The sequence below is a fragment of the Haliotis rubra genome, unplaced genomic scaffold, assembly GCF_003918875.1.
Source record: "Haliotis rubra isolate DU_JTF1 unplaced genomic scaffold, ASM391887v1 Scf747, whole genome shotgun sequence".
Taxonomy (NCBI): Eukaryota; Metazoa; Mollusca; class Gastropoda; order Lepetellida; family Haliotidae; genus Haliotis; species Haliotis rubra.
The window spans coordinates 30,694-152,589 of record NW_025767465.1 but is presented as its reverse complement, the minus strand read 5'-3'; the positions used below and the strand labels follow the sequence as shown (position 1 = coordinate 152,589).

At 40.7% G+C, this 121,896-nt stretch overlaps 6 protein-coding genes and 2 pseudogenes across 6 annotated transcripts in view; 5 read left to right on the top strand and 3 right to left on the bottom strand.

Annotated features, from left to right (window-relative positions):
- The first annotated feature begins 299 nt into the window (after positions 1-299).
- On the top strand, positions 300-11,728 carry LOC124259999 (probable beta-D-xylosidase 2). Its single transcript, XM_046694226.1, has 12 exons — positions 300-580; positions 819-978; positions 3,551-3,721; positions 4,311-4,402; positions 5,644-5,870; positions 7,972-8,222; positions 8,372-8,594; positions 8,986-9,075; positions 9,202-9,413; positions 10,556-10,756; positions 11,040-11,214; positions 11,613-11,728. Exons 1-12 carry the CDS (start codon positions 300-302, stop codon positions 11,726-11,728), a joined length of 2,199 nt encoding a protein of 732 aa, XP_046550182.1.
- Positions 11,729-15,565: 3,837 nt separating this feature from the next.
- LOC124259997 lies at positions 15,566-25,974 on the top strand (annotated as a pseudogene).
- Positions 25,975-26,249: 275 nt separating this feature from the next.
- LOC124259996 (probable beta-D-xylosidase 2) lies at positions 26,250-39,074 on the top strand. Its single transcript, XM_046694225.1, has 13 exons — positions 26,250-26,294; positions 27,861-28,198; positions 29,300-29,459; positions 30,520-30,690; positions 31,014-31,105; positions 31,747-31,970; positions 32,617-32,867; positions 33,143-33,365; positions 33,733-33,828; positions 34,652-34,863; positions 37,614-37,814; positions 37,920-38,094; positions 38,906-39,074. Exons 1-13 carry the CDS (start codon positions 26,250-26,252, stop codon positions 39,019-39,021), a joined length of 2,304 nt encoding a protein of 767 aa, XP_046550181.1. The 3' UTR covers positions 39,022-39,074.
- A 648-nt stretch (positions 39,075-39,722) lies between these two features.
- On the top strand, positions 39,723-50,009 carry LOC124260007 (annotated as a pseudogene).
- Positions 50,010-56,544: 6,535 nt separating this feature from the next.
- On the top strand, positions 56,545-67,713 carry LOC124259995 (probable beta-D-xylosidase 2). Its single transcript, XM_046694224.1, has 12 exons — positions 56,545-56,837; positions 57,359-57,518; positions 59,091-59,261; positions 59,838-59,929; positions 60,189-60,415; positions 61,026-61,279; positions 61,414-61,636; positions 62,207-62,302; positions 62,484-62,689; positions 63,295-63,495; positions 63,916-64,090; positions 67,145-67,713. Exons 1-12 carry the CDS (start codon positions 56,545-56,547, stop codon positions 67,258-67,260), a joined length of 2,214 nt encoding a protein of 737 aa, XP_046550180.1. The 3' UTR covers positions 67,261-67,713.
- A 5,132-nt stretch (positions 67,714-72,845) lies between these two features.
- On the bottom strand, positions 72,846-73,590 carry LOC124260018. The gene has a single exon (XM_046694246.1). The coding sequence runs from the start codon at positions 73,373-73,375 to the stop codon at positions 72,872-72,874; it is 504 nt and encodes a 167-aa protein (XP_046550202.1). The 5' UTR covers positions 73,376-73,590; the 3' UTR covers positions 72,846-72,871.
- A 34,036-nt stretch (positions 73,591-107,626) lies between these two features.
- Positions 107,627-111,194, bottom strand: LOC124260020. Its single transcript, XM_046694248.1, has 4 exons — positions 111,003-111,194; positions 109,608-109,703; positions 108,895-108,954; positions 107,627-107,734 (listed from the first exon to the last, which is right to left on the bottom strand). Exons 1-4 carry the CDS (start codon positions 111,160-111,162, stop codon positions 107,715-107,717), a joined length of 336 nt encoding a protein of 111 aa, XP_046550204.1. The 5' UTR covers positions 111,163-111,194; the 3' UTR covers positions 107,627-107,714.
- A 9,929-nt stretch (positions 111,195-121,123) lies between these two features.
- LOC124260016 overlaps positions 121,124-121,896 on the bottom strand; it is a 5,094-nt gene continuing 4,321 nt past the window's right edge. Inside the window, exons 5-6 of the mRNA XM_046694245.1 lie at positions 121,617-121,643; positions 121,124-121,134 (exon numbers count right to left, since the gene is read on the bottom strand). Coding sequence (XP_046550201.1) covers positions 121,624-121,643 — 20 coding nt within the window. The 3' untranslated portion in view covers positions 121,124-121,134; positions 121,617-121,623. The remainder of the gene's footprint in view (positions 121,135-121,616; positions 121,644-121,896) is intronic.

Genomic DNA, 121,896 nt, shown 5'->3' with positions numbered 1-121,896 from the left:
TAGTACTGTTAGATTCTGAACACTTCTTGGTAATGGGCAAATGGAGCGAAAAGAACTCACTGGTGATAGATATAGAAGTCAGCTAAGATCAAAGATCTTGGTTATTTGGTTAGAAACAACCTTGGCTAACAACTCAGAAAATCAGACCGGTTGGCCTTCCTGTCTTATCTAGGAATCTGCATAGTCATCATTCTTGGTATGGCAAATATACAGCAACAGATAAAATAAGTCACGTTGTCCCTGTAACAAATCCCTACTTAGTCCCCAGGCAGTCCTTCTCTCAGTGCCGTCCACATACAATGCTTCTCTTTCTTCTCGCCCTCGTCCCCATCGTGGTAGGGGACTACCCCTTTAGAAATATCTCTCTACCCTGGGAGGACAGAGTCAACGATCTGGTAGGTCGTCTCACCTTGGACGAGATCAAGCTACAGATGTCATGTGGCGGTCCCGGCCCCGTCCCTGCTATACCCCGGCTGGGTATCAACCCCTACTCCTGGACCACTGAGTGTCTCAGGGGGGACGTGGGAGCGGGGGACGCTACCTCCTTTCCCCAGGCCATAGGACTTGGTGCCTCATTTAGGTAAGACGTTAATTCTTTGATTTGGATGTTCTTGTCTTTTCAAATTCAAACATATACTACATGAATATCTTGACTATATACCAAGTTGAACCTATTACATGAAAGCAAAACACCTTGTCACGCTACAAAGAAGCTCATTGTGTATTTGCTGCGTGTTACTATATATACTGATGTAAAGTAGTTAAACGTACAGGTGAAGTGTCTGCAACTTGTGAATCTGTTTTCGTCCTACCTGTAGCCCTGATCTGATATTTCGGGTGGCACAGGCCACTGGTGAGGAGGTGAGGGCCAAATACAACAACTACACAAGGTACGGCATATATGGCGACCACAAGGGTATCAGCTGTTTCAGTCCGGTCATCAACATCGTGAGAGACCCCAGGTGGGGAAGGAATCAGGTCGGTATAATCTTAAGATCATTTACGTGAAATTATAGAATAACCTTGTCCCATAGCCCGTAAGGACAGCAATAGAAAACACCGTCAGCGAATGCTTGGAATTAAACAATGCTTTCTTAGTCTTTGCCACTGTTACCGTCAGCTTAGTGTATACAAACTGTAAACTAAAATACCATTTTGTTAAGAGTTTTGTTTAGTGCAGCAAACAATTTTTATTTGGAATGGGCGAAAACGTGGCTAGTACATTTACACAACAAAAGCGAAAAAAGCCCATCAAACAGAAACAGGCCAATAACTACAGAGGTAGTGTCCACTCAGATGTTATGGTAAAATCTATGTTTACATATATAAGATTTACATATTGAAAGATTTATTATTTGAAAATGGAACATACAACTTTATGGAAGACAACTTCTTATTTATTGCATAGAGCGACGTTTCGATGTTGATTCATACACTGTTATCAATCTAGAAGTGAATGCAACCAAATATTGAGAGGTATATATATAATTAACACATATGTTTTGCAGACTAACAGCAGACTAACATTAACAACAACATGTAATTGAACATTTGGGAGAGGTTAGTAGGGGACTAAGAACAACAAATGAAACTGGTGACGAAGCCAGTAAACAAGGGGAATTAAGTTGCAATAACAAGCTGATTTGGTGCTTTGACGGAGTCTATAGTTTGATTAATTCTTCACAGGCCGATGGTATGTAGTATCCTTGGTCTCTGTTGATCAAAGGTTTGTGGCACCGGATTTCGATGGCTTCCAAAAGTTTTCTTTTTGTGAAGTCCTGATTCTTGGTTGATAGAATTTCGAATTTGTCAAACTTGATTTGATGGGTTTTTGACTCACTTCTAGACTGCCGATCAAACAATTAGTATTTGTTTGAGACTAATGATAGGTTTTAGTGTTTATTTGCAACTTTTAGGAAAGCGTTTCACTCGGGACATGGAAATCGTCCTCAAGAGAAAGAAAAGGGTTTGGGAAACAAGCTCAGTTGGCTTTTATGAAATCGCCATCTATTTAAGACTGGCGTGAACCTTTGCCACTCGTTAGTCAAAGCATTTCATTTTTCAACTGTGCTCCACAACAGCAGAAAGCAGTGTAAGGAGCAGCTTCATTCTTTGATTGAACCTTGTGACCATAGATATAGTTACGTATCAGTTTCCAAAAGAGGAGAGTTTTAATTAGGGATAATGTGTTATTTTTTGACGCAGGAAATCTTTGTTTTTTGGTATGGTGACATACTTGATGTATAGAAATGAAGCCGTGAAATAGCATGCTTGACTTGGATTACTCTATGTATTATAACAAACTTGTGTTTTTGTACTCTTCTGTTGTGTTCTTCTAAAGGGATTAGCTATTCTATATCATAAAACTAATATATATTTAGTTCTTGTTTCACAAGTGAGAGAATGTGTCACATGCTTTCTTGATTAAATACTTGACAGCAGATTAAACCAATACTAAGTGCTATTACACAGTATGCATTAAATGCTGGTTGAAAGTGTTATCAATGCTTCGTACCTGATATCAAAGCATTGTTATCTTGTATGTCAATATTTACATCAATGTACGAGTGTAAAGTTGGGTTCAGGTGTGGATAGATTACTGTTAACGTTTGGTTGAAGCCTTGTTGGGATCACATAAGATACTGGTTATGTGAAGTTTGTCAGGTATGGTGTTGCTCTTTGTAAAAAATTGCGAGACAAGATCATACATTCAGAAATGGTCATCTATAATTAACGTACCACTGCAATAAAATAATGTACATGTACATTTAGTGCAGTTGTATTCTGATCAACTGTCTCGCCTGTATTTTGTATGCGAGTGTTGAAACGGTACCTCGTGATTGTCAACTATTTTGTCTTCTGTTAACGTTCAAGTGTTGTAAATATCTCTACCATCCTGCCCTATATACAACAGAGAGTAACTACACTGCTCCTTCACTTCGGCCACGAATAGAAGTTCGATCGTCTGTTTCCACTGCTTCCAATTTTCGGCCACGTTTAGAGGTCATCGGCGCTATATCAGTAAGACCTGCCATTGTGTTAGCGGATTCGTGCGCCCGCTTCTGACACCATGTTTTGTCTCGATGCTGTTGAATTTCAATGGTAACGCTGGGCTGTATCTTTCATTCTGCTTATCTGGCGCGCCATGAGGTTGCATACCGATGCATACAAAAATCGGACGGGCATTCTCACATTACACATTTACGACTTATACCGAAATGAAGTAATATCAATACATATGTATATTACAGACAGAAAAAGTATATTGTTTTGAAGATCAGTTTGAAATATTCCCATTCTCTGCCACACTTTACGTATTGTGTGTATGGGACATATTGTTTGGACATTGCCCGTGTTCTTGTGCTATTTCTCATCGTTGATGCTGGACATCATCTGCCTGGATCCGTGGCTAACTGAGGCGTTTTCAGATTTCGCCAACCACTACACTCATCATCAGATCATGCTGTCTGTGTGTCAGCTGATCGTAGAGGTCGCTTATACAGATTTATGCTGTTTTTTTTTAATAGGCAATCATGTTCTTTTCCTACAGGAAACATATGGAGAGGATCCATTCTTGTCAGGAGTCTTTGCTGCCAATTTCGTGAATGGACTTCAGGGAAACGATCCCCGCTACGTCAGAGCCAATGCTGGCTGCAAACACTTCAATGTCCACGGCGGTCCCGAAAATATACCTGTCTCCCGCTTCTCGTTTGATGCAAAGGTAACATGACTTTTTAACTTTTAAAACAACTTTTAATGACAATTTGCTCTATTTGAGACGTATCCCTTAGATAACGTATATATCCCTGGTATGTTGTTACAGTGAGTGAGTTTAGTTTTACCCCGCTTTTAGCAATATTCCAGCAATATCACGGCGGGGGACACCAGAAATGGGCTTCACCCATTTTACCCATGTAATGAATCAAACCCGAGCGAACGTTTTAACAACTATTTACTCCATGGCCCCAAACGAATCATTCTTGCAAATATTGAAGGAGTTGTTATCCGATGACGTTGTATGTCTTCACGTTCTTCCAGCTTATAAATGCTTATGAAAAACTTAATTCGCTTAGCTCGAAATTCAAACCTTGTGAGTTTGCATATGCGTCTCTCTTGTATATACACTGGCATTAACGCTTTGGAAGACAGGTTGGTTGTTATCTTGATATATATCATGCAATCAGAATGAATGTAAACATGAATTTATTTCTCGTTAAAGACGAACGTTTATACGCATTGCTATGTGATATTAAGGAATGAAAGACTTGTTGTGATTTAATGCTTTTGGAATATTGAATTGTTCGTTTCAGGTGTCTGAACGAGACTGGCGGACTACATTTCTGCCAGCGTTCCGCTCCTGTGTCAAGGCCGGGACCTACAATGTCATGTGCAGCTATAATAGGTGGGTATAAAGGAACTGATACTAAGTCTAATATGATTTAAACAATATTTATTCATTATTAAATGAACGGATTGGTAAACAGGCTATAAGCCTATAGAAATACCTCTCCGAATACAATGCGATGGGAAACATTTTATATACATTCATCATTACAGACAAGAGAACACACCATTTGAGGAGTAAAAGACTTAATGAAAAAGACAGTAGTATAATTAATCAATTAGGTAAAAAATCGTTTTGTTAAGGTAAAATAGTCATGTACAGATTTTACAATATTTTCATTGATTTCGTCAGAATATGAGTAACTTCCACATAGTACAGATTGAATATTAAAACCATTTATGTAATAGAAACACTGCGATCGAATTGTATTAAACTTTGGACAGATAAATAGAAAATGAATGGCATCTTCATAATGATGGCCACAAGTGCAAGTAGACGTATTTTGAAGAAAACGGTCAAATTTATGTGCGTTTAAGTCACTACAGCCAAGTCTTAACTTACAATGAATTATTTGATTAAATCTATTACCAGTGTTTCTGAAGACATGATGTACGTTGGATGAGACATTTCGATCAAAGTGTTTCCTGAACATGGCAACGGAATCTATGTTTCTTGTATCATTATCTAACTTGTTCCACTCCATCACAGAGGATGGTAAAACGATTTTTATATGTTTCTGTACGACATAATGGTACTTTGAAGCATATTACTAGATCTAGATCCATATGTGGATACAGAGGATATGTTTATTGGAATTAGATCTGATAAATACTTTGGAGTTTTATTATGGAACATTTTATGAAATACATACATTTGGTGGTTTTTACGACGTTCCCTTAATGATGAAAAACCAGTTTCATGGTAGATTTTGGAATGACAAACTCCTCTAACTGATCCACATATGGTTCTTAAAGCATCTAAGTGAAGTTTTTCTAACAATAACTCTTGAGTTTGTGTACAGTTAATCCAAATATAATCACAATAGTCAAAAAGTGGTAAAACAAATGAACTATACAGGGTTTGGAGGGTTTTCCTCTGAAGGCGGTATTTCAGACTTCTTAAACAATTGATCATAGGACTGACTTTAGAAATAATATCATCTATATGTATATTCCAGTTGCCATCACTTTGTAAAGTCTAATATAGTGACAACTCGTCAATAACAATTGCATTAATGTGTTTGACATCTGGTGACATGTTATGTATCCAATTTACCACGTGAATTCTTTGTTTGAAAGCATCAACGGCGTTCCAGCATGTGCCAACAAGAAGCTTTTGACGGATATTCTCAGGACCGAATGGGGTTTCAAGGGCTATGTAATCAGTGACTCAGCTGCCATTGAGAACATCATCACGGAACACCACTACCTCAACAACAGCGTAGATACTGTCGCAGCATGTGTGAAGGCAGGATGCAACCTCGAATTGTCCAATCAAAATGTTGAACCGGTGTTCCTTTCATTGGGTACGAGCATGCTATGAATTTGCAGTCTAACACTGAGAAGTTCTTTCCTTGTTGATATGTTTTACCTCATCTTTGTCAAATATTTCAGATTTTGAAAATTGAACTTATTTCCTTGATGCACACGTCCACCATCGATGTTATTCTTTACTGTATTATATAAATCAGCACTAATGACTGTTTATCAGTCAAAGTATACTTGGGCTTAGTATTATTCGTTTCACTGCTATACTGAGTCTAACAAACCCTAATAGAAGGTCGTGTCAGCTAACCTTTTGGACTGACCAATCAGAACACAGCTTACAAAACCGCGAAAGTTAACACTCGCACATACCATTTGAACCTTTACCTCAAAACCTCGACGATTCCGAGTGCTATTTTCCGCACGATCGCTTCCGAGTTATACACATGGAGGAGTAAACAGTCGCTGAACATAGCATTTTTGTCAATATTCAAGGTTGTCATCTTGCGGAAATATAAGCTAATGGTAACCATGTCATTATTAACCCCTAAGCGTATATACCGCAGGTCAAATATCTGTGTTTTATGCGAATTTTCGTTTGTCGATCAGGGAAGAGAAAATCCAAAATCCGTTTTGTAAGTCCCGCCGAACCCAAACAAGTAGTCATTGTTTGATTGGTTAAATCTGTTCGGCCGTCTCGCGTTTGATTCGACGGTCATAGGTCGCGACCTTCTACTAGGCTTTGTTAGACTCAGTATAGCAGTGTAACGGATAATACTGAGCCTAAGTTCACTTAGACTCACCTGTTTATCCCATTATGAGATCTACAAAATGCACCTGTATAACAAATACTGTTTGGTGATTTTAGTGATGGATGCATAAAATGTTCTTCATTCTTGTTCCTTTCACGTCGAATCATCTGTTTCATCGGATAATCATCCCGGTTATTCCGACTGTGAATAAACCTTCGAGCTATTCAGAAAACACAAGGTCTTGGAAGCGGAACGTTTACATACAACATGTAGAAACACAGTGGGAGAATTCGTTTTACATGACCCGAGTACCTGATAATCCACTTGCTGGTAGAAGAGCCAGGTAATCAACAAACGTGTGCGGTGAAATTTCAATTTCACACGTACTACTCGCTCACCTGACTGTTCTACCAGCAAGTGGTCCTCCCTCGTAAAAAGTAGTGAAAAGAGACAACAAAATAATAATCGTTTGTTAAATAACTTTTTTATTTGGGTGTCCAAAATTATGACACTAATCCTCAGAGTCGATCTGTCGATTTCATGTGACTGTGCAAAGTTTGATTTTGTTGCATTTATTATATTTTGTGTCAGTGAGCAATTCATCGGTCTAAAATGAAGTCAAACGGACTATACCTTGGCCTTCTCGATCACCCGATTTGTCCCCCAATGAACATCTATGGGATACTTTTGATCGACGCTTGCGCCAGCGTAATCCGACACCTCAGACACTACAAAAACTGCACACAGCACTTCAGCAAGAGTATCAAAACATTCCTTAAGACAGCATTCGGCATCTCCTTTCTTCTATTCTGCCAAGCTGTTATCGATGATCCTGGTGATCACACCAGATACGGACATTTTACTCTGACCAGGTGGCTTAAAGAACCTCTGTTGTTTTACCAAACACTTTCTGTGTAATCATGTTTTGGAAATTTGTAAAGTGATGATTTTACTGAAATTTAGCAATGATGTAATGTTTGAATCAGTTATATGCACTCAGTAAGTAAACTCCAAAACAGCATGTATAGTTTCTTTTTTGAAGAATATATGTTCAGTAAATCTGAAAAAGCACCACTTGCCTTGACATAGCATAGATAAGTCATTTGATACCAATACAATTACTTACATTACACAAAACATATTAAGCAACTATTGAGATCAATGAAAAAATTTAAACTGTCCCAGAAGACAGTTACCAAATCGGCTCCTGTAAGATTGTTATATGACAGCAACAATATACTTCCGTTGATACAAAGAATTGTTTGTTTCACAGTGAACGAGACATTCTGTCTATCACTAAATATTTTCAGAACCTGTCAGTTCACACTATGTAAAGTGTTTACGTGGAGGAAAGTTCCTGAAACTATCGTTGCTATTGTTTGCCTTACAGTTGATGCTGTGAAACAAGGAAAACTTACAGAAGACGAGGTCCGGATCAGTGTAAAGACGTTGTTCAACGTCAGAATGAGGCTTGGGGAGTTTGACCCACCGGAAATGAATCAATATACAAAGCTGAACATGTCAATAGTTCAAGGCGAGGCTCATAGGAATCTCTCCGTTGAGGCAGCATTGAAGACATTTGTGCTGCTGAAAAACGAAAACACCCTTCCCTTAGAACCATCTAGCTACAAAAATGTGGCGGTAGGTATTTGAGCTTAAAAAAACTAATTTGTTTTCGTATTTTCAAGAATGGTATTTACACAGTAAACGCTAAAACTGAAGATATACACTTCCTATTTTCTTACCATTCCTAATCGTTTACATAGTGAACATGAATCCTTGTCCAACAGGTTGTCGGACCAATGGCCAACAACACATATCAACTTTTTGGAGACTATGCTCCGACAATGAACCCCACATACACAACCAACCCATTACAAGGCATCCAGTCTATCTGGTCTACAGTGAGGTATGGAGCCGGATGTACCGACAACAAATGCGCTCAGTATAACTCCCAGGAAGTCCAGACAGCAGCAACAGGCTCCGATCTCATTTTTGTGTGTCTTGGAACAGGTGAGTTAATGTGTTTTATGCTCTGAAACAATGTACATCCAATTTAAGGCAACCCCTCACACTATTGTCTAAGAGATCAAAGTTGTAGAATTTTCCAAAGTCACGTCTTGAAATTACTGGATCAAAGCGGCGTTATACTCAACTCGATCACTCACTCACTCAAAAACAGTTTTCTCTGTCAACTGCAAGACTACATTTTGAGTCAAAATGAAGCTCATCTGCATTTGTTTTCATTCACAACGACGAAATATAACAATCTTAAATGTATAGAACATGACCAAAAGCCTATGCAATGACTTAGTGCAAATGTGTTAGTGATCCATTTTGACAAACAAGATTATTACAAGAGTTATCTACTAGGTGAAGTTTCTATGAGGACGTTACCATTTAGGTCAGGAACTAGAATCTGAGGCCAACGACAGGGCCAACCTGGACCTTCCTGGACAACAGCTGCAGCTGCTGCAGGATGCTGTCAACGCCGGCCAGGGTAGGTGGTAGAAGGATAAGACAGTTGTTAAGATTCATGTTCAGTTTGTTCAACCCCTGATGATTTCAAAATATTCACTAGTCAAGTCTCTCTATCTATCTCTAACTGTTCTACTTCCAGCGTCTGGTGCCAAAGTCATCCTCCTTCTTTTCAATGCTGGGCCCCTCAACATTACATGGGCTGTCGAGAGTCCCAATGTTCAGGTTATCATGGAACTGTTTTTCCCAGCCCAGTCAACAGGCGAGGCACTGCGAAGAGTACTCTTAGCAGAGGGACCAAACTCAGTACCTGCCGGAAGACTTCAGATCACTTGGCCAAGATATATGAACGCGGTAGGTTCTCAGCTTGGTTTCACTCCTGCACGTTTGATCTATTCTTGAGCAATTAAGTGAGTTTCCTTCTTTTGTATCCATAACATTATTAGTATTCAGTGGAATGTGCGTCACATTTAACAACAATAACGCATCTGTAACCAGCTGTTTTATTTTGGAGCTTCTCTCCAAGGTAGCATCCGAGCAGGAACAACCAACTTCGAGATACGTCTAGTGGCTTTTTATTAACATCAAACGGTAATACTAACAACATAGCCACTTAACAAATGTACTGTGAGCAAGCCTGAGTGTCCGGGAGCGCAGCGACCTCCGACCAAACTACTTGTGTCCAGCAAACCGTTCTCCCAGACTCTAGAGTTTCCCCTTTAATTTTATCCCCCATGCCAAAACATGTCCTACATCCATCAAATGTCCAGATCGTTACCGTTTCACTGGACCGTATTTAAATGTCATAAACCCTTCCTGATTATCAATCCATGATCAACTATATGCCCCTCTTCTAGTGACAGTGACCATGCCACTCAACCCTACTAATCCTATACTACATTCAACCTACAGTACATCTGTCCATCGTTACATAGTCCGAGTTGTACCTCCCTTCTGATCGTGTAATATCCCCTCAAGTCAAATCAGTGCATTACGTCTTCCTTGATGTTTACATAGCCCCAAGACCTACTTGCAGTCCCCTTACACTGCCCCATATCATTCAGTTTCGGAGAACAAATTAACAACCATAATCCTTGACTATTTGCGCTCCCAGTTCTCCCCGCTAGTTTCACTTTTTAGTTATATAAAGAGTTAATATACAAATTATAAATGCATACAAAATACCGCATACACAAGGTCAAATGATATTAAGTATTCATTACGCAAACATATCTTTATTATTATCAAGTCAAACCGGGAGTGTAACTCCTGGTTACACATCTACTCAAATAGCTGTCGGTTATTGGTAGTTTCTTAGATCGAGATGTAACATATTCTGTGACAAGCAAATATTTGCTTACAATGTCTAACCATGTTAATGTTGGAATGTAGGTCCAATGTCACTTACCATCGTTCCAATCGCAAACTCAAATAAGGTAGTTTACAGCAACGGCGTACACCAGCCTATGTTATATCTTTCCATATTTTCTTCAAAGGTGCCAGACATGACAAACTACTCAATGGTTGAACGCACATACCGGTACGCCACGTATCCAGTTCTCTTCCCCTTCGGCTATGGTCTGTCCTACACCAGCTTCTTCTACCACATTTTGGAGTATCCCGATCAGGTGACAGCTGGGACCGACTTGACTGGTGCTGTCTCATTTATCAATCAAGGATCCTTTGATGCCGATGAGGTATGGAGTTCTAGAATAAAACATCAGCTTCATGATACAGCAGCGGTGTAAAAAAATGATTTAATGATTCATTCTTCCCTTCCGACCTCATTTAGCTCATCACATTCATCAGCTTAGAATAAATGACATGGGTCGGATTATCTAAAATGAGATAATACATTTGATGCTTACACCCGCTAATCATGCCTTTGACGCCTACAACCTGTACGGTTCATAGGCATATGACCAATGAATATTCGGACTTCGGACATTTTGACTAGGTGGAAGCGTGGCTTGATTTCAGGTCGTCCAGGTGTATATATCCTGGTCTAACGCCACTGTGACGGTTCCACATCTTCAGCTGGTGGACTTCAACAGAGTGTTTGCACCACGGGGTGTTCTAACTCAGTGGAACTTCACCATCTCGGCTGACTCTATGGCAGTGTGGACTGACGAGAAGGGATGGGTCGTTGAGCCAGGTAAGCCATCTCTTGATGGTGACAAACTGCTTTTACCACATGAACAAAACACAGGGATAATCCAAGATGGACCAGACCGTACTGGTTGTATCACATATTGGTATTACATTTACACGTAAAGTACAGATTCCAGCATTTTGGGGGTTGAGTCCCATGCGGGATTCGAACCCCTTCTCCTAGAATGAGGCACATACTGCCTGATTCCATGATAACAAATACACACTATGTGAAACCAAACTGAACTCACCCACTCACTCACCAAAGCACCCATAAATGTACACATTGACTGTATTGCTGGGTGTTTTTTTTGTGTGTGTATTATGACAGAGGGCATGATATTTTCTCAGCAATTAGACACATAACAACAACAAATTTACTCATATACTTTGTCCTTTCAGGTGTTATTTCATTTTGGGTAGGAGGTCAGCAGCCAAGTACCAAACCAGCCGTCGACTCCAACGTTATTCCCGGCCGGTTCACGGTCATAGGACAAAAAATACTTGGTCGATATTAATTATAATTATCATGTAGTAATTGATAATAAACTGCACTGGGTATTGTTATGAGGAAGTGTTTTTGATAATTAAAATGCCACATTAATTAGGTTTTAGCTATTATGGGTCATAAAGTTTAAAGTGCTGAGTGTAGATTTGAACTTGCATCTTCATCTTGAGCTTTGAGCTTTCGCCTGTGGAGGGCAAATTAGAGTTACCCTCCCTTTTGTTATGCTTCCGGCGAAGGCTCGAGAAGCTCTTTGACGGTTGTTTTCTGGCGTAGTTTTCGCTGGAATTCTCTGGAACTGTATAATGGGCATTTAAATGGGATGGTTGTTGAGATGTGGGACTACTACTGCTTTGGATTTACGCTCGTCTGTCTGCTAACATCGACGTTTCAAGAGGAATCGTCTACACTGAATTCTACAGCTGTCAGCGATGTTCAATCCGTACATCTATTTACCAGAAATGTCAAGACTTTGTTGAGTTAATATTTTAGATTTGTGACCCAGTATGTTAGATGTGTGACTCAATTGTATTGTATTAGGAATCTGTACTGACATTCATTTTAACCTTGCTTCTATTCAATATATGAATGAATATTATAGACTTGTCTGTGTTCTATTTTGCTAGTTTAAAGGGGACTCACAAGAATTTTGTCACGATAATTTTTAATCCGTAAAAGTATGTTCCACGTTCGACATATGTATTAAGTATGTGTTTAGCGACCTGAGAGCATCAGAATGGTGCATACCAAAGCATTGAATCAAAGCGAATCAGGGATTCTAATTCACGATAACAGAATCTGTTTACAGCGTGTAATTGTGCTTTCGACGATGTAAAATATTGGACCTACTTGACAGCAAGCTGTCGTCACACGCGAAACGTACTAAAAATCTACATGCATAGCATCTTTTGACTGTGTAATGAGACTGCTTTCTGCTGTCGACTATTATCGAGCAATGCATTTTTGAACATATATCATCATTATCCTTACCTTTTATACAAACGTCGTTTTTCAGAAAGGCATTTACTATGTTCCCATGTGAATCTCTCTATCTCGAGGTGACAGAAGTTGATGTTTTATGTCCGTCTACTCCATAATGGTTCAATTAACAGTGCACAAAACACTAATCAATGTCCCCACTCGATTCAGTCATGTATGCGAATGTATATTTAGTATTATTAATCACAGTGGCTGCTGGACATGTTTAGCATTCTAAACCCTGGAGCACACAAAATGAAGTTATTAATGTGCGGTCCTGTAGCTTAGCAGCAGGTATTCCACGCAGTTGATATTCCATGTAGTTGATAATGGAGGGAGGTGAAAGCCAAGTTTAACAAGGACGGTGCGATTATGAAGATAAGGTAGTGCCCTTTGTTAGTCCATGACGTGAGACTCTGATTCTTACGCTTGACGTTTTTAATAATTGTTTTATACTGACATCACGTTTCAGGTTCATTGACTAACATTAGGTAAACTAAGCTGAACACATTAGGCAGGTGAAGTCAGGGTACGTATAATCTGTATTCTGTGCTGACATATATGTGAATAACAACTTCTTTTATTTTGTGAGTGGGACGTTTGTCTAGCAGAAATGTCAGGAATGTACTTCCCAACTTCTAAAATGTAACTCGAAGAAGCAGTTCCAACTGATATTCTGAAGAATGTTGGCAGCTCGGGGACACTTTGTGAATTTCGAGACAGCTTGTTAGTTTTTGTTTTCTCAGAATTCATGTCCTTGGGTACCTTTTTGACATATACTGAAAGCCATTACAAATGCAATTTGACATTCATACTTTCTTTACTCACACTAATTTCAACATATATAACTGGCAGATATGTTTTAAGTGAACATCTGAAAATGTCCAGTCAACAACAACATCAGTGACGCAACAACGACATCACACAAAGGAGGGGTCACTTGCAGTCACTATCGTGTGTGTCCACCGTGCGCTGCAAGACATGTTCGCAGTCTTTGGGGCATTGAAAGACACACATTTCTCAGGAACAGCTGTTGGATGGTCTGCAGCCTCTAATGGTCTTTTGTCTGATCATGACACCACCCCGTCCAAAACGATCATGTTCAAGGACACAGTTTGGCGCAAGTCTTTCTCCTTTACGTCGATAAATCTGTTGACGTCCATCTGCAAAGGATAAGTTAAACCTGGATTCATCTGAAAAAATGAAATCTGGCCATGTCCTGTCGCCAAGATTGGCCCCATTTGCTGCCCATCGCTGTCTGGCAAGTCTGTGGCGATGCAATAAGGTTGGACCACGGTACGGGTGACGACACCGGATGTTGAAGGCAGCAAGGCGTCCTTGCACCTTTTGGACGCTGAAATGACGTTGACTTGTCCCAATTGTCCTCCTTGCCTAATCATCAGCTGTTTGGAACCGATTTCGCAAGTGTGAAACTCGGATATTGCGGTTTTGTCGAGCTGTTATCACAGGTGGTGCACCAGGTCGCGGACGATCAGCAACACTTCCGGTAGCCCGAAAACGTTGTCTGAATCGACTTACAGTGGATGGATGCATTTTAAAGTGCCTGGCAATCATGACATCTGAAGCACCTTGGCTGACCATACCGATAACCTGATTCCTTTCGTCTTGTGTCAAGTGTGACATTTTTTCAAAGTGATTGAGTTCCACAATTCCTTGTGCTTTTACAGGGCCTGGGTGCAGGTAATGCATTAGTCTGTCTCATGTGCACAACGTGTTTCATGAATGTGGTTGTGTTTACGAGAAATGTCAAAGGTTCAGTTTTAAGTATCAAAGTTCATGTGAGAGGAATGCTCCGGGACTCGAACTCGAAATGGGCCAGAATAACAGTTTTTTATCCCTACATCCTCTGTATCGCAGGAAAAAATCTTCAATAGAACTTTTGCCAAATACCAATTGCGTTTTTAATGTCTTTCAGTATAGTATGCTACAATTTGAAGAATACCGTGACAAAGACAGAAACACAACCATTCCCAAGGTGTAGTCACCTTTTATGTCAGATGATATCAATTTAATACATTTAACAACACTGTTGCCCTTTGCCCACAACACTACAGCTGCCACCTTACAAGCAACACATTTTGAATGGAGTGATATGAAAACACGATGCCTTTTGGGAAGTGGTCAAATGTAACATATGTTATATTTGGAAAATCAGTTGAGTTTCTTGCACTTTTTTTGAGCTACACTATCCGAGTCAGGGAGTTAATTGCCAGTAACCAAAATCTGCGATTAAACCCACTCAGCCACCGCAGCTTCGATTATTAACACAAATGTGTGTGTGCGTGGGCATGTGCGTTAATATAACAAATTAAAATAATTATGTGTAAGTGTGGGATGGATCTGAGTGATGTAGAATTGCTTAAGTCAGAATGTAAATTGACTAAGGAGCGAATATTGAAGACATTAGGTTGAAATAAGAGATTGTTGATAATTCTTCCGTTTCTTTCATTGATGTGACAGTGGTTTCTTAACGTTGTGGAGGTTGTGTGGGAGGAATATGTACTCCCATTTGCCCAAAGCGTCAGAATACGCTGTGAAGAGTCGTGTCCCTCACTTAAAGCTTTGCCATGCTTATAACAGGACTGACACAACTACAAAGTTTTCAGTGAACCCGTCTTGGCCACGTATGAATTTCTTTACATTACATTAAATATATATGTCGAGATATTGTCGACTGAGACAGGTCCATGGGGATATCAACTTCATTGAATGAAAAGCAATCTGAACAGGTACATGTTTGAAGTTCCTTGACACACTTTGTGTTTTTGAGATCATGCACAAAGTAAGCAAGTCAAGCATTTCCAAAGTAATTGTTGATTTCACATCCTCAATCCTTATGACAGTGCGAGTGATGCCGGTAAGTTATATAGCGTGATTATGGGAAGAAATTCACACCCGACGATATGCTTTTGGAGGAAATGTGTGACCATGCTGGCACGATGAGCAAGTGCATTATCACCACACATATATGTATATATGATAATACGACGTGCAGTTGAGATTGACATCCAGTGATTGAGGGAAAGACAAAGTGCCTTTGAGCAGCTGAGCTGGATATCGGCGCTATACAAATGTATGTATGTATGTATGTATGTATGTATGTATGTATGTATGTATGTATGTATGTATGTATGTATGTATGTATGTATGTATGTATGTATGTATGTATGTATGTATGTATGTATGTATGTATGTATGTATGTATGTATGTATGTATGTATGTATGTATGTATGTATGTATGTATGTATGTATGTATGTATGCGCGTGTGTGTGTGTGTATTTTCAATGCATTATGGACAACTATAACATCATACTTTTTCTTCACCATGGCTGTCAAGAGTGATTGTTCAGATAAATATAGTATGACCAGAAATAATGCGAATTTTAGGAATATGTTTAATTGGATTTCTAGTATAAACAACCTTGACCAGCTATCAAGTGCTTGGTTTCATTCAAGAGAGACAACTCCGTTTATCCTTTTTCATTAGTTTGTGAAGAGTTATCCCCCTTTGTTAACTTGCTGGCAGACGACATTTTCAGTGATCCTCAGTATGAATGATTTAGAGAAGAGGAAGTTGATTTTAGAGTATTATAACAAGGACATCAGATCAGCTAAAGTGATTTCAAGTAGAACAGGCATCACTTTGTCCACTGTTTATCGTGTTTTGAAAAAAATTGCAAATGGATATGGCATTGAGCACCAGGGAGGTGCAGGTAGGCCCAGAAAATTGACTGTCAGAAGGCGTCTTGGTATTGGGGCTCGGACGGGTACTCGGGTACTCGAATCCGGGTCGGGTACAGCTGGAATCGAGTCCTATTTCTGGGAATCGAGTACCCGGAAAGGGAGACAACTCTGTAATGACAAGGGCAGATAGTAACTTGTCTTTTTCATTATTGACGTAACACACATTTACATCATTGGTATTGTCCGATTAATGGAGGTTATTATTAACGACTGTCATTTATCTGCGCATGAGCAGTGAGTAGTCAAGTTACAGTAACAGTAGGAACGAAAAGTTTATTTTAACGAGCAATGTAAGTAATGGTGTTACTCATATTGGTTAACAAGACGTAAATTATATAGCTTCAGATCATTTTTAATGTCTTGTTGCCACCCTTGTAAGTTTTCTATAATAATCTCTGTCAAATCGTGATTGAATATTCAGAAAGTTGACAGAAGCGCTGTATTCCTTACATTTCCGGGTACTCGATTCCGATTCGGGTAAGTACATGCGGGTACTCGATTCCATTTTTTTCTACCCGTCCCAGCCCTACTTGGTATTCTTGTTTCTAAAACAAACGAAGGAGTTTAGAAAACTTAAGGGTGGATATGATTGATAGAGGAACTGTGGCTGTCTGTAAGGAGACAATTAGAACTGAGCTGCATGCAATGGGTTGGCAGAAAAGTCGAGGAATTCCATCACCGATTGAAACCTGAACAAAAGGAGCGAAGGTAGAACTGGTGCTTACAGCATAGAAATTTTAACTGGGACAATGTGATTTTCTCAGATGAAAGTTCTGTGTGGCTGTTTCCTAATACACTGAAATTCTGGACCAAACAAACTGAAAAACCTTTGTATCAGCGCCCAAAGTACAGTCCGAAGTTTAACGTGTGGGGTGGCATATCTATGTTAGGGGAAACGCCCCTCTGTGTATTTGAAGGGAATATGAACAGTGAGCGGTACACAGAGATTCTCGAGGGACATTTACTTCCATCTGCTCACGTGATCTATGGAAATATTTGGATTTCCCAGCAGGACAACGGCCCAAAACATCGTTCCAAGCATTCACAGGCCTGGTTTCGGACCCAAAATACGACATTATTAGATTGGCCAAGCTATATCCCTGGCCTAAATCTAAAAGAAAATGTTTGGGGACTTATGAAAGAAAGTGTCAATAAGAAAAATCTGACAAATATTGCTGAAATGAAAGAAGAGGTGGTCCGATATTGGGACAGCATGGACCACGACTTCTTCGATCAGTAGTATGCCCCGCCGCATTGAAGCCTGCATTGCTGCCCATGGTGACTTGACAAAATACTAACTGTTAACCTGTCTTTGAATCTGGAGTTATGTTCTGCTAATATTCACATTAATACGTGAGTAATGAGTGAAAATTTTAAAAAAGATTACAATCTTTAAATTCTCAATAATTTGTGGTTGTCCTGTACACGTGATAATTGGCATTAGGCCACCGTCGTTTATCCTTTTGCTGATGCTTCCTGATTCACGTTACGTGTAGTAAGTTGTGGGATGACACATGATGTCATCTGTGCAGACGATTTGCCTTCCACATCTCTGGATCTGAGCCCAATAGAACTGTTGGATGATCTAAACATCCACATATACCGCCGACACTTCCAAAACTGGTACACGCGTTACAGGGAGAATGGAGGACAGAATCAAGTCCATTTCTAATATCGGCGTAACATTATCAACCATGTGTCAGTTTGTCTTGCCGCTTTCAGAGATGTCATGTGGTCTTTGCTAGATTTGACGTTTACATAGTCAGATGGTTGATAATCATTAAAGCCATACTTGTACAGTCCGCAACTTCATAATAGACATCCAGTGTTCAGGTAGAATATAATTCATATATTCACAGTTACTTTTCTGTTTGAGTTTCTCATTGGCCCACAACAAAAGTAGGTCGGCACCTGAACGTTTATCTAATAATGGTATGGTAGGTATGCAGCCACAGATAACATGAGTCACGTTGTCCCTGTAACACATCCCTACTCAGTCAAACAGTCATTCCCTCAGTGTCGTCCCCACACGATGATTAGCCTTCTTTTCGTTATTGTCCCCCTCGTGGTGGGGACTACCCCTTTAGAAATATATCTCTACCCTGGGAGGACAGAGTCAACGATCTCGTGGGTCGTCTCACCCTGGACGAGATCAAGCTACAGATGTCCCGAGGGGGTGCTGGACCAAATGCTGGTCCCGCTCCTGCTATATCCCGGCTTGGAATCAAACCCTACTCCTGGGACACTGAGTGTCTCCGTGGCGACGTGGCTGCAGGTGAAGCTACTTCATTTCCCCAGGCATTAGGACTTGGAGCCTCATTTAGGTAGGACATTATTGGAAGGTTGGTGAACCTTCTGTGCAAGCTCAGGACAATAGTGCCTTTAGCAATTTATGGTATACAACTATATACAATGCGATGGATCAAAAGACTGCAATATAGTTGCTAAATATATAAGTTCCTTGAACATTATAACCGTTTCGTCCTTCCCTTTAGCCCTGATTTGATATTCCGGGTAGCCCAGGCCACTGGTGAGGAGGTGAGGGCCAAGTATAACAACTACACAAGGTACGGGATATATGGCGACCACAAGGGTATCAGCTGTTTCAGTCCAGTCATCAACATCGTGAGAGACCCCAGGTGGGGCAGGAATCAGGTGAGAGACCCCAGGTGGCCAGGAAACAGGTCGGTATTGTCTGAAGGTGATTAACATGTAATTATAGAGTAACACTGACTGCAAAGATAGAATGACCGACAACATACACTCTAAAAATAATAGAAAGTTAATATACCGTCCTTATGATGGAACCAGTCTAAACCTCTTTGTCCCTGGCCTGGAAATGATTAGAACAGCAGGCGAAATTCAAAATGAACATCGTCCCCAGACTCGGCAGAATCAGTAAAATATTGTTCGATTGAATGTCTGGTCCATCAACATGATAGTTGGTTTTATTAAATGTCACCGTCGCATGGCAAGAAAACCGCTGGGTGGAGTGAGTGGGTGGGTGTGTGGGTGGGGGTGTGGGTGGGTGTGGGTGTAATTATGAGCGGCTGGAGAGCAGAACATGTTTATGCTTTCTCTCCTGGTTTCACTAAGAGTCAAAGTAGGCTTCATACCATTTGTATTTTTCGCCCAACTGTTGTCGACAGGCTGACTTTCTGCATGATCCAACGAGCCGATAGGTGTCGTATGATCCTCAGGACCTAACAATTTGTATGGTTTATGTGAAACGAATCAGTGCGAACTGCTATGACCAGTCGTGTAAATACATAAATATAGAATCCTGGGTCGTTTTAGATCATTTTGACACAATGCTAGTGTCTATATATTTTTCTCGACTGATCCACTGATCTTCTTGCAATTGGTTGAAGACGTGTAGATCAGGCTTAAAAGTGGTGTTCAGGAACCCATGTTTGTCTAAGAGGCGACTAACGGGATCGGGTAAAGATTCGAGTCATCATATCCCAATTGCACAGATTGATGTTCATGACGTCATTCAGTGGATTGTCGGGCCCAGAGTCGATTCTTTAAAAGCCGTTGTACGGAATATTAAGTATAGCATTAAACAACAAACAACCTTCTTGCTTTCAAACTCACATATCTGACAGCTTTGTCAGACAAGATTTCTTTTCCTTCAGGAGACATACGGAGAGGATCCATTCTTGTCAGGTGTCTTTGCTGCAAACTTCGTCAAGGGTCTCCAGGGAAGCGATCCCCGCTACGTCAGAGCCAACGCTGGCTGCAAACACTTCAATGTCCATGGCGGTCCTGAAAACATACCTGTTCAACGCGCCTCATTCGATGCAAAGGTAACTTGAGATCAGATGGTGTCGTCATGTACTGTTATTACTTCTACGATCTCTTTGTGACCCTTGATGGCTTCAGTTTGACCCATAAACCCAACAAAGGAGCAGCAAGTAGTCTAATAAGACGCTAGAAATAATGAGTTGTTATACAAACGTTTTGTACATTGAAGCATGTAAATATAAACAGAGTTCATGCTGGATAAATTTGTCTATTAATACATTTAGAATCCTGAATTTCTCCTTTCAGGTGTCTGAAAGAGATTGGCGCACTACCTTTCTCCCAGCCTTCCGTACCTGTGTAAAGGCCGGGACCTACAATGTCATGTGTAGCTATAACAGGTAGGTCGGAACGGAATTACTTTGTCATAACTCATAACTCCTTGGCCATCTATCATTTTCTGCAATAATTCTGCCAGGGCTAACAATGAAACGTTAAAGAATAATGCATGTTTTTCGAGGAACTTCGCGTTTCTTGCACTATTATATGTAGACATGAGCGCCATGCATTTGCTTGATACTGTTCAAATCGACGTTAAACCATGATAGATGTGAATTTCATGATATGAACCTTTGTTTATAAGTATCAACGGAGTTCCAGCTTGTGCCAACAAGAAGCTTCTGAACGATATCCTGAGAACCGAATGGGGTTTCAAGGGTTATGTTGTCAGTGACGAAGGCGCCATTGAGAACGTCATCTATCAACACCACTACCTCAACAACAGCGTGGACACCGTCACAGCGTGTGTGAAGGCAGGATGCAACCTCGAATTGTCCTATCACAGCGATAATCCTGTGTTCTTTTCAGTGGGTACGAAAATGCATATTTTGGAGTGACATTGGAGCTTTCTCGCCATTGTCCATCTATTTACATTATTATTGTCTCAGAATTTGATATATATATATATATATATATATATATATATATATATATATATTTAACTGTAATCACTGGCTGTGTTCAGCTGTGCACATGTCCACCATTAGTGTTATCACTTTATAGTTTCATTGTGTGTTTAATTCATTGTGCAATTGTGTGGCGGTATCCAATAAACTACGATGAGGTCATGCACATGTGCACAGTGAAAAAATAAACAATAACAATACCACTTGCAACCTCATCGGCGTTATTAGATGATGGACCCTGATTATACCAATTGGGAAAAGAAGCCACATGGCCTAGGTAGCTGAGCATTTATGTACGACAGATGTTCAGTTATCAAATAACAAGTTCAGAAAATGTTCAGAACTCCTCTCATCAGAAAACCCAGACCTAATGAGTACCTGATAAGAATATTCGGAGATATGTGATGTGACTAGGATTTGTTCATGGGAATTGAAAAAGGAGGTTGTTAACCATATCATAATTATAGTCAATACTTCTGCAAATTCACTGGCGGTATATAGAGTATTACAGTCGGACGTAAGACTTCTCTTGAGTGGCCTGTAAATGACAACGGCAACAACACGCAGAGCCAGACCCTAAAACAACTGCTGTACACAAGCTTATAACAGGTAACACCAATAGCGTAATGACATAGTATTGTTTTCTTATATTGCGTTGCATATTTGATATTTGGACGTTCTCTCACGTTACAGGACATGCCCTATTGCAGGTATTCCATGTATTGTCATCCCCAGTGGTAAAAAAGGACAATGATGCCATGTATGCTCTGAGCTGAAGTCTTGTAGCTTGGCACATCACACTCATGTCGATCCTATTTTAATTCATGTGTAACTGTGGGCTATCTGAACTACCAACGTGGATGAATGGCTCTGTAAATCACGCGACGGTCAGTGTTTTATTTTTCTGCATACAGTTGATGCTGTGAAACAAGGCAAGCTGACTGAAGACGAGGTCAGAGAAAGTGTTAAGACGTTATTCAACGTCAGAATGAGGCTGGGAGAGTTTGACCCACCGGAAATGAATCAATACACAAAGCTGAACATGTCAATAGTTCAGGGCGAGGCTCACAGGAATCTCTCTGTTGAGGCAGCATTGAAGACGTTTGTATTACTGAAAAACGAAAACAACGTGCTTCCATTGAAGTCGAAAAACTACAAAAACGTGGCGGTGGGTATTTGAGATTGGAACAAATAGTTCCTTTTTGATATTTCGAAGAAGGTTACTTGTACGGTTAAGGTTGTATTAGTTTGTGTCTTTGTTCTTTACTCGCCACACTCTTGTCCAGCTATATGACGACAGTCTGTAAATAATCGAGTCTGAGTCTGACATTCCAGCGATTGGCATCGTAAAAAATGATATACACTACTGATATCGAGTTCCCAAATTACCCAACCTAACCAACCAATTCATTTTGTCCCCTCTTACGACGTTTTGTTCTCTTTTCCACACTTTTTCTTATTGCTCCTTCTCGGTGCATTTGTGTACATGATGAAAATGTTCACCAGGTTGTCGGACCAATGGCCAACAATACATATCAGATGTTTGGAGACTATGGCCCAAACATTAACCCCTCATACACTACCAACCCATTACAAGGCGTACAGTCTATCTGGTCTACAGTAAGGTATGGAGCCGGATGCACCGACAACAAATGCACTCAGTATAACTCCCAGGAAATCCAGACAGCAGCAACAGGCTCCGATCTAATATTTGTATGTCTTGGAACAGGTGAGTTAATGAGTAATCAAGCCTAAAGCCTATGTTTTTATAGCTGTCTTTAAATTAACATTTGGGCAACCCTTGCACGTAGTCTTTGATAGGCCATATTCCAACTTAATTGATATAATCACATGGCAATATCAGAGGTACCCACATGACATATTTGTATTTCGTTTCAAGGAAAATAATTGTGGAATTAAGAGGAAATATGGGAGAGAGTCACGTGTATTATGAGCAAAATATCATGTGTATGTGTGTGTGCGTGTGCGTGCGTGTGTTAGCATCTATGCCCGGCAAGGATGTTTTGTATCCTATATCTATTAGTGTATGCATTATGCTGTTCATATGGTGTGTCTCTGATCTGATGTTGCTGGTAAATAATGTTGCATGTAGGGACGAATATCAACAGCAACACATCCTCTATTACAGTAAAATCACTTTGCTTCAGTTATTCAGTAGTTCTTCGCATCAATACAAGACTACTAAGAGAGGTTTCTTTGCGCATGTCTCCAATAAGGTCAGGAATTAGAATCTGAGGCCAACGACAGGGCCAACCTGAACCTCCCTGGGCAACAGCTGCAGCTGCTGCAGGATGCTGTCAACGCCGGTCAGGGTAAGTCACAGTTAATATTCACGTTCTAATTGCTTAACCCCGTTAAGACTCTGGATAAACAACGTTCACTTATTCACTCTAACACTCTTTATCTGATTGCACCACTGTACAAGTGATCAGTATGTGTTTCCTTCCAGCATCCGGTGCCAAAGTCATCCTCCTTCTGTTCAATGGAGGACCCCTCAACATTACATGGGCTGTTGAAAGTCCTAATGTACAGGTGATGATGGAACTATTTTTCCCAGCGCAAGCAACAGGCGAGGCTCTGCGACGAGTTCTTTTGGCAGAGGGGACAGATTCAATACCCGCAGGAAGACTTCCGGTAACGTGGCCAAGATATATCAACACGGTAAGTTCTCAGCTTGATTGCGCCCTTGCGCACTTTTATCTTAACGTCGCAAATGTAGGCATAATAGGTAATGTCACATAAAGAGAATGTGTAAAATATCCGCTGCAATTTTCACTCCAAAGGTGCCTGACATGACCAACTACTCAATGGTTGAACGCACATACCGGTACGCCACGTATCCAGTTCTCTTGCCTTTCGGCTATGGTCTGTCCTACACCAGCTTTTTCTACGACATTTTGGAGTATCCCGATCAGGTGACAGCCGGTGCCGACTTGAGGTTCTGTGTCACTTATCAATCAAGGATCCTTTGATGCCGATGAGGTATGGAGTTCTGAAAGAAAACATCAGCTTCGTGATATAGCAGCGGTGTCACAAACATGATTTCATCATTAGCACTCTTCCTTCCTTCCTTCCAACTTCACAATTTGACCATTTACTTTATCGCTACAGTAAATGTATTGAATGTAAACTGGAATTTCTCGATGATCTTTTGTTGTTCTTGCTTTGAGCATCATTGATAGTGAAGTCTAACAGTAAGATCCGCCCGGAGAGCGAAAGGTCGCGGGTTAGATCCCCGACCGCGTCATACCAAAAAGACGTTAAAATATGGTACTTGTTGGTCCCTGCCTGGCGCTCGGCATTAATGGGTACAACAAAGACTGGTCGGCTCGGAGTCAGTATAATGTGTCTGAGTGGGGTATTCATGCTTCACTGCGGCATGGTATCTCAGTGGGCTAGCACTATAAAACCAGCTTAAGTCTGGGCTAGTACAAGCAGCCGCACATACACATACACACGCATGCACGTCGTCATATGAGCGAAATATTCTCAAGCACGACGTAAAACCCAATTTCACCTCACCTCACCTAACAGTAAGAAATGGCCCATGTATGCTCCAACCTCGGGCCATGACTAAAAAAGCTGATTGTGTCTATTTCAGGTCGTCCAGGTGTATATATCCTGGTCTAACGCCACCGTGACGGTTCCACATCTTCAGCTTGTGGCCTTCAACAGAGTGTTTGCACCTCGGGGTGTTCAGACTCAGTGGAACTTCAGCATCTCGGCTGAATCTATGTCAGTATGGACTGACCAGAAGGGATGGGTCGTTGAACCAGGTAGGTTGACTCGGGCTGCTAACGGGATACTTTCACTACAACCAAATAGTAAAACAGTCTGGACCAGACAACAGAGTGTCTGATTGTATGATCAAGAATCCCCTCTTTCTGATAGAACACACTGTCAGATTGGAAGTATCGTCTTATTTTCACATTCAGCAATAAATTGGCCACCTCATACTGTGTAATAGATAATTGAGGCTAAGAGTGAGTGAGTGTGTAAGTTTATTTTTACGCGGCATTTAGCAATATTCCAGCTACATGGCGCCAGTCTGTAAATAATCGAGTGTGCACCAGACAATCCAGTGATCAACAACGTGAGCATCGATCTACACAATTGGGATACGTCAACCAAGTCAGCGAGCCTGGCCACCCGATCCCGTTAGTCGCCTTTTACGACCCTCTGAAGATCAGTTCTAACCCGGATCTTCACGGGTTGAGGCTCAGAGACAACACCTATAGCAAACCAGCAGTTTTATGGCATAGTTCCAACAGTTAAAGAAGTATGACTATACGTAATACGTTAGTAACCGTGTAACCCCGGGGATATAAGTATTTGCCACAAACAGGAGCAACTGGCGAAATCAGTCAGTCCTGTGATTACACGGACCTCCTCTTGAGTGCTCTGTTCCCTCTAGAGGCATTTTAATGTAACAATGGCAGTGTGACTGGTTTCCTATACTATTCCTGCTATTGGCTAAGTGGAATCAGCTGTTTTAATTAGAACATGTACTTGTTTTAATTAGAACTTTGGTTTGGATCACCTAGAAACATCCCCGTAAGTTTCAAAATCGTAAATTTCATAAGAATTTTCTCAACAATTAATCCTTCAACATTTGCATGTAATAAAAAGTAATGCACTATCATGAAACAGATTACTTTGTCATTTTAGGTGTCATTTCGTTCTGGGTAGGAGGTCAGCAGCCAAATGCCCAGCCAGCCATCGACTCCAATGTCATTCCCGGCCAGTTTACGGTCATAGGACAAAAGATACTTGGCCGATATTGATGAGCATTAAGCATGTCCTTACAGCGTGTTTCGTGTACTGGGTGGTATTGGATTTGCATTGCTTTCTATGTGTAGCAAGTGACAAGGTTTATATTACAGAAATGGTAAAATGTACTTAATCTTGATGTAGTGATGTTACCAGGTGTTGAAATGCTTAGTTGTTGCCTGATTTACCACAGGGCATCCAGTTTTCTCTTTTGTTTTGCCAGTAATATGTAAGATGTATTCAATACCGAGGTTTGAATAAACTACACCATATACATGTTTATATCGTAATGTCTGTTTACCTAAGGAGAGCTGAAGTGGTGCAGGTCTCAGAGGTTTGTTAACCTTGTGACTTCTAAGAGTTTGGTTTGGTGCTGATAAACCAAAGATGTTCAGCCGAATGAATTTGGGATTCGAGAACCCTAATCAACCATAAGAATGTATGACATAACAAAGGTTATCGCTGACATTAGTGAAGCGACAAGGTGAATATGGAGTTAGTACATACTACATACAATTAGTACATATTCATTCAAAAGAAAAAATATTTGTTAAATTATATTAATGATCCTGAATATCAGCGATGACACCAGGTGTCTGTGATGACAAGTAACAAAGCATGCCCTACCGATACTGGCACACAGAAGACCAATTAAGGTCAGGTACGATATGTGAGGGTGTTCATCATATGAATGAGACCTGGACAGATCATTTCTTTAGACTTTTTAATCTGACGTCCATTCTACCGAAGCAAGGGACAAGACATGTTATACCATGACTGGCAATGGTAATGGTTTTTCTCAAAGCTACTGAAAGAAAATAATTCCTTTCTTGAATTATGCCAATTTGTAAATTAAATAGTTTGTAGAATATATCCTCAAGCATAGTTTATTTTAGAAAATAGGGCAGCTATGCATTTATATGTGTATTGTGAATAACATACAATAGTAATAACACGCATGAGTATGGTACACTATTCAGTCTGATTTTGTAACAATTTTGTCTGATCCTTTTGGGTATTTATATAGCGCTATAGTCCATCCCATGCTTGCTCAAAGCGCTCTTTTTCCCCTCGATAATTGGATGTCAATCTCAACGGAACATCGCATTTTTTCAATCTCAACTCCCTGGGGACCATACAACTCCAGCAGCCACTAGGCGCACCAACTTAATGTGGCTTTCCCATCCTTTCGAGGGATCCATTCACAGCTGGGTGGACTGGGACACATAGTCACAGTACTTTGTCCAGGTTTTACAGGTTGCTGTGCCCACAACTAGGTGTTTGCAAGTAATCATGTGGCCCACCATCTGGTCATTTACCAACGGACTTGTGGGTCTTTTAAGTGCACGGGGTTGTGTACTGTAGACCAGGGGTTGTGACAACTCTGAAAGAGTCTGCACACACAAGTTGTCTCCAAGAGTTTTACACCCGGTCACATGTGGGCTCGATCCCGGCACCTTAAACTCGCTGGATCACTAGCACAAGTTTGAAAAAAGCCATTGTCTACGATTCGACGCCATCTTTGCGAGGCGATCGGTAAGAAGGACAATCATGACGGTACAACATCAGTGCTGACGTCCCTAGCGGTGCAGGCAATACTTGCCGTGGTCAGAAGGATCATGACGGATGACGTGTCTACAGGCGTTTGGTGAACATTCGGCGGATGTTCGATACACTGCTGACGTTTTACATCATGAAAAAGTAAATACTGCAGTAGACTAAATATATTATAGCCGTTCACACTCAGGTTAAACAATGATCGTAGGCCAGTCAAAGGTTGTTCTTATGAGGTTATCTCCTGACTTGTCAAGGCCGGTCCCTGGCGTTAAAACTGAATGGTTTATCTCAAAAGCAGAACAGGGCACAACACAACATATATTCACACAGTTACAGATAAAAGTATCCCGGTAATACCGCTGTCAGTGCTGTGAAAGTGTCCTCACCACATAATGCTTCTGCTCCTCGTATTCACACCTCTAGTGTTGGGGACTACCCTTTCCGAAATATATCTCTACCCTGGGAAGACAGAGTCAATGACCTCGTGGGTCGTCTTACCCTGGACGAGATGAAACTACAGATGTCACGAGGGGGTGCGGGCACCCAAGCTGGCCCCGCCCCTGCTATACCCCGACTGGGTATCAAACCATATTCCTGGGACACCGAGTGTCTCCGGGGGGACGTGGGGGCCGGAGATGCTACCTCTTTCCCCCAGTCGATAGGACTTGGAGCCTCATTCAGGTAAGACCACAGGACAAATATAAATTGCACAATGTATGATGAGTTTTTCATATCGTTCTTCAGTGATGAAATCAGTACGTTAATTGAACAGCTAATTGATGTTTGGGGTGAAGGGTGAAATATACTGAAATATATATGACGTAACTATTTCGACCATTAAGAAGGAAAAAGATCACGTGAAATTCGTTTTCGACTATTTCTAACATACATGCCTGTAACAAGTGACAACATCACTGGTATGTAAGTTACAATAAATTGCCTGTTAATACTGGTACATTTTACAAAACGCCATCTAGCAGAATGTAAGGCATGATTCCCTTTATGTAAGGCAATATTCCAGCAGCTGTAGCCTTTGTTAAAGTCTCACAACTACTCGGGTACAATAAAACATGATCTTTCATTGAGTGAAATACGACTCCGGTTGAAACGCTGCCTGATCAGTATTTAGGGCCTCTGTAAAGCTTGATAAGGTTTATGGAAGACAAGAGAATGACATATTTAAATCTGACGCATCAGTGACAAAATGACCGATTTTGATTTGTACTGTGTGTTCCGTGTTTGTTCTGGTGAACAACTGACATGTTACCGACTTGTTGCGGGTGCTAAGGGTGGCGCAAGGTATGGTCACATTTTGGCGGAAACCTGATATCGTCATTACTTGTTACTAATGTACAAGTGCCTGTTTGGTAACTAGAAGGACTCTCTTACGATTATGGAACTCTTTTTCCGCTGTTATTGGACATTGTACTACATGAGCACAACCTGATGCACGACAAAGTTGTTCAGTAATACAGTTCTGCGTTGTTACAGATTGCCCCGATTTCACCACTTGCCATTATTCCTTGTTTAACAGCAGACATGCAACATCTGTAAATAATTTTCTGATTGTCTTGGACTGGTCTGGATTTACTTAGTTTCATCGGACATGTGATATGAACACAGTTTCATCCATATGTCCAAACCTTTCTTTAACGAATGTGAATGTTTTAAGGATATATACAACACTGTTACAAGTAGAATGTACTGAATATATGCTAACATCAAACAAGGGATAATGTTAAATCGCAGTAAAACGTATATCTGCTTCGTCCCTTCTTGAAGCCCTGATCTGATATTCCGGGTGGCCCAGGCCACGGGTGAAGAGGTGAGGGCAAAGTTTAACAACTACACAAGGCACGGCATATATGGCGACCGCAAAGGTGTCAGCTGTTTCAGCCCAGTCATCAACATCGCGAGAGACCCCAGGTGGGGCAGGAATCAGGTGAGAACCGATATGGAAGAGGTGAGTATCCACACCATGTTAGACCCTAGGCGAAGGACTGCATCTAACCAACCAAGCATTGGTAGAATGCACAAACTGAAGAAGAGGTTGAATTGGAATAAACCTATTTTGCACAAACTGAAAAAGAAGCTGTTCCCACTGACAAGTCAAATAACATAACCATTATATGAATAAACCTTGTTTAATCTCATGGTATACGTGACCTATCATATAAAACCCACATATAAGGCTAGTTTGTCATCCAAAACCATCATTCTGAAGACATGTCCATTCCTTTTTGTACTTGATTCCAAATCTTTGCCAGCTACCATCAAATCCCTCTCTCAAAAATTAACCGTAATCCTTAATATTGTAAGGACTTATAATCTATATTCACAGACACTATTTGATACAAACGGAATTAAAACCATGTGGATTCTCAAAACGCAAAAGTTTTTCATGACTTTCTACAAGCTCAGAAACGTCCGAGTTCAGTTCTGTCTATTTTTCAAAGTTATCCCACAAAACAAACCAAAGGAAAGACTTCATTCCTTGATCCATGGAGCATTTGTAATTAAACATTGTGAACAAAGATATATGTACCTACACATCTGTCTTCAGGTGTTGAGAACAATTTTGTAAATCTATGAAAACAAATGTCATTTGAAGTTTCTGACAGAACATGTGAAATGCTGGACTTCCTCATTGATAACATCTATGTAAAGTTTGAAGACAAACCATTTCGACACGAAGTAGGCATCCCCATGGTCCCCAACGTACTCTCCCCTCCTCATCGATCTGTTTCTTTACGCATATGAATCGGACTTTCTGCTCGGGTTGGCAAAATCAAAACAAAGTAATTTGACCAAGATGTTTAACTTATGCTCTAGGTATATTGATGGTGTAATAGTGTTCAAATATCAGATAGCCAATACCTCTGCATGTACGTTAGAAGTATATGTCCATATTTCATCTGTTCAATAATCGAGACTTAACACTTGAGTGAAAGTCCAATCACAGTGATGCATAGGTACAAATAGCCATGATTTGTTTCAACAAGGAAACATATGGAGAGGATCCATACTTGTCGGGAGTCTATGCTGCAAATTTCGTGAAGGGTCTCCAGGGAAGCGATCCCCGCTACGTCAGAGCCAACGCAGGCTGCAAACACTTTAATGTCCACGGCGGTCCCGAGAATATACCCGTGTCGCGGTTCAGTTTTGATTCAAAGGTAACTTCAGGTAACTTTAACATAACAGTTTCAAACTTTTCACAGGGGAAGTTTGCAAAGGTCTACTCATTCAATCAAGTATATGTTCTCTTTGCGTCACGTTAGAAGTACAAAATACCCATTTTATTGTCTTAAAATTGACAAATGAATAGGGTGTTATTTCCAGTCGTCACTGATTTTCAATGATGCATTCATATACTTTTCACAGTTATTGTTGCCATTACACTAAACAGAATTTTGATTTTGAGGACAGTCAATACGGGGTGTTCGTTTGGGCTGACGGTCTACATTTTCTTCCTGCTAAATGTATATGTTGTTACCAGGTGTCTGAAAGAGACTGGCGCACTACGTTTCTGCCAGCCTTCCGCTCCTGTGTCAAGGCCGGGACCTACAGCCTCATGTGTAGCTTTAATAGGTGAGTACTATCCTTAACCCACCAATCTAGGACCGGAAGTAATCTTATTAAACAACGCAGGGCGTTTGACCCAAAATTCCTTTTAAAATACATAAGTATATATTGTATGTGGATTTATGTTCTGTATTTTATCAGATGCTTCTGAGATCTCATCATGCGAACGTATGAGAATGTTATAAATCTGTTGGACAGTATCGCCCAAAGAGAGAGTAGGCTGGGAAGGGTGTCGAGGCATAACATCATCTAGGTTCTCACCATCAAACGCACCATGATTGGACCACTATGGCGTAAAATCATTTTTGAAACAGGCATTCATTCTGAGGCAATGGCACTTGTAGGAATCTGGATACATTGAAATATTAAATCTGGGTGATGTGATACTGCGTACGTTCCAAATAAGTGTAAGTGATATATCTCAAGAGTTTGGTCAACAGGACAGCCCTTGTCAAGGGAAGCGCAAGGATGTGATAGCGACATGTCTTCGTTATTGACACTGTTGTTTTAAATGCTTACGACTATGAACCTCAGTACGCACTAACTGCTTGCAAAAACTGGCCGCACAGTAAAACACCATTTCAATTAATTCCGGACCAGCTGGTATCCTCAATTAGATGACATTTGTTTGATTCCCCATTTCCAAGAATCAACGGAGTTCCATCATGTGCCAACAAGGAGCTTCTGACAGATATCCTGAGAACCGAATGGGGTTTCAAGGGCTACGTGGTCAGTGACGAGGGCGCCGTTGAGATCATAACGAATCAGCACTACTTCAACAGCACCGTCGACGCTGCCGCAAACTGTGTCACGGCGGGATTGAACCTCGAACTGACCTATTTCGATTCTGATCCAGTTTTCTTTGCAATTGGTAAGATGCATCTTTGATTGCCTCCCGAGCATAGCAGCAATATTTGTTTTCCGTTGTTGCTGTAAAAGCACGCTTTGCATTTATAACATGTCTTCTAGAACCAAGTAATCTTTTTGTACCTTTATCAACAAACGTGAGAAAAACATTATGGGATATGTTTGCTAAGGTGATTTGTAGAGTTTGACGCCATGACCGTCGTCAGTACTAACTGGCAATGTGAGATGAAGAGAGAGGGGCTGTCTTTATCTACTTAAGAGCAAAACATACAGTGCATACTGCTGGCGTCTCTATATTTATCGTATCTTACGTGACGTACGTGACTAACTTATAGGCCATGTGGTACCCCACCGAAGTAAAAATGAAGATCGTTTAATTCCTGACTGACCTCAGAGAGGGTTAGAACTATGTTTCAGCAACACAAGCTTGTGACAGGATGTGACTGATGGGATCAGGTGATCGAGCTGTTTGATATCAATCACAGGAGTGCCTGGTCCAGGATCGTCTATTTACAGAAAGGGGACATATATCTGCAATATGTTTGAGTTCGGCGTTGATCAATAAAACAAACACAACATACCATCATAAAGAAACAATGTAATCTGCATGCTGATTCTTTACCAATACAAGAACACCACATGTATTACAGACGATGCTGTGAAACAAGGCAAGCTTAATGAAGACGATGTCAGGAGCCGTGTTAAGGAGCTTTTCAATGTCAGAATGAGGCTGGGAGAGTTTGACCCACCGGAAATGAATCAATACACAAAACTAAACACGTCGATAGTTCAGGGCGAGGATCACAGGAATCTCTCTGTTGAGGCAGCTTTGAAGACGTTTGTTTTACTGAAAAACCAAAACGTCCTTCCCTTAAAGAATTCCAGCTACAAGAACGTGGCGGTAGGTACATGCGTTTGAAAAAGGTATTTTCAACTTAAATATCCAAGCTCAAAATGTCAGGCCCAGATTATATTCAGCATCCAATATCTGAAGAAACTGATTGGGCGTAACTAGCAAAATGCTTATTATATTAATATGAATATGACACATATGTTGGCAAGATCGATTGGAACATCTTGCTTTACTTATTGCAGTTTGCAGATAATATCCTGGTATATCGTGATACCGACCAGGGTGTTTAACTATGTACATTACATCAAATACTTGTTGAACAGGTTGTCGGACCAATGGCCAACAATACATATCAACTGTTCGGAGATTATGCTCCCACGATGAACCTCGAATACTCCAGCAACCCTCTCCAAGGTATAGCATCTCTCTGGCCTACAGTGAGGTATGGAGCCGGCTGCACCGACAACAACTGCACTCAGTATAACTCACAAGAGGTCCAGGCGGCAGCAACAGGTTCCGATCTCATTTTCGTCTGTTTAGGCACAGGTGAGCTCATATTTTGTTTTGTTGTTTTGTTTTTGGCCTGATCTACCCTCTCCTTTTGATAGCACGTTACTGTATTTTCTGTGTTTCATTTAAAGTTTGTCTTTGTATAAAGACAAGAACTTTGAACGTATGTCAATTTCCATTTATTTGCCTGTTGTAATAATTTCTGGCTAACCAAGATGCATGTTTTTTAAATTTTCTGTCATCCGTAATGTGAGGGTAGCAAAATATTCCTAAAAAGTGATTCAAGCTGTTTTGTTCGATTTACTGAATTTTGCTTTGATATCAAATGAACTATATGTGCTATATCTATTACATGTTAACTGGATGATATGGTGTTACCGATGCTCCACGGGGTTCTATTCAGGTCAGGAACTAGAATGTGAAGGCAACGACAAGGCCAATCTGGATCTCCCTGGACAACAGCTGCAGCTGCTGCAGGATGCTGTCAACGCCGGCCAGGGTAGGTGGAGGCTCAACAACACTGTAGCGATTGTGGATCTTTGCTGTAGCACTGTCAGTTATCATATGAAAGCTAGTGTTATTTCTCTGTATTATCTGACAGACTTTGCTGTTGGGACAATATCAACTACTGCACTGTTACAGCTGTTCATAATTGTGTTTCGGATTCTACTGTCGTCTGGACAAAGTATCATAACGTCCGTCTAACCAGCTTTTGGTGCCGGGGTCATCCTTCTTTACGTTGGAGATGACCCAGTATCACCAAAGTTATCATGGGGCTACTTTTCCCAACTCAAAGACGCTAGGCACCTTAAATCGTAAATGATTTGATGAACATCAAAACTTTTTCCAATTCCGTGGCTAAAGAATGTTAAACCCTGGGGAAATTAAACAAGATATATCGTGACTCGCTTTGTTCAAATTATAAATGTTATACTATTTAATCACTCCTTTCAGCAACTGACCACCTCCGTGGTGTAGTGGTTAGAGCGTCCGCCCGGAGAGCGGAAGGTCGCGGGTTCGATCCCCGACCGCGTCATACCAAAAGACGTTAAAATATGGTACTTGTTGGTCCCTGCCTGACGCTCGGCATTAATGGGTACAACAAGGACTGGTCGACTTGGAGTCAATATAATGTGTCTGAGTGGGGTATCATTCTTCACTGCGGCATGGTATCTCAGTGGGCTAGCACTATAAAACCAGCTTCAGTCTGGGCTAGTACAAGCAGCCGCACATACACATACACACGCATGCACGTCGTCATATGAGCGAAATATTCTCAAGCACGACGTAAAACCCATTTTTCACCTCACCTCACCTTTCAGCAACTGGTGCTAAGGTCATCCTTCTCCTATTCAACGCGGGGCCACTCAACATCACATGGGCTGTCGAGAGTCCCGATGTTCAGGTTATCATGGAACTGTTTTTCCCAGCCCAGTCAACAGGCGAGGCATTGCGAAGAGTACTCTTAGCAGAGGGACCAAACTCAGTTCCTGCCGGAAGACTTCCGGTTACTTGGCCTAAGTATATCAGTTCGGTAGGTTAATATGTATGATAGCTAAAACACATGGAATTATCATGAAACGGCCCTCCTAGGTTAATATGTATCAACCAATACCATGAATAATTAGATTCGTCTGGCAGTAGTATTGATATATGGTGTAAGGCAACAAAGAAACACTTTCCTTTTTGTTTTGAATTGTCTAAATGGCATGTGTTAACTGCAGCGCAGAACATGCTTACCCTTGTCGTCATTGATCTTCAGTGATCCATACACGTGTCACCAGTTTGGTAATAACCTCCACTAAGTAATTAGTCAAATTGTGTGCACATGTCGTTCAAGCCAGTCTGAAGACAACACGTATGATGTCATGTGCCAGACAAGGACAACAAACAGCGTGAGACCCATGAATAATCACTTCATAAAGCAAAATGAAAGTATCTGAGTCAGACCTAGACTGAAACATAAAAAATCGAAACCAAATTAATTTTCCCCAAACGATAATCATCATCGTTTTATGTTTCAATAAGTATCTGCATGTTTACAATGGAAAGATTATTCCATTCTTTACTAAAGTCATTGCCGAGTTCATGTAGAGGTGAGGGAATAACAGGGCGTCGTGAAAAGGTGATCGGTAGCTTTTTCAAAACTGTATTAAGGTTGAAGTGTGATAACTGGGCTGGCTACTGCATGCGCACAATGTCTCGGGCTCCTTACGCGCATTACCGATCCTGATACGATGACGTCCGGCTAATTACATTAGGTTACGATCTCAAGTACACATCCAGTATGTCATTCCAGTCTTGTCATCATGTCCCGCGGAAGGACAAGGTAATCAATACCCCAGGCTCTATTGATCCCATGCCAAATTATGTTTATCATATCGGTCATGTTCCGCTGGATTTCTGAAGTCTGTCGCCTCGTCTATGTCACACTTGGGCAGGTCGATCTCTGTCTCGATACATCAGTACAAAATTTTTTCTTCACTCATTACTCACGTATTAATGTGAATATTAGCAGAACAACACTCCAGATTCAAAGACAGGTGAACAGTTAGTATTTTGTCAAGTCACTATGGGCAGCAATGCAGGCTTCAATGCGGCGGGGCATACTACTGATCAAAGAAGTTAGAAAGTCGTGGTCCATGCTGTCCCAATATCGGACCACCTCTTCTTTCATTTCAGCAATATTTGTCAGATTTTTCTTATTAAAACTTTCCTGCATAAGTCCCCAAACATTTTCCATTGGATTTAGGTCAGGGCTATAGCTTGGCCAATCTAATAATGTCATATTTTGGGTCCAAAACCAGACCTGTGACTGCTTTGAACGATGTTTTGGGTCGTTGTCCTGCTGGAAAATCCAAGAATTTCCATAGATCACGTGAGCAGATGGAAGTAAATGTCCCTCGAGAATATCTGTGTACCGCTCACTGTTCATATTCCCTTCAAATACACAGAGGGGCGTTGCCCCTAACACAGATATGCCACCCACACGTTAAATTTCGGACTGTACTTTGGGCACTGATACAAAGGTTTTTCAGTTTTTTTGGTCCAGAATTTCAGTGTATTAGGAAACAGCCACACAGAACTTTCATCTGAGAAAATCACATTGTCCCAGTTAAAATGTCTATGCTGTAAGCACCAGTTCAACCTTCGCTCCTTTTGTTCAGGTTTCATGATCGGTGATAGAATTCCTCGATTTTTCTGCCAACCCATTGCATGCAGCTCAGTTCTAATTGTCTCCTTACAGACAGCCACAGTTCCTCTATCAAACATATCCAGCCTTTAGTTTTTCTAAACTCCTTCATTTGTTTTTAGAAACAAGAATACCAAGTCGCCTCCTGTCACCGACAGTCAATTTTCTGGGCCTAACTGCGCCTCCTTGGTGCTCAATGCCATATCCATTTGCAATATTTTCTCAAAACACGATAAACAGTGGACAAAGGGATGCCTGTTCTACTTGAAATCACTTTAGCTGATTCCTAAATAATAATTGGGACCCAGTCCTGGTCTGTCCATGTTTACGCGGATGGGGTAACGCTAATGTCACTACAAAACAAAACACAGTTCTTCAAGAACCTCGTGTGTATTGTGCCCATAACAGCAGGCTGTTCATTTATCTCTGAACTGAGGATCTGTCAGAATTACCCTTTATTTGCCTGAATGCAAGTAATTTCTATCTATATTTGAAAGATGTTTTGGATGACTTGACACTCAGGACACTTTCTGCAGTATACAATGGCCACTATTTGTCTTTCACACCTAGTAGAATCTGATAGTCGAGACAGATTATTCTATGGCGTTGACGTTATACATTTACCTACTGGACATACTCGTATCTCTCGCGGGGTAGAATAGGTCTTCAGCAACCCATGCTTGTCGTAAGAGGCGACTAACGGGATCGGGTGGTCAGGCTCACTGACTTGGTTGACACATGTCATCGGTTCCCAATTGCGCAGATCGATGCTCATGCTGTTGATCACTGGATTGACTGGTCCAGACTCGATTATTTACAGACCGCCTCCATATAGCTGGAATATTGCTGAGTGCGGCGTAAATCTAAACTCACTCACTCACTCGCTCGTATCTCTCGCATTTCTCTATGTGTATTTTTAATGATGCAATACTTATTCATGAACCAAAAGCAAATCTGGTGTCATTTGATTTTATGTGCTAACACATGCTTCTAGTGCGTAAGTTATTTCGCTTAAAACAATGCAGTTTTCTCGATACAGTCCTGATGTAGATGCAGTAGTAGTTGTGATCTATGCATGGTATTTTCACAAGGTGCCTCCCATTACCAACTACTCAATGGTTGAACGCACATACCGGTACGCCACGTATCCAGTTCTCTTCCCCTTCGGCTATGGTCTGTCATACACCAGCTTCTTTTACAACATTCTGGAGTATCCCGATCAGGTGACAGCCGGGGCCGACTTAGCTGGTTCTGTCTCATTCAGCAACAGGGGATCATTTGATGCCGATGAGGTATGTATGTATGAAGGAAACAGCTTCAACCTTCACCCTTGCCTATATTGCAATATTGTTCCAACATCGGACCATGAATAACTTCAGGGTTTGTCTCAATTCCAGGTCATCCAGGTGTATATATCCTGGTCTAACGCCACTGTGACAGTTCCACAGCTTCAGCTGGTGGACTTCAACAGAGTGTTTGCACCACGGGGTGTACAAACTCAGTGGAACTTCACCATCTCGGCTGAATCTATGGCAGTGTGGACTGACCAGAAGGGATGGGTTGTTGAACCAGGTAAGCTTATTTGTGAAGCAGACAACTAATATGAAGGGCGGGTTGGTGGTTTATTGCTGGATGTCGTCAAGGGGCTTTCTTGATGAGGAGTTGGTTGGTTTGCTGTTTAACGCTACACTCAGCAATATTCCAGCCACATGACGGCGGTCTGTAGAAAATCGAGTTTGGACCAGACAATGCAGTGATCAACATCATGAGCATCGATCTACATAACTGGGGTACGATGACATGTGTCCACCAGACTCAGCGTGTGTGCCCATCCTTCTAACCTGGATCTTCGCGGATTGGTGGGGAGTAAACAATAGAGTCTGCAGCTGACAATAGAGACAAACCTGCTGTTATTAAAATAATAATAATAATAGTCCGTTTATATTGCGCGTTTATCAATGCTTATTGCATGCTCAAAGCGCTGACATATTACCCCTGGTCAACGAGTACAGAACACTCCCTGTGGAGAATACAACCGGTCGCCTGTCATGCGCTCAAGGTTCAAATTCAGACTACCATCGTGTCATACCAGGTACCTAATTTTACTGCTGGGTGGACAGAGGCAAGTTTGAACAAACTCACTTGCCTAAGGTGAGACCACATGCGTCACATGTGCTTCGTTGTGGGGCAGGACTGAAGTCCTAGAAACTTTCAGGAGTCAAGCTGCCAAACACGGTCACCCATCCGGGGACTGTCCGCGACCAACGTTGCTTAACTTCAACTGATTGTGACCTGAGCTCTACGCACAGGACCACACACCGCCACGTAAAACCACCTGTCGGGGTAATGTAGTGATGGCTACCAATTATATTCTTTTTTACAGGTGTCATTTCATTTTGGGTAGGAGGTCAGCAGCCCAACGCCAAACCAGCCATCGACTCTAATGTTATTAATGGCCAGTTCTCGGTAAAAGGACAGAAGATTCTTGGTCGATATTAATATATACCCCTTCTTGTCCTCTTTTACATTTTACAGAAATAAAAATTGACAGGAGTTCAATGTGTTCACTGTATTTGAGATATCTGAACGTGATGATCAAGAAATGGCATGTCGACTGTATAGATCACCGAGTTCATGGCCCACACCGAGGCAGCCTGTAAACTATGGGGTCTGTCCGTGTGTCACTGCCATGGCCAGCGATTTCACACAGTGCCAGCCGGTATTGTCACACATAAACCGACCCTCTGTCCACAAACAGGGTCCCACGATATCTGGTCTATTGTTTTATTCATTTCTATAAAGTACCTGTTGTGTACTGAGCTCCACTCAGTGTTATATTTGTTTAAGATTTTACTTCATTTAGCATAAATACAAACGTAAACCTCAATGTGTGCACTTTACACAAATCATTGTTAGTGCACCGATCGGTTGTGCTATCCGTCTTGTGTTGGGTGACATACAAATCTATATGTACTTCACGCTCGAACTGGAGACGTAACGGGCCATCTATCACCATTGTAGGATTCGAACCCATGACACCATGAATATGATGTATTTCTGCAACCAAACCTAATCTAATCAAAGAGCAGTAATTACCACTTTTAAATATTACGAAAAACAGGAAGCGTAGACATATCCGTGAACTGATCTATAAATAGGTCACATCTATATATATCTTGGCTGCGCAGTCATAACGCCAGTCATACACACAGTGTCGTCCCTGAACAATGCTTCTTCTCCTCTACCTTGCTCCCCTCGTGGCTGGGGAGTTCCCCTTTAGAAACACATCTCTACCCTGGGGGGACAGAGTCAACGATCTCGTGGGTCGTCTCACCCTGGACGAAATCAAACTACAGATGTCACGTGGGGGGTCGGGGCCTAAAGCTGGCCCCGCCCCTGGTATTCCCCGACTGGGTATCAAACCCTACTCCTGGAACACCGAGTGTCTCCGGGGGGACGCCGGGCCGGGGGACGCTACCTCCTTCCCCAGGCCATAGGACTTGGTGCCTCATTCAGGTAAGACCATAGGAAATATACTGTCTATACCACTCATATATCTCATGTAAGTTGCAGCGTGTGTGCAGACGCCTTGAATCGATCCACAAGCTACATGTAGCATCTAAAAATATCATATTGCATTAATAATGTGTTTTTGTATACATATTTATCTGATAGTGGGGGCATTTAGGTAAAATAGTGGTTAAAGCGGCCGATCGTCACGTCAAACACAGTGAAATACAATGTGTGAACCTATTTCCGATGTTCCTCACGGTAATATAGCGGGCATGCGGCTAAAGCGGCGTAAAACCATACTTACTCACTTACGTGATATTGCAGTACAGTAAATGTCCATAAAATATTAATTCAATTATTTACAGCATACGAAGTAGCGCACTATGTTGTCCTGAATATGTATGTATATCATATGTGTAATCGACACATCTTGTATCAATACGGAAGTATGTTTAAGTGTACACACACTGCAGCCATTGTAAGACTAGGATATGGTCAAGATAAATGTTAGTCAAAGGAAATTCCAGCTCTCCCCACCTGCAGGATGTACACAGTGACACACCAGTGCTAAATGTTAAAACTGAGGACAGCGCGTTAACGCAACATTCTCTGTTTGTTATTCATTTCGCTGTGACCTCATCCGACATTTCTGTCTTCAATGCATTCCTACAGTCACAGTAGCCCCTCAGGCAACTGAAGGCGTGATATTTAGCCTGTTCATGTGTTAACGATGATGTATACTGTGTCGGCATTGTTTTTGTTATTTTGAATGTATGAAACAATGTCAAACAATTTGCACGTCGTATGTAATACTCAAAACATAATTGTTATTGTTTTAGTGTTGCGTTTCACATATAGTCTGTACCGTATAATTTAGAACATTATTTTGTGATGTTTGTCATTAAAAGTGCTAAAACGTTAAGAAACATCTATAACGGTATGTTAGTGTAAGTAATGCGTACTGCAATGATGGTATTATATATGTTACAACTATTAAGATAGAAAGGATCACATATGGAATTCCCCCAGTGCATTACTGATGGCATTGTTTGAACTTTACGATAGACATCATCACGTACATTGCGACACATCAAGTACTAATTAGAAGATCTTGAGTTTTGTCATGTCGCCTGTGAGTAAGTGAGGTACAGTATAACGTCGTATAGATATTATTTCAACCATTTAGAAGCACGTTGTGTATGAAACGCCATTAGCTGTGCACACATTAAAATGTTTCGCATCTGATGTGTCTCTGAAGAGTTTCCGTACTTGATTATTGACTTTATGAGACATGCATTTTCATGGAACATATGGATTGTTGGGATCACACTTTCTCAGTAAAGTACTGATTTTATTGCCTTGTTTGGAGTGTCATCAGAACCCACACGCTCAGACTGATGCACCACACCTATATCCTTAAAGGTATTTTGTGCATATATCTTATACAGTATTCAGCTATATCGAATTATAAACATGGAATTATTTCTCATCCCTTCCTGTAGCCCTGATCTGATATTCCGAGTAGCCCAGGCCACTGGTGAGGAGGTGAGGGCCAAGTTTACTGACTACATGAGGAAAGGACAATATGGCGACCACAAGGGTATCAGCTGTTTCAGTCCAGTCATCAACATTGTGAGAGACCCCAGGTGGGGCAGGAATCAGGTGAGAGAGCCCAGGTTGGGCAGGAATCAGGTGAGTGGCCGCAGGTGGGGAAGTAAAGGATAAGAGGCCCAAGATGGTGAAGGGATAAGATCTGAGACCTTAGGTGGGGCAGGACCCAGGTGAGTGGCCGCAGGTGGGGTAGGAATCAGGTGGGCCATCCCAGGTGGTGCGGGAATCAGGTGAGAGACCCCAGGCTGGGAAGGAGTCAGGCAAGGTATTCTGGAGGCTGAAAGGTGTCGGAAAGCAGGAACAGGGATCAGAACCTTGAACAGCGATCAATCGCGGATTATCTGGAGGCCCAAGTCGATCATGGATCGCATGTGTAATATAAGTGTACCAGAGGAATCAGATATACTAGTTGTCTAAATGGGTGTTTGAATAAGACTAGTAGACATGTGTGGGGAAAGAATCAATGAATGTACATTGTTGACCAGATCAAAATCAGTACCAATTACGTACTGAGAAATATGGATGAATCTCTTACATTTGTAGCATTTTTGGCTCCGTTTGAAGCACTTTAATCCATAATGATACGGAGATGATTTGTCTGCAGGAAACGTATGGAGAGGATCCATTTCTGTCAGGAGTCTATGCTGCAAACTTCGTGAAGGGTCTCCAGGGAAACGATCCCCGCTACATCAGAGCCAACGCTGGCTGCAAACACTTCAATGTTCATGGCGGCCCTGAAAATATACCCGTGTCGCGGTTCTCATTTGATGCAAAGGTAACGTAAAGATTAAGGTCACGCTACATAGCACAGGGAGTACGTGAAAATAGTCAAACACCGCAACAACAGTCCAACAATGTATCTGTACGTGAGTCAGGATCATGCCAATCAGCGACTAGAAGTCTGCCTCATATTTTCGTCGTTCGCTTACATTCAGATGTCATTCGTAACAAGGGGATTAAGTTTCATAAGGGCACGCATATGGTGTAAATGTATCGACGTGTTTCAGTATATGTCTAATGTGTTTCATAGGTGTCCGAGAGAGACTGGCGCACTACGTTTCTGCCAGCCTTCCGCTCTTGTGTCAAGGCCGGGACCTTCAACCTCATGTGCAGCTTCAACAAGTGGGTACTCGAACCACTACAGAAACCTTCATGTTCGTGCTGGGCACAGGTGGCCCAGAACTGAAGGGTACTCCAGCAATCTGTGATCATGGGTTCGAATCCCGTTTCATCCCGATTGTGCTTCTGGATTTGTCAGCAGCGAACCCGAGCATGAGGGTTTCACCTAACGTCAGTGACCTGTATCACTTAGGTGTTTCCTCCCTAATGAAACTGAATAGCTTCAATACTGTTCAAAGCAGCGTTAGAATTTAGCTCTCTCACAGTTTTGAAATACTACTATCTACAGCCTCTTCAGGATCTTTTATTCATTATTTCTTAATTGTCGTCTTGTTCACGTTCATGTAAGTTTCATTTTCAGATTAATTTACAGAATACGTCATGAAAAGGCTATTGCAATATTACACCACAAGCAGTGTGCGAAATAGTTTCCAAATTGTGCTATCCAGTCCGGCTAGCTATGCCTGAACGTTACTAGCCCACAAAATAATTCACTAGCCCGAAATTTGAATGGTGAAACTAAGCAAAAGTTTACTAAAAGGTAAAACACCATAAAAAATGACCTCATGAAAATTCTCTAACCAGTCGGGCCAGTGACTGTGGAGATTTACTGGCCCGACTGGATTTTTTACTAGCCACGGGCTAGCGGGCCAGTGGTTATTTCGCACACTGACCCTAAGCAAAGCAATTGTTTTACTCCTTGAGCTCTCTTTGCCTTTTACGTGCCAAGTATATGCCCCGATCCACCACTTGAATTTACCTGTAACAATTATTCAGAATCAACGGAGTTCCAGCATGTGTCAACAAGAAGCTCCTGACTGATATCCTGAGAAATGAATGGGGTTTTAAAGGTTACGTGATCAGCGACCAAGCCGCCATTGAGAACATCATCAGCGAACACCACTACATCAACAACAGCGTCGACACCGTCACAGCGTGTGTGAAGGCTGGACTGAACCTTGAACTTTCAACGAATCTGGACCAACCTGTCTACTTCTCAGTTGGTATAAGATGTTTATCTCATGATATATATGCGATGGTTTGGAAGTATGTGATTTATTCCAGCAGTGATCATCCTTATTTTTTCTCATGCACATGCAATATACTTTGAACTGAACTATCCTCGTTTATCCAAAATATACTACTTAAAACTTTGAAGGGGATGTTCTGAATCATTTAAATCCATGACAGGTTTGAATCCTATTCCTACACTAAACATCCAGGTAAATTTATCTCCATATGGACACTCAGGATGTCGCTTAAAATGTTGAGAAGTTTATTATATCTCCTTTACAATAAATATAGTGAACCATTTTGTGACCAAAGCTTCGTTTCCACTCATCCACATCTCATTGTAATTAACTCAGAATTCCTCTCGCTCCAGAGCATGTTTAGATTGGATGTCTGTTTCTGTCGTCGAGCCCAGTTTCAGAATGAATATTTATTGTTTTTGAATAGAGAGATAATATAGAGGGAAATCGAGGATGTTAGTGTATATCATCATTGTATTTCAGTCGATGCTGTTAAACAAGGCAAGCTTACTGAAGACGAGGTCAGGACCAGTGTGAAGGCGTTGTTCAACGTCAGAATGAGACTAGGGGAGTTTGACCCACTGGAAATGAACCCATACTCCAAACTTAACCTGTCAATACTTCAGAGCGAGGCTCATAGGGACCTGTCTGTAGAGGCAACGCTGAAATCATTTGTGTTGATGAAAAACCAAAATGTCCTTCCGTTAAAGGCATCGAGCTACAAGAATGTCGCGGTAAGTTTGAACTGGGTTAGAAACATGAGTGAGTAAATGAGTGAACATTTCAGTCACAGGGTTAAAAAGATAATTATACTCAGCAGCAAAAAACCCGTCTGTACGAATTCAAAATTAAATAGACACTGTAATCAAATCATTACAGAAATGGACATAATAAGCGGATCAAAAACATTTCATGTGTACAATATCCTGACACATCAATGAATAACTCAGCACAATTTCAAGACATTACGTGAACATTTGCAGTCCATTCAGACTCTTGACTTCAGTATCTAGTGTGACCACCACGAGCGGCAATAACTGCAGCACAGCGTCTATGCATGGAGTGCACCAATCGATTGATAAAAGCCATTGGCACCTGGAACCACACTCTGAGAAAGGCCTGGCGCAATAAATCGGCTGTGTTCGTCCTTGGTATGACATTATTCAGTCTCCTCTGAATTTCCTCCCAAAGATGTTCAATTGGGTTTAAATCAGGACTAAGGGCTGGCCACTGCATAATGTTGACACCGTTCTGCTGTAGGAAGTCCCATGTAGCTCTGGCAGTATGGGCCCGGGCGTTATCGTGCTGGAAAATGTTGTTCCGGTGACGTGCGAAATGTGGTATGACGTGGGGTCTGAGAGCTTGGTCGATGTAACGCACCGCTGTGATGCCGCCTCCTCTCCCCGGACCAAGGTTCTGAAAAACCACAGAACCCACTCTCTGGTTCAGGCCTATTCCACTCCATACCATGATTCTTGCACCTCCCCATGAGTCTCTTTCCATAGCACATTGGTCTGAGTAACGCTGGCCACGTCGTCGCCATATTCTTGTTCTGCCATCTGCAGTTAATACGCAGTACCGACTCTCATCTGTGAACAGAACAGTTCTCCATTGCCTGTATCGCCAGTTTTGGTGTTGTAGGGCAAACTGTAGACGTTCACGCCGATGACGAGGGGTGAGGATAGGTCCACGGTAAGGTCTACGGCAATGGAGGTTCCCGCTGTTAAGACGTCGGCGTACTGTATCAGTACTGATTGGTCTTCCGTATGTTCCCACTGTCTGGCGTGCTGTTTCGGATGCCTGCATGAAGGGATTCTGTACATGCTGTCGCACACCATGGTGGTCTTGTCTTGTGGTCACCCTTGGTCTTCCAGTACGGGGGCGATCATTTGTGGTGTTGGTTGCCCGGAAACGTTGCTGCAGCCTGTAGATGGTCCGAACGTTGACCTGGAAGTGATTGGCAACGGCTTGTGCAGTGTGGCCAGCTTCAAGTATTCCTAGCGCCTGGTTCCTCTGAGCTGTCGTGAGTCGCGACATCCTGCTGATGTTGTAATGTGAATGTTTCAACCAGGTTTGGGGGTGCATTTTATAGGGCTGGTCCTTGTGAACAGCACGTGCAGCATGAGTTGCATGAAAAACGTGGAGAACACCGTACCATCTCCAAGATCAGGTTGCGTTTTTGAGACCATTTCCCGGGTTCCATTCTGAGTTTGAGAAGGAATGTCTTTATCAAAAATATACAATCAAAACATTAAATGAGTTTACAGTTATCCGTTTCTGCGACGGAAATTTCCAAACTGACGTTTCTTTTGCTGCTTAGTATATTATTATTATTGTATGAAACATGAAGACTCGTTTTACTTTGCCATAGGTGATGAGACTAAACCAATGCCCGTGTGCATACGATTAATAACTTTTGTCATCGCCAAAATAATCTGAATTGTTTCAAGCCACCAAAATTCACATAATTATTTACTCTTTACGTTGTTCAGCTACTCGTCTTCAAGATAAATTACAAAATAACTTTTCTTTAGATTGTGGGACCGATGGCCAACAATACCATACAGCTGTTTGGAAACTATGCTCCTGACATGAACCCCAAATATACCACCAACCCTCTTCAGGGCATAACTCGCCTCTGGTCTGTAGTGAGGTTTGGGGCTGGCTGTACAGATAACAAGTGTACTCAGTATAACTCTCAGGAAGTTCAGACATCAGCGAAAGGCTCTGATCTTATTTTTGTTTGTCTGGGGACAGGTGAGCTAATGTATGCATTTTAGTGATCCGTTCTCTTGTAGTCTGGTTTGGTAATGTCAGAAACAGGTTTCTCTTAAACGTAGGAATATAACTAAAACAGCTGAAAACACCCCAACCCCCCCAAAAACATCAACAACAACCAAACAAACAAACAAAATACAAAAATTACAACATAGTAGTCATTTTAGATGCTTTGTACATGAAACAAACAATTGTGTAAAAGCTTTGCTATATTCCGTCCAATACGCTACGGTTGAACTTCGCTCTTGGCAAGGTATATTTCAGTAATGCTTCTATCTTAGCAGTTTGGCATTTAGTTTTAACTATCACCCTGAGACTAAGTTTATACAAGTATTCTATATTGTGACCGGAAATATTGTTGAGACACAATAACACGGCTTTATGTATTGACTAATTCAGGTCAGGAACTAGAATCTGAAGGTAACGACAAGGCCAATCTGGATCTCCCTGGACAACAGCTGCAGCTGCTGAAGGATGCTGTCAACGCCGGGCAGGGTAGGTGGGGGCTAGACAACCCAGTTAACATCATAAGCGACTTGTTGAGGGTCATAAACTTCTAAGTGCAATATAAACAATATGATTACGTGGACTAAATGTTAAGATCCAGAACGTTGTTTTGGTCTCCCGGTGCCTTATCGAAAACTTGTGTGCGATTACATATTCGGCATGTCTAATTTTCATTAAGGATGATGTTATGGCCGAGTGGTTTATGTGTTTGTTCTTCACTTCGAAGGCATAGGATGAATTACTCAATTTGGTGGAATATGGGAAGCCCATTTCTGTCCATCTGCCGTGATATTTTGTCAATATTGCTCAAAGTTGATCCAATACACATGCGCGCGTTCAAAGTCTGAAATGAAGTAGTCACTTCAGTGACATGTGACACGTCAAGTTCACAATTCAGATGTTATACTATGTACTCACTCCTTCCAGCAACTGCCGCCAAGGTCATCCTCCTTCTATTCAATGCTGGGCCCCTCAACATTACATGGGCTGTCGAGAGTCCCAATGTTCAGGTTATCATGGAACTGTTTTTCCCAGCCCAGTCAACAGGCGAGGCTTTGCGAAGAGTACTCTTAGCAGAGGGACCAAACTCAGTTCCTGCCGGAAGACTCCCGATCACTTGGCCAAAGTATATTAACAGCGTAAGAAATCGTTTCTGCTTAAATATTTTTAGTTTGTATGAAGATTTCATTCATTAAAACAACATTCCAAAGCCGGGCAGCAGGCGTAAACAACATAAACTTATGTCAGTCAGTACAGTCGGGCAGCACAAATGTCACTATAAGGAAGTCAATTTTGACTGTATGGTCATTTGCCTCCATCATACAAGGTCCGTTGACGCTCTCACACCTAGGCTAACTGACCAGTTAAATGTTCGTGAACCCTTGTCAGATTCCTTATTGGTACACTGATTCTGCGCGGCGTAATGTTAAAACATCAAGGAATGTCAGATCTTACTACGTAGATATGGATGTTTATACCTACCAGTTCTTGTACATCTGTATTTCTTGCAAGGTGCCCGACATTACCAACTACTCGATGGTGGGACGCACTTACCGGTACGCCAAGTATCCAGTTCTCTTCCCATTTGGCTATGGACTGTCCTACACCAGATTTGTGTATGAGGGTGTGAGGTATCCCAATCAGGTGAAAGCTGGGGAAGCCATCACTGGTTCTGTCTCACTCGGCAATCGAGGATCATTTGATGCTGACGAGGTATGTTTGCGCTCAGTGTATTAGTTTAGTATAGTTCACATGACAGCCATGTTGGAGACAGTGCTGTATTTTTCAGAAAGTAGTGTAGAATCACGCCTGAAGCAGTATAAGATACACTGAGTTTCATGGTGTATCAGGATTACAGGGAAACGTTGCCATGTCTTGCCTGACTCAACGGACAAAAGTTAACTGTGATTTCAATGTATTTCCTATCAAATAGACAAAACTGTTTTTGTCATGACTTGATGCAAAGATTACGATTTTGTCTATCAAAAGTCCACTTTACAGGTGCCAATAGTATATGTCTGTTCTGACTAGTATTTCCACTAGCATGACCAAAGTCCTTGTTACATTATATTTCAGGTCATCCAGGTGTATATATCCTGGTCTAACGCCACTGTGACAGTTCCACAGCTTCAGCTGGTGGACTTCAACAGAGTGTTTGCACCACGGGGTGTACAGACTCAGTGGAACTTCACCATATCGGCTGAATCTATGGCAGTGTGGACTGACAAGAAGGGATGGGTTGTTGAGTCAGGTAAACGCATACATTCTTTTTTCCAAAACAGAAATGATCTGTCTGACAAAGACAAACAACTGACAAAGAGAAAACTGGTGTGACCACAGGGCATAACCTTTTGGTGAGTGAGTGAGTAAAGATTTACAGTCACATCAGCAACATTTCAGCCATATCGTGAATATATACCTACAGTGTATAGAAATGGCTTCACCAAGGCGTCGATCACATATGTTAATAAAAATGGATCGATTTAAAGACAGACATTTTTTTAGTGAGGCCATTTGATATTTAGTGAGGCCATACAAATGAAAAAAAATATTTACGTGCGCTTCATGTTACAGAGTATGAGAGTTTTGAGAATAAAAACATATCAGCAAATGTTTTACGTGCGCTGCTAACAATTTCCACTTATTAACTATCCACATATGATAATGTTGCTACATGTGAAAAGGATATTTACGAAAAAAAAGAAGCAAATTTTTGTAGATGCACAAAACATTTAGTAAATAGTATTCCATGAGAGACAGTTGTCCGTTTATCTGTTAGAGTAGAATGTCAAACCCTTGCTGTACAGTGCATTATTCTATATCATACAACAGAAAACATCTTTTTCAGGTGTGATATTATTCTGGGTCGGGGGTCAGCAGCCCAATACAAAGCCGGATGTTGGATCCAATGTCCTTTCTGGAAAGTTCGAGGTTGCCGGTCAAAAAGTTCTTGGTCGTTATTAATCTGAAAGTAATGTCGAGTTATAAAATCTGTATATTTAAAAAACTATATATCACATGTTCAGTCATTTTACATGCGAAATTTGCATAGTGCCTAAGCAACGCCTCTATTATGTATTATGTGTGTTTAATATGTAAACTCAATGACTATATGATGAACATGTGCTGGTGAAGTACTTATCAACAGTGATGAGAGCAGGTGTTTGGAAAAGAAACGATGAGCCTGTCCAATCGTTGGCTACCGACACAAACAAGTGCAAAGGCATGCCAATTGTCCAAGTCCAAATAGAGAATTGCATCAATCAGAAGCTTCGTCACTGATTCATGTCATTTTGAGGAATTTGGAGATTGAAGGATAACAAAGCATTCATGTTTCACATGTCGGTTTACATAGTATTCATTTTCATCTTAATCCAACCATTGTATATTTTCTTGTCCACACCAATAAATACGAAATATGTTCTGAAACTTGCCTGTTTAAATGTGATCATTGCTTAATGAAGAAATGGGTATATCAGATTAGCCCATCTCTCAGTTCTTATGGGAACCAGCATAACGTTCACATGCGCAGACACATTGAGAAGTAAACTACTGGCAAAAGAAAGTGATCACTTTTAAAGAAATTGTATAAAAAAAACAAAAACAAAACCGCTGGTACAGATTTGAACCTAAGCACAAAACATTCGTCAAGGTCCCGATAACAACGCAGCAGTCTGAAAACGTCATACAAATCGTACATTTTTCTAAACGAGAAAAACGTAATTGCGGGACATTGGTCCAAATGCACATGCATGATTGTGGCATAAATACCGATGCTGGACAGAGCAAGCATGCAGTAACCAAAAAACCACCACGAATGCCAAGACTTATGAAAGCGCAACGAGACAGGTCACTATGAGGGCTTCACAACGTCAGCTGGCAAGAATCTTCAACTGTAGCCAACTCCACCGTCAGCATATTGATAAACCAGTAAACAGACCAGACCCAAGACCGCCCAAGATGGGGAAGACAAAGAGTCAGGAAACCGGGAGAAGACTGCTACACCCGGCAGATCCACCTCCGGAACAGATTCTTGACGAAGACGTCAACGACGTCGTGATGTGACTAGGTCACGCCATCAGCAGACGAATAGTCATTCGGCGACATGGTATGGCTGGTATACGAGCCAACCGCCCCTTCCTTGAAATGACCTTGACCCGTTTGCACCGTCAACGCAGACTGCAATGGCAACACACTGTACGTCGGTGGCAGCGACGTTACTGGGAGAGAGCACTCTCTACATATGAAAGTCGGTTCAGATTTTTCGACGTAGAGGAGAGCGACTGGCTCCAAACTGCTTTAAAAGATGTTCATCCGTTCGATGGAGGCGTCATGGTATGGGGCGGCATTTGTGAGAGCCAGAGAACAAGATCGGTTATCATCCGAGGAAATCTGAATGCCAAGCGATACAGGAATGAAGTGCTGATACCTTTGTGATGCCCTGGACAACAGCCAAGAGGAGTCATTTTACAACATGACAACGCAAGGCCTCACACTTGCCCGGCTCGTTCATCAGACATGAACCCCACTGAACCTCAATTAGGAGACGTGTGCTGGCGTGTATGAATGCCCGAGATGGTCACACTCGCTATTGATGATGTGTGCCCTCACTCCTTACTCATTTTGTGACTCTTTTTTCACTGTTTGAATGAATTTGAATGAATGATTTGTGTATTTTTAAATTTTGACCCCTTGGCTCGTTTTTAATGAATTGCGTCAAAAGCAAAAGACCAGCAATACCACGGAGTTTCCATCAGATTATAGGAAAATGATTTCTGTTTGTAAAGTAATTATTACAAATCTCACATACGTCTTTGTTTCTATTTTTTGGTCAAGTGAAGTCGGTGATAACATTTGTTTTCCCGGTAGTTTATATACCACACAGTAACCCAGATTTACATTTGGCGGTTACTCCCATTAATGAATGAAGCCAAATTCCTGGATACAATTTGTTACCACCATCTTAAATGCTTGCCTCACAGAAATCCCAAATTATTAGAGTCTGTTTTTCATTAACGGTCACGGACCTATTGACAGCGTGTACATTAAGGCCGCTGAACCATTTGTTATAAAGTCTTTGTATATTCCAGCTCCTTAACTTGCAAATACATTTTGTTTCCACTTGCTTCCTTCTTCTCCTTGTCAACTGGTGAAGCCAGGCGTAGTTCATATCGTATCGTAACTACAGCTGCATAAAAGAAATCAGTTACACTACCCACGGAAGAAGCGAATTTGACACTTACATATATCTATTTACAGATGGATCGAAGGATGGTGACGCTATTGTTACGGCCAATTCATTCGATATTTGACTCGTTTAGCGAGTGTGTGCATCAAGTGTTACTATCAATCATTGAATTGCATAATATTGTAATTGCTACTGGCCAACACGACATCGCCATATGTGCCATCACTATTAATCTCATACGTTGATTTATAATCTGTGTATTGTTAAGTGTTGATTCCCTGGGAACCAGTCAGTCATCACACACAGTTCTGGTTTTCGGTAAACTTAATATGTATGTACATTGAGATTATGTATATAACTCCCCTTATATGCAGAAAAGTAAGTTGCTAGATCATTTTTGATGTTCTCTGCAGTTCTAGTACATTCAAACACATAATCAAAATATAGTCACAATACTTCCCCTCACTGACTCTACAGGTACATTGTATAACAGGTGAAAAATTGTTGCACAACATATTACACATAACAGTATACATATATTACATGCAATTAAATCAGCTTTCGGTTAACTTTTCTCTAGTTGCCAGTTGAGATTTGTGCAGCGGTTATTCTGCGATGATATCGTATTGGTCAGTCAAGATTCCCATTGTGTATTCCTTCTAGTGAAAGAATCACTGGCATCCGTGTATCGCTTCATTGTATTGATTTTACGGGAAATATTCATGTTTCGTCCGCGTACGATATGTTTAAAATGGCATGCTCCCGTATCAAGATCGCACACAGTTAACTATCTAAAGAATGAAAAATGTTTTTTGATAAATTGAATGTCAATACACTGAGGTCATTCATGTGTATGTTTTCTGCATAACCTATAATCCTGATCAAAGGCTGATAGTAAAATCTTAAACTGTCTCAAAAGCGGCTTCGAAGGTTCCATGTACTTGACCTACAATCACACAGATAGCAAGGAATAACGTCGTGTAGGTCAACGGTTGAGAGAATGGTCAGATAAAAGAGGCAATAAATTGTAAGCTCCGGTTTTATACAGTAACACGTGTTCGTTTTCTACAGGAAACATATGGTGAAGATCCATTTCTGAGTGGCGTCTTTGCTGCAAACTTTCTAAAGGGTCTCTAACTAGCACAAGTACATACATCTATTTGGACCACTTAAATATACCATTTGGATGATTTCGGGTACATTGACGGCGATCGTGTAACGGTGTCGTTTCGCGTTTGACTAAAGTCTTCGGGTTCTATTCTCCACATGGCTACAATATTTGAATCTTATGTTGAATCTATGCTATTATCTATATTACTTAAAGCAATAGTAGAAAGAGACCCGCGCACAACTCTTCTCCCAGCCTTATGGATACGATGGTATTAGTCAAAAGCTATAGATTTGTTCTGGATTACTGACAAGACATTATTCCTTGATCATCCAAAATAGCCTAGGGTAGGAACCTTGTTCTGCTATTTTGCATTATCTTTTGGCCAGGTGTCAGTTCCACAGAGCAAACTTACCATTAAGGTGATAAGGAAATATGGGATTTCCAAAAATTTACAATTTTGGAGATGTCGACAAGGGGAGATAACTGGTGGGTCATTGTAAATGATTGTTCTTTGCAAGCCACAATACCTAATCCTCTGTTAATTGATGAGTGAGTCAAGGCAGTTAAGACAGAATCTGGAAGGAAACCAAGTTCCAAGTTTCTATGCCTCTTAAAGAAGCCTCTGAAGGAAAGTTAAATCTTTGATGGGCATTTAGAAGTGGAATGCATTCATAAAGCAAGATTTATGGATGTCAACTTCTTTATTGTGACCTGATTTCTCCGAAACGTCGTGTTATTCACAATACAGGAGTTGACATCCATAAATCTTGCTTTTCTTATTAAAAAGTAAGTTATTTAAATCTACTGAGCTGTAGGTTTGTTGGATACGTCGCGATGTGATTCGTCAACAGTGTGGTATGCACAGGCAGTGAAAGTTGTATTGTATTGAATTTGGTTGATTGCATATTGTTTTGTGTTAAGCTGTCAGTTTGTATGTATGTGTGAATGAGGAACCTCGCATATCATGACATTGAAAACAGACTGAACTTAACATTATTCCATGGTCAATATCGCAATGTTGGTGAAATGGTAGTATACGGAAGTTTGTTTCACATTTTTGATAATCCCTTCTTTTATGCAGATAAAATTATTAATAAATTAACGAATAATGCCATGCTTCTCTCAGAGTGAGGGAAGATAATTTATATAGTGATTCTTATCATATTAAAATCATGCCGTTTGTAACCATAATGACTATATTGGTTGGAACACTTGAAGAACAAAATTAAGTTCAGACACGTCTGTTTGCTGTATACATTTGGCTCCAGATCCTTCTCCAGCACTGCCCCTATCCTCTGGAACTCACTTCCATCAGAGTTGAAACTGTGTCCAACCTTTGAGAAATTCAAATCAAGACTAAAGACCCATATGTTCTCCAAGTATCATAGTGACATTTAACTCCACTCAACACTCCCTGACTTTTATCTTTATACATTCCCATTGTAGCGCCTTGAGCAGGCATATCTGTCTGGATTGCGCGCATTATAAATGTACATTAATTACTATTATTATTTGCTATTATGCTAGGAAACAAAATCTAACGTTTCCGAATCATATCAGTCATGAATGATACGTGTTATATTTGGGATTACACTTTCTCGGTAACGTACAGATTCTAGTACTTTTGTTGGGTTGAGTCCCGTCCGTGCTTCGAGTCCACGCTCTCAGAGTCAGGCACCTAATCGCCAGCACACAAAGCCATCTTGCCCAGTCAGATACTGGGGATAGGACTCAACCCAACAAAAGTACTAAACTCTGTACTTCACCGAGAAAGTGTAATCACGTGTTACAAATGACCACTTTGTAAATGACATTGTGTGTTCATTGGTGATGGTCGATGGTGTTGGATGGTAGAACAGGATTTGCTCACCCTTTTGTTGACACTTGATGTGTGCACCGTTTGATAGTGATATATAAACACATGTTTATGACAGTCGGAATCGAACAATGAACGTTCAGCAGATATTTGTAAAGACGACAGTATCGCATCCACTAAATAGGCCTATAGCATGCCTGGGAATTGTGAGATTACCCTCTTCGCGAACAACTGGTATCATCTCTGATTTTCAGGGAACCATTTAGGTTTCACCCAATATGTGTGGAGAAGCCTCAACGGGAAATAACAGGGACAGAGTATTCCCTAGCTTTGGCATTTTATGTTTACAATTTATACACATAATGAACTGGGGAAAGTGAAATCTCCAAAAGTACCCCACGTTGTACGTGTGTAAGGTTTCTCCAGAAGGTGGTCTAGCTGACGTACGACAGCGCATAGGAGACGATGCAACTATACATGTAAATATAAATGTTCGAACACTTTAATAATTACAGCTGAACATATTTCATAATACAAATTAACATCCATTAAAATTGAACAAAAAACGAGAAACAATATATAATACATTGGAACTGTAATCCCGTACATTCAGGGATGTATTGCCAACATATTCCCATTTACAGTGTTAACAATGTGTTAGGTTCATACATTTATAAACGCATAATACTTTCTGTTTTAAAACTGTCAGTTAGTTGTGACAAGTTTCCACATTTGCTAAGGCATTGCACGGTGATTTGGTTTGGTTTCTCATTCTGTGATAAGATTGATCATGGGTGACAGCTGTATGCTGCAGAAGGACGATATACACCGTTATCCAGACTTTAAATGCCATTACAAAAGTATTTGGAAACCTAGATATCATAAGGTGAAGTAAGCTGGATCAAATGTTACTTGTTAATGTAAAAGCAACACAAAAAACTGTGTCGAATGTTAAACGCTGAGCGTGAGTTACTCAAGAAGTTTCTCGCCTAAAGTCACCAATACGGACTATAACGAAGAATACGTAGAAGAACGTCTTGCTTATTGAATAGAGCCACGCTTGGTTGTAGGTTCCTACACCGTTATCAAGTTGTTGTCAATAAAGTCGTAGTCTTAGTTACTGACCAACCAACTTCAGGAATTCGGATCAAACAATCAATACAGACTAAAACATGTGTAATCCATGTTGGATAACTGGGTGAAATTTGTGATTCTCAAAGGTGTTTGTTCAGTTAAAAAATATTGTTTAATCTTAACCTGAACACGATCACTTTGCAATGAAATGACGTCTTTAACATGGTAACACCAGTTCTAGGCGGTTCAGCTTTCACTTAAATGTCTTCAGGATGGGAGTGGGTATTAAATAGATAACTGTACAAACCATTGAGGAAACGTGTCACTCATGAAGTAACCACGCTTCGAGCATGCAATGAGCGTTGAGTATTAGCTATAAATGCACTATAGCTATCCTTATTGTTTTCCTTCATATACAATTAAAGCATTCCCATGTCACTCGTGCATTATTTCTTGGAAGGTCAGATGATTATACTTTTTTCAGCTGAATAGCCGCATCTTCATAAGAAATATGTAATATTGTGGTGTCAAATACTTGATAGTCTCCATTTACTTTTGCTTTAAAGTCTATTTCTCAGTATTAACTATTTTGTCGAAAACAACCCAGTCAACAGATATAACCGTCGGTTCCTTATCTTATCTTATAACCTTCAGGGTAATCATGCCCTGGTATATATATATATACGCAGCCAAATATAAATTGAGTGACATTGTTCCTGTAACACATCCCTAATTTGTCGTCATACAGACACTTTCCCTGTGTCGTCCACACACAATGCTTCTGTTTCTTCTCGCTCTCGCCACCATCGTGGTAGGGGACTACCCCTTTAGAAATATCTCTCTATCCTGGGAGGACAGAGTCAACGATCTGGTAGGTCGTCTCACCCTGGACGAGATCCAGCTACAGATGGCCCGTGGGGGGTCAGGAGTTAACGGTGGTCCCGCCCCTGCTATATCCCGGCTTGGAATCAAACCCTACGCTTGGGACACCGAGTGTCTCCGAGGTGATGTATGGGCGGGAGAGGCTACATCCTTCCCCCAGGCGTTAGGACTTGGAGCCTCATTTAGGTGAGACCTTTATGAAGGAAATACTGCAGCAGTAAAGTGCATACAGTCAGAACGATTAGAATATTCATGTTTTATCCACACAATATTCTTGGTTTACAAGCTCAGAAGTCATCCTTACGCGAACTTGATCACTAATTGATAGTTTCATAAAGGCATGTTGTAATATAGTCTGAATGTTTAAGCAGCAATCATCTGTTTGTTCTTGAAATGGTTTCCTCGCCTATATTGCAAGTAGTATCTGTTACATAAAAATGTTTGCTATGCAAGTATAAAGAAAGGAGATCTGCAGTAATATTTTTATAATTTTGCATTAGCTTTTCAATCTTTTACCAGTGACAACATGCTCTTTCCGTATATTTTGTATAAAATACAGAGGTAGACTCGTGTGTACACACTGCAAATCTATTGCTGTACAGGATGCTGACTGACAAATGCATACCAACATATACAGCACTGGTTACTCGGGTGGTCAAGTCCGATGACTTGGCTATAAATGTTAAATGATTTCGCTTCTCCTGCAGCACAGATCTGATATTCCGGGTGGCCCAAGCCACGGGGGAAGAGGTGAGAGCCAAGAACAACGACTACACTTCACATGGGATATACGGAAGTCACAAGGGTATCAGCTGTTTCAGTCCGGTCATCAACATCGTGAGAGACCCCAGGTGGGGAAGGAATCAGGTACGCTAGAAATTAAGTGTCTCTTGTCCTTAATCTTTTGGAATTTTGCTGTCTTCCCTTATACCTTTCTATATCCATTGTATTTACCTTACTGATCTATTTCAGTATTGTGTGTAAAATTGGTTATAATGTGCAGGTCTTTTACAGAAATATCTTAGTTAATGCATAATGTTGCCATTCGTTGTACAGTGGTACAAATTCATTCGTCCAAACGTACCATGTTGATTATACAGGATGTCTGGTCACGTAGGAAATTAAACACGAAAAAATAACAGAACAGAATACGAGATATAATGACCATCTCTCATGTGTCATATCTGACCTATGTTGTGTTGGCTTCTCATACCTGTTATAGGTAATTATCCTAGCGTTATAACGATATACTATATGCGTGATCCCCTCGGGCACTGTTTCTGCTTGTCGTATAAGGCGACTGTATTCGGCAGTCAGTTTGCCAGTTTGGTTTGTACTGACTACCATTTAACTGTAACTGACCAAACACTAACGTTGTGACGTTGTCCATAGTCGTTTGGAAACTTGTCTTTCACATTTCCACATCCATGGTCTTTATATTAATGATCTATTTCACAACTGTCTGTAGCCCGTTTGCCCGTTTGGTTGGTGCTGACTGTCATTTAACTGTAAAAATTGACAGAAAACTAAAGTTGTGACGTTTAAAAATTTGGATCTTTTACCTAACCACACAAACGGGTACTACAGGGGTTCGAAAGTTGAAAGTGTTCCATAATACAAATATTTTGCTTTCTTCCCTTACACTTCAAATGATTCACTTCAAGCGAACAAAGTAATGTATAGTCATTTTAAATCAATATATATATTCCAAAACATATCCTATTTAGTGTTTCGTTTTATATCATTGATACAGAAGTCAAACCCAAGGGTGCTCCATGGTTCTGAAGTGTGGGGGTGTTGATAAATGTAATGATGGACAAAGTTATTTATATTGTTATGTATTTCATAAATTGGTTTATTGTTACAAACAAGGCCATCATACGTTTTTATGAACTACTGATTTGAAAACAAGTCTCAGTGGAATTATTTCCAGTTGAACAATAGCATCTCCTAATCATGTTGGTTACTCTGGATGCAATATAAGACTTTGTTGTTTTCTGATTTATAAGCCAAAGTATCAAATGACCTTGTCGATTATGCGAAATGATCAGAAAGCGAAAGTGTGCCCCCCATGGGAGATTTATAACCTCCTGGATTACGATTACAACATGACTCAATCGAAAAAAATAGAAAAAGAAAAGCTATACTGCAGTGATGTACCAGGCAGCTATACATATGACATACATAAATAGCTACTTTGATTAAATACCTCCATACATATTTACATTTCAAAACAGCTGTAATAAAAAGCAAGGTAAATAGACGGCACGCTCACAAACTACCATTGACCTTGTCAACCCTTCTCGAAGGCTACAAAGCCTTGTCCTACAGTCACTCACAAAGGAAGGAACTAGCGTTATTAGAGAATGTTCTCATGCAACAAAATAGACACGAGGGAGCTTCTATTCATACAGTTCCAATTGTTTGGGTTTTTTTTAGGAAACATATGGTGAAGATCCGTTTCTGAGTGGGGTCTTTGCAACAAACTTCGTTAAGGGTCTCCAGGGAAGCGATCCCCGCTACGTCAGAGCCAACGCTGGCTGCAAACACTTTGATGTCCACGGCGGCCCTGAAAATATACCTGTTTCACGCTTCTCGTTTGAAGCAAAGGTAACTTGGAGTTAAAGACTGGAGGTAACTCTTTGTCACGTAAAACACCTGTAAACAACACATAGCAGTGAAAACAACATCGTGAAATGAATCTGGCAAATTCACAAGTTAATTGTTTACGGACAAATCTATTGAGTGTAAATATAATTACGAATCAGTGCAAGATGGCCAGAAGGTAATACGCACAACAATAGAACTGCTTGTATAATGTCCCTGACTGCAATATAGGATTCCATCTGTGACCACTCGTTCATTAAATGACAGCTGCAGAACCATTTCCATACTGCCTCCATGGAAACACAACATTAGTGCTTTAGTGAATATTTCTCAGCTTATGTTTTATGAAGGATTTAACACCTTAAATATAACATGTGCTTCTATCTGGTCAATTTGCATGGACTATATGAATACTTTTGTGTACATTGAAGGAGGTGGGGTAACCTAGTGGTTAAAGTGTTTGGCCGTCACTCCGAAGACCCCGGTTCGATTTCCACTTTTGAATTATATTGTTGATGTTCCCCTCCTGAGTTTGCATATATATTGGTAAAGGCAATATTAGCAATAATTGTTTTCCAGGTGTCTGAAAGAGACTGGCGCACTACCTTTCTCCCAGCCTTCCGCTCCTGTGTCAAGGCCGGGACCTACAGCCTCATGTGCAGCTTCAATAAGTAGTGTACAAACTAAAAGCTACATGTTCTGTTTTATTAACGAAACATTACTCCATGATGACTAGTCATACCAAAATTGGGGTCCACAAAACGAACGTACCAACTCGTACCAATACGATAGAGTGAGTGACTCTTGTTAGCAAGTAAACACAAAAGAAATGTACCAGTGGCATCGTAGACACAACGTCGAATATTTTTGGTAACGGTGATACTTCTTTGTAATTCCCTCTTACGTTATTCTGTGTCACTTATGTTCAAGAATCAACGGCGTGCCAGCATGTGCAAACAAGAAGCTTTTGACGGATATTCTAAGAACTGAATGGGGTTTCAAGGGTTATGTGATCAGCGATCAAAGTGCCATTGAAAACATCATCACTGAACACCACTACCTCAACAACAGCGTCGACACCGTTGCAGCGTGTGTGAAGGCCGGGTGCAACATTGAATTGTCACAAAATCTAACCCAGCCCGTGTACATGTCTCTTGGTACGAGTATATTGTTTGGGAGTTTACTATGGGGAGATGCTTTCTTTGTTAACCTGAATACGGGATGATGGCAAAGGGCTTGACCATCTTCCTTGCCAAAGTACATAGTTAAGTAGTCAAGTATTATAAACATCATCAATCTGTAGCACACGTCTGTATGCCTGTAGGTTTGGAATGAAAATCGTACCTTAACGGCATTAAGTTAAAACATGTCCTACAAATGTATCTTTTGCTGGCGAAGATACACATCTTTAACAGAAACTACAAAAAGGTCAAACATATTTTGGCATTTATCTGATGTCCGGTTCGACTTTAGCTGTAGCTTGGATTGTGTCTATATCAGTGGATTGCATGAGCTGAGCGAATTTATGCAGAGTTGAATTTCAAAGACATATTGGCTGATATATGTTTTCTGTAGATGATGATGCTTAGCAACTGTCATAACTGCCATTATATAACATGACGTTTGTACATGCAATAATATTGAACGCAAAATTTAAACCCATTTCACCTCACTCACTGCCAAACTCTAAACTATCGTAAAATGTCTTGAAATATACGAAATAAGCTAGTACACTTCCATTACAGTATTGTCTGTTTTTCTTTACAGTTGATGCTGTTAAACAAGGCAAAATTACTGAAGACGAGGTCAGGACCAGTGTGAAGGCGTTGTTCAACGTCAGAATGAGGCTTGGAGAGTTTGACCCACCGGAAATGAATCAATACACCAAACTAAACGTTTCAATAGTTCAGAGCGAGGCTCACAGGAACCTGTCCATGGAGGCAGCATTGAAGACGTTTGTATTGCTGAAAAACGAAAACAACGTCCTTCCCATAAAACCATCGGACTACCGGGATGTGGCGGTAGGTGTTGGTAATTAAAAAAACATATAATATATCTTTACAGGGTTGGGTGTAATTCTGCGCCAGTCACATGTAATACTGACGGTAATAAATAAACAAATATAACATGAATAACGTGAAGTCTTGTGAAACAGGTTGTGGGACCAATGGCTAACAATCCTCAAGCACTGTTTGGATTTTATACCCCTGACATGGACCCTAAATACACCACCACCCCTCTACAAGGTGTACAGTCTATCTGGTCTACAGCGAGGTATGGAGCTGGCTGCTCGGACAACAGATGCACTCAGTATGACCGCCAGGAAGTCCAAACAGCGGCAAAAGGCAGTGATCTGGTATTTGTGTGTCTTGGGACAGGTGAGTTCATTATAAATTTTATTTGGACGTTATTTCCAGATGTTATATGTTGTTTATTATGCATTGAGTAAAGATATAGCGTGTTTATTTGAAATAGTAAATCAACATCTCCTCCGAATTAAAGAAAAGTCTTTGTTATAAATGGTGCGACCATGCTGACCTATGAGAATATAACAAACCAACATTCCACATTCACAATATATGTAACACATCACTGCAAAAGAATACCCAGTCCTTTGGCATAAAGAGCAAAATACCTGTGGAAATGGGCCGCTGGAAAACTGAGGGGATGTCTGCTTCTTGCCTAGATGTGTTTTCCAGTTTGCTCTCTCTATCTGTTTGCATGAATAGTTATCAGCGATCCCTTCATGTGCTTCTGAACACTATATGGTTGATGGAGATGATGTTGGGGGTCTGGTGGACCCCTGACGTACAAATGCAAGTTTTATATTTTATCAAAATACATTTGGATGTGGACTTCAGATCAAAGGGGATAAAAGAGCTTAACGGGATTCTGTAATAGTTTGTACATTCTACAGGGGTGTGATGTTGAGAATACCTTTCTGTCAGGTGCTGAGCTAGAGTCTGAAGGCAACGACAAGGCCAACCTGGACCTCCCTGGACAACAGCTGCAGCTGCTTCAGGATGCAGTCGCCTACGGCCAGGGTATGTGGAGGTACATTGAATAACCACTGTGGGATTTCTTTTGCAGTTCTTCAATGCTCATTTATCAGTCACATATTAAGATAGTCTTGTTCCGTACAAGACCTACGAAAACAATAAAAGCAACAGAAACACCAAGTATCATTTCCAATAAATATGAATTTTTCGTCTGTCCTTTCAGAAGGTGCGAAGGTCATCCTCCTTCTCTTCAATGCTGGGCCACTCAACGTCACATGGGCTGTAGAGAGTCCACAGGTTAATGCCATCATGGAACTATTTTTCTCAGCGCAAGCAACAGGCGAGGCATTGCGAAGAGTTCTTTTAGCTGAAGGACCCAACTCAGTTCCGGCTGGCAGACTTCCGGTCACGTGGCCAAGGTATATAGACACGGTAGGTATATGTATTTGACTCAAAACATTTCCTGGTTATTGTTTACCAACTTTGAGCTTCACTCGACTCTTTCTCAAAAGTTATTTGGTCAGTTTAAATCATGGTGGACATGAATATCAGTACTAATAGAGTATTTTCGTGCTTGGATGTCCAGGTTGACATTTCCTTGACTGACAGTGTCATGGTACTATCATTTCATAACAGTTAGCGGCATTATGTAAGTTGTACCATGAACAATGGTGAATGTTCTGCTATAAGTACTTATATTTATTTGTTGAAAATATGACCGTTACTATCATCGTAGAGTCTTGGAACTGTTTCATTGTCATTGTAAACGTTGAGGTAGCTTTCATAATGCAACGTTTCGGTATTTGACGAGGACAGTAAGTTGTTATCCATAAACGTATCTGTCCTGTGTCATGGAACTCTCAGGAATTGGATTTGGTTTAACTGTCAGACTGATCTGAGACGTGTACTATATGGATCTACCAGGGAATTATCTGCAATATTGACCTTCAAGGAATGATGGTCAAACATGTTTGAATACCTTCTCCAGCAGCGTCACACTTGGCTCGTATGTATTGACTGTCGACTTCTTTAACAAGGTGCCTGACATGACAAACTACTCAATGGTTGAACGCACATACCGCTACGCCACGTATCCAGTTCTCTTCCCCTTCGGCTATGGTCTGTCCTACACCAGCTTCTTCTACGACATTTTGGAGTACAACAGTGAGGTGACAGCCGGGGCCGACTTGACTGGTTCTGTGTTTCTTACCAATCGAGGATCCTTCGATGCTGATGAGGTGTGTACTATTGAAAATATGCAATGTAATTGAAAGATACTTCAAAGAATTCCTACATCATCCTTCAATATCTGCCTGAAACATGAAACTAAGTTCAATTTAAAAGAAAATAATCAATTTTTTTCTTAAACCTCTGTCGCTTGTGTATAAATAATCGAATATGCACCGGAGAATTCAGTCACTGGGCGCCAGTCTACGTAACTGGGATAACATGTCATGAATCAACCGTTTGAGCGAGCCAATCCAACCGATCCCTTTTGTCGCCTCAGAAGGCAAGCATGAGTTGATAAAGACCGATTGTAAAGACTAGCTGACGGATCTTCGACCTATTATGCACAGTGCAGGATGTCAATGACGAGTATCATAATGATATTTGGAAATCTTTGGATTGAAAAACGACCCATCGTGTCTTTATTTCAGGTTATCCAGGTGTATATATCCTGGTCTAACGCCACTGTGACAGTTCCACAGCTTCAGCTGGTCGCCTTCGGCAGAGTGTTTGCACCACAGGGTGTACAAACACAATGGGACTTCACCATTTCGGCTGAAACCATGGCAGTGTGGACTGAACAAGATGGATTTGTTGTTGAACCAGGTATGTTCATTGTGCAGGTACCAAAACACTTGGTGATGGCAGAGTGTATCGAGACTGGGCCCGGATTCCGGGTATTGATATTATGAACACACAGCTGGTGCAAATATACTTTCCCAAAAAAGAAACGCATTTTGGGATTTCTACTGTATATTTATGTTTATTTTAAAACATCTTGTAGGCTTTATGAGTCAATGAAATATAGCGAAATTGCACACTGGGAATGCAGACTTATCCGTCTTTGGCACCAACTCGAGGAAAGTCAGTTTGAGTGTCACATGGAGACGTGTGGTGGCGCTGAAGTCAATACCTCGTGTGACCACCGTGGGCATCCAGAACTGCACGGCATCGCCTCGGCATCGAACGAATAAGTCTCAGAATCTCGTGTTGCCCAATCGCAGCCCACTCTGCCTGTAGTGCCTGTGCGAGTTGCTGAAGTGTCTGGGGCTGAGGGTTACGGCTTCGCACCCGTCTGTCCAGGGCATCCCACGGATGTTCGATCGGGTTTAAGTCCGGTGATCTCTGGGGCCAGGGAAGCACATTGATGTTGTGGTTCTGGAGGAAGCCTCTAGTGTGACGTGCTGTGTGGGGCCTGGCATTGTCCTGTTGAAACAACTCCCTCTGGCGATCAATGATTGCAAGGAGTTGTGGGCGTAGGATTTCGTCTCAGTACCGTTGAGCTGTCAGGTTGCCCTGGATCATCACCAAATCACTTCTCCTACGTCAGGTGATCGCTCCCCACATCATCACACTTTCCCGGCCGAATCTGTCCACCTGGGGAACGCAAGCGTTGGCGAAATGTTCACGTCGACGTCTGTACACCCGCATTCTTCCATCGCGTCGTTCCAATAGAAATCGTGATTCATCATTGAACCAGATTCTACGCCAATTCGGTAGGTTCCAGGCCTGAACGTTGGTGCACCATTGAACTCGATGTCGACGATGTTGTTGTCGAAGCATAGGGCCATAATAAGGTCTTCTGGCACGTAAACCAGCCTCTCTCAACCTTTTCCTGACGGTCTGTGCAGAAAGCCTCCTCAATCCGGGTATTTGTCGAGCGGTACTGGTCGCCGTAGCTGTTCGATGACGCAGGTGAAGTACCCGGATGTAGCGATCCTGCGCCGCAGTGGTCGCTCGAGGTCGCCTACTACGAGGGGCATCTGCTACCGAATTCTCCTGGCGATATCTCTCCCAGAGCCGTGAAATGGTGCTTTGGTGAACATTCATGCGTCGGGCAACTGCACGTTGAGACTGGCCAGCTTCAAGCAAACCAATTGCGATATGACGGGTGGCTTCACTTAGACGTGGCATTTTGCGTTCGTCAACAATATTCCAAATACAGTGAATAATCGACATACAGCGATCAATCTTTTATACCCATCATTGGGACTATCTGATTCACAACTTTCACGTTCATTGCATGTGAATTGTGTATTCTGTGACACTATGCGCCGAAATTGAAAATCATGCTGTTAAATACGGGTATTCTACAGATGGTGCGTTTTGTTGTGATGTTTCAAAACACCATAGGACTCATAAACAGTGCAAAACCCTTTGTAAAATAATTCACGTTTTAATTCATTACTACATGAAATTGCTATTTTCATGATGCGTTTCGTTTTTGGGAGAGTATATTATCGTTTAGTCCTGTATTATCTCATGTATTTCACGAGGCGCAGTAGATTGGTCTGGGAAAGCAATTGGCGATTGTCATGACCAAAGTTGTCAGAGAAGATTACTTCATCCATTGTGAAATATCAGACTACCCTCTTTAGTATCTGGTGTTACCTTCCTCTTGAGAAGACCTTTAATATAACAACGGCAATCATAAGGTTAACCGGTTCATACACTGATTACAAGAGGAAACTTGGGTTATCTCCCATTTGACAGACACCCATTTGACAGACACCCAATTGGCAGACACTGAACTAGAAGGTTAATGAGGGTAATACCTACGGGTATAATGGAACAGTCCACTGTCCAGTGAGTAGAGCAGGGTGAGCCTGAAGCAGGCTTGTTACTGAGAAGTTTGATTGCGGGTAAATAGAACTTTGTTGTGATTAAATGATAAATGATATCTCTTCTCAAAATTGATTTTACTTTCAATTACTATCTAATATAAAAACAGGTTTGTCACTTAGAGGTTTGATTGCGTTTATTGATAGAAAAGCCCCCCTCCCAATAATAGCATATGTACAACAGAAGTTAATTGAGAAAACGTTTTGTTGGAGAGATATAGATATGAAAACATTCTGATTTGCAGTAAATGAGACACCTGCATTGCCATGTAAGATACGATTAATACCAATCAGTGTTCTGATTTTAACAATACTTTCTAAAGATTGTAACAGTTTATGTCTTTGAGTAGTATACAATGGACATTCAAGGAAGTAATGAAAAACATTCTCACATCCATGGCCACATTGACATGATGCGTCATATTTTTAAATATGTATTCTAAATAAATCGTAATTAAGTGCACTCGTCATATATCTTAATATTGTGTGCAAAACATATAACTTCTTTATTCCATATGAATAATATTTAGGTTCACATTTGTCTTTATTTGATTTATATGATACAACAGTGTCGCAATTTCTAATAGATAAGCTAATGTTTTCAATATGATGATGCCAACTCCCGTTAGACTAGAAATGTTTATGTCTTTTCATCCATCTTTCAAATAAATAGCATAGCTTCAGTTTGTTCCTGTGCTTTTATTTGGACTATTCCATTATAATGTGTAGGTAACAGGTAGTAGATAATCTGTTCACTGAACCGTAAATGTTGTTGTTTTAAGGTGTCTGCGAACTGGCTGTCTGCGTAATGGGAGGACACCGAAACTTGTAATTAGCTATGTCAGCTAGTTTATTGACAATTGAAAGAAACATTGTATTGTTTAAACATTGTTATTAGAATCGTTGATATAAATCATTAAAAATGACTATTGGTGGTCAACAGCTCTTGATGTGCTTGCAATTATTAAATTATCAAATTTGCTACAGTAATAATGGGCGTAAGTGCATACGCTAAATCAATACCTTTATCTTTTTTCAGGTGTCATTTCATTATGGGCAGGTGGTCAGCAGCCTAACATCAGACCAGCTGTAGAGTCCAATGTCCTTGCTGGCCAGTTCAAAGTCATAGGGAAAAAGGTTCTTGGTCGATATTAATAACAAAGACATGCTTTTTCAATTACTCCAGACTAGATTTCCCTGGCTAATTTCTACGTTTGGATTGATGTACAGCAAGCAGCTCAAGTGACATGTAGCATCACTATTGCACTGACAGACAAGAACACGTGAATCTGCAATCTGTAATGTACTATATTGTAAATTGTGTTAAATGGTATTATGTATTGTAAAGTATAATGTTGGAATGTTTAGCATGGTGGTTTACGTCAGGGCTGGATGTTGTCTCGGCACAACAACAGCAGCATCTTCCCTCCAATGTTTTGAAGTTTGTTTTGTGTCTGTTGAGTGTGTCTCAGATAGTAACATTTTATAGGAGGCTATAATAAAATTGACCACTATGTATATTGCAAATATGGCAACGTAAAGTCACTTAATCGTATTACGCCCTGTATTCAAATTGAAACTGTATGCAGTAAACGCAGTTATTGTGAATGGCGTTTAATCACATTTATTTACGAGTGAGTGAGTGAGTTTATTTTACGCCACACTCAGAAATATTCCAGCTATTTGGCGGTGGTCAGTAAATAATCGAGTCTGGACCAGACAACCCAGTGATCAACCGCATGAGTATTGATCTGCGCAATTAGGAACCGATGTCAACCAAGCCAACGAGCCCGACCACCCGATCCCGTTAGTCGCCTCTAACGACAAGCAGGTTTGTTTTTGTACGATTTAGAAACAGTAACTTAGTCACGTACAATAGCCCAGCGGATAAGTGCAGTTTTTTTCACTGAATTGTGCACTTTGTGTTACAAGCATGAAATTTGGCATGATTGTAGCTTATACCATTCTTATTAAATAAAGATCGAGAGGCCTCGCAGATTTTTTATATTTTTCATATTTTGGGGAAAAAGTGAAAAATGATAATTTTTTCGACTATTTTCATCATAACTTTTTCTAATATTTTTCCAATTCTCAAACATCCTATATCAAATTGTAGAAAATTCATAGCTGATCATTTTCCATACATACAAGTCTTGTCTATCTTTAATGGTTAGGTTTATGGAAGTCAATTTATATCATGACAACCCGAAAAAGGGAAAATTGACAGACATTTTTCAAAATGGCCACCATATAGACTACAACAGTAAAATAAGTATGAGATCATCCCATGATCTAACAATTTTTTATCATTTCTTTGCAAATCGAAACGAGAAGCCTCGCAGATTTTGGCCATTTTACATTTTGGGGGAGAATGGGGGTGGTGGTGGAATTTTTCAACATATTTTACCTTAAGTCAGTCTTAGATTTCCAAATCCTAATAAATAATGTATCAAGAATATTGCGAGAACAGATGAAAGTTTTTGAAGGAATATATACTCATGCCAATAATGGTTGTCACCCCCCTCCCACCCCAACCCCACACACACCTCACAGCCCCACCCCACACCCCCTCTCCAATTAAAAAAATTGAAGGAGGTGACAACCATTATTGGCATGAGTATATCAGAAGATTTACTTACATGTAACATGTATGAGGTTGGTTGCCTATGGATCACCTATAAAAACCATATTTAAATCAACGCAAACATGTTTGATTTCAACATCAATGTCAAAGTAGCTATATTCAACAATCTGTGGCAGGTTACTCATTTGTGTCTTGAGTGGAATTGTATCTAGCTTGACTGAATTAGAAAATCGTCTCCTCAACATTTGCACAGTGCAGTGCACTTTAGAGCTGCTTTTACGCATTTGGACCGGTTTGAACATTTTTTACACAGTATTTATCATTATTATTATTATTATTATTATATAGGATATTCATATAACGTACATATCCATGAACTGATACATGCTCAAGGCGCTTTGTTTTTCCCCCTTGATCATTGGATGTCAATCTCAACGGCACATTGTATTATCAATCTCAACTCCCGGGGCAACATACAACTGCTGCAGCCACTCGGCGCACCAAGTTATTGTGGCTTTCCCATCCTTGTGAGGTACCCATTCACAGCTGGGTGGACTGGGACACATAGCCACAGCACCTTGTACAGGTTTACTGCACGTTGCTGTACCCGCAACTAGGTATTTGCACGTATTCATGTGGACATCTTGTCATTTACCAACAGATTCATGGGTTCTTTTAAGTGCACCGGGTTGTGTACTGTACACTAGGGGTTGTGACAACACTTAAAGAATCTGCACAGAAGGTTGACTCCAAGGTTTTTGCAGCTGGTTACAGCTGGGCTCGATCCCGGCAAGCTCGCTTGATCACTAGCCTATTGCCTAAGACAGCTCGCCCACCATGCCCCCTGCTCGCCCACAATGCATTTCAGCAATTCCTGGTAGCTTTTTGATGCCTTCGGAAGACTTGAAAATAGAGGTACAAGCTCTCCCTGAGAAAGTTATTGCCAGCCCTTATCCAGAGGGCTTGGTAACTCCTGTGATTTCATCAGGGATTGCCCCCAAACATATGCCCCCGGATATACAGCTGTCTATATGTTGGATCAAAGCTGATTCTGTTGGGGGTATATTGTCCACTGTTCTCCCCTTCGTGGGGAACAAATGCTTTCTTGCTTCAATCACTTTCATGTGCTTGCTTGCTCTGTCAGCAGCACAACAGCTCAAGCTGATGAATCTGTGCATTAGTGATTTCAAGTGGTGGACGAGCGAGAGAAATAAAGGTGCCTGTAATTTCAGTAAACGCGTTCCATCCATTCCACGAGGTCTGCTTTCCTATTCTACCAAAGGATGACACACTGTCACTTGTGAAGCTGTGAAACATTGGTAGGGATCGAGAACGCATGTTGCAGCCATGGCCAACACAACCACATTTGTGTCAACAGTATGAATGTATAATTTCTTCCATAAAGACAAGATATATACAGACGAGTCAAGGCATGGAAACCTGAATGAGTTTTTCAGACATGAATATCACTCTTGCGTACCATCTATATCTCATCAAGGTTCTCTACGTCCATGCACAAAATCAGTTCTTCTCAATTACTCTGAAGACATTCCACCACAAACTGACTCAAAACCAGATGTTGACGTATCAATCCTTGATGGAGTCGCAGTAATAAACATGCTAAAACCCGCAGCTCAAATAACACTGGATGGATATTTTATAATGTGTTCTTGAAATACTTGCATACTCCAATCAGATAGTGCATGCTGTTTGGGACAAATATCAACACGCAACGTTAAATCCAGTTCAAGAACAAAAAGAGGAAGTGCAAAAGGACGACGAGTGGAAGTTTTATGAGGTGTGATGCCAACAAGAAAGAACTTTTTGCTATACAAATATCCTATAATATGCTAATAATAATAAATACTGTGTAAAAAATGTTCAATCCGGTGCAAGTATGTAAAAGCCGCTCTAAAGTGCACTGCACTGTGCAAATGTGGAGGAGACTAATTAATTTTCTAATTCAGTAAAGCTAGATACAATTCCACTCAAGACATAATTGAGTAACCTGCCACAGATTGTTGAATATAGCTACTTTGACACTGATGTTGAAATCAAACATGTTTGCGTTGATTTTGATACTCATACATTATACATAGAGAACCTCACCCAAGTGTCTACTGATATCAATCATATCAACACGATTTGATAAAGGTACAAATTTTATTTAATTGATATCAGTAGACACAATGGTGAGATTCTATTTATCATAAAATATCATTCTTCATAACTTTTCAATGAAAACTGTAAATCTCTCAACACTGTACTACCATTAGACTTGCAGTGCAGCGATGTCATAGCATTGTGGCGTCATCAGTTCATGACGTCATGGCATTGTCAGAGCATTGTACAAAATCAGAGCATTGTACTGTCAAAACGATATCTCCTAGGAGATATCATATGATCTCACACAAGCGATATCTCCTGTGGAGGTGAGGTGAGGTGAAATTGGGTTTAACGTCGTGCTTGAGAATGTTTCGCTCATATGACGACGTGCATGCGTGTGTATGTGTATGTGCGGCTGCTTGTACTAGCCCAGACTGAAGCTAGTTTTATAGTGCTAGCCCACTGAGATACCATGCTGCAGTGAAGCATAAATACCCCACTCAGACACATTATACTGACTCCAAGCCGACCAGTCCTTGTTGTACCCATTTATGCCGAGCGCCAGGCAGGGACCAACAAGTACCATATTTTAACGTCTTTTGGTATGACGCAGTCGGGGATCGAACCCGCTACCTTCCGCTCTCCGTGCGGACGCTCTAACCACTACACCACGGATGCGGTGTGGAACACAGTTTTGGATGATAAATGTAAATCTTCTGAAATATCCCTTCAAATAAACTTTCATCTGTTCTCGCAATATTCTTGATACATTATTTATTAGGATTTAAAATTGAGTTGAGATAACATTTTTCGGAAAATTCATTTTTTCTCCCCCTATTTTCCCCAAAAAATGAAAAATGGCCAAAATCTGCGAGGCTTCTCGTTTCGATTTGCAAAGAAATGATAAAAAATTGTTAGATCATGGGATGATCTCATACTTATTTTACTGTTGTAGTCTATATGGTGGCCATTTTGAAAAATGTCTGTCAATTTTCCCTTTTTCGGGTTGTCATGATATAAATTGACTTCCATAAACCTAACCATTAAAGATAGACAAGACTTGTATGTATGGAAAATGATCAGTTAAGAATTTTCTTTAATTTATATATGATGTTCGAGAATTGGAGAATATTAGAAAAAGTTATGATGAAAATAGTCGAAAAAATTATCATTTTTTCACTTTTCCCCCCCCCAAATATGAAAAATATAAAAAATCTGCGAGGCCTCTCGATCTTTATTTAATAAGAATGGTATAAGCTACAATCATGCCAAATTTCATGCTTGTAACACAAAGTGCACAATTTGATCACTTATCCGCTGGGCTAAAGGTCTGTGTTACGAGGGCATGTTCTCTATTCGCCCACATCCCATCTCGCCCACAGTTTTAAAACAACATATTGGTTAGGGATTACATAATGATCAACTTGTGTCATACCTATGACTGAAGAATGGACTCTCCTATTTTGAAGATGTGGGCGAATTGAGATGTGGGCAAATGAAGACAAAGTAATTTACATTTTGTTTTTATTTCTGTAACAAAGTTTCATAATGTTCAGTTCAACTTGATCAGGTGTCCAGCCGCGTCCAGAAACTGTAGCGGTGATCTTCTGCCAGTTTCCAGTTGCTGCTTCTTAAATCCAAGGTGGAATCCCTCCAAGTGATTGTTTGTTCTTGGCCCAGTGTTTCCATGTTGATTCCAAATGCGAGGTGGGAATCTTGCGTCGTAGTCAACCCATGTAGATGTGATGTAGTCGTTGAACTGGCCGATTCCGTCAACGTCGGGAGACTGGTTCAATACTTCCATCCAGGCATCTTGGATCTGATCCACTGGGAGGAGGGGGGAGTGCTGCAGCACGTCGCACGTGGGTGTTGAAGGCACGGTTGTCCTTGTAGGTTTTTCACAAGGCCTTTCTCTGAAACCTGCCGCCAAACCGCCTGGGTGAAGTGGAAGTAGCATCCACGGACTTCTGCATCGGGGAAGACTCTCTCAGTGGCTCCAATAGCAGCAGCTTCGTAGTCAGTCTGTACAACGGAGGGAGAAAGTTGAATGAATGAATGAAGTACACTGTCAAGAAATCAATTGAGCATTATGCAAATATCAGTAGATAAGTTAATACTTAAAAAGGTACCTGTGAGGTCTACATCAGCACGGGTACGTGGGACTGGTGGAAGAACCTTGGCACGCTGACGGTAGAGTCCAGACTTGATACTGTAGAAGGAAGCAACAGTAGCAGCAGCTTCTTCGTCTAGGTTCTGGGTCTCTTCATTGTAGATTTGCTGGACAGGCTTGATCTCTTCTTGAACGCGTTGTCTAAGTCTGGTGAGAAGTCGACTCTCTTCTTCATTCACTAGTGGAGGATGGTTGTGTTCTGATACTGAAGTGATGTGATCCCCAATGGTGCTGCATCTACCCTTGCACTTGTCGATGATACACTTCCAGTGAGTGGCTACCTGTCTGTCAACGTGCAGTCGATACTTGTGACCTCCGTGTAGAACCTGTTTTCCTCCTCTCTGCGACAACGTGAACTCTGCTTTCTGTAGGTTAGCCATTGCGACTGCCCATACTTTGCAAACTACCATACTTATAGGGTTGCAGTGAGTTACTAAATTGAAAGGAGAGAGAAGTTATTTCCGATTAGTAGATACATTAATTAATAATACTCTCTACTTTATTTAGACAAAATTGAAATATACTTTAAATCTTCTCTAAGTTTCCTTCTCCATCCTGTATAACTACCACAACACTGAAACAAGAGCACTTTGTCAAGTAACTCAGAGATGTATGTGATTTTAGACTAATCCCATTATGAGAGTAGGGGGTGCATTGTCTGACCCTAATTAACCTCTGATGTTTTTGTGGGCCAATTGGGATGTGGGCAATTAGGGATGTGGGCGAATAGAGACTAAGCCGTTACGAGGATGTGTTTTGTTAATTATAATGTCACATTAATTAACTTTTAGGTATTATGGGTCACAAAAGTTAGAGGCGCTGAGTGTGGAATTGAACTCGCATCTTGAACCTAGGCTATCTAATTTCACCTGTTCAGAGTAAGCTAAAGAGCTACGCTAAGAGGTACCTCCCCTTTGTTTTGCTTTCGGTGGATGCTGTATGCTATGAGAAGATCGTAGCGTGACGTTGCGTTTGCTAGATTTCTCTGTAACTGTATAATAGGTATATATTAGGATGGTTGTATTAGGGGACTACTTGGGATTTACGCTCATCTGTCTGCTAAATCGACATTTCAAGACCAACCACTCACGAGGCCTCGTCTACATTGAACATTAAACACCTGTCAACAATCTTCAATCTGTACATCTGTTTTTACTGGGAATATCAATACTTTGGTGAGTTAATATTTTAGATTTGTGACCTAATATTTTAGATGTGTTGCCCAATATAGTATTGTTTTAGAAATATGTACTGTCATTTATCCTAACCTTGCTCATTGTTTATTCAATATATAATTGAATATTATTAACTTGTCTGTGTTTTATTTTGCTGGTTTAAAGGGGACTCACAAGCCGTTTATCACAGTAATTTCTAAACCGTAACATCTGCTTCTGACCTTTGCACCTTGCACATCCAACGAACATCCTTGCATCTTGACTCTTGGGGACAAGTAAAGAGACATGGAGGGCAAAGATATGAAAAACCAACATTTATAATCATACAGCGGATTCGCAACGACTAATAAAATGTTTTGGTACACCTAGCTCACGCAACGAGTGAGTGAGTTAATATTTATCGTCACATCGGCAATATTTTAACCATATCGTGACGAGAACAACTAATTACTGTATTATAGAACAATAAAATTAGAAAGTAAAAACCTGGTAAACGACCAGTATATCGCAGATATAACAGTAAATAGTACGTTGTCATAAAACGGTATTTTAAAGAGAACAATACAAAGTGTTTGATGGGCATTATAGAAGCTGAAAGTTGGCCCAAAAAGCAGCCCCCCAAAGGAGTGATCTACAAGAGTACTTGTGAATGTGGTGACTCCTATATTGGTGAAACCTCCCGTCCCGTTGATATGCGCATTAAAGAATATAAAACCCTCAACAGCAAAATCAGACAGCAAATCAACCCTCTCCGATCACCAACAGAAATTCCCTACCCATCAAATCAAGTTTGACAAATTTGAAATTCTATCAACCAAGAATCAGGAATTCACAAAAAGAAAACTCTTGGAAGCCATCGAAAACCGATGCCACGAACCGTTGAACAACAGAGAATAAGGATACTACATACCATCGGCCTATGAATAACTGATCAAACTATAGACTCTATCAAGCAGAGAGCGGAAGGTCGCGGGTTCCATCCCCGACCGCGTCATACCATAAGGCGTTAAAATATGGTACTTGTTGGTCCCTGCCTGGCGCTCGGCATTAATAGGTACAACAAGGACTGGTCGGCTTGGAATCAGTATAATGTGTCTGAGTGGGGTATTTATGCTTCACTGCGGCATGGTATCTCAGTGGGCTAGCACTATAAAACCAGCTTCAGTCTTGGATAGTACAAGCAGCCGTACATACACGTACACACGCATGCACGTCGTCATATGAGCGAAATATTCTCAAGCACGACGTTAAACCCAATTTCACCTCACCTCACCTCACCTCACCTCACCTCACCTCACCTCACCTCACCTCACCTCACCTCTATAAAGCATCCAATCAGCTTGTTATTACAACTTAATCCCCCTTGTTTATTGGCTTCGTTCCCAGTATCATTTGTTGTTCTTAGACTCCCACTGGCCTCTCATAATTACGTACCAGTTGTTATTCAATTACATGTTGTTGTTAATGTTAATCTGCTGTTGTCAAAACATACTGTGTATATATACCCCTCTACATTTGGTTGTATTCACTTTTAGCTTGATAACGATAAGAATCTACATCGAAACGTCGCTCTATGCAATAAATAAGAAGTTGTCATCCGTAAAGTTGTATGTTTCATTTTTGAGAACAATTCAATATAAAATTCTATTGATTGCAAACAACTGAAAGTAGATCAGCATACTAGGGACCTTCACGCAACGATCTCTGTGCAGTATTTTCATAAAGCTTACATTTAATAAACAGATACAGTGAATAAACACAGATCCATTCCTCAATGACTCATCTTTGGGCTTCATGCATGTTCTCTTCTGCCAAAAATATAGCGACGAGCGAGACTACATTATATAGACACTTTAATGTGCATACAATGTGTCTCGTCCTTTTATCTTTGTGTTATAATTTACAAAACAGATTGGTTTGATATATCTGTTAGTTTGTCAACTGCATGTACATTCAGGCGTACACTGACGTGCCTTTACACGTGTTGCTTATGGTCAAATGTTTTATTTGGGATTACACCTTCTCAGTAAGATTCTAGTACTTTTGTTTGGTTGAGAACCATCCGGAATTTGAACCCACGCTCTCGGAGCAAGGAACCTAATCACAACACACAACGTCATCTTACCCACTCAGCTACTGCGGATGCAACTGGTACCAAAGTACTAGAATCTATACATTTCTGAGAAAATGCAATCCTAAGTGGTACATGTGTTACAAATAACCACTTTGTAAATGGCAATGTGTATTCATTGGTGATGGTCGATGGTGCTGTCTGGTTAGGCAGGATTCGCTCACATTTCCAATGACACTTGATGTGAGCACTGTTTGATAGAACACTTTTTTGATATGAACACATGTTTATGTCCGTCGGAATATAGCAATGAACGTTTTGCAGATATTTGTTAAAGACGACAGTACATCATCCAGTGAATCACCCAATCCGCTACAGCATGCCTGGGAATTGTGAGATTATCCTCTTCGCGAACACCTGGTGTCATCTCTGATTTGCAGGGAACCAGTCATTTAAGTTTCACCCATTATGAGTGGAGAAGCCTCAACGGCGGATAATCGGGACTGATTATTCCCTAGCTTTGGCATTAAATATTGACAATTTATACACACAATGAACTGCGAAATGTCAAATCGCCAAACGTACGCCACGTTGTTGGGTGTGTAAGGTTTCTCCACAAGGTGGTCTGACTGATGTACGACAGCCACATGGTAGACGTATGACCATGTAACTATACATGTAAATATAGATGTTTGAACACGTTAATAATTACAGCTGAACATATTTCATTATACAAAATAGCATCCTTAAAATTGAACAATACACGAGAAACAATACACATTGGGAATGTAATCCCCAACGTGCGTGTTTGTTTCCTTACATTTAGGGATGTATTTGCCAACATATTCCCACTTACACTGTTAACAATGTGTTAATAACATACACACTGTTTATAAACGCATAATACGTTCTGTTTTACAACTGCCAGTGTTAGTGACACGTACACACATTTGCGTAGGCATTTTCCGGTGGTTTGGAAAAAGAGGAATTTCAACATTCTCATTGTGTGATAAAATTGATCTTGGCTGACAGCAGTATGTTGTGGAAAAACGATATACGCCGTTTTCCAAACTTTAAATGTCATTACAAAAGTTTGTGGAAACCCAGATATCAGAAGAAGTAAGTTTGATCAAATGTTACCTGTTAATGTGAAAACAAAACAAGAAACTATGTCTGATAGTTAAACGCTGAGAGTAAGTTTCTCAAAGAGTTTCTCGCCTAAAACGCAAAGATATAAAAGTGTTTTGCAAACGAGCCTTCTTGTTTGTGTTTAAGTATTGTCTTTTATTATCACCAATACTGACTATAGCGAAGAGTACATCTGTATGTATATGAACTTCTCTTTAACTGAATAGAGCAACGTTTGGTTGTAGATTCCTACACCGTTATCAAGTTGTTATTTTCGTTACTGACCCATCAACTTCAGGAATTTTGGTCAAACAATCAATACAGACTAAAAGATGTGTATTTATGTTTGATAACTGGGTGAAATTTCTGATTCTCAAAGGTGTAAGTTCAGTTAAAAATGTCTGTTTAGTCATGATTATAAACTTGATTAAGATCCGTTTGCAATGAAATTACGTCTTCAACATAAAGTAACATCAGAAGGGGGGCATGTTCGGCTTTGTTTTTAGAATGGGAGTGGGTATAGAATAAATAACTGTACTTGTCATTGCAGAAATATGTCACTCATAAATTAACCTTGTTTTCAATCATATACTCTCCCGTTTCGCTCGTGCATATTTATTGGAGCGTCAGATGATTATACTTTTTTCAGGTGAAACATGTAATGTTTAGATATCAAATACTTAATAGTTTTCAGTTGCTTTTTCGTTTGAGTCTATTTCTCAGTTTTAAACATGTTGACTAAAAACAATCCAGAGTCACACTCAGAAAATATAACGGTCTGTTTCCCTATCTTATCTAATAACCTTCTGGGTAATCACGTCTTGGTTTGACACGTATGCTGCCAAATTTAAAATGAGCACCCCTGTAACAGATCCCTAATTCATCGTCATACAGTCACTTTGCCTGTGTCGTCCACACACAATGTTTCTCCTTCTTCTCGTCCCCCTCGTGGTGGGAGACTACCCCTTTAAATATCTCTCTACCCTGGGAGGACAGAGTCAACGATCTGGTAGGTCGTCTCACCCTGGACGAGATCCAGCTACAGATGGCCCGTGGGGGTTCAGGAATTAAAGCTGGTCCCGCTCCTGCTATATCCCGGCTTGGAATCAAACCTTACTCCTGGGACACCGAGTGTCTCCGGGGGGATGTATGGGCGGGTGAGGCTACATCATTTCCCCAGGCATTAGGACTTGGAGCCTCATTCAGGTGAGACCTTTATGAAGGAGATAATGAAGCAGAAACGTGCCTACAATCTGAACGGTTAGAAATGACTGTAGACGGACTGTGTATTTATGTTTAATCGACACAATATTCTTCATCTTTTTTATTTGGGCAAGCTGGGATGTCATCTTTACGCGAACTTTAACACTAACTGATAGGGCTCTCACGAGTCCAAAATTTGGGACTCGAGTACTCGAGGTGTCAGACCCGACTCGGACCCGAGTACCCGACAATTTGGATGCTTATCTGAAACCAACATTCAAGCATACACGTAGCTGTTCCAACTTCCAATCTACGAATAATGCAACATGTATATGTGAATCCAAACGTTCCTGAATAAAGCAATTGATATTCAATGTCAATGGAAGTATCTATTACCTTTTTATTTGCAAACAGAATGTGAAGGCAACGTAAGTGTCACTGTGACCCAGTTCTACGCGATCAATTATGTGATTAATATTCATGAGCTGGGCCGGTGATACCTTATTACGCCTGTAAATGCTGTAATATGATTGGATGTGTCCGGCAAAAGAAACCAATCAATCTACTTCTCTTTTTCTTTTGGTTTTAAGTTTGACTGCGCTTTGAAGATTATCTAATATTAATATGTCGTTGCAGTTATGACATATTAGCAACTTTTAAACATTCACCTGGACGATAAGTCACATAATCAATTAACCTTAATCACGGTTCAAATGCGGCAAAACACGTTCTAAAGCTGGAAGATACATCGATAAAGCATTCATTGATTGGTGCTGCATTAGATACCAGTATCTTGTAAAGATGGATCGACTATGGAACTTAAAGAATATGTAAAACAGGATTGATGTTTATTTGAGACGTCTTATAGTGAAAACGGTTTGGTTTCAAACTAAAGACTAACCATTTATTGAGTAACACTACGCTGTATTTCTTCTTCCGAAACTCTGCTGAACGGAGATCACGTCAATGGTATTCATTGTGATTAAAATTTTCACTATTAAGGATATAGGTCTCCAAGTGTGAATGTTATTTTGAATGCGTATGTATGTGTTGATTGTTGAATATGTAACACTGAAATACGCTGGATAAGAACGACTGAATATCTATGTAGAAAACAAGTTGTTCAAACATAGGTATAGTGGGCAGGGACAGTGATACAGCCGTGAGTGGCTACGCTTGTCCACGCGTCCGTAGTTAGGGCAACGGCAGGTACTGTTTTGGGTACTGATGTTTTGTTCTCCTTGCAAACTTCATACGACTTTATGAGGTAGTTGTGAATTGTCGCAGTACATGGGACCTGGTAATTTGGGTTCAATGGTTCACAGAAAGCCCTGAAACCCTCCCCTTTAACAAGACTTAATGGTCGCATATCCTTAACGCTCATAAGCATTGCTTTTTGCGTAATACCTTCATACCATTTCCTGTCAACAGGCTTGCGACTTTTGCTATCAAACTTACCAAACTGCCCCAGCGTTGCTCGTTGAGCTGGTTTTCTGTCTACAGTGCTTATTGTGGGTGCTTACAGGACAAATGCTTGCGTAACTAAGGGAAACGCCACAAAGACGGCATTTCGTATTTTGGCCACTAAATCAAGATAAAAATGCGTCCAGACATTGGATTTTTTTCTCACGATCATCCATCTTGATTGCATGAGATGTTTAGAGGTATCTCCCCTGCGAGTCCTCGAGACCATTCAATTGGACTCGAGTCCTGCTTTACCCTACTCGACCCCGAGTACCCGAGTACTCGTGAGAGCCCTACTAACTGATAGTGTTTCATATGGACGCTTCTTCAAGCAGCGATTATTTATGATTCTAGAATGGGTTTTCTCGCTTGTATTGCAGGTAGTATTTGTATTATAAAAACTTTATGCATGAGACTTGCACGTATTGTTTTTCTTCTTTTGTTTCATTGTTTTAGCTTTTCAACCTTTTACGAATGATAACATGCTCTTTCAGTATATTTTGTATAAAATGCAGAAGTTGACTCGTTTGTACAAACCAAAAATTTCTGTTTCTGTATAGGATATTGACTGACAAATACGTACCATATATACATATTATTGGTTACCTGGAATTAATCTTTGGAAAGATATACACTACGGTCGTTGGTTAAGAGGCATGTGATCGGGTGGTCACGCCCGATGACTTGCTATATTTCATTGCCTGTAAATGTTAAATGATTTCGCTTCTCCTGTAGCACAGATCTGATATTCCGGGTGGCCCAGGCTACAGGTGAAGAGGTGAGACCCAAGTATAATACTTATTCTGGACATGGAATATACGGCACTCACAAGGGTATCAGCTGTTTCAGTCCGGTCATCAATATCGTGAGAGACCCCAGGTGGGGAAGGAATCAGTTGAGAGACCCCAGGTGGGGAAGGAATCGGGTGAGAGACCCCAGATACGTTATGTCTCTCTTGTCCTTATTTTTTAAAATTTTGCTGACTTCCCTTCTACCTCAAACGTTTCTATATCCATGTTCTTTATCGTACTGATCTACTTCAGTATTGTCTGTAAGATTGGTGATAATGTACAGGTCGTTCACAGAACGTCTCAGTTAATGTGTAAATGTACAAAATTCATACATCCAACCCTACCATGTCGATTACATAGGATGTCTGCTTACGAAGCAAATTAAGACACGAAAACATAATTGAACAGAAAACGGGATATATTGACCATCTCGCATGTGTCATATTTTTAATTTTTGGATATTTATATAGGGCACATATCCACGCCACTAGTACATGCTCAAGGCGCTGATATTATTTCCCTCGATCATTGGATGATAATCTCAACAGCGCATCGTATTATCAATTTCAACTCTCCGGGGAGCATATAACTGCAGCCACTAGGCGCACCGAGTTATTGCGGCTTTCCCATCTGGGACGTCATATCTGGGACGTGGATGGTGACCTACGTTGTGCTTGCGTCTTATACCTGTTATAGAGTATTGATCCACTATCGTAGTTTCACTACGATCTACACTATGCGTGATCCCGTTTGCACCGTTTCTGCTTGTCGTATAAGGCGACTGAATTGCGCAGCCCGTTTGTCCGTTTGGTTTGTAGTGATTTTCATGTATAGTAATGTATAATCATTCTAAATCACTGTATATTTTATATTTATTTTGAAATCATTAACACAGACGTCAAACCTAATGGTGTTTCCTGGTTCTGAAGTGTGGGGATGTTGATATATGTAACGAAACTGCGCATGATGCTCTCTGTAAACGCTTACCACTTCAAATGATGTTGCGGGAGGATAATGCGGCCAATACCCATCTTTATGTCTATACGTACAAACGTGTTTTAAAGTATCGGTGGAACGTCGTGCGAATAACTGACAGTATTTATGTCGAAAGGCGTTATGATGTGATGTATCAAGCATCCAATAAAAATGGTAAAATCAATTCGGTTTGAAATTCGCATTTTTTGGAAGTAATATACGCACAAGACGCATGATGCTCTATTTGGGGTCACCAAACCTATTTATTGTAGCCTTTCGAAATTATCTTTCCGCAAGGAATTTTTATGACTTTTGTAAAATTTGAAGAACAAAATCAAAAGCACAAGTAGCCATATGGCTCGTTCTTGATGAAGATCATAACAATTAAAGATGCAAAAATGCAGAAAGATACACACGGCAAAGAAGAGAACTGCAACTGTGTGAATAATGGTATCACTATTGAAAAAACATTTGTTATAATTTAAAATGCTCATAATGTCATTAGGGCAAAATATATTTGCTTGAAGATTGTATGTTTACCCATCTTGTTATACATGTAGTCAGCTAATGTCCTCCTCAGATCCACAGAGTGCGTATTACGATTCCATGGGTGTAATTTGTCGTAGATGTCCTAAAGTGTAAGACAGGGCATTGATTATATTCAAAGTTTTCCCCCACTTATGTAGGTGATGAGTCGGTTCCAAAACGATTACGGCTTCATCATTTAAACAGAGCCTGGAAAAAGAAACCTTAAATGGTGTGATTGTATCCATGACCTTTTACAGACCTGTTAACGTTGTGCACATTGAGGCTGCTGAACCATCTCTTAAAGCGATAAAAAACAAATATCCTTATCATACATAAAAACTAGATTTCAGTAAGCTTTCATCCATGTTATAAATTCTCTTTGTGAGATATATTTACTGAAAGAAAGTGTTATTCCGCGTCATTTCTGCTTCTTATATTAAAATATGTTTTCTTTCTTTCTGATTTCCCCTTTTTCGTGTCTGGTGATAGACGTAGAGGCAGATTATACCTAATGGAAACTAAAGAAATATGATAAGTCATTATCAATGTTATAACTGATAAGGAAGTGAATAATTATGACAGTTACAAATGGGATGCAGATTAATCAAATAATGTTGATGCTGTTGTCACCTTCACTTTAGAATACTTCGATTCAGTTGACATTTATCAAGTATTTCAAATTACATTTGTACTTTCAAATAAAAGGTCATTTTTACAACTGTTTGATACATGAAACAGTGGAAACATAAGAAATCTAGTTTGTGTTTGCTTTGTGAGTGTCAGCATCCAGTTTTACTTGATGCCATTGAATTATATAATATTTCTGCCGCCAAAGAAAACATCGTCATTTTTTGGTTGCACAACCATGTTAGGATCGTTGGAAGTACAATGACTGACAAATTGCACTGTGATTTCAGTTCTAATCTCAAACGGGGATTTGTTATTGTTGGACCAGATGTGACGAGGCTATTTTTTCTACGATGTCGTGTTGGTCATTCACAATTCCCAACCTGTGTTCCTTTTAATGAACGGACATCTGTCATGCTTCTATTGCTCTGCTGTGTTGATTTACAACATACTTATTTTAAGGTATCACCCATTAGAATCTTTTTAATCTTACTAGTTAGCGTTTAATTATTGTATTCTTTCTGAACAAATCTGATGCCGTTGGTTACTTTGGGAGCCAGATGGCAGAGTTACATCCTCCTTGATTACGATTAAAACATGACTCAACAGAAAAATGGAAAGGGAAAAGATATACTACACTGCCCTACGAGGCCGCTATACATATGATATACATAAAAAGCTACTTTGATTAAACACCTCCATACATATACTGAACATCATTGAAAACGCATCAGTCTAAAATTGTCCATATTTTCATCAAGATGGATTTCAGCATGACACGGATCAATGAATATAACTAACATGAAGTCGAAGGGCATGTCCAGTTGAAAAAATGCTTAAGAAAAAAATTTCTGTCCACACTATGACTCTGAATTCCAAGATGCATCAACATGCAGCCACGCCATGAAAAAAGCGCGAATTTCATTCTGAAATCATACTGACTGTGACATTAAAAGCAGATGTATGAGAACCGATTCTCATTGCTTCACTAACGATTGTGAAACGAGGACAGAGATGCCGAGGTTAACACCTCACGAAAGAGAACGTGCACAAGGCATGATTCAGGTTGGCACCAGCAGCAGGGATATTGCTCGACAACTTGGACTTGGCCACTCCACCATCGTTAGGCTTCATAGACGACATCAGTAGACAGGCAGCACTCGTGACTTTCAATGACCTTGGCAAAAACGTGTTACGACGCTCCATTAAAATGGCCATATTTACCTTGTCCATATCAGTGATTGAACACTGCCGACTGCCAGGACTGCTGCACTAGTTCAAGGTTGACGTGGGGGTCATCAGCGCTGACTCGATGCGACGCCGTCTACACGCTACAGGGCTCCATGCTCGACGTCCTTACTTTGGACCAATTCTGACTGACATACACCGTAATGAGCGTATACAATGGGATAGCAGGCATTTTCAGTAAAGGTTACAACAATGGCATGGTGTGGTAGTCACTGACGAGTCACGTAATGCTGACGGCCGATGATACTGACCTCCACAATCATATTCAAGGAGTTGACTCGCGTACGAGAGGATCATCTAACAACATAGCACAATTAACGTGAAAATCAGAACTGGTCCTGCAAAGCTTCCTTCCCAGGACAATCATCATGGGGAACGGCATCCCGCCATCCATGAGCCTATTACCCTCTACATATGTCTTTCAGGCATTGCTCACGGCAGAACACATAGTTACGATGTAATTGCACAAACTCTTTTTAATTTATCTGGAAAAGCACAAAAATATGATGCGAGCGTAATCGCTTTTACGGAAAGACAACCCGCAAAAAGACTGTTTGGTACCACTCTGGTGGGCTGCGCAGAACCCACAACGCTTGAACAGCTACACCCCTTGCGGGGTTTGCTCCTCCAAGGGAAGAGAAAAGAGAGAGGCCATAGGACTTGGAGCCTCATTTAGGTAAGACATTAACCCTTTGCTTTGGGTATTCTTGTCTTTTCAAATTCAAAACATATACTACATAAATATGTTATGCTTATCTGGACTATATACCAAGTTGAATCTATTACATAAAAGCAGAACACAACACCTAGACACTCTCCAAAATACCCCTGATTGTGTATCTCCTGCGAGTCACTATTCACATTAAGGGTATCAGCTATTTCAGTCCGGTCATCAACATCGTGAGAGATCCCAGGTGGGGGAAGAAATCAGGTCGGTATAATCTTAAGGTCATTTACGTGAAATTATAGAATAACCTTGTCCCGACAGCGAATGTTTGGAATTAAACAATGCTTCCTTAGTCTTTGCCACTGTTAGACGTCAGCTTTGTATAGAAAATGTAAACTATACTCTTCAAAAGAAGTAGAGGAATACACCTGAACTTTCAATTTGGATAGGAAGTATAAGCGTTAACAAACTTTTGAACGACAGACAGCTTATGAACGCACCACCATTTCTCTTTATCACCACCCCCAAACACTACGCATGAGATACACGTGCATGGGGTGTCATTCTTGAATTTGGCGGTCTTCAAGAAGGTCGATAAATCACTGTAGACCTTTAATTTTGACAATCATCTTGCATCACACAGTTGTTAGAGTTTGTTTCTTTTGTTTGTTGTTGTTGTTGTTTGAACATGAAAATCGTACACATACAAATTCACGTCATACACAAATCACCTTTCAAGAGGGATTACTGAACAAACAACTATGGTCACAAGGGTCAGTTCATAATTTGTAGTTAGGGTAGTGTGTGTGTGTGTGTGTGTGTGTGTGTGGGGGTGGGGTGATGATGACTTTTATGGAGAAGTGTTAACCATGTACAAAGTAATGACAAAATCTGGTACAAAAAATCAATCATCCCTTCTCATACATTTTAAGCATAATTTCTCAATATTTTTATGCACAATGACAAAATCTGGTACAAAATTGATTACCCAACCTCCCCAGAATTAAATGGGTGACCCATTTAAAATCATCATCACCAAGCGTTGAATGGCTGAAGCTGTTTTTCAATAATGTTACGTTTAGGGCATTATGGGCAGTGAACAGTTTCCTTTGGAATGGGCGAATTACACAACAAAGGCACACACACACACACACACACACACACACACACACACACACACACACACACATCACACACACACACAATACATGACACACACACACACACACACACACACACACACACACACACACACACACACACAAAACGAACCCCCGAACGTATCTGTTTGTTTGTTTATTTGCAGCTTTTGGAAAGTATTGACAGAGGAGACGGAATACGCCCTCTAAGAATGGCTTGACGTTTGAATGTTTAGTTAAAACATTTCATTTTTCAACTGTGCACGACTATACAGTGGCTGGCTGTACAGATAACAAGTGTACTCAGTATAACTCTCAGGAAGTTCAGACAACAGCGAAATGCTCTGATCTTGTTTTTGTTTGTCTTGGGACGGTGAGCAAATGTAAGCCTTTTGGTTTAAGATCCCTACTCTTGTTGTCTGTTTTGGTAATGTTAGAAACGGTCTTCACGTAAAGGTAGGGATAAGACTTAAACAACAACAAGACACACGAATTAATATATATAAGACACTTTAGGCACTTTGTAAATGAAACAAACACTTTTGTAAGAGCTTTGCTACATCCCTTCCAATAAGCTGCGGTTGAACTAGGCTGTTGGTCAGGTATATTTCGGTAATGTTTCTATCTTAGCAGTATGGCATTTAGTTCTAGCTATCAATTTGAGACTATGTTAATATTCTATATTGCCGCCGGAAATTTAGTTGAGACACAAGAACACGACTTTTGTATTGACTAATTCAGGTCAGGAACTAGAATCTGAAGGCAACGACAAGGCCAATCTGGATTTCCCTGGACAACAACTGCAGCTGCTGAAGGATGCTGTCAACGCCGGTCAGGGTAGGTGAATACAGTTAATATCATAGGCGACTGGTTGAGGGTAATACAATTCCAAGTGCAATGTTCTCTAAACAAAATGACTACGTGGACTAAATGTTACGACCAATAAGGTCGTTTGGGTCTTCTGGTGTGTCATCGAAAACTTGTGTGCTATCAAATATTATGCATGTTACACTTTCAGTAAGGGATGATGTTATAGCCGAGTGGTTTATGTGTTTGTTCTTCTCATCGAAGGACCAGTTTCGATTGCTCGCGCTTAGAAGTCTGAAATGAAGTAGTCACTTCCGTGACACGTGACACGCCAGGTTCAAAGTGTAGATGTTATACTATTTATTCACTCCTTCCAGCAACTGCCGCCAAGGTCATCCTCCTTCTATTCAACGCGAGTCCCCTCAACATTACATGGGCTGTCGAGAGTCCCAATGTTCAGGTCATCGTAGAAAGGTTTTTTCCCAGCTATTAGTCTATGTCACTATGACGGCCATGTTTGAGGCGGTGTTGTATTTTAGCAGAAAGTACTTATAATCACGCCTGAAGCGGAATATGATACCACTGAGCCTCATGGTGTCATGAGAAAGGTTGTCATGTCTAACCTGACTAAAGTTTACTCTGATTTCAATGTATTTCCTATCAATTAGACAAAACTGTGTTTGTCCTGATTTGTAATGATTACGATTTTGTCTATAAACAGTCCAAGTGACTAGTACCAATCGAAGTGGTATTTCAGACACAGAAAGAATATTTCGGTCCTGTCTAGCTTTACCACTAGCATGACCAAAGTCCTTGTTACATTATATTTCAGGTCATCCAGGTGTATATATCCTGGTCTAAGGCTGCCGTGACAGCACCACAGGGTGTACAAACTCAGTGGAACTTCACCATCTCGGCTGAATCTATGGCAGTGTGGAATGGCCAGAAAGGATGGGTTGTTAAACCAGGTAAACGCATACATTTTTTCCCCAACACAAATTGAACTGTTTGACAAAGACACAACTTGTCTAATCACAGAGCATTACCGATGACAAAAGCTGATACACTGTGCATAAATGAAAGGCTGAGCTACATCTAGGGTAGATATGAAAGAAAACTCCACATGGCGTCGTGAGTCAGATATATTCATCCAAATCGATCGATTTACAGACAGACATTATTTTCAGTGAGGCCATTTAATCAATATGTTTTGTTCAAATGAAAACAATCATACGTACGAGTGCTTCATGTCGCAGGATATGCGTTTTGACAAAACAATATCAGTCAATATTTTACGTGCGCTTCTAACAATTGTAACGTAATAAATATGCAGATATGATAATGTTGCTACAGGTCAGAAATACACTTTCGCATATTTAGGAAAATCATGTAATAAACGGGTTTGTGAAGATGTACAAAACATTTAGAAAATTTATTCCTGACGGTTTAGCCTGAGAGTAAAATCACCGGAACGCCATATTATCGTCATCGTGTTCTGAACATTTTGTATACCTAGCAGATTAAAACCACTGTTTCAGACCTTTTCTATACTATGAATTTACATGAAACATACTTACAAAGTAAGAACCAGGACTTCCTTCTACTGATCATGATAATGACCTGGTAGTTTACTGAAAGGCAATAAAGTGTTTATTGTCCGTTTATCTGTAAGAGGAGAATGTCAAACTCGTGCTGTACAGTGTATTATTCTATGTCATACAACAGAAAACTATTTTTTTCAGGTGTGATATCATTCTGGGTCAGGGGTCAGCAGCCCAGTACAAAGCCGGATGTTGGATCATATGTCCTTTCTGTTCGAGGCTGCCGGTCAAAAGGTTCTTGGTCTGAATTGATCTGAATTGACAAGTAATGTTAAGTAATAAATTCTATTTATTAATAAAAACATATCACATGATTAGTCATTTTACATGTGAAATTTCATAGTCACTAAGCCTCGATTCTATGATGCATTATGTGTGTTCAATCTGTATTTGTACGAAGATTGAATGGAACGCAATTAAAGTTTTCATAATCATAAGCAATACATTCTGAAGTCCATTGTACGATTGTGACAATGGAAATGTGCTAGTGAAGTGCTTTTAAACAGTGGTGAGAGCAGGACTGGTGTTTTGAAAGGAAAAGATGAGCCTTTCCAATCGTTGGCTACCGACACAAACAAGTGCAAAGGCATGTTCATTGTCCAAGTCCATATAGATTATTCGTCACTGATACATGTCATTTTATGGAATTTTATGGAATTTGGTCATTGAGGAATAACAAAGCATTTTTGCACCCCTTGATCTCGTCACTGATACATGTCATTTTATGGAATTTTATGGAATTTGGTCATTGAGGAATAACAAAGCATTTTTGCACCCCGTGATCAATGGGTTTACCACCCTAGCGCCTGGTGCATCACCAAGAAATCATAGACTCTCATACTCTATCTGCTTTAACTACTCTGCTATGTAAACACACCTTTGCCTATTATTGCAAAAACATACCCTACCAATGTATTCTTCTCTTTCATCTCACCGAAATGTTTGTACATACTTAATTACATCCTTTTGCCTTGCGCTTGTGTATACTTATTTGCAGGCTCATGTAAACTGCAAGGTTTCTTCTCAGGTTCTTCAACTTGGGCTTGTTGAGTAAAGTAATCATTAAATGCATCAGCAATATCACTGGGGTGATCAAGAACCTTCCCATTAGTCAAGATAGGAGGTGACTGTTTATTTGAATTTGTATTGTGCTGTATATATTTTTTCATTAAGCGCCACCATGATTTAGAGCCACATTCAGAATTAATACTATCATCTAATTTCATATCATACGCGCGTTTAGCTTTCCTAACTTCGGAGTTGACTTTGTTTCGTGCTACTCTGAAGCGCTCCCAATCTACCGGTAAATTTCTCTTTTTAGCATTTTTATGCATACGATTTCTTTTCCTCATTAGCTTACGCAAGTGACCATTCATCCAAGAGCAATCCCCCGGTCTAACAACAATCTCTTTATGGGGTATGTACTGATCTATCAGTTGTAATAATTTTGAAGTAAATAGTGAAACAGATGTATCAATATCACTGTGGTCAGTAATATTTCCCCAATCAGTAGCAGCAATGCAATCACTCAAGCCATCATGATCTGCGTGGATATAATCGTATATAATTCGCTTATAAGATTCCTTACGTGGCTTCCCAAACTTGAGGGAGACAAATACTGGACTATGATCACCGCATATTGGAGGGAGAACACCTGATTCATGTACATTGCTACAAACAGAAGTAAAGATAAGATCAAGCAAAGAAGTAGTGGTATCTGTTACGCGTGTAGGTTCAACAACAGGTTGTGTTAAGTTGTAAAACAATTGCAAGAATTCAATTTTGTCATTGCGTCTGTTGAGTATATTAGCGTTAAAGTCACCTACAACAATCATTTTAGTGTTTTTATCCGCAGCTTTCGCGAATGATTCATCAATTAAATCCCAGTAATAGTTCCTGAGGTCCGCTCTATAGAATGTACCAATCAGCAATTTATTATTGTTTACAATCACCTCAATCCATACCGCCTCTAAGTTTGGGAGATCAAGATCGGAACCATAAGTAAAATACAGATTATCTTTTACGTATACTGCTACCCCCTCCCTTGTAGGCCTATCTTTACGAATCGGTGGATGGAAACCCGGTATCATAATTTCGTCGTTTGAAATGTCAGGGTGTAACTAAGTTTCGCATAAGCAAATGATATCATTATTACCATATTCTGCAACTATTAAGTCAACCTTATCCTTTAAACTCCTTACGTTCAAATGCACGAAAGTGGACAAAGGTGGATATTCCCAGAGCATAGCAGGAGGATTGATATTGTTAAAAAGTAACGAACCCCTAGACATAAGTATAGAACTATACAAAAGCACAAGAACTTATCAAAACGGCGTCGGTTTCTAACGTAAAGAATAGATGCAAAAAGCCCAACTGCCATTCGAGACTGGCATATATCACCCCCCATTATCTTGACTAATAAACAGTATAAACAATACAAAGCGGGGGACAGTGGGCAGTGTAATATTCATCTCATATATGTGTAAGCAAAAAGATAGAAAACCATGTTCAAACTGTGTAGATTGTAGAGCATATTTTCTAAAGCAAATAGTATCTTGCAGTAGAAAAATACATAAAACGTAAAAGTAAACAACAAATGGCATGTTTAGCATGCCCCTGGGACAGACAGACACAACTGGTTCCGGTATATTGAATTATTCACACCCATCTTATAATATTAATAGTAAAGTCAATTTGCAAATAAAATGTCACTGTTAAAATCTGTTATATGTCCTACGTATTCATTATCATGGGCATCCTGGTCAAACCTTGTTATGCTTATTTGTCGTAAAAACTGACTGCGTCATCAAAAGAGTTATTAGTGCGTTAAATAATCAGCACCATTAACACGTTTCCGGATTTACCACCTGGATCTTGGGACACTGCCACCACGCCGTATCACACCTGGACGACAGGTGTATATATGCATCCCTCACAAACAATAAGCGTTAAGCAGTAAGTTTTGAACTTGCGTCAGTTGAATAAGGTGGGTGAGCAGCTAGTGTTAACATTTGATTCGTCTCATTGTGAGTATCATAACGTGATTTTACCATCGAATTCGAGCTATATATATGCCTTAAGTTTTAACAGAAAGCACCAGGTTTTTGCTTAGGCATCGGAGTCTTTGGGATATGAAAATATGTGTTTCATTTTCCAGCTGAGTGCTTGAAATTTAGAGAAGTTTTTTACAGGGAGTTGTATAAGGTATTGTAAGCATATCGAATGGAATCCATGTTGCTATTTTTGACATTCGTTAACACCCATATATACCCGATCACATCCCACACGGACCTTCGCATGAACACCCGGTATCTTCACTCACTAATTGCGTAATGACATACGTATGAAACAATCCGAATCGTACAATAGATGTTTTTGATATTGTTTATGACTATAACAATGATAGTATCGCTTCCTCATTGTCCTTCACCTCATTGTATTTTGGCGTACTACCCATAGGCTTTGGGGCTAAAAGGCTACACGGTTGGGGTGCTCTTAATGCATGTAAACTAAAGGGCGAAAGAACCCGGTGTTGATCTGATTGCAAAACGCATGTAAGCTATAGGATAAAGGACCGTGACCCTGTTGTTCTGACTGCTCCAAACAGAACTTTCATAAACGTTGCCTTAAACTGTAACAAAACATGTCATACGTGCTCTGACAGCTTCAGTGCATGGCACCACGCATAGCGGAGTTCTGGCCGATTCACACTGTGCCAACTTTGTGTCCTTTTGTCATTCGATAGGGCGGTTTTGAAAGACACGATATAACCTGGTGTCGCGTACAAACATGGTATGGAAACACTCGTTTAAAAGCTACTGCCGACCCTAAAGGGTATCAGAATAATGTCATAATCTGGGTTCGGGATTTGGGCACGTTTGGAGACAGCGTATTTGTCAAAACAAACTCACTTAATCTAATCACCTTCCATCTACGACCCTCTTGCTCTTACTGGTTCACTGTGATGAATTTCAAGCTATGTTAGTACTTATTGCTCTTTTTTTGTGTGGCCAGATGAGGACACTATTGCTGATATCAGGTTTTGCCCTGCTGCTGAGCTTGGTGAGCGGCACTAGAACCAGTGACGGGTATTGGGTACACACGCCCTGCTGGGGACGACGGGGACGACGAGGAATTTGTATCAGGCGCGGGGTATGGAAGCGCAGGACCCTTCGTCTGCGTCACCTATACTCAGGCAGGGACATGGGTAGGTGAACTATGATTACTTGTATTTACAGATTAAAATAAACATATGCAGCAAAACGGGTTTGGGGTGAAAGTGGCAGTCAGCTGGTTAAGCGCATTAGCTCATGTTCATACCCTCTCTACATACAGCACACACAGCGAATGGGACTTCTCCCAGGAGGCGATTTTTGCGCTTGGATGCGCTATTGTCACGATCTGATCTCCCGTTCAGATGCGATCACATATGTTGTGATAGGATTGTCCCTTTCGACTCCACGATTGGGTCGCGATCTGACATGATCATCACGAATCGGGGTCCCCGATTTGGGACGATCTGGTACGTGCAGGTACGTTCCGATACGTTCATCACGAACCGATGCACTCTGTTGCGATAGGATACAATTGTGGCCGCGATGTATTTCACGATCACGATCGAGGTGATCACGATTTGAGCTACGACTGGACCCCGATTGGTGTATATATACAGCCCGACTGACCATGGACTTCACTGTTTCTTGAACATCAACAGAGTGAATACTACAACCAACAAGCACGATTGATTCCGACCACCACGATTTTGAAGCACAGTTAAACGCGATATGTTGCGCTTTGTTACGATTCAATTACGATCTGATGCGATGATTACGATTGACAATTAATTGTGTTGATCGTAGAAAATGTTTGAACCGTCCAAAATGTTTCTACGATCAACACGATTGCCACGACTGACCTCAAGATCTGATAAGATCCGATAGGATCATCACAATTAGTCCACGATTAAGACCACGATTTCAGTCGTGGCGCGAATCGTGATAGTGTGAACATAGCATAAGACTTTGTACTGGCATATTCCAAAGAATTGTATATTTGTCTCCTTCCATGACGTCTTCTGAAGGTTCGGGGTCATAGCACAGATGGACATCTGAGTATAAATCAAAACCATAGCGAAGATTGTAATAAAGAGATCAAGCCACTTCATCATATCTCGTCGATTTCATTGCATCATCTACATTCTATATTACATTTTGACGCAAAATCACAATTTGACGGTTACGCGTGGGAAGTGACTGGTCCTGAGCAACAGACACAGAGCCTCCTGTTTAACTCACCGAGGTTTCTCGTCTTCCCAACACAATGTACATAAACATGGAGACCTTTGTCTTGAATGGTTTCGTATGGACTTCACTTGGTTGACATTTATTGCTGAAGCTTAGGTTTCACAGAACCTTGCGTATACATCTCAAGCTGAATTGAGCAGCAATTCATTAAAGACTCGAATAAAACAAATTATCTTTCAATGAGGTCAATACATGCCATTGCCCTCGAACTCAATTCGTGAGGTGAAGAATCAGTTTCCAATACCAGTTCCGGATACCATCCGGTACTGGTGAAGTGTTAGGTTTGGACTTTAATTATGTAATATAGACAATCAGATGTAATGAACACAACAATGGCGTCTCTATTTGCCATTATACTGTACTCACATATCCATGGTTCCTCAAGGTAGGAGATGTCGAGTATAGACCACCACTCATTTTCCAAAACCCTTGAATCCATGGTTTTGTATTGTTACCATTAAGATGCCTCTAACATTATTTTTGGTCATTTTTGAAATGCATTTTGCCAGATGATATTGGTTTCCATTAAGTCCTAATCTTTAAATTTGCCTTCAATGAACCAATCTGATTCAGAATATTTTCTTTTTTTTGGTCGTGTATTGTGTGCTTAATTCTTTTCCAAATCGAATTGTAACGTTTTACTGATTGAGCAAATTTAGCAAAGTTTTGTCCCGGACATTTCCTTGTTTCACCCAATTTAATCTGGGGGTTAGCCCTTGCTGGAAGATATTTCTGTGGCTCAGCCCTGGGAATGTACCCTCCCTATCTGTGTCCATAGTGAAGAGGCGTACACCATCACGCCATTTGTATTATCATTGAATTTGGTTATATTATTGAGTGTATGTGATTGATTAGTGATTTGTGACCCTTGATTGGTACAAGTGTGGTATGCTCATGCGCCACACTGACGCTTATGTGTTGTTTGAGGGATCCTAAAAAATACATTTTATGACTGTATATTAAACGACTATGGAATATATCATCCTGATGTATACATAACAGAAGTCAAGAACAACAGAAACAAATCCAGGGAATCTTGATATTGGCCATGTGGTGGAAGGTATATCATGCTCCCGTACAGCGGGCGGCATCGCCGTCACACGTAGATTATTGATTTATTACACTGGGGTTGTGTAGCTGGTATTGAGCTCTCGCCCACTACACAGACGGTCATACATAAAGCAATTAAGTGACATTTTCTTTTCAAGTGATTCACATCGGCCATTTTCACTCATCATCACAGTATGGTAAAAGATATTGTCACCCCATACTAAGGTAAAAGCTATTGTCACATACTCGGGTAGCACATATTGTCAACACCTTAACAAGATAAAAGCTATTGTCACATACCGAGGTAAACAACTGCGTCACCAACATACTGGTGTGAAAGCTATTGTCAATACATAAAGCAATAAAGTGACATTTTCTCTTCAAGTGATACACATCGGCCATTTTCATTCATTTGGGTTACGCTTCAGATGCCGGGTTTCATAAACCTTCATGTATAATTCACGGAATTCGCTACCCGGTCCAAAACATCAATTTATAATATGAAAGCCATCATAATCGCGGTAAAGGTGAGGTTAGATTATGACTTGCCAGAGGGCAGATGAACCTATAATATTCTCTCTCAACGAGTTATTAAACTAGGGGCATGATATTCAGTCACTACAACGGAGCCACAGGCATATTCACACGGAGGGACATGACAAATGGCTTTTAATCATAGACCCTTGACATTGACCACCTCGCGGAACAGCAGCTGTCTGTAGAGAACAGGATGTATAGGTGACAGGCAATCATGTAGGGTGTGAGTGACAGCTATCTGCATACACAGTGATCGATTGTGTACATATGCTTCGTCAACACATAAAACACAGTTCACGAACAACAGCAACGTGTGTACTGTTTCTGAATGTGATTAATGTTTCAAATACACTGGGACACGAAGCTCGTAATAATCCGTAGGCGCCTTGGACTACAGTTTTACTAAACATACAGATTATTAACCGAATGTTTCAGTAATAAAGTAACCTGTCATATTTTATACATGTTTGTATTCAGGATACAAAAACCTTCATGGGTAATATTTCCTTTATCATATATGTTACTCTTGAAGTATCTTCAAAGGTAATTGCCTTCATATTAGTAATCGGTTCTATGATTATTATGTTATTAAGATTTTATTATAAATTTATGACAATACCAAATGTGTTGCCGCCGTCGATGTAGACAGACACACATGCGTTGTGAAGCTCCTATATTAACGTACTGAATACGTCAAGTAGTAGTGTTCAAGTAGTAGGCATGACCTCGATGTATGGAAGCCCTTATGGAAGTTGTTCTGTGGCAACATGCGTTAATTCAAGTTTTTCTATTTGGTTTATAACACTATTCATTGTATGATAACGTATTTATACTATGTTTGTGGGCTTAGTATAGCGTCACATGGTTCAGTATTAAAGGTATTCCACAGAATGGCACCTTAACACACTGCAAGGAAAGTCGTTGACGGGCTCCCTTAGATAAGCAATGTTTGGTTCCATTGAACATGAACAGGCCGAATTGGGATGCAAACCTGTCATTGGTTTGACAGCTGTATCGGTTATCTGATTTGATCATATCGTAATCGCGATAAATCTGAATTCAGCTAATCCTAATGCAGGTAGCTATGCACAGTGAATAGCTGAGATATAAAGCTGATTGTTGTTAAATTTTAGATGCAACTGTTCCACCTATTGGTGGTATTTCTTCTCCTTGGTGAAGCAACCCTGTGTGGAGCTTGTTGGGGGAGTTCCTACATCTGCCGGCATTTGAGAAGGAGAAATAGAAGTCGGGTCTGGCTGTGGGGAAGGTCTCGATCAAAAATAGTTTCCAGTAGGTATAGTTTGTAATCAACAATATGTATTAGTCGTTTCATACAAATAAGTGAGTTTAGTTTTACGCCGCACCCAGCAATATTCCAGCTATATGGAATATAATCTGTAAATAATCGAGTCTGCACCAGACAATCCAGGGATCAACAGCATGAACATCGATCTTCGCAATTTGGATACGATGATATATGTCAACCAATCCAGCGAGGCTGACCACCCGATCCCGTTAGTCGCCTCTTACGACAAGCATGGGTTACTGAAGATCAATTCAAACGCGGATCTTCACAGGTCATCATACAAATGACGGAGGCTGAATGTGGTATCTGTCACTGATTGAACTTTCCGACTGTCGTTTTTTGTCATCTTCCGTTTTAACGTAATACAACCATCATTTACGTAATATCAAGTGTGGTTAAAGGTTAGGGAGGGACGAGCAATTTCATTTCAAATGCACTGTTATTAAGACATATTTTTAAAAGTTTGTTTGTTTTTACTTTGGTAGTTTGGTTGACTAGTTTTAATGTTTATTGTTTTCTGTTCTTTGGATTAAGCATTCATCGGATGGAGGGGGTGAGACTGGGGAGTGGGGAGAGTGATATCACGATGAGAACAGTGGTATATAATAATCCGAAAGAAAACCACAATTAAAATAGAATACTTAAACGCTGACACCGCCATATTGGGGTAAAAGCTATTGTCACCACCATACTAAGGTAAAAACTGTAATAATTGTCATCACCATAATAAAGTAAATGCTATCGTCACCATCATAGTATGGTAACAACTATAGTCACCATACTGGGGTAAAAGATATTGTCACCATCATACTGGGGTAAAAGTTATGTCACCATCATACGGGTTAAAAGTTATTGTCACCATCATACTGGCGTAAAAGTTATTGTCACCATCATACTGGGGCAAAAGATATTGTCACCATCATACTGGGGTAAAAGTTATTGTCACCCTCATACTAGGGTAAAAGTTATGTCACCATCATACTGGGGTAAAAGCTATCGTCACCATCATACTGGGGTAAAAGCTATCGTCACCATCATACTGGGGTAAACGTTATTGTCACCATCATCATACTGGGGGGGTAAACGATATTGTCACCATCATACTGGGGTAAACGTTATTGTCACCATCATACTGGGGTAAAAGTTATTGTCACCATCATACTGGGGTAAAAGTTATTGTCACCATCATACTGGGGTAAAAGCTATCGTCACCATCATACTGGGGTAAACGTTATTGTCACCATCATACTGGGGTAAAAGTTATTGTCACCATCATACTGGGGTAAAAGTTATTGTCACCATCATACTGGGTAAAAGTTATTGTCACCATCATACTGGGGTAAAAGTTATTGTCACCATCATACTGGGGTAAAAGTTATTGTCACCATCATACTGGGGTAAAAGCTATCGTCACCATCATACTGGGGTAAAAGCTATCGTCACCATCATACTGGGGTAAAAGTTATTGTCACCATCATACTGGGGTAAAAGTTATTGTCACCATCATACTGGGGTAAAAGATATTGTCACCATCATACTGGGGTAAAAGTTATTGTCACCATCATACTGGGGTAAAAGTTATTGTCACCATCATACTGGGGTAAACGTTATTGTCACCATCATACTGGGGTAAAAGATATTGTCACCATCATACTGGGGTAAACGTTATCGTCACCATCATACTGGGGTAAAAGTTATTGTCACCATCATACTGGGGTAAAATCACCATCGTCACCATCATACTGGGGTAAAAGATATTGTCACCATCATACTGGGGTAAATCATACTGTTAAAGTCACCATCATACTGGGGTAAAAGTTATTGTCACCATCATACTGGGGTAAAGTTATTGTCACCATCATACTGGGGTAAAAGTTATTGTCACCATCATACTGGGGTAAAAGTTATTGTCACCATCATACTGGGGTAAAAGTTATTGTCACCATCATACTGGGGTTAAAGTTATTGTCACCATCATACTGGGGTAAAAGTTATTGTCACCATCATACTGGGGTAAAAGATATGTCACCATCACACTGGGGTAAAAGTTATTGTCACCATCATACTGGGGTAAAAGCTATCGTCACCATCATACTGGGGTAAAAGTTATTGTCACCATCATACTAGGGTGAAAGTAATTGTCACCCTCATACTGGGGTAAAAGTTATTGTCACCATCATACTGGGGTAAAAGCTGGGGTAAAAGTTATTGTCACCATCATACTGGGGTAAACGTTATTGTCACCCTCATACTGGGGTAAAAGTTATTGTCACCATCATACTAGGGTGAAAGTAATTGTCACCATCATACTGGGTTAAAAGTTATTGTCACCATCATACTGGGGTAAAAGTTATCGTCACCGACTTAGTATGGTAAAAGTTATCGTCACTATCATAGTATGGTAACAACTACAGTCACCATACTGGGGTAAAAGATATTGTCACCATCATACTGGGGTAAAAGCTATGTCACCATCATACGGGGTAAAAGTTATTGTCACCATCATACTGGCGTAAAAGTTATTGTCACCATCATACTGGGGCAAAAGTTATTGTCACCATCATACTGGGGTAAAAGTTATTGTCACCCTCATACTGGGGTAAAAGTTATTGTCACCATCATACTGGGGTAAAAGCTATCGTCACCATCATACTGGGGTAAAAGCTATTGTCACCATCATACTGGGGTAAAAGTTATTGTCACCATCATACTGGGGTAAAAGATATTGTCACCATCATACTGGGGTAAAAGTTATTGTCACCATCATACTGGGGTAAACGTTATTGTCACCATCATACTGGGGTAAACGTTATTGTCACCATCATACTGGGGTAAAGTTATTGTCATACCATCATAAACGTTATTGTAAACCATATACTGGGTAAACGTCATTGTCACCATCATACTGGGGTAAACGTTATTGTCACCATCATACTGGGGTTAAAGTTATTATCACCATCATACTGGGGTAAAAGCTATCGTCACCATCATACTGGGGTAAACGTTATTGTCACCATCATACTGGGGTAAAAGATATTGTCACCATCATACTGGGGTAGAAATTATGTCACCATCATACTGGGGTAAAAGTTATTGTCACCATCATACTAGGGTAAAAGTTATTGTCACCCTCATAATGGGGTAAAAGTTATTGTCACCATCATACTGAGGTAAAAGTTATTGTCACCATCATACTGGGGTAAAAGCTATCGTCACCATCATACTGGGGTAAAAGCTATCGTCACCATCATACTGGGGTAAACGTTATTGTCACCATCATACTGGGGTAAACGTTATTGTCACCATCATACTGGGGTCAAAGATATTGTCACCATCATACTGGGGTAAAAGCTATTGTCACCATCATACTGGCGTAAAAGTTATTGTCACCATCATACTGGGGCAAAAGTTATTGTCACCATCATACTGGGGTAAAAGTTATTGTCACCCTCATACTGGGGTAAAAGTTATGTCACCATCATACTGGGGTAAACGTTATTGTCACCATCATACTGGGGTCAAAGCTTTCGTCACCATCATACTGGGGTAAACGTTATTGTCACCATCATAGTGGGGTAAAAGCTATCGTCACCATCATACTGGGGTAAGCGTTATTGTCACCATCATACTGGGGTAAAAGTTATTGTCACCATCATACTGGGGTCAAAGATATTGTCACCATCATACTGGGGTAAAGGTTAATGTCACCATCATACTGGGGTAAAAGTTATGTCACCATCATACGGAGTTAAAGTTATTGTCACCATCATACTGGGGTAAAAGTTATTGTCACCATCATACTGGGGTAAAAGTTATGTCACCATCACACTGGGGTAAAAGTTATTGTCACCATCATACTGGGGTAAAAGCTATCGTCACCATCATACTGGGGTAAACGTTATTGTCACCCTCATACTGGGGTAAAAGTTATTGTCACCATCATACTAGGGTGAAAGTTATTGTCACCATCATACTGGGGTAAAAGTTATTGTCACCATCATACTGGGGTAAAAGTTATCGTCACCGACTTAGTATGGTAAAAGTTATTGTCATTATCACAGTATGGTAAAAGATATTGTCACACCCATACTAAGGTAAAAGCTATTGTCACCAACTTAGTAGGGTAAAAGCTATCGTCACTATCACAGTATGGTAAAAGATATTGTCACCCCCATACTAAGGTAGAAGCTATTGTCACCAACTAAGTATGGTAAAAGTTATCGTCACTATCACAGTAAACAACTGCGTCACCAACATACTGGTGTGAAAGCTATTGTCACATACCGAGGTAAACAACTGCGTCACCAACATACTGGTGTGAAAGCTATTGTCACCACAAACTGGCATAATGCCACATCCCACATGTGTGCAGACGGTTGACACTGGCAGGTTCTTGTCAGGAATGTTGTCACTACACCGTTCTAACCCCTACTATTGTTAAAACTTTTCTCATCCATCACCATTGTTGATGCTTTTGTTATATATTTCAGAGCAAGCACAGCTTGTTGACAAACATGGCAGAATCATGAGAGAAACTGACGAGGCTTGTACGTATACATTTTTATGAGTTTTACGAGAACACTTATCAATTTCAAATTAATCCAGCCAGCCTATAGGGTATTTTTCGGAATATAAGATTATAAGGTTAATCTGTATGAAAACAATTTATGCAATGTTAAAATATAACTATACAAGTTTTGGAGCAAGTGTGGCGCGTGTGCAATTCTTGCTAGTAATCGCACAAATATTAGAGATACATAGGTGTTATATCCTATCCAGTGGATTATTGGTTTCACGTATAACCTTTGGTCTTTACGTAACAGATTTGGCCCAGATGGACCGTGGTTGAAATCTTATTTCTTTCAGCCTGAAGTACATCTTCCAATAGTGTCGGCGCAGTGATTTCCCAGTGTAACATATGAGAAATAAACCAGCGTGTGTCCTGTCAGTGTTGATGACCTTTATTATAAACACTAGATTACAACATGACGTGATTAGATTATAGATACGCTTCGTTCAGAAATACTCGGTCTTGTCAACTCATGATCAGGGACGTAACTGCCATATAGGCAAAAGGCAGTTGCCTACACGTAATTTCGATAAAAATATTACTTTTTGTGATTTTGAGAAAAATGTAATGAATTAGTTTATCAACTATTGGCTATCGCGGGAATCGCATGGCGCTTTGAGTTTTAATCCTTTCCATTTCTGCGTGTAATCTTTTGTTTTTCCTTGAACAAAATAAAGTATTTTTCACAGAACAATGTCAGTCTCATGTGCGTGTAGTGAACCGTTTAAAACTTTTGTAGCTTATAAAACATTTTTATGACTGCACGGAAATGTCATGGAACATGTTGTGACAGACACAGCGTAGAATGATCTACGATAAAGCTCCTAAGTATTTGTTTAATAGTATTACTGATTATTGTGATGGGGTCTTTAGAAATGTCTTAATGGAAGGGAAGCACCTTATGTAATAAGGTCTTCCCTACATGGCACCGTTGAAAGCTGAAACCCTTTACAAGCAGATTTTTGATCAATTGAATCCTTAATTAGTTTTACGCCGAAATTAAGGCATCAATTTGAATTCAATTATAATTTTACAAACAGATCTTGCCATCTAATATATTCAACTACATAAAACCTGACACTTGCTAAATCGAATCCCTTAATGGATGTAGTTTGTGCATTACAATAGATGTTTATCTTACTGCTGTAACCTAGGTAACGTTAAAGACGATGAGGATTGCGGCATCATTTTCTAGGAAAACCAATGCGTGATGTACTATGACCCCTACACGACCTTCACACTTGGAAAGCTGAAGACAGTAACGAGTGTGAGCTCCATGACACCTCCAGTGTGTCCTCTTGTGACCGAAGAGCCTGTTGGAACACACTAACCGGAAGTCGTCAGATGGTCAATGAATGCTTGCATCTGATGTGGTACCCACCTACCCAGGTCATCAGAATAAAGTTTGATGATAGTCTGCTATTTAGAGCGTTCACTTGTCACGCCTAAGACACGGGTTCGAATCGTTGCAATAACACACGGAGAATATCGATCTTCATAGTCATCACATGGACTTTGTTACTGTTATGGGGGCGGTGGGGTAGCCTAATGGTTAAAGCGTTCACTCGTCACGCCTAAGACTCGGGTTCGAATCGTTGCAATAACACACGGAGAATATCGATCTTCATAGTCACCACATGGACTTTGTTACTGTTATGCCTCATATTATCTACCGGCGATGCCTTTGTCAACACGACATCATGATGTTTAGTTTCCGTTTCCTCAGCGTTCAGTTCCGTAATGTCTGGTGTGAGGTGCTTAAGTTGGCTGCCGAATCCACCTGACCATAAGAGAACATTCCCCATGAGAGCCATCATATGGATCTTCCAGATTTCACCACAGAATACTGAATCTGGCAGGTCAATCAGCACAAATATTCCCTTTGGTATACTCGTCATGGTATGTGTCTATGTCGTGGTGATTCTGGCGCTGATACTCCGTTCCTGTTATGGCTGACAACTACATCGATAAATCATCAGTGATATACACGTATTTTATCCTGCAGCTACGTCTCTATGTGTATGTGTTCAAACACTGCAGTCAAGTAGCTAACCCTCAGCACTACAGAATGGGTCTTCTGTTTGCCATCTTTGCATCTCTGAATAAACTACATTTTTTCGTTCTTTTTGCGTTTAGATTCGCCATTTCATTAGTTAATCAAGATAGTAAATTACATTGAGGTTTGGATAACCTCTTTTCCATGGTTAATATTAACATGTCGATACTATGAACAATATGTGGTGGTGCGATAATGTTCTCCATGTGTATATATCAAACATCAACCCAAGAGAATAATCAGTCTCGATTATATCATAGAACAGATTCCAGGGAAAACGTATTGAACACTAAATATTGGTAACCAGAAATACTGAAAATCAGCCATGAAGTAATATTTTGCAAGTATGGTAAGAATGTCCCGTACAGTTGGTCATTGATGAACACATTCATGCTATTATTCATGAGTCCTTTTAGTCAATTGTAAAGTTTGGCGTCCTGATAGGATTGTTGGAGGCAATAACTAAACACAGTTACTCAATCTAAGACCGACATATAATCCCACTAAGTGGCATGAACCCTCACGTTAGCATGGTAGCGCCGGTCCATTCACATTAAAAACTATGTCAAACCTCAACCATATCGCCACCATGCAAAGGGTAATACTGTGTTTTAGTACCTCCGTACTCACTAGAACTTATGTCCGTTACTTGAGGGGTAGGCTCAACCAGTGGAGCCATACATGTTTACCATTTCGTGAACATCTGGTGTCATCACTGATTTTAAGTCAACCCTTCATAAAAACTGACGTGCAAAAGGAAAGTTACTATAGTTTCACACCAATCCAGTTTAAGAATACCAAAGATAAATGTATAAAGTTAATGTATAATTAAAGAATCCCAATGAAATTATGATTCAGTTACCGATATTGGCAAGACGTTTGCCTGAATTGAGGTAGGATGCAAATACAAACATTCAATGTAATGGACGATGGAAACACATGTTGTCCATAATGAAACGTCACATTATAGCTGAATGTGACCAACACCTGCTACAAAACACGCAAACATTCTCTCCGGCGAACAGTGGACGTCAGTCGTCTGATGATGGCACGAGGGATACGTCGCATTCTTCTGGAATGGCCTGGATTAGTTCTTGCCGCTTCACTGGAGGATCTGGTCACTTAAGAACATACCACGGGTGTGTTGGTGGGGACATATCTGAGGAGCTAGTCTTTATTACGCGTAGTTACCCTGTGTCTCCCGATTCCTGGTCTGCATGGTGTCTACTCGGTTTGTCTGATGTCTGCAAGGTTTGTCTGATGTCTGCAAGGTTTGTCTGATGTCTGCAAGGTTTGTCTGATGTCTGCAAGGTTTGCCTGATGTCTGTCCGGTTTGTCTGATGTCTACCGGTTTGTCTGATGTCTGCAAGGTTTGTCTGATGTCTGCAAGGTTTGTCTGATGTCTGCAAGGTTTGCCTGATGTCTGCAAGGTTTGCCTGATGTCTGTCCGGTTTGCCTGATGTCTGCAAGGTTTGTCTGATGTCTGCAAGGTTTGTCTGATGTCTGCAAGGTTTGTCTGATGCCTGCAAGGTTTGCCTGATGTCTGTCCGGTTTGTCTGATGTCTACTCGGTTTGTCTGATGTCTGCAAGGTTTGTCTGATGTCTGCAAGGTTTGTCTTTGATGTCTGCAAGGTTTGTCTGATGTCTGCAAGGTTTGCCTGATGTCTGTCCGGTTTGTCTGATGTCTGCAAGGTTTGTCTGATGTCTGCAAGGTTTGTCTGATGTCTGCAAGGTTTGCCTGATGTCTGCAAGGTTTGTCTGATGTCTGTCCGGTTTGTCTGATGTCTGCAAGGTTTGTCTGATGTCTGCAAGGTTTGTCTGATGTCTGCAAGGTTTGCCTGATGTCTGTCCGGTTTGTCTGATGTCTGCAAGGTTTGTCTGATGTCTGTCCGGTTTGCCTGATGTCTGCAAGGTCTGATGTCTGCAAGGTTTGTCTGATGTCTGCAAGGTTTGTCTGATGTCTGCAAGGTTTGTCTGATGTCTGTAAGGTTTGCCTGATGTCTTCAATGTTTGTCTGATGTCTTCAAGGTTTGCCTGATGTCTGTCCGGTTTGTCTGATGTCTGCAAGGTTTGCCTGATGTCTGCAAGGTTTTTCTGATGTCTGCAAGGTTTGTCTGATGTCTGTCCGGTTTGCCTGATGTCTGCAAGGTTTGTCTGATGTCTGTCCGGTTTGTCTGATGTCTGCAAGGTTTGTCTGATGTCTGCAAGGTTTGTCTGGTGTCTGTCTGATGTCTGCAAGGTTTGTCTGATGTCTGTCCGCTTTGTCTGATGTCTGCAAGGTTTGCCTGATGTCTGCAAGGTTTGCCTGATGTTTGTCCGGTTTGCCTGATGTCTACCGTGCCTGTCTGATGTCTGACCTGTCTGTCTGTTCCGTTGCTTCAAGTTTTCTGCTGCAACAGCGAAAGTTGTTGCAACGTGGAAAGCGGCGACTTCTAACTGTATCACACACGGGTCTTGGTCGCGTTGGCCGGCTGCTTGACATTTCATCGGGGTGTCTTTATATCGTTGTCGAGTGTCGCACATGCCGTTTGTATCAGTTTCATGCCATGATTGCACGTGTAGTTGCGGCTGCATTGCGACATTTGTATTTCACTTTTGCATTTTCTATGGACTTGCCGTGGACTTGTATCACTTTCAGCATAGAGCATGTTTGACGACGACGATGTGTTTGGCAGTCGGTTACTTCATTTCTTTAAACGGTAAAACTACTTTTGACCCTCAGTTTAATTGCTATTGTTATTATCATACAAAGGTTGTATATGTTGTAATCAATGCATTTGGCAGATTTATGTTGCATTGTATAGGGATGCTCTCGTGTTTCCGTTTACCTGTTATATGCCGTGACTGCCATAGCTCTGTGATGCGCTTATTATGTTTGCATACGTTTGTGGGCATATTTAGGTCAACCGTCATTGGCTGAATCGCCCCCTTAATTACTCTTAACAGTAGCAAACAGGTGTATTAGGTGACGCAGATGGCGGTCAAACAAGGATTTGTTTATCGTGGTGTTCGTTTCATTGAGCACTGGTTGTGTTAGATGATGCTACTATTGAGAGGAACGAAGAAAATATCAGTCTGATCTTATTTCACTAACGTTGATTTCGGTATTTATAACAACAGAGTGATTGAAAGTGTGAACGGTGTTGTGGAATAGTGAGGTTAAAGTATTGCAATGGTGTAAGGTGTTGTGATGTACCTAGGGTGGAATATGGCATGGGTGTAAGGTGTAGTGGTGTACTGACGCTGGAGTATTGCATGGGTGTAAGGTGTTGTGATGTACCTAGGTTGGATAACTGACTTAGACTTTGTACCTGGGTACATAGCTGTAGTACCCATACCGACAACGAAGGGAATTGGTCATTTGGCCATTTGTGAACGATATCAGATAACTGAAACTTAAATTCTTAAGTTACTTGATTAGATCCTCGTTGATTGCGTTAAGGAGATCCAGTACTGGATGTCCACGCACTTTCTCCAACTCAACGCCGACAAGACAGAACTGATTATCTTTGGATCTAAATCTTTGCTCTCAAACTTTCAGTTCCACCACGGAAACTTGGTGACTGTAATGTTGTCCCCAGTTCTCAAGCAAGGAATCTAGGTGTCATCCTTCTCATCTGAGCGATATATCGATGCCGAATGCAGGTCATGCTGTTACCATATAAGAAACATCAGCTTGATCAAGAAGCATATTGGCACGGATGAAGTGAAGACTCTAGTTAATGCGTTTGTCACATCCCGCAGAGACTGTTGTATGGGGCATGGGAACACTCACTCTACAGACTACAGAGAGTGCACAACAGTGCTGCCAGAGTAATCACCAACATCAGATGTCGATATCACATCTCTCACTCTTACAAGACCTCCATTGGCTACTAGTGAGGCAGCCTATACAGTTCAATATCCTGGTGTTTGTCTTCAAATCGTTAGCTCCTGAGTACATCAGTGAACTCATATCCATCTACACTCCAAGGAAAGGTCAAGATCATCAACAGCACTTGATGTTCCTATGACCAGGAAAAGACTCTATGGGGATAGATCGTTCTCCAATCTCGACCAGTTTAAACGACAACTGTAAACCCACTTGTTCAACATAGCCTTCGCCTAAGCGCCTTTGGAATAGGCGCTATAAACTGTATTTAATATTTTATTATTATTAGATTACTTTGTAACATATGTTTTATGAGGATTACACTTTTTCAGTAAAGTACAGATTCTAGTGTACTTTTTGTTTTCTTTATTTTTAATTTTTTATTTTACTGAGAAAGTGTAATCCCAAATAGAACATATGTTACATTTGACCACTTTCTAAAATGTCATTGTGTATTTCATTAGATTACTTTGGTTTTAACTTTGTCAATCTGAGCACAAATATTCATAAATAACAACACAACACCAGCAAGAATATACGCATATACTGTTCGAACGTTTTATTCATGAAATAACAAAACCATTGTGCTTTTCATATTTCGTCATGTACATGTTGGTGTTGAAGCTGGCCTTTCAGTCGTCCAATGCATCCACTGTAACAAAAGAGGTTAGTGTTTATTAAACACCATTAAACGATTTAATAAAGGTGTAATTTATTTGTGTTGATAATTAAAACATTTTTTGTGATATACTTCAGGAACAAAATGTTAATGTATTCAACCACCTGATGACGGGCACATTCTGTAAACCGTCTACTATTTTCATGAAAGTATGTAAAACTGTCACTGACGGAAGCGTACTTGGTCTGCAGATAAGTCACTTCATATTTTGTTTTTAAAGTTCAAATAGAAATTGTGATAAACAATTTGCTTCTTTTGTGATGTCGGCCTTCTTTTCATACATAATTCATGTAGTGATATCCCCTCTTAACTCCAAGTAAAAACAAAAAGTTCAGACATTTAAACATGTGATATTATTTTGCAGGCACAATATTTTATTAGCATATATAATTTATAATTAGCATAATATATAATTAGTGTTATCAATAACAGTTTTCTTCTTTATCCAACAATAATGGTTCCCCACAAGTCTACACTAACAAATAACAAATATATACTGATGTACAAAAGAAAGTTTACACGGGTGTTTTGAGACTATTAAAGCGACGTAAATATGCTGCTAGCAATGTTCCAATTGGGTACGATATCTATGGTGTGATTATTGCAACACGTACACACTGTTTGTGATTTGTGACTTTTCTTAATATTACGCTGTTTTCAGGAAAACATTTTACCGAAGCATCAGGTGTGTACTTTCTTTTGTACGTCAGTTTTAGATATTGTTGAAATTGATAATAACATAGTAATCGTTGCAATCCAATTTGAAATGACAGGAATTGACGGCAGTCAGTTTGTGAAGGATAAGAATGTTTTATGACATAGAAAGGTATCCAAATAAAAATGGCATAGCACTACTTTCACATACACAAAATATACGACGTTGCACATGTTTACCTGAGACGCTGTCATAATTTATCATTGAGAATTTCGACAATTCTGAGAGATCAATAAAGAAGTCATTCTTGCTCAAGAACGATGGACCGATCGTGATGAAGGACAAGAACAGCACACCAGTACTAACACCAGGCCAGTTCCTTGTGGATGCATTAGAATACTATTTGCTTAATCCATTAAGTCTTACTTACGTTGATCCATTAAATCTTACATACTTTAATCAATTAAATCTTACTTACGTTGATCCATTAAATCTCGAGCTTCACGCTGGATGTTGTTCAGTTCGGCTTTGTCTGCGTCTGTGGAGATCAAAGTGATGATTTATAAGTATGACAAATACAGACAAAGATCAGTTATACCTCAAAGGTTTGGATGTAGATACCAAAGGTCGGTGCTGTTGGATCATTCTTTGCCCGTCAGGAAAAGATCGAGTTATACAGTCTTGAGGGTATGTTTGGGTTATTACACTAGTGCCTCTTATATCCAGCCAAAGTGGGTGAATCAGTAGATGGGAATTGGCTATTTGGTCACTTGTGAACGCTATCATGTGTCATCTAAAGTTTACGTTCACATTCTTTGCCATACTTTATTTGTTCTTTGTTTTCCAGAAGATATTCTGATTGACATGCGAAAGACCCACATCAGGAGTTGAGCGGAACAAGTAACTATGGGGATGCCATTTACTAAATGTTCTAAACCAAATTTCTAATTTTTGGTTACTTATCAGTTTGTGAAACAACGATTTGATTACATGTAACCAAACATAGTTTGGAATACTGGTCAGCTGTGTAAATATTTGTAACATAGGCTATGCATTTAAGTTAAGTGGACAAATTGTCCACAAGACCAGAGAGGTTACTATTGTAATCAAGGATGACATGTAACGGATGACTCCAGGCCTCCACGTAAACCGTTCTTTTTTACAAAACAATAGAATACGTTTTTATCTTACCACTCAGTTGTTCAACTTCAAACAGCTCATTGATGTCTCGGGTGGCTAACGCCTCTACCATTTCCTCATCCGTCATGTCGGCATGTACAGCTCGGCCTGAAATATCGAAGTCAATACAGCACCTCGCATAAGTAAGCGTGAGCTAGGTTTAATGTCACTTTAACAACCGTGTCCAGGTGGATGAATCGTTTATTGTATTTGGTGAAACCCACGAGTACGGATTCAATGGCTACCAAGTATATAATACTAAATGCAAATCAGGTACTCAACCCCCAAATCTTGCCACTGTTAAGGAACCAATTTTGTACATTTAGACGTAAAACGTTTTTAAAGTCCACGGAAAGTATATCTTAGAAACAAATGCTTACATAATGCTTCTGTACATCGTGTTATGTTATGCTAGTTTTAGGAGGAAAATGTCAAACGCAAATTCTTGTCTTTGGTTCGTTTACGATTAATTTAGTTGGGTTTTGGGTCAGTTTATTAAGGATAGTAATCGTATGGAGGCATTCAGATGTCTCTTAAGAGAATCAAGTATGCCTGAATGTGAAACACTTTGAAACTCAACAGATCAGGGATAGTAAAGACACAACACAGATAATAATCTGATTGAAGATAAGACTAGACCTCCAAATCAATATGTAACCGTGTGTCGGTACAAGGGCAAGCCAATACAAGCAAATTCACATTCCATGTTAACAGATGTGAGCGTTTACAGAAAAACGTTAAAAATGCATTTCCTTTGTCTATTGAACTCAGTTATTCTAAGGTGCATGAGTCAAACATGGTGCATGGTATTCCAAACCTACCAATGTACTACAGGGCTTTTATAAAGAGTGTGTTCAGACACTTGTTGCAATATGCCAGCAATATCAGGCCGGATAGCTACCATGAAATGACTTCACACAAATAACCCCGCGGGTACTAGAACCCAGCCCTAGCGTTTTTTCCTCCTTGGAAAGATTCAGATAAGCTTGCCAAAGGTACATTCGAGTATCTCGTTTGCGGAATCGAACTGTCACAGCAACTGCAATTGCAAGTGCAGTGCCTGGTTTGAAGAAAATGTCGGCGCAAACCATTTTCGTAATCGTGTACGAAAAGCTCAACTTCGAGCCGGAAAACCTATTTTGACCCAGTGGTGCACTTGTGTTTGATTCTGGAAACTACAACACTTCACGTGTTATCTCACTTTAACATTAGCAGATTAAAATTGTGAAAATACACCTATGCGTTTCTTTTTTAATTATTTTTTATGATTATTATTATTATTATTTTGAGATGATATTAATGTACGAGTTAATTTCAATAACATTAGGAGGTAATTCCTTATTCATGTCATATTGGTCCATGAGTGAGTATCATGGGTCAGCTGCCGAAAAGTAACATAACGCCTACCGTGTCGGATTCTGTTTCCAAAATCCTTGATCTTGTTTACAACCTTCCTTACGCCGTCTTTAACCTTTCGAACCACTCTTTTAAACCATCCCCATCCGCTGGTCTCGCTTGGAAGGGTTGCAAACACAACAAACAACAGGAGCAGTGCAACGGCTTTCATCTGTAACCCAATATTTCAAACTATGTAGCAACAATGATTTCAGAAAGTCACTAGAAACTTTTTCTGCATAAAGGTTACAGTGGTAATGTCATCATAAATTCTGCCGGTGATGATTCCTGTTTAGATGTCAATCAGAACTGTGTCTTTTACGCAAGCATAATGTCATAAACAATGGTCCCAAACCTTTGGTGGGTGATCGATAGGTTATGTGCAAAGGTTGATGTCTAATCACTTTTAGAAAGGGTTACAATCGTCGTTGAAAACTGATTCATAAAATCTAAAGTACATTTTGTTTTTCCAAAGGGAACTAGTGGAAACAGGAAAACATAAGTTTCAAGCTATGCTACTCAAAGTCTGCTTAGAAATATGTTTCGAAAGTTTCTCGAATGGACAGAGGCATGCAGCTAATAGACTATAGGAAGGCAATGTATCCCTGAGTAAATTAAGTGGATAAGAAATAGGCAACGTACCTTGCTAGGTTGTTTGATGACTGTTCCCGAATTGAACTGATTGCATGCATACACGCCTGCTATATATTACAGGAGGGTGCGAATAAACCTTGCAGCTATCATTATTACCCCTGGCTATCGAAACATATGTGTAGACACTTTAATCGTGAAACTAAAGTAACATAAAACACGTTTTACCACCTAAAGGCAAGAACGTGTTAAATCCTATGTAACGCGTCAATGCCGCAAACAATCTAAAGGGTGCTTTGGTACATGTGGTAGTTACATTAAACAGATCATCCTATCAGAAAGGGTCATACATGATCTATCACGTCACAATTAGGGTAATACAGATACAGCAGCTTGTCTAGGGATAGTCTGGATCAAAGCGTTTGTTCGTCACACCCATTGCAGAGGAACAGTTCCCCACACGTGTCAACACGTGGAACTTTGTCTGGACATATGTGGCGTAAAACCAGATCAGTTAATAGGCGACTTGATGGATTGAGTGGTCAATCACGTTCACTGATATCGTATCAATGTATTCGAATGTGTGCATCACAATATTCCGTCGCCACATATCTGTTCAAGTTCATATATGAGTTCATTTAAGTAAATTACGAACAAATTTGGACTCTCGACACATCCCTGACGGGATCCAATGTTGCTTTTAAAATATTCAGATAAACGGGTTGACAATTTCACACATGCTGATAGATTAGAGTACATGGAGTTTTGATAAAATTCCCCTTGAGACCCACTTCCTCAAACTGTTCAATACAACTTCATGATCAATCCTATCAAACGCCTTGGAGAAGTCAATGAAGATGCAGTAGAATCTACCTTTATGATTCAAACATTACAACGATCTCTGATTTGTCTTGTCCTCGAGTCTTTACAAAACCGCCGCGATACAACTGGAATACTGCGGTAGTCAACATGTTTGCCTTAGACTTGGAAAATTTTGCATCCCGCTATCCCAAACAATATTTCTCTCGTCAGACAAGCTAACCAAATATCACAAAACTGACAAACAGAAACAACTCAGACCACATAATATATCCTTGTCAGTATAGTTTCTCTAGCCGTTATTATATTCACAAAACGAAATCATTCGAGTAATATGGAATTATTTTATAAGGATATATATATATATATATATATATATATATATATATATATATAAAGAAAGTGATGAGAATACCGAGTATATATATATATATATATTGCAGTGGAACCTTTTGAATCCAAACAGTATCGCGTTTTATATATGCCACCTGAAATCACAAGTAACAAGTTCGATTAATCTATACTGAACGTCACACCGATAGAAAAATAAGAAACGTCACACCGATAGAGGTTTCTTAAATCACACACTATAATTCGCTCTAATTAGCAATAAAACCGGGGGGTTGAATTCAAACTTGACAATTATTGGTTAACACATTTTCGGGAATCACATTTTGAGTTCACACAAAGAAAATCGCCAAATACTGGTACCATTAAGATACATGAAAGTCAGTACCGTGTGTGGCTTCCATCGGCATCGACGACGAGTTGTACATGGAATGAATTAGCCGGTTGACGAAAGCCATAGGCTCTTGTGTCCATACCCTGAGAAATGCCTGATCGAGTCCAGCCGCAGTTGTCAGCCTTGGTTGGAGGTCATTCAGTCTTCTTTGAATCTCGAGCTCGTCCCCAAGGTGTTCTAGTGGACTTAAATCCGGACTGAGTGCAGGCCATTGTAGGGTTTGGATGTCATGTTGTCGTAGGAAGTCCAATGTTACCCTGGCAGTGTGGGCACGAGCGTTGTCTTGTTGGAAGGTGTGATTTCTGTGACGTCCAAAATGTGGTACAACGTGGGGTCTTATGGCCATTGCCTCGTCCTGAACCGAGATTCTGGAACACCACGGGGCAATCTCTCGGGTTCAGACCGATTTCATCCCACACCATGATGCTTGGACCAACCCACGAATCTCTACCAACAATACACTCACTGGAAAACCGTTTCCCACGCTTTCACCATACTCTCACTCTGCCATCGGCTGTCGAAACACAATCTTTCTTCAGAAAGAAACACACTTCTCCATTGTCGATAACGCCAATTTCGATGCTGAGTTGTCCATTGCAGTCGGTTTGGGCGGTGACGAGAAATGAGGACAGGACCACGACATGGTCTGTGACAGCAGAGGTTTCTTCCGCGCAAACGTCGACGCACTGTATCGGCACTAATGGGTCTGTTGGGGATCCCAATGGTCTGGCGTGCTGTATCCGTTGCTCTGGTGAAGCGATCCTGCAGATGGTTGTGCACAATCTGTCGGTCTTGACGTTGTGATGTTACTGAAGGTCGCCCACTGCGTGGACGGTCTCGAATGTTGTTAGTGGACTGATACCGCTCCTGCAGTCAGTCGGTAGATTGTCCTAACATGAACAGCAAAATGATTGGCTACCCTCCGAGCAGTCTGAACAACTTGTAATCGTCCCAAGGCTTGGTTCCTCTAATCTCTCGTAAGTCGTGGCATGGCGATTGTGTCAAAACAAAAAATCATTTCAATAGAGTTTTGGGTCACGCTTTCATTGATAGGGTAGGTCACGATATGCACGTGCATTTTCATTATCATGAATGTCATACGGAACCATTTACCAAGTCGGCCTTTTTAGGTGTGTTTGCTCATATGCTTTTTCATCAGGAAAAACACTGATGTTGGTAATAACTGTCAATTTGGATTGAAAAACATGTTAACAAAACGGTACAATCATAATTAAAACACCACCTTGTAAGAAAGAAATTTGCATTTGGTTTTGAAAGGTGGCGTTTCTTTTGTTGTTCAGTATATGTTAAAACAATAAAAGCCTTTGGTACGTACTTACGTATCAAACAGACCAGACAAAGAGTTTAAGGACAAACGGGTTTCACATTAAACCGTTCCACTGTATGTGCCATTTGTTGCGTGCTGACTCCAAAGTGGAAACTTATGCAGAGGTTTACCAGAAATCAGTCGTAAAAGAACTCACGGTGAAACAAACAAACAACAACGATGATACTGTTACAACGAAGATGATGTTACTATTTGAGAGGAATAAAGAAAATATCTTATTTCATTAACCTTGATTTCGGTAGTTATAACAACAGAATGATTGCAAGGGTGTAAGGTGTTGTGGTGTACTCAGGTTCCATAATTGCAAGGGTGTATGGTGTTGTGTTGTACTGGTTTGGAGTATTGTAAGGGTGTAAGGTGTTGTGGTATACTGAGGTTGGAGCATTGCAAGGGTGTAAGGTATTGTGGTGTACCAAGGTTGGATTATTGGAAGGGTGTAAGGTGTTGTGGAGTACTGCTGTTAGAGTATTACAAGGGTGTAAGGTGTTGCGGAATAGTGAGGTTGGAGTATTGCAACAGTGTAAGGTGTTGTGGAGTACTGAGGTTAGAGTATTGCAAGGGTGTAAGGTGTTGTGATGTACTGAGGTTGGAGCACGGCAAGGGTGTAAGGTGTTGTGATGTACTGAGGTTAGAGTATTGAAAGGGTGTAAGGTGTTGTGATGCACTGAGGTTGGATTATTGGAAGGGTGCAAGGTGTTGTGGAGTACTGAGGTTGGAGTATTGCAAGGGTGAAATGTGTTGTGGAGTACTGAGGTTGGATTATTGGAAGGATGTAAGATGTTGTTGAGTACTGCGGGTAGAGTATTGCAAGGGTATAAGATATTGTGGTGTACTGAGGTTTGATAATTGCAAGGGTGTAAGATGTTGTGGTGTACCTAGGTTGTAGTATTGCAAGGGTGTGAGGTGCGCGTTGTGGTGTACTGAGGTTGGAGCATTGTAAGGGTGTAAGATGTTGTGGTGTACCTAGGTTGGAGCATTGCAAGGGTGTAAAGCGTTGTGGTGTACTGGGTTGGAGTATTGCAAGGGTGTAAGATGTTGTGGTGTACTGTGGTTGGAGTATTGCAAGGGTGTAAGATGTTGTGGTGTACCTAGGTTGGAACATTGCAAGGGTGTAAAGTGCTGTGGTGTACTGGGTTGGAGTATTGCAAGGTTGTAAGATGTTGTGGTGTACTGAGGTTAGATCATTGCAAGGGTGTAAGGTGTTGTGGTGTACTGAGGTTGGAGTATTACAAGAGTGTAAGGTGTTCTGATGTACTGAGGTTGGAGTATTGCAAGGGTGTAAAGTGTTGTGGTGTACTAAGGTTGGAGTATTGCAAGGATGTAAGATGTTGTGGTGTACTGAGGTTGGAGCATTGCAAGGATTTAAGATGTTGTGGTGTACCTAGGTTGGAGCATTGCAAGGGTGTAAAGCGTTGTGGTGTACTGGAGTTGGAGCATTGCAGGGGTGTAAGGTGCGTGTTGTGGTGTACTGAGGTTGGAGTATTGCAAGGGTGTAAGATGTTTTGGAGTACAGCGGTTAGAGCATTGCAAGGGTGTAAAGTCATGTGGTGTACCTAGGTGAGAGCATTGCAAGGGTGTAAGATAAGGTGGTGTACCTAGGTTGGAGCATTGCAAGGGTGTAAAGCGCTGTGGTGTACTGAGGTTGGAGTATTGCAGGTGTGTAAGGTGAGTGTTGTAGTGTTCTGAGGTTGAATGTTTGCAAAGGTGTAAGGTCTAGTGGTGTACTGAGGTTGGAGTTTTGCAAAGGTGTCACATGTTTCAGTGTACTGCGGTTGGAGTATTGCAAGAGTGTAAGGTGTTGTGGTTTACCTAGGTTGGAGTATTGCAAGGGTGTAAGATGTTGTGGTGTACCTAGGTTGGAGCATTGCAAGGGTGTAAAGCGTTGTGGTGTACTGACGTTGGAGTATTGAAAGAGTGTAAGGCGTTGTGTTGTACTGAGGTTACAGTATTGCAAGGGTGTAAGGTGTTGTGATGTACTGTGGTTGGAGTATTGCAAGGGTGTAAGATGTTGTGGTGTACCTAGGTTGGAACATTGCAAGGGTGTAAAGTGCTGTGGTGTACTGGGTTGGAGTATTGCAAGGTTGTAAGATGTTGTGGTGTACTGAGGTTAGATCATTGCAAGGGTGTAAGGTGTTGTGGTGTACTGAGGTTGGAGTATTACAAGAGTGTAAGGTGTTCTGATGTACTGAGGTTGGAGTATTGCAAGGGTGTAAAGTGTTGTGGTGTACTAAGGTTGGAGTATTGCAAGGATGTAAGATGTTGTGGTGTACTGAGGTTGGAGCATTGCAAGGATGTAAGATGTTGTGGTGTACCCTAGGTTGGAGCATTGCAAGGGGTGTAAAAGCGTTGTGGTGTACTGAGTTGGAGCATTGCAGGGGTGTAAGGTGCGTGTTGTGGGTGTACTGAGGTTGGAGTATTGCAAGGGTGTAAGATGTTTTGGAGTACAGCGGTTAGAGCATTGCAAAAGGGTGTAAGTCATGTGGTGTACCTAGGTGAGAGCATTGCAAGGGTGTAAGATGGTGTGGTGTAAGGTTGGAGCACGCTGTGGTGTACTGAGGTTGGAGTATTGCAGGTGTGTAAGGTGAGTGTTGTGGTGTTCTGAGGTTGAATTTTTGCAAAGGTGTAAGGTCTAGTGGTGTGTGCTGAGGTTGGAGTTTTGCAAAAGGTGTCACTATGTTCAGTGTACCGCAGTTGGAGTATGTGCAAGAGTGTAAGTGTTGTGGTTTACCCAGGTTGGAGTATTGCAAGGTGTAAGGTGTTGTGGTGTACTGAGAGGATCATTGCGAGGTTGTAAAGCGTGTTGTGGTGTACTGGGTTGAGTATTGCAAGGGTGTAAGATGTTGTGGTGTACTGTGGTTGGAGGGTGTAAGATGTTGTGGTGGCACCCAGAGTTGGAACATTGCAAGGTGTAAAAGTGCTGTGGTGTACTGGGTTGGAAGTATTGCAAAGGTTGTAAGATGTTGTGGTGTACTGAGGTTAGATCATTGCAAGGGTGTAAGGTGTTGTGGTGTACTGAGGTTGAGTATTTACAAGAGTGTAAGGTGTTCTGATGTACTGAGGTTGGAGCATTGCAAGGGTGTAAAGTGTTGTGGTGTACTAAGGTTGGAGCATTGCAAGGATGTAAAATGGTTGTGGTGTACTGAGGTTGGAGCATTACAAGGATGTAAGATGTTGTGGTGTACCTAGGTTGGAGCATTGCAAAGGGTGTAAAGCGTTGTGGTGTGTACTGAGTTGGAGCATTGCAGGGGTGTAAGGTGCGTGTTGTGGTGTACTGAAGTTGGAGTATTGCAAGGGTGTAAGATGTTTTGGAGTACAGCAGTTAGAGCATTGCAAAGGAGTGTAAAGTCATGTGGTGTACCTAGGTGAGGAGCATTGCAAGGGTGTAAAGTGTGGAAGTGGTGTACCTAGGTTGGAGCATTGCAAGGGTGTAAAGCTGCTGTGGTGTATGGAGGTTGGAGAGCATTGCAGGTGTGTAAGGTGCGTGTTGTAGTGTTCTGAGGTTGAATGTTTGCAAGGTGTAAGGTCTAGTGGTGTACTGAGGTTGGAGTTTGCAAAGGTGTCCACATGTTTCAGTGTACTGCAGTTGGAGTATTGCAAGAGTGTAAGGTGTTGTGGTTTACCTAGGTTGGAGTATTGCAAAGGGTGTAAGATGTTGTGAATTGTACCTAGGTTGGAGCATTACAAGGGTGTAAAAGCGTTGTGGTGTACTGACGTTGGAGTATTGAAAAGAGTGTAAGGCGTTGTGTTGTACTGAGGTTACAGTATTGCAAGGGTGTAATAGGTGTTGTGATGTACTGTGGTTGGAGTATTGCAAGGGTGTAAGATGTTGTAGTGTACCTAGGTTTGGAACATTGCAGGGGTGTAAAGTGCTGTGGTGTACTGGGTTGGAGTATTGCAAGGTTGTAAGATGTTGTGGTGTACTGAGGTTAGATCATTGCAAGGGTGTAAGGTGTTGTGGTGTACTGAGGTTGGAGTATTACAAGAGCGTAAAAGGTGTTCTGATAAGGTGGAGTATTGCATGGGTAAAGGTTGTTGGTGTACTAAGGTTGGAGTATTGCAAGGATGTAAGATGTTGTGGTGTACTGAGGTTGGAGCATTACAAGGATGTAAGATGTTGTGGTGTACCTAAGTTGGAGCATTGCAAGGGTGTAAAGCGTTGTGGTGTACTGGAGTTGGAGCATTGCAGGGGTGTAAGGTGCGTGTTGTGGTGTACTGAGGTTGGAGTATTGCAAGGGTGTAAGATGTTTTGGAGTACAGCGGTTAGAGCATTGCAAGGGTGTAAAGTCATGTATTGGTGTACCTAGGTGAGAGCATTGCAAGGGTGTAAGATGAGGTGGTGTACCTAGGTTGGAGCATTGCAAGGGTGTAAAGCGCTGTGGTGTACTGAGGTTGGAGTATTGCAGGTGTGTAAGGTGAGTGTTGTGGTGTTCTGAGGTTGAATTTTTGCAAAGGTGTAAGGTCTAGTGGTGTGCTGAGGTTGGAGTTTTGCAAAGGTGTCACATGTTTCAGTGTACTGCGGTTGGAGTATTGCAAGAGTGTAAGGTGTTGTGGTTTACCTAGGTTGGAGTATTGCAAGGGTGTAAGGTGTTGTGGTGTACTGAGTTTAGATCATTGCGAGATTGTAAGGTGAGTGTTGTGGTGCACTGAGGTTTGAGTATTGCAAGGATGTAAGATGTTATGGTGTACTGAGGTTAGATCATTGCGAGGTTGTAAAGTGCGTGTTGTGGTGTACTGAAGTTGGAGTATTGCAAGGGTGTAAGGTGTTGTGGTGTACTGACGTTAGATCATTGTGAGGTTGTAAGGTGCGTGTTGTGGTGTACTGAAGTTGGAGTATTGCAAGGGTGTAAGTTGTTGTGGTGTACTGAGGTTAGATCATTGCGAGGTTGTAATGTGCGTGTTGTGGTGTACTGAGATTGGAGTATTGCAAAGGTGTAAGGTGTTGTGGAGTACTGAGGTTAGAGTATTACAAGGGTGTAAGGTGTTGCGGTATACTGACGTTCGAGTATTGCAAGGGTGTATGTGCGTGTTGTGGTATACTGAGGTTGGAGTATTGCAAGAGTATAAGGTGTTGTGGACTACTGAGGTTGTAGTATTGCAAGGTTGTAAAGTGTTGTGGTGTACTGAGGCTAGATCATTGCAAAGGTGTAATGTGCGTGTTGTGGTGTACTGAGGTTGGAGTATTGCAAGGGTGTAAGGTTCGTGTTGTGGTGTACTGAGGTTACAGTATTGCAAGGGTGTAAGATGTTGTGGTGTACTGAGGTTGTAGTATTGCAAGAGTGTAAGGTGTTGTGGTGTACTGAGGTTGGAGTTATGCAAGGGTGTAAGGTGTTGTGCTATACTGTGGTTGGAGCATTGCAAGGGTGTAAGATGTTGTGGAGTTCTGAGGTTGTAGTATTGCAAGGGTGTAAGATGTTGTGGTGTACTGAGGTTGTAGTATTGCAAGAGTGTAAGATGTTGTGGTGTACTGAGGTTGTAGTATTGCAAGAGTGTAAGGTGTTGTGCTATACTGAGGTTGGAGTATTGCAAGGGTGTAAGATGTTGTGGAGTACTGAGGTTGGAGTTATGCAAGGGTGTAAGGTGTTGTGCTATACTGTGGTTGGAGTATTGCAAGGGTGTAAGATGTTGTGGAGTACTCAGGTTGGAGTATTGCCAAGGTGTAAGGTGTTGTGGACTACTGAGGTTGGATTTATACAAGGGTGTAAGATGTTGTGGAGAACTGAGGTTGGAGCATTGCAAGGGTGTAAGATGTGGTGTACTGAGGTTGGAGTATTGCAAGAGTGTAAGGTGTTGTGCACTTCTGAGGTTGTAGTATTGCAAGAGTGTAAGTTGTTGCGGTGTACTGAGGTTTGAGTATTGCAAGGGTGTAAGGTGTTGTGATGTACTGACGTTGGAGTATTGCAAGAGTGTAAGTTGTTGCGGTGTACTGAGGTTGGAGTATTGCAAGAGTGTTAGGTGCTGTGGACTACTGAGGTTGGATTTATGCAAGGGTGTAAGATGTTGTGGAGAACTGAGGTTGTAGAATTGCGAGGGTGTAAGATGTTGTGGTATACTGAGTTTAGAGCATTGCAAGGGTGTAAGATGTGGTGTACTGAGGTTGGAGTATTGCAAGAGTGTAAGGTGTTGTGGACTTCTGAGGTTGTAGTATTGCAAGAGTGTAAGTTGTTGCGGTGTACTGAGGTTGGAGTATTGCAAGGGTGTAAGGTGTTGTGATGTACTGACGTTGGAGTATTGCAAGAGTGTAAGCTGTTGTGGACTACTTAGGTTGTAGTTTTGCAAGTTTGTAAGATTTGTGATGTACTGAGTTTGGAGTATTGCGAGGGTGTAAGGTTTTGTGGACTACTGTGGTTGGAGTATTGCAAGGGTGTAAGGTGTTGTTGAGTTCAGATGTTTGATAATTGCAAGGGTGTAAGGTGAGGTGAGGTGAGGTGAATTTGGGTTTTACATCGTGCTTGAGAATATTTCGCTCATATGACGACGTGCATGCGTGTGTATGTGTGTGTGCGGCTGCTTGTATTAGCCCAGACTTAAGCTGGTTTTATAGTGCTAGCCCACTGAGATCCAATGCCGCAGTGAAGCATGAATACCCCACACAGACACATTATACTGACTCCGGTCGGGGATCGAACCCGCGACCTTCCGCTCTCCTGGCGGACGCTCTAACCACTACACCACTGAGGCGGTTTGCAAGGGTGTAAGGTGTTGTGTTGTACTGGTTTGGAGTACTGCAAGGCTGTTAGGTGTTGTGGAGTACTGAGTTTTGATAATTGCAAGGTTGTTAGGTGTCGTGGTGTACCTAGGTTGGATAATTGCAAGGGTGTAAGTTGACTTTGAGTTTGTAGCTGGGGTACATATCTGCAGTACCCATGCCGACAACAAACCCTGTAGTTGAAAGGAACTGGCCATATGGCCATTATTGAACGATATCAGATCACTTAAACTTAAATTTGTAAGTTTCTTGATTAGATTACTTTGGTTCAACTTTGTCAATCTGAGCACAAATATTCATAAATAGTAACACCAGCAAGAATGAAATAAACGACGCATCCACTGTTCGAACGTTTTATTCATGAAATAACCAAAGCATTGTGCTTTTCATATTTCGTCATGTACATGTTGGGGTTGGAACTGGCCTTTCAATCGTCCAATGCATCCACTGTAACAAAGGAGGTTAGTGTTTATTAAACACCATTCAACGATTTAATTTATTTGTGCTGACAATTAAAACATTTTTTGTGATATAAACCCCCCATTATTTTCATGAAAGTATGTAAAACTGTCACTCACTGTCTGTAGATAAGTCACTTCATATTTTGGTTTTAAAGTTCAAATAGAAATTGTGATAAACAGTTTGCTTCTTTTGTAATGTCGGCGTTCTTTTCATACATAATTCATGTAGTCATATCCCC

Bases quoted from the DNA above. Each gene is read 5' to 3' on its own strand.
- LOC124259996 (XM_046694225.1), top strand. From the start codon at position 26,250: ATGTCTGTTTACCTAAGGAGAGCTGAAGTGGTGCAGGTCTCAGAG. The intron at 29,460-30,519 runs GTGAGAACCGAT...TGTTTCAACAAG, and splicing joins CCAGGTGGGGCAGGAATCAG to GAAACATATGGAGAGGATCC. The intron at 37,815-37,919 runs GTATGTATGTAT...TCTCAATTCCAG, and splicing joins GATCATTTGATGCCGATGAG to GTCATCCAGGTGTATATATC.
- LOC124260020 (XM_046694248.1), bottom strand. From the start codon at position 111,162: ATGAAAGCCGTTGCACTGCTCCTGTTGTTTGTTGTGTTTGCAACCCTT. The intron at 109,704-111,002 runs GTAGGCGTTATG...TCGATATTTCAG, and splicing joins TGGAAACAGAATCCGACACG to GCCGAGCTGTACATGCCGAC. The intron at 108,955-109,607 runs GTAAGATAAAAA...TGATCTCCACAG, and splicing joins TGAAGTTGAACAACTGAGTG to ACGCAGACAAAGCCGAACTG.
- LOC124259999 (XM_046694226.1), top strand. From the start codon at position 300: ATGCTTCTCTTTCTTCTCGCCCTCGTCCCCATCGTGGTAGGGGACTAC. The intron at 979-3,550 runs GTCGGTATAATC...CTTTTCCTACAG, and splicing joins CCAGGTGGGGAAGGAATCAG to GAAACATATGGAGAGGATCC. The intron at 8,595-8,985 runs GTGAGTTAATGT...GTTACCATTTAG, and splicing joins TTTTGTGTGTCTTGGAACAG to GTCAGGAACTAGAATCTGAG.
- LOC124259995 (XM_046694224.1), top strand. From the start codon at position 56,545: ATGCTTCTGTTTCTTCTCGCTCTCGCCACCATCGTGGTAGGGGACTAC. The intron at 57,519-59,090 runs GTACGCTAGAAA...GGTTTTTTTTAG, and splicing joins CCAGGTGGGGAAGGAATCAG to GAAACATATGGTGAAGATCC. The intron at 61,280-61,413 runs GTAGGTGTTGGT...CTTGTGAAACAG, and splicing joins CGGACTACCGGGATGTGGCG to GTTGTGGGACCAATGGCTAA.
- LOC124260018 (XM_046694246.1), bottom strand. From the start codon at position 73,375: ATGGTAGTTTGCAAAGTATGGGCAGTCGCAATGGCTAACCTACAGAAA.